General features: G+C 36.1%; 1 protein-coding gene and 1 non-coding gene across 2 annotated transcripts; one reads left to right on the forward strand and one right to left on the reverse strand.

Moving 5' to 3' along the window:
• Positions 1 to 21,034: 21,034 nt before the first annotated feature.
• Positions 21,035 to 115,178, reverse strand: DKK2 (dickkopf WNT signaling pathway inhibitor 2). The gene is made up of 4 exons (XM_063108368.1): positions 114,258 to 115,178; positions 25,954 to 26,104; positions 24,644 to 24,799; positions 21,035 to 23,384 (listed from the first exon to the last, which is right to left on the reverse strand). The coding sequence occupies exons 1-4, from the start codon at positions 114,477 to 114,479 to the stop codon at positions 23,134 to 23,136; spliced, it is 780 nt and encodes a 259-aa protein (XP_062964438.1). The 5' UTR covers positions 114,480 to 115,178; the 3' UTR covers positions 21,035 to 23,133.
• On the forward strand, positions 68,375 to 68,490 carry LOC134386652 (U5 spliceosomal RNA). The gene has a single exon (XR_010024484.1). It is a non-coding gene; the product is annotated as a U5 spliceosomal RNA (small nuclear RNA).
• Positions 115,179 to 144,179: the final 29,001 nt, after the last annotated feature.

Genomic DNA, 144,179 nt, shown 5'->3' on the forward strand with positions numbered 1-144,179 from the left:
CCTATTAAGTGTAGGGTCTGATTTTCCTGAGCTCTGAACTTAAGCTTACTATGTTATGACTAACTTATAGAATAATATCTACGTCACTTAGTATAATACTCTAAATAGAATTTGGATACTACGTTATATAGTTAACATCTTTTTTTCTTTATTTCAAATCAGAAAATGTTAAGGAATTTAAATGGAATATGTTCATACAGCTAGTGTAGTTTCTGTCTGTTTCAGATATCCATGCAAATAAATACTGAGGTTCACTTTGTTTTATGATTGCTTGGGATATTGACTTTTTAAAAAATTTAGTATAAAGGTTTGAGATTGCTTCTTCCCATAATAATAATATCTACATGAATTCCAACATTGAAATCTGAATTTATTCTTCCCATCCATATACATTAATTGTTTAAAGTATAACGCTCTTTATTTTTCCTCTTCTTAAATCAGTTTCTGTCACTGAGATTTGTCTAAAGATGGCAATTGGTTTCCTGCAGCTACTTAAATCTTAAATTTTCTTTTGTTTGGTATCAGCTGCTCACCTAAGGCAGCCAAATTCTCTCTTAATCATATTGGGTAAATATGTAAATAAATGATTTGAAGGATAAAGAATTATGATTTTTTAAAAGATAAAGCTATAAGTTTCATAAAGCTTAAATTTTTTAAAGAGTTTTAGCAATGAGCTTTTTTTTTTTCTTCTTGACTAGCATTCAAGGAAATTGAAAGCCTGGAAATAATGTACAGAATTTAACTCCCCAAAAAGGGTTCTTTTGAATTAAGCATATAATTTTCCATAAAGGTTGCTTGTTAGATTGTTGTTACTTTATTTTGTAATATCTTTAATCAGAATTTTATGAACTGTATATGGTGAGCTACTCTAGTGTCTGCATTGCATAAAAGGCAAGTACCCCTCCCACTCCTACACTTAAACTGAAATGTCACTGTTAACAACATTTCTCAACACAGTTGTTTTAGTTCTATCAAAAATTAATTATAATTAGATAGACAGTTCCAAGCCTCCAGCCTTGCTGATGAGCCAGGAGATGATTAATGATCTGTAGTGAATATTTGTCCTCTGCAGAATCCTCTGCTCTGACTCTTGCACTTCATGTGCCAGGAAGGAAATGTCCTTAGCAACTAATATGAAGGCAGAAAGGGAACGAAGGGCTCTGAAAGGGAATTAAATGACAATAATAGAGCAAGTTTATTTGAAAGGATATAGTACAGGCAAAGAAGGAGCCTCTTCTGGGATGAGATGCAAGGGAATGGTATGGGAATGAATTAGATGAAACATTAAACTTCCCACACTTCCAAACATTAAACTTAGAAAACAAGTGACAAAGTAGACTCTTAATCTACTTAATAGATATCTTTCTAGGGTAGTTTATATGAAGTTCTATCTGGCAAAAGGGAGAGGATTTTGGAAAATTTGTATTTAACTTTATTATGAGAATAACATTTAAATTTTAGCATTTACCCATTACAGATTCTGAGATTGTACCTGAATATATATGAAGCTTTATTGGCTGACTGCACAGATTAAATAACTATACTAAAATTTCCAGAAATTGGCTTTATATTTATGTAATGTTAAAGAGGGAGCAATAGAAGTTATCCTTGATGTGATCTTTCTGTGGTCGTTCTGGTGAGTCCCATTAGCCACCTTGCTTGATATTGCTTTTTTTTTGGAAGGCTGGGACATTGAGAACAGCATCCAAATGCAAATGCTTCAGGCTGGCATGTTAGGTACTCTATTTAATAATTTAAAGGACTGTGTCACTGAAGAAAGCATCATCTTTGTGGAGAGAATATTTTGATGTCAAAATATTTTCCCAGTTTCCTCTAGCAAAAAGCCTTCTGAAGCTAGGAGAGGGGGCTTGAGGGAAGAAGAACTGAGATCTTATTAGAAGTTAGGCAAAGGGCTCTGGGAGGAAGATGGCCACAGAGGATTCAATGTCCCAGAGTTATCCTCAACACTAGCAGCAGAGATGCCTAATATTAAAATTTACTAACTTTTGTGACATCTTCTATTAGACAGTTCATTTGGATCCCAAGTCCACAAGGTAAATACAAAATTTCTAACTCACTGTATTTACCTTTTCTAACTACAATTGAAACCCAGTCTAAACATTTTTGTGCTTTGTTTTTAGCATCATGTTCTCTGTTTTTAAAACCATTATAATTAAGCTTAGATCTCTTTCTTTCTCTCAGATGCCATGAATTTATTTGATCTTCAAGATTATTCACCCACTCATACCTAGGTCTGTTGGGATTTCCACCCATTCCTTTATACTGGAGCTGCTCAGAATGAACAGCATTGAGTCAGGATCACCATTCTCCACAGGGCAACTGAGTGTCTAAACTTTCTTCTTTTTTCCAGATTCAGATTAGGTGGAAAGTAAATCCACACATCTCTAGCATCTAAAGAAGCCTCTAGAATTCAGTGGTTAGTGTAGGTCAAATTTATTAAGCTGGGAAATGTTTTTTCCCGAATCTCCTTCCCTGTATGTGTCTAGATTAGGATTGCCTAGAAGAGAAATCTGAGTAAGATCTAGAAAGCAGAAATGAAGCAGATCTCCTTGCAGTCAGATATGGTCCAGGTGAGCTTTAAAGATGCTCATGAAGTTCAGTTTATCCTCACTGTCCACTGCTCTGTGTTAAGATCTTCCCCACTTTGGATTCTGATGACCAACGGTGCTCTCAGGCCACCACCAGATGCTTGACTGTGAACCCACAGAAGCTATAGACACACAGAGAGAAGAGCTTCCATAGATCTCACCAACAGCTCGCATTGCACTGGCTTACTTTAGTGCTGGATATATTGTCATACCTTCCTTGATGATGAGCATACATTCTGAGAAATGCATGCTTGGGCAATTTCATGGTAGTGCCAACATCACAGAGCGCACTCAACTCAAACCTGGATGGCATACCCGACTACACACTTAGGCTATATGATATGCCTATTGCTGTTACATGAATAATGTGTTGTGCTACTACATTGTGACAGCCATGATTTCACTGGGCGATAGGAGTCTTTCAGCTACATTATAATCTTATGAGACCACCATTGCATCTGCCCACTGTCATTCACTGAATAGTCCTTTTGCAGCACACGACTGTACTTGGCTTTCATAGTAACTGGTTGGTGACTTCGTTGACCCTCTAACTCCACTTTCCAGACCTTCATTTCCCAGTTCCTTTCACAGTTGACTAAAATATAATTACTGCAATAAATCCTTCCCAACACCCATTGAATCTCTGCTGCCCCAACTGTACCATAACCAATACAATGGGAATTTCTCCATCCTGATTTTTTGAAAAACTGGCCCTAACTGTCACAACTCTTTTCTTATTCTCTTTTCTATTTCTTGAGATTTTCAGATTAGTCTTTGTGATGGCACCTACACAACATTTTCTGATAGTTAACTCCATAGTACTAAAAGCAAAACAGAAACTTTTATAAAGTCTATACATGGTATGCTGTGATTAAAGTTTTCAGTAAAAAAAGGTTTAAAGTCAGAGTTCTTCTATTCATTGATTCAAATGAAATTTTGACTAGTACAAACCAATTACTGAAGGAGAAAATAGTGACCAATATAGACATGATCATTACTATAATGAAATTTAAAATCTAGTGATTAATTTCTGACAAATAAATAGCAAATAAAATACAGTGTAAGTAGTGTCAATATAAGGGAGGTATTCAGGAAAAGTACCATCTCAGACCAGTGGAAGGGAGGTCAAAAATATTTCCTAGGATGGACGGTTAACTGAGCATAGTGTTGATAACTCTAAGGTTCAGAGTTCAATCCCTGTACCAGCCGGATGCCCTCCCTCCCCCAAAAAAATAAAAATTAAAAAATTCCTAGAGGAAGTGAGATCTACCCTGACTTTGGATTTGTGGTGGACACATCTTGTTTTGGCCCTTCTAGCACCCATTCTTCCAACTTTTGGCAAGAGAATATCCACTTCTCCTTGAGGAACCATCACTATCCATGTTATTTAAATCCACTGTCAAACTCACAGGCTCTGAGGGTGAACACTTGACACAAATCTAGCTAATTAGAGCCATAAGAACTGGTTCTGGAATGGGCACAGGACCCACCCAATGAAAGTCAGCCCAGAACTTCTGATAAAACTATGGGACAAGAGACTTTTATTTTCCACTTAATTGCTAATCCAGAACAATAGATACACCTGAAGCTATTGGTGACCATTTTTGCTAGATATGCAGAAAGCCTACTGATAGAGAGAATCAGAGTTTAGAGATAGAATTGTGATGGAAAGGACAAGTCATTTCTCCTCCCATGTAAATGGCAACTTTGTCATTCTGATTGCTGGAGGCAGAAACATTTGTGTCCATTTCAATTCCCTTTTCTCTCATAGACTACATTCAATTCTTCAGTAAATCCTCTTGGCTCTACCTTCAAAATATAGAAAATTTAACCAATTTTTAAAAAAAAAATCCATTGTGGGTCATTGGCCTCCCTGCATACCTTTGCAACGTGACTTTGCTGCTTTTCCCATAAATGGGTAGAATTATTACCTACCCCTTGACTCTTACTGTCCTTATGATTTGCTTTGGCCAACAGAATGTGGCAGAGGTGACTGTGCCAGTTCTGTAGCCAGGTCACAAAGGCTTTGCATGTTTTTGCTCTGTCTCTTGAAACCCTGCCACCCAACATGTGAACAAGTTCCAACCAGTCTGCTGGAGGGTAAAGGAACATGGAAAGGAGATCCCAGTTGTCCCAGCTAAGGCCATCTGAGTCCAGCCTACAGTCAGCCAATCCCCACAAATGTTAGAGAGATAAGACCAAGCTACCCTGCAACCAACCAAAGATGCTTGAGTATGCTCAGCTGAGACCAAAGAAAACATCCAGATGCCCTGAAGATACATGAACAATAATAAATGCTTTCCTGTGTAAGCCCCTGAGATTTGGGGTGATGTATCCATAAACTGGTCTTCCTGATTTCAACTTTTCTCCTCTTATTGTGGCCACCAGAATAATTTCATGAAAACATAAGTTAGATCATGACACTGCTCCCTTCAAAACACAGCAATGGTTCTGATTTCATTCAGAGTAAAAGCCAAGATCTTTACAAAGAACTGACCATAAGGCCCTATGTGGTCTGCCCACTGGCTGCTTTTCTGTTTTCATCTATTGCTTGCTCCCTCACTCACTTTTCTGCAGTTACCCTGGACTCCTTGCAATTCTCACACTCTCTAGTCTTTCCCTACAGCATTTGCACTTGATGTTTCTTCTGCCTAGGATGTTCTCTCTCCGGCTATCCACATGGCTGGCTCACTCCTCCAGGTCCTTCAGATCTTGATTCAAATACTATTTTCCCAGTGAGATTTTTCCCTATTTAAAATAGCAGTGCCAATCCATCCCAGCCATCCCTATCTCCTTTCCCTGCCTTATTTTTTCCCCATCACTTATTGACATCTAACACATAACGTATTTTATTTGTGTGCTTTTTAAAATACTATTTATGTACATATTTGTTTATTGTAAACTACATGTCAGAGATTGCTGTCTATTAGTTCAATTTTATATTCTCAGCCTTTAAAATCATGCTTGGATCATAGTAAGTCCTTAATAAGAATTGTTGAGTGAATAAATACATTGAGCATCTTCATATAATTGTGCCTAGATTTTTCAGTTGGATGAGCCAATAAATATCCTTTAAAAAATTATTTGGTTTAATTTTGATTTCTGCTACTAGCCTCTGACAGATCCCTGACAAAATCAGGAGTCATTATCAAGTGGATGGAATCTAAAGCCAAAGGATAGGACAGAATATTCCTGGGAGAGTCTGCGGAATGGGAAGGAAAGAGGATTTAGGTTCCTGAAATACATCAAATTTTCCCAATAGAAAGGTAGCAGAGTAGGAGCCTGGATAAGAGATTGGTATTACGGAAGTAAAGGGAAGAGAATATTCCTAGAAAGGGCATGAAAAATAGTGTCAGATTTTACCAAGATGCCAAATAAAATACAAGTTGGAGGAACTGACTAAATTTTCATTTTGTACCTTCTTTCTTAGCCTATGACTTTTTAATGAAAATTTTCTAGGGGCTCCTTCTTCTCTCTATTATAGAATTAATTTTGTAATTTGTTTTTTAATTGCCTACATCCTTTTCACACTGGGATTGATTCCCTCCAAGGAACTTCTGAGCTTTGCACCATTCTCTATTAGATAATCCATTTGTACTGGAACACCGGTGGGATGGTACAATTATAGAGACTAGGATCACTTCACCATAACTTAGCTTGCATTTTTCATATATTTTTGGAGCTTGATCCATGAGCAAGAATCACTCACCCCAGACACTTACAATGACTTTCAGGAAGAGTTTCTTCCTTTAGTAATTTTAGAAACCATAGGGACCATCTAAGGACTCTATAGATCAGTACCATGAATTAAAAAAGGGAAAACCAGTGGGAGGAAAAACACATTATAATGGAAAGTGTTAGTTTTTTAAAGATGAGCAGCTGGGATTTCCATATCAGGCAATCAGAGCTAAACCCCTGTGTATTAATGCACTAATGTATTCTAAAGATTTTTGAAAAGTGTTTTAGAGTGGAGTTGTGCATGCTCTCTCAGTTTGTCTGGGAGCCTTCAGGTGCGTAATTTCTAGTAAAGATGACCGTAGCTCACTTTTCCCCATACTCAAGGGAATAGTTCTGCTGAATAAAATTTCTCAGCTTATTCATCACTTCTCCTTGAGGACTCTGATACGAAGACTGCATATGAAATCATTCTATCCTTCCAAGTGATAAATCTTATGTTCCTTTATGTTCCCCAAAGATAGCATTAGGCTTTGAGAAGCACTCCTTCAAAATCCAAGTCCACTACAACTGCAGGTCAGAGTGAGAATAGGGTGCTGGAAACCACTTCTCCAGAGGTGACCACCAGAGTCCCTTCCACTCATTCAGAGATGAAACCTGTCAGTAAGAAGGAAAAAATGTGTCCCCATGGTTCATTTCCACCGGGAGTCTTTTCTGACAGAACAAAGACTGCCATTTGGACTACAGTTGAGGTTCCTTAGTTATGTGCTGGGAACTCAAGCTATCTGGGAATAGTGCCAAGACCACCAGACATATTGAACTTACAACTTTTTACCATCACATCATCAGAATGAGTTTCAGTCCCTCTAGTCAATATTGGATTCTAACCAATGTGAATCAGGTGAAAGGTTACTAACTTAAAAATTATTTTGATTTTTCCTCTCTCCCTCTGACCCTTTCCCATTGTCCTGGTAATTAACTTGTGTTTATCACTCCTTAATACAAGTTTATATGTCACTGAATACCCAGAATCTAGGCTACTGGTTGACAAATGTCTACTTATCTTTACATGGCTGTAATATTTAACTTGAAGACTTTATAAACTTATTTAAGAGATTTTAGTTTATAGGAAAGATTACAAAAAAGAATAAAAAGTAATTTAAAATCTGACTTTCATGTTGCACGTATATAAGAAAAAATTCTGACTCCTCCTTTGGGTCTTGACTTTTGGAAAAATAAAACTTAAGTGGATATAGTGGCTTCATTGCTTTGGTTAACTAGAGCAATGCCAGCAGAGACTAATTACACAGGATAAGAAAGTAAAACTCAAATTCAGTGCAAATTAAATTTAATTGTGACATCCATGCTTGCATGTGTAATGATATATCTCAAAATGTTTTTGCAGCAAATGTTATCAAATTACTCTTCAGTATCCCCTTTTTTGTAATAGAACTTTTTTTTTCCCCATAAAATGAACATTGGAAGTGGTCATCCTTCACAGGCATGGGTTTTGTCAGCAATTTTCATTATTACAGTAAACAAATATTTATTGAGAACCTGTTTTGAGCTGGAAATACAAATGAAAACAAATTATGGTTTTCTTTGAAATGAATGCTTTTCCCCCTAGTGTTGCTAGTGAAGGATTGACGGGCATACTGAAGCTTTCAGATTCCGAGGCCTGAATAAGTTCAAAATACTTAGTTTCAAAAGTACCAATTACAGTAGCTGCCCAAAATACCTAATTCAACTCACAGGAACAAAAATTTACCAATCCCTTAAAATAAAAGATGAATACACTTTTTGCCTGATACTCTCAGAGGTACACAATGTATTTTTTGTTGGTTTGTTTGCTTTTTTCATTTGCTTTATAGGTCAAGGAGTGTGTTTGAGATTTTCCAGACAGAGCAGCACTTCTCCAGTCTTTAAAACTCTTTTTGAAATAAGAAAATTGCCTCCATATTACTACCAAATATGGAGCAGACCCGTCTTTGTACTGATGGAAATAGTTACCCAGCAAGATCACACCCGCCTAGCAAGCAATGTGAAAGAACCCAAAAGAGCGCTCACTCAGCGTTGAGGAGACCCTGACCTGTGCTCCCCTAGGCCAAGTCCCTGCCCTGGCTCCAGAGAGTATTTCCTTCCCTGAAGAGACAGGCTGAGTGTCTTCTAGTTAGAACATTTTATAAAGAGCTGGTGCTTGTAGCTTCTATTTCCAGCCACACCATCAGATTGTGGAGTGACCTTCCGTAAGTCAGCTTCTCTGTGTTGTTGTGGAGATGGTTAACTATGTGCAGGGAAGAGGTAGGATGTGTGTTTAATGTTTGCTCTGAGTATCTTGCCTGAAAGGTGTCCTATGCTCTTTGAGAGAGGAAGGTTAGGGCGTGATGTCATTGCTTCCAACATATGTTTAGATGTCAAAAAAAGAAGGGAGATAACTAAAGCAATACTATTTTCTTGGAGGGTGTTGTCAGGGACTGAAAGAAGGGTGCACAGATAAGTAGGTGGTAGGTTGTTTTTCTACCATAAAGCAAAACTTTTGCATCATGTTCTGGCAAGTGGAGTTTTACAGACTATTTCCAGCAAGGTGTGATGTGCTCTAGAAATGTTTGGTGAAAGAACATGGGGAAGTGATTGGGGACCTGCAAATATGGACTTGATTTGAACCCTTGGATGAAAATCCTTTTTTTCTGGGTTGTTTTCATGATTTGTAACATTACAGTGATGACATTTGCATTCTCTAGCCCAGGATTAGCTGGAGGGGAAAGAAAGGCTCAGTTCAATTGCTTTAGCGAACATATAAACTATGACATCCTAGAAAGATAATTATAATTAAAGGATAGTAAACCCTAAGTCCATTTGCCTCTCAACATGAATAACAGAATAATCCACAATTGTGACATTTGCCTGAATATAAGGGGGAAATTTTTCTTTGTCATCGTCTGCATCCTGGTTTGGGGTTGAAAGAAGTCATAATTTTTGGATGGTGATGTCAGGTCCATTCCCACAACAGAGATTAGACAATACCGCAAATACAGATTTATGGTTTCATGGGAGAAATCTCCTGTTTTCAAACATTTATCTTTAGCAATGGGCTACTGGCAAGGAGGGAAAGCCACCAGTTGCACATGAAAGATATGGTATTTTGTTGTCAGTGATGTACATACACAGACACAGATACTGGTTGCTTCTGCTGTAACCACTCCCGTTTAAGACTTCCACTTCTCTGATATTTAACACTACCCATTCTATATTGAACTCACATAAGGTAAATGGCATCATGGCTCATTTGTGTAAGAGAATTATCAAAATGTTCATTGCAGTCAATGATAAAAATATGATAAAATATCTTGTATTTCACCAAGTTAATTTCTATATCAAGGACTAAAGATAGTCCTTGATATATTAAAAAAATATTTTAAAAATCCATATTTAATTGTTGAGGAAACTGAAGCAAAAACATTACTTTCCTTCTCTGTAAAAAGAATTCAACTTAAACACCAAAACTCTTTCTAGATTTAAAATTATGGCATTACAAAGGTTTTTAACTTACTAAGAGTTACAGATTTTCTAATAATATCATGACACTACACTTGGTAATTCAGAATAAATTACTTTAAGAAATCATTGTCCCTATCTCAGCATTTTATGGTGATTTAGTGCTTATTTTTATTGTTTCTTTAAATATTAAATACTGTCTTATCCCAAAAAGGATTTAAAGGGATTTGTAAATATGCGTAGAACACAGTAAGATAACTTAAATATGCAATAAAAGTCAGGCAAAGAGAAAAGAAAGGGTGGAATTAGACTGAGAGTAGCATGGTTGATTATCAGTTTCATAAAATTGACTCCATCTTCCTGAAAGGAGTCTCGTATTTGGACCTTATCTTTCCAAAAGCCGAAAAGAAATGGGAAAGCAGGACCAATTACAAGATTTTAGTTTATCTAAAGCAGTAATCCTCAAAATGTCTTCTGAGTCTACCTAAGAGTTCCTTAGGCCTTCAAGGAGGCTGTAAAGTAGAAACGATTTTCATACTAGGACAAAACCATTGTTGCCTTTTCTTTTTCAATCTCTCATAACAGCACAATGGGGCTTTCCAGAGGCTGCCTGGCCTCAGGTGCTACCGTCATTCTGAGGGCCGATGCAATGTGTGCTTGTGTTTGCTTACATTTTCAAATGTTCTGTTTCAATTCCTAATATGCTAAATATTAATAGATATGGCTCACATAAACAAAAGTACTTTGGGGTTTCCCAAACATTTTTGAGAGTGTGAAAGGGTCCTCAGATATGCTTTTCTAAAGTATAAACAATTTTGTTTTTCACTTCCTAATATTAAAGCCTGAAAAAAATTAAAAATTCCTCTTATAAAAGTTTAGTATTAGTTATTCTGTTTGATCATGGACAAAATAAATAAGTTTCAGTTTACTTATAATGCATTATAATCATCAGGACAGTAGTAGATCTTATTGGTCTCTAATTTTGAGGCTATTGGTTAAAGCCCCTTTAGGAAACTGGTGAAAGCTATGAATACTCTTACCTCAACATAACAAGACAAATGAAATCTTGCAAAGAATTTCATGATGTTTTTGAGCACCCTGGAGTCTGTTTGTTGATGCCATAGAGTTTCAAGAACTTCTGCACAAGGACAAAGAAAGAAACACAGATATCCTGGTTTCCTGTGACTGACTTATTTAAATTGCTTTAAAACACAGTTTTAAGTTTTGCAATGATGAATATGTTAATTACCTTGAAAAGATCATCACACACTGTATACATCTATTGAAATATGACTTTGTACCCCATAAACATGTACAGTCAATATGTTCCAATAATTTTTTTCTTTTTTAAGTTTAAAACACTGGGTAAATTTGCGCAGTGAGATAGAGACATGCTTGGTAAACAGTGGTTCCTTTTCTCTTCTCTCTCCTGGCATACCTGTTTCTCCGCACAGCATAAGTTAAGGTGAATTATTTATAGTTACACTGTAACTCATTATACACCAGAAAGGAACTATTGTTTCTGGTCATGTTGACATATGGAAGGTTTTGCAGGCTCATCTTTTCTTCCTGAAATACTGAGAATAGTAATCTCAATTGCATAGTATAAATCCATTTCCTTGGAATACTCTAATAACTTCAAAATAGAAATGCAAGTCTCATACATTTTAAAAACATGGCTCCATTTAGCTGGGTAGGCTGGTGTAGGAATGTGGAGACTCTCGTGAGGACTGTTGAGTTCCAACTAGAGCTTCTGAATTCACTAAGATATGTTCGTTGAGTGTCCCCCATAGCATAGACCTGGGCACCTGGGCACCTGGGCACTGTAGGGGCTATATGAGTATGGTACAATAGTTTACTGAGACTCACTAATTTATAAGATATAATTAATAAATAAAAATAAGCTATCTGTGTGTGTGTGTGTGTATATATGGGAGATAGTTTAATGACATAAAGTTTAAAAAGAAGGTCACTAAATTTAGAAATCTGGGTGGTTACTAGCATTTACTGGCAGTATAGCTTGAACAAGTATTTTAATGTCGTCTATAGAATTGGCATTAAGACAGTACCTGATGCGTAGAATTATTCTAAGAATTAAATTCAGTAGTGTACATAAAATACAGAGAAAAGTGTTTTACATAACAAGTGCTCAGTAAATGTTATTACAGCAAATTTCTGTGGAGTGTGACACAGTGAAAAATGCAATATAAATTTAGAGAAGAAAAGGATCACCAGGGGTCAAAGGGGTTTAAGGGGGAGTCTGTGGAGAAGTAAGTCTTCAGCTGTGGGGTTACTAAGTGGAGTGGGGAGTTATAAAGTTCTTGCACCATAAATTTACAATCTAATGGAGAAAAGAGATTCAGCCTCAATCTGTATAAGCACAAGTGTCAGAAACGTGGAAAGAATGCTCTAGGTCTCTAGAGATATACATAGAAGTGCTAAAACACAGGCGACTGAAAAGGATAAAGAGTGGGTGTGAGTTATTAAAGCGATTGCAGTTGAGCTAAGTATATTGCACTACTTATGGGACCAGATTGTTCCATTCATCCCTCCCAAATTAAATTTCACTTTGCTCATAGGAACCTTTTGTGGGTAATGGTTCCAAAGTGAGGATTTTGCTTTTATTTTTTTTTATTTCTGAGGAAAACACACATTATGCACATAGAAAATGCATGCATATACATATCGACATCCACAAAATCAAGCACAAAAATTCTATGTTTATGTGCCTTTTAAAACATTTATGCCTTTTGTCTCTTCATTGAAAGAACTGAAATAACAAAGGATTATGGAAGGAATTTTGGAAAAAGCTCACAAGTACATGTTAATGGGAACAGATATTTCTACAGAAAAACTTCAAGGATATTCTAAAGTAATGGCTTTGCAATTCTTTCCTGATTTTTTTTAGTGGTCATGATGATATATCCTGTTTTTATTAGTGTACTTTTCCTGATTAAGAACTCCCATTACTCTAATTAAAATAACACCATCTGGTTTTCATGATGCACAATAACTCTTAAAACTCGTAATCCCAAGGCTGAACCAACATTCGCAATCTGGACCATACAGAGGTCATGAAGCATTTTCTCACTTGCTGCTTCAATTTTATGGACTCATTGGTGGAAGAAGCTGGAAGGTAGTGGTGTTGGAGTTAAATAAAAAAGAGAGGTAGAGAAACCAGAAGAAAGAAAGAGCAAGTCACTGGAATTGTATGCATCCATGCTAGATTCTCCTCTCAAAGGGAGACTTTCGGGTTCTACGGGGAAGACCTTTTGAAAAAGTAGCACTTGATGGACCTCCATGAAGTGAAGAAGCAAGCCGTGTGGAGTTCAGGTGGGGCTGTGTGTGTGGGAACTATACCAGGCAAAAGGACTGAAGGAGGGATAAGTAGGAGGGGAACAAGCTTGGTGAGTTCAAGGGACAGAAAGAAAATAAGTGTGGCTGGAATGCAACAAGAGAAGGGGAGAGAGATAGGAGATGAGGTCAAAAATAGGCCAGATCATGCTGGATTTAGAGGTCATATGGAGGGTAATAGGAATATTTGTAGTCAGGGAGTGGTGGGAAATGAAAAGAGCAAGAGAACTCATGCTCACGCTTAGCACTCATCAATTATTGACAGGCAAAAACGCCCGCCCAGCATTGCCCCGTTGTTCAGAGTGTTTTGTTTTGATTTGATTTTCAGGCCAATCTAGAAGTTCATATATGTATGTAATAAATTTTCAGTTTTCTAAATGTTGGCAAATAATACAAATTTTCCTAGGATCAGTATATAAGCCAGCACTCTGTAGACAAAATTAAACATGTTTGGAAGCCAGATGAAGCTCTAGGCTTGGTAATTCACCAGCCTTATGATGTTACATCTTGACTTTCATAGACTGTGAAGGAGAGCAGAGAGAAAGAAAAGCAGATTAATATTTACAGGTCAGATACCAGTCAGGGTCCCAGCAGGAAACAGATGGCAGACAAACACAGGGTTATTGAGAAGAGATTGATGGAGAGACTGTTTATAATGGTATCAGCAGGGCCAAGTTACCACTACTGGGTCTGAAGGAGTCATTTCTGAAACCTGCAGAGGGGTTAGAAAAAGGCTGCTCCTTCCAATCTGTGGCCTGTGATGGAAGAATACAGCCACTGCAAAACCATTCCCTGCAGGACACAAGCCAAGAAGAGATACTGTGAGCCCTGTATTCCCATTTTTAGTCCTTCCTTAGGGATCTCCCTTTGGCCAAGTCTAACACAGAGCTAGAGACTTAGGGAGCCTGCTGGAGCAGTTTATATCAGTCAATCTTCTAGGACACAGGAGGACAAGGAGAGATGATCCAGCACAGTCAGGTACCTTTTTTTTTCAGATGTATTATTTGTATTGCAAATATAAGTGATTTCAAATATATTGCAACTTTTAATAATTATATAAATCCAATAAGCAACAAAGATCTTTCCAGCTTAGGCCATTTTATGGAAACCAGTTACAAACTAAAACTTGTAGGCTTTTTTTTTTTTTTAACTTGCTTATTTGCTGGTAAACTATGTCATTACACAAAGTCTTTTCTTACCTGACTCTGATTGCTCAAGTATTGTTTTTATTTAAGAAAAGAAACACAGCTTAAAAGAAAGAAATGCATCTCATATTCTGGTGAAAATTACTCATCAAAGCCCAGAGTTTCTAAGAAAAATATGAATCAGCCTCACTTTCCTCTTTAAAAAGGAGCTAAAGGTAATGAGTGGATGAATGGGTGACATCGGCGAAGCACTGTGTATAATCAAAGGAATCACCATCTCTCCAGAAGCTGGTACATTCTCTAGGTTACACTATGCAAAGAAACAAGAAATAGTAATATTTTTAAAGAACACGTGAGAGAACTTGAACCACAAATAAAGCACAGGTGTGAAATCAAAGCATATTGGTCATAGTTTGGGCAAATCCCCATCTCTACTTCCCCTGCCCCCAACCCAGTGACCATGGCCATTTGCATTTCAATCTCCTTGACAGGACGATTGGACATTTAAAAAAATGTATGCAGTCAAAGGATGGTGTATACATTTTCATCATACTTAGTAATTCTGTGTATTACGTAAACGAAGATAGTGTTTTGGTAAGGGGCACAGGACAGAGTACTAGTTCAGTGGAATCTTAAATGACTTCTAAAAAAAACAATATTTTCAAAGAAATGGTGATTCATTTTGTACTACGAACTATGTTCTCACAGCAGAATGTGAGGTGGGGTGGGATGGAGATTCAACTGTTCTTTCAGGGTGTTAATCACACAAAGGCTAATTCCAGCCACATACTCCCCAAATCTTGTTTTGAAAAATCCCATTCCCGCTTTCCGTTCTTTTCATGAAACTTTGAACTTTTAAATTACTTTTAATTGTCCATATATCAAATAATATACTGTTTATTTGCATGCCTTATTACTTGCAGAGTGTTACATACCCCTAAGCTGTTCTCGTTGATGGTAGGGAGGAATGTCTGTTGGGGGAAAGAGGGATACATTGATTATTAGCCCTAATTCCATCACTTCTATGATTTTGGAGGAAGTTAGGAAACTGCTTTAGGAAGTAATCAGCAAAGCTTGCAGTGAAGAAATGGTTACCAAAGAGTAGTTTCAGCTCTTATACTCATGAGCTCAGTGACAGGAGGCAAGTCATGGTTTCAAATCCCAGCTCCACCCCTCTTAGCTCTAGAGTGGTTGCTGTGAAGAATGACGTGAGATGATGTACAGATACCACTAATTCATCACCTTGTCCATAGTAAACATTCAAAAAAGAGAAGAGTTACAAGCTTACAAGCTCACTGTATGGAATAAAGCATAGTAATGCACTTAATGGCATCCTGAGGCAAAAAAGTGCTGTATAAATGTGAGATTATTATCATTGCTGTTATGTCTGTATCCTATATAAGAGCCTTTATGAACAATCCTTCTTGCCAACGGATGATGAGATAAGAGATAAATTCTCAGTAAGATGACCTGAAGAATCAGAGAAGAATGTTGGACTGGTAAAATACTGTTTGAATAGTCCCTAAATCATTGGTTCTTGGGAAACCCCTACCCCTAACAGCCAGTTTCACCCAGTCTATCCTTCTAAATGCTCCTTTTGTCTTATTTCAAGGTTACTAAAGCATGTATTTCCAAAAAAAAAAAAAAAAAAAAGTCCACATATCCTCTGCTCCCTGAGCATTTTCTTCAGTCAATTCTGCCTGCCCCTCTCTTCCAGATGGTCAATCTCTTTAGCCTGTCATACTCTTAACACTGAGTAGGTTTCTCTTGGAGCTGATTTCCCCCATTACATAACAGATATCCATTTACTTCTGTAACCTTAAAACAGTGTTTTGGGAAACTTCATACTCATTAAAGAAGAAAATCCTAGCTGCTTTCAAGTTGCATTACCTCTTTCATTTTAAGGAATGTTTCACACAATATCCCTACATTTCTCCACAGCTTATATTGACTTTTAACAGTCCCAAACAGAAGCCCATCAGGTATTGGGCAATTTATTCCCCATGGAGAATTTAAGGTCCCTTGAAATATGTAAAAAGGAGTTTTGCTGTGTATTCTTCTCAGGCCTTATAAAAGGCAGCATCGCTACATTAGGATCTCGGAAACTTATAAGACATGGATGTGCGTTAAATAGCTTGAACATTACTGTGAGATTCCCATAGTCCTTGCTCAGTCTTGGTGTTATCTAAATTAGCTTTAAGTATGGCATACAATTAGGCACAGAATCAATGGCTATTGGAACAGACAAGAACACAGCTGGAAGGGATGATAGGTAAGGTAGGAAAAAAAAATTGAAGACAAAATGATCTCAATTTCAAGGTCTGTCTGAAAAGCTTAAGTAGGACTTAGAATATTTCACACACGCTAGCTGATCTGATGTTCTCCATCTGTTACTAGTCCCTGGAGGCCAATTGGCCATTAAACGCAAAACGATGACTGGTGTAGCAGGTGCAGTGAAGTGGGAAGGTATGGAGCTAATAAAACAAGTCCATGGCATCTATTAGAAATGTTGACCCTCAGGACATTTTAAAAGGTTGTGCTCTGTGATATTCATGACGTACATGTGAGAGGTATGATGGCCAGTGTATTTCTCATGAAAGTACTTCAATTACTTTTCTCTTGTTATTTTTTAGAATCCCCAGGTCCTACACTATACAGTCACTTAATACTCAAAGAGAACTATGACTTGCTTTGACAAATTGTCCTTTAAAGCAATTTATTGGCCCAGTGTCAATGGGAGTGTTGCGTGAGCTCCACCCTTTGCTAAAATAATTCTCAAAACCTGGCACTGTGAGTCAGCTATTCTCTTCCTGTATGTTTTCCTTGACGCCCTCTAACATCTGTATCAAATTGAAGCTTCTTATTAGCACCTGTTAAGATTTCCAGCATTCCACTAGATACATCTCTGTCTTTTACTCTTGCTTGAACTTCTGCTCAGTCTCTGGTCCCTGTTTGTTCTCTTTTCTACATCTTCCTGCCACTCCCTCATCCTTCCATTTGTCTGCAACCACTTCCCTTGGTGAATCCAACAAGCTCTCTCTTTTTAATGATGCGTTTTCTCCTTCACAGAATTTTTTCTTAAGATTTCAGTATGGCTGGTGAGTGACTTACAAAGAGCAAGTTTCTAAAGAATTGTCAGTAATCTACTGAGGGCAATTCTTTCTTTATATGTTGGCTATAAGGGCACTGTATAGGAAGGATATATTTTTAACTTTTTTTTTCCTTAACAATAATTTATTTTCTTGTGTTCCTGATCTACATGCTAGACTACAGAGACTCCCTTTTTACTCTCACAACCTTCATGCAATTCAACAGCAAATCTAGTTGGCTTTCTCTCCAAAACACGCTAAATCCAACAGCTTCTAATGACTTCCACCTTATCTCACTAACCCAAGCTGCCAGCAGTTCCTGCCTGGATACCCTACAGTCTATTCACATACAGCAGCCTCGGTGGTCTTTGGAAAATGTAAGTTAGTTTCAGCTTCTCCCTTCTTCAAAAATTCTTACCAGCTCCATATCTCTCTCAAAATAAAACCAATGATGGTCGATAAGGTTCTACACAAGTTAGCCCAGCTCTGTCTCTGGCGTCGTCTCCTGTCTCCCTCTCCTCACCCACCCACACCCCACACCAACCAATTTCTTCCCACTGTCTGGGGTTTGCCCTTCCTCTTCATCTGTCTGTGTCAGTTTCTCTAGACCTCCCCATTGCCAACCCCTCTCCTTACTTGGGTTTCTACTCATATTTTGCTTTCTCTAAGAGAATGACTAGAGAATCTAAAAAAAACACACTCATCATCTCCTTTTGTCCCTTTACCGTGCTTCATTTCTCTTCCTAGTGCTCATTTCTATGTCAATAGTATTGACATATTTGTTACTTAGTTATTTTCTGCCTCCTTGCAAAACATTGCCGAGGCCACATCACTGGACATAGCCTATTCTCAACGAAGCACTGATGGTGCTTTGAATATGCTAGGTGCATAAGAAAGAAGCTCTAATGAGGCTAGTACCTTGGCAAATTTCTAAACTTGACTGGTTTTATATCCCGGCAGCCATGCCTCAAGTACCACTCACTCTCTAAAAGGAGGCAGAATTCACAAGTAGATTCTCCTTCCACCCTACCATACACTAAAATATAGTGCCATATCTAACTTCCTGGTGGGACTTTTTCCCCAAATAAGTTTAAACTCATAAGTCATAGGTTCCAGACACCTGCTTTTGATTGGCTGGCATTTTTAGCAAAGCAAAAGAAAAAAAATAATAAATTTCTCCATCTATATTCCTTCACTGAGATTCCACACATCTCTGCTGTGGATTTTGGCAACACTAAGTCCTAATGTGTTAACAGCATTTTGCTGAAGATATCTGCTCTAAGAAGTATAAATTGGCCTGTTTTCTAAATGTGGTAGCAGCTTTTTAGCTTTATCTCATGTGTCCTAATAATCCATTGACCTTTACCACAAGTGAGCTATATCAGAAATTGTTATCCAGCTAGTAAGCCCTCTGAGGTCCTGTTGGACCTGCACTCATCCCAGGGAGAGATTGTCCAGGCCATAGCTGTTCTCCCAGGCATTAAGAATCAGCTCACCCAGGCATCAAGAACCTCTCTGGCTAAGAAAGAGCAGACTATGGGATAAGGGAGGAAAACTTTAACCACTAACTTGAAGATTTTGAACTTTGATATCTTTGGGCTCATTCTTAAAAGAGAGTTAACGACTGGCTTGAACTCCTTTGGACTTCAATTTATTTTGATTTTAACATGCAGAAGAATTTAATTTTTGTGCATTAGTTTCTCCCTAGGAAATTTTCAATGGAAGAAGAGTTATATTTAAATGTGGGGTATCTGGGTATTGTTGGAATTTTATTACGGAAATTCATTTATACATTTTATTATCAGATACTCAATGTGTCATTTAATCTCACTGCAGAATCTTTGATAGACTGTGTCAGATAATATGACAAACGTAATTTAGGATGGTAAAAAGATAATATGACAAATATAATTTAGGATGGGGAGAGATTTTCCTGTCCTGGGTATAGAGTGGTCTTGGAGTTTATTAATGTACTATTTTTCATTCGTTTTGTAAACTCCTGGGTACAAAATCTAAATTTCCCACCACTGGTCCCAAGAACATACACAAAGATAGAGTGATTGGCATTAGGGAGATGACCTCATTGGGACTGCCCTAGTAGATACCTTATCAGATTTTGGTTAAAACCCATATCTTCACCTAGACAAATGATTTAAAAATATAAAGATCTGGGGAATAATATGGTGGGAGAAGAGTTGTTAATTGTGGAGTGGAATGATAATCTTTATCTCACTCCATTCTTCACTCACTCCTCTCATGTGATATGAACAGTCCAGTTTTTGAGAATTTTAAATAAGATTTTTAAATGAGAAGCACATAGCTCAGTCCCTTGCTCACCCCATCTTTTTTGGTGCTGTCAGAATAAAGCATGCCATTCTGTTCTGCCCATCCACATTGTAAATTTTACAGGACAGCCCCCATAAGGTAGAACTGATGTAGTCTCATGTTGCCTATGAATGGGTGCAGAATCTATTTCTGTTGTTGAATGTTAGGATGTCTTCTTGCCCATGGATATATGCCACATTCTCCAATGTTAGCTTTATCAGCAATAGGGTAATCTGTCATCTGCCTTTTTTTTCTTTAACCTTCTCATCTGGCCTGAATTTGAGTAAAGAAAGAAGTGCAATTGAATGTTTCCCCTTAAAATCCTAAGGCTACAAAAGGGTATTTTGTTTCTTGGCTAAAAAGGGAAGTCAGGACAATTTTTCATTTCTCAGAGCATCTCACTGAGTACAATGGAAAAGAAAAATATCACCCAAATGATCATTATAGTCTAAAAAAACACTTTAATTAGGAAATATAAATGTTCTCAATTTGAGGGAATGAATAACTGCTTAAAAAATATCCTTAAGTGACTGATTAAAATGTTGTGGAAATCATTTCAGTAGTGCTTGAGGTATCTTCAACTCCGAAGCTCTAGCTATTATACAGTTTTAGCTTCATTAAGCTACCATACATGTACTTAATCCATTCCACAACATCATAGAATGTTTTCCTCATTTCCAGCCTGTTAACATCTCTAATACAACATGGGCTCTTACAACCAGCCCTGGTCTTGTAATTGGTGAGTACTGTTTAATCACACACTCCTGACATCTCTGGTTCAGGAAGCAAAGACCCACTTTATAGGAATACATTTGAGTTCTCTCTGGGACAGGTAACGCAGTCTACCTCCATAAACAGATAAAGAGATCTTGTAGCTTCTTTGTACCATATGAAAATGAATCAATACCCTCAGCATATTGATATCGACGTTTGGGAAAATTTTAGACTAGAGAGAAGATTATGGGGAATATGCTACCTTTCTTCAATTATGTTTAAGAAGTTTGTGGAAAGCCCTTGGTCCAAAATGTTTCAGAGTTGAAGTAAGAATAAATGAGTGGAAATCACAAGCTGGACTACTTGGCTTAATGAAAAAACTGATTTGCTAACAATTACAGCTGTCTTGCCATGAAATAAACTGCCTTTGGTAACAGTACACTGCTTTGGATCACATCATGGTAATGTCATCCGAAGGAGTCTCACTCAGGCTATAAAATCAGACCAAGTTCAGTTGAACTCTGAGAACCTATGATTCTATGAAAGTTCTTCACATCAGCAAAACACAAGGAAATTTGAATTCAATTTTTGGAAGAGAAAAATTTAATATATTTTATCTTATTATACATTTCCCCTAAATTACAAAGTCAATAGCTACAAATATATTCTGCTACAAAGCTTTCTGTAAGAAATATCTCTATAAGAAAATACATCTCCTCATTAACATTTCCTGTAAATAAATTACTTAAAAATATTAATTTTTGAAAGGGTGAACATAAGGGAAATAATGCAGAAACCAGATTGTAAATGTAATTGCTATATAGGAAATGTTTGGCTGAAATGTTCTATTTTCATGTCACCAAGCTCACAGCAATCTGTTTGTATAAACTCTGGCTTTTGGATAAATTGGCTTGTAATTTTTGTTTTTGTAGACATGTGAGGAAAACATAAATCTTAATCATCCTAGTAAATGCATGTGGGAAGCTGAAATTATTAATAGATATACAGGCTCAAGATTTAATTACTATTGGGAAAACTTGAATTTAAAACTGCAGATGGGGTTTAAGTAAAAGAAAATTAAGGAGTGACTTGCAGTCTATAAAAGTTTAAAGTACCAAATGTAAGATAACCCTTTTTTTCTTTTATGCTCTAGACGTAATTTTTAGAACAGAGTTAAGTAAAAAAGTAAAGTGGTTTAAAAGAATCTAGAACCTGTGGATTTTAAGATAAGTGATATGTAGATTTTACAAGGTATTCCATTTATATTTTTTCACCTCAGTGGCTGCAGAAATGGAAACTATATCTTTGGCAATAAAACAGCTGTTGCAGAGAGAAGTTCGTGCAGAAAAATCAGATGATGCCATAGGCCAGTTAGAAGCTTATGGAGGCCAGTGGAACCTCACTGCACTACCTACCTTAAGAGTCCATTTCATGAGACCTCTTCATATTAATATCATTTTAGGACCTCAAAAACATAAAATAAATATTTTGAGGATAGTAAGAGTAAGTGATCTCACACTGAACTCCTCTACATGGTACATACGATAGCAAATCCCATGCAGAACTTCATTTAGGTTGTGCAGCGTCTGGTTTCAAAGACGAAAAGCAGCCCGTCCTTCAGACATACGATCTACGTCGTGGTAAAATCTGGACAATTGACCAAGTTTTCCCCATTTCATTGCTGTGCTTCAGTGCAGTACAGAGGTAGCTCAAGTCTCTGTCTTCAGCTTTACCTTACTCTACTGCAAATTATGTAAAGAATAAATGTCTTTACCAGTCTAATTCTATGAAAACCTACGACATGTCAAAGCTTTTTAAAAATAACGATCTTTCCATTTGCTTTGTTTCCCATATATTTTAGACATCCGTAAGTTTTTTGCAATCAGTGAAAATTTTGCTCTGTGCATGTGCTATGCTAGTCACAATTAATGGGTATGGTTTGGAAAATAAAATGTATTCAGGGTAGAAATCACATATGATTAAGAGAGATGCAAAGTTATTCCTTTAAAATGTGAACTGTTTTTATCTTATACCGGTTCTTATTAAGTATAGCTGAAATTGAATTTTTGAAAAATGTAAACAAGCAGTTTGAGAAAAAATGTTTTGTTTTGTTTTCTAAGGGCCCTACTAAAAGACCTTCCGTTATTTTGAAACTATTTGGAAAATATTGACGGCCTGTTTTCTTGTCCAACAAGGCCTTTAACTGAGCAGTGGAAGCAGTGTTCCAAATTAAAAGGTGTTTCTATGTTGCAAATTACCTGTGTTCCATATTTTTGTTTCCTATTTAACGTCTCTTTTCCTGTTTTAGAGCCTATTTTGCCAAAGTGTACTGGGAGTGTTTTAATAAACTATAATTTTGAGTAGAAATATGGCTTTTCCATCATTCTGAAGGAAACCTCTCCACCAGCACAACCTAAATTCTTAGAAAGTCACTTTGTATCCGTCGGTTATTTCCACTGTGTGCTTTTTTTTTAATAATAGCATTTTCACAAATGTGTACACTATTTACATAAACAAGTTGCATAATGGAAACACACTGGTTGTGCTGTTTTACCCTTTCTAATCCATTCAATTCTCTTTTTCTTTCTCTCCTTCTATGATCTATATTCTTACCACATATCTTATTTTAGCCATTCTTTTGCATTCCAAACTTTATTCTCCACCATGCTATAAAGCATTAAATACACAAATTCACAGTCTGCTAGTGATGATCTTCCTCAGTGGTGATCAGATTTTCTGACACACATGGAGTCTGGCTTTGGAGGAGTAGGTGGCATCTTTCCAAACTTTGCAGGACAGGCCCTTTGCACAGTCACACCGCTGGAAAATTTCCAGCCCATGAGACCCCTTCTTGCGTTGTTTGGTGCAGACTTCCCCCTGATGGAGCACTGGTTTGCAGATTTTGGTCCAGAAATGACGAGCACAGCAAAACCCTTCAATGCAGTCTGATGATCGGAGACAAGGGTCTCCTTCATGCCCTACAGAGATGATTAGCAACAGATATCACCATGACACTTTAGAAAAAATTCTACTTTGCAATCAGAAGCACATAAAATATTTTTACTTATACTATCTTCCATGATATCACCATGTATAATGAAAAGTCTGGAAAAGTCTTGGATTCATACCAACTGGTTCTCTCACTAATCATGTAAATCCATTATTGTCTATTTCCATTATTTGCCATCTGAATATAAAGTTTAATGAATAGCCAAGATGTGATTCATCTTCTCTTTACTTTGTCATGGTCTGCTTTTAGATATTTTCCTGATTATTATTTTTTTTTTCCTGGTGACTGGGTAAAAAAGTAAAAAGATTGCTTTCAAATTAATTAATTTGATATCTTTTTGAAAGGTATAAACAAACCTCTGAGTCAAGGAGAAGGCTGACATTCTCAGGGACTCTTAAGACCATGTGTCAGTTAAGAGTTGAGCCCCAAACATACAAACTCTGACTATTCAAAACAGAAGATATTTAATGCAGAGAGTCGGTCACACAGGTAGTGGCAGAGCTCAGAATTACAGGAGTGGGTGAGGCAACACTGAGATTAGCAGCCGCAGGAAATCACTGACACATTTAGGCTCTTAAAAGAATAGAACTCCTAGAATACGCTTGGGAAAAGCCTCCTTTAAAAATAGAGGTGTTTCATGCTTTCAAAATTTTACTATTTGTGATTACGTTTTTCAAATATTTTGAGACAAGAAAAAGAATTGTACAGTGATAAATAAAACCCCTATAAACCAATTATTTTTTAGGTTGGTTTATGAATAGTATATTGTCAATTGTATAGCGAAGTAAAATTCTGAATCTTAGGTGAGAAAATGACTTGAGAGCTTAGTTATTTAATCATATGGCAGGAAATATTTTCCCATTTCTATCTCAGAATAATTTATCCTTTGATATGTAAGTTACAAGAATGTTTGTATAGAAGATTTCTTTTAAATTCTATGTAAAAAGGGCTATTTAGGAAATGGCATGATTGGTCAGGGTATTGCCATTTCTCATAATATATATTTTCTAACAATTTAAGAATTCTAAAATATCTCTAGCATCATTAAAATAAAGAATTAATATATTTAGTTACAATCTTGCCATTAAAGTACCTTCCTTGTAATTTTTTTCCCGAAACCAGTGGAATTAATTATTCATATATATATATATATATATATATATTTTTTTTTTTTTTTTTACTTATTTATAAAACAAGAAAAAAATAGAGAACCACAGATAGCCCTACCTTTTATATGTGACATCTTGGCGTGTGGTCTTCCTAGATTCTGCCATCCCAAGTCATGGTTTGAGTAATGACCATGGTTTTGATCTCTGTGCCGAGTGCCATCCAGAGCTGGGATGTGAGGTGTTAAGATGCTCTCAGTGACCGGGATGCAGATGCCTGGAGATGGCCGTATAAGCAGTTAGACTAATTCCACTGTACAAAGTGTGGTACTTCTGCAAGTGCTTTCCTGATGTGAGGTATGAAGTCATTTATCTGTCTGTCTGTCTGTGCATCTGTCTATCTACCTACCTATTCATTCATTCATTTACTTATTTATTGAGACTGAGTATAGCATACTTTGCCCTGGAGTCAGGTTTCCTTGATTTGAATCTTTTCTCTCTCAAAACCAAGTGTCTTTGGGCAAAAATAGAAATAAAAACAATCAATTTAACTGAATTACTATGAATATATGTGAAGTGCTTAGAATAGTGACATAGAAAAGAATTAATGTTAGCTATTAGTATTTTTAAATAATCTGACCAGACATCCATCCTGAGGATCCAGTTTCCTTTGTTAGTTAATAATACAATGCTAGTCTACACTGCAAATTTCTCTAATGGTGTGAGATCTTCCTTTCACCACCTGTCCAAGGTACTCACAGTAGGTCTATGCTCCCAGATCAGGAAAAGGCATGGGAATATAACCCTGATTATGCTGTTTTGCATTATTAAGTATATGTTTCTGATTACCTTCTGCAAATATTTAATGTTTGTACTATGTGTTGCCTGTGATTATTTCATCATTAATGCTGAATTGTCTGCCTATAAATTCATTGAGATTGTTGAAGCCAGGCTGGGAGATAGAATCCTCTGTCTCTATTTGGAGGAACCAGCCACTCCATCACCATATGAGTGTGCCATGGGACACCTTAAATATAAGAACCAAGGCAGGAAACTGGTATGAAACTAGAAGAGGGAATCATAACTGCATTACTACATCTCAGCAGGTTCCTGTCTTTGGTTTTTTTGCATGTATTTGCCTATGTGTTTACTGAAATAGAACACCTAGCTACTTAAATGCAGTACTTCAACATGGAAATATCCTAGATCAGCACAGATCATAAAATACAGAAGGTGGTCAGAGCCCGGGAAAACTAAGAGGTGGGAGGTCATTCAGGTAAATCTTCCACTACATAAATCATAACTTGATCCCTCCAAAACCTGAGAGGCTTATATTTTGAGAGTCTGAGTAAGGAGAAGTTGACCTAATTTGTGAGACAGACTTCCTCCATGACAAGAAAGAGGCCATGAACACTTGGCGAGTTCTTTTACCATTATTGCAGCGGGTGCCAGGGCAACACATGCCATCCCTATGGCAGCGCCTCTTCTTCCTTCGACACACCATGCAGGCTGACGATCCTTGGTGGGGACTGTGGCAGTATCTCCCAACTTCACATTCCTTATCACTGCTACAAGGGTAGGCCTGCCATCAAGTGGAACAGCACAAAGAGCAAAGGATCAGAGGCTGCTAACTTAAGAAACATTACTGTAGCAAGTCATGATGGAAAACAACCCTCCCGGAAGGAAATGCACCACCATAATAAAGTTCTGAACATAGGTCCTACATAATGACACCTTCTTAACTGATGGCCTTATAAATACTGAACGTTGGTGGTAACAAAGATAACATTCACACTATTCCTATATTTTCATTTACAACTTTGGAGGTAAGAGTGACTTTTGGGGGCTCAGAAACAGTTGTAATTGTTGTATTGTTGCTAATTTAAGGTGCGAATGAAACAGTCATCCTAGCCACTCTATTTTTCATCTGCTAAAGGAGGATGAAGGGAAGGTTAAATAAAATAACAAACGGCTGTGCTAGGAGCTAAAATGTATCTCCTGCTCAATTATGGAACAAATATTTTAAGAGTGACTCCCCACAATTTCTGCCTGTGAAAAGCAAGGAGGAGAAACACTTCTAGAACAGTATGAGGCAATGAACTGTTTGGCACAAAGACACTGAGGAGCAGTGTCCAAACACAGAGATGAGCAGCAGCCGAGTTCTGGGTGGACAGAGAGACGCTAAACTCCAATTACATCATTGTGTTCTCAGGAAGCAACAAAACAGGCTCCTTTCATACCAAAATAGCCCTACAGGATACTACACCTTTAGTTTATACTGAAAGGACTTCTATTCATACATTTCTCCACAAAGTGGTATATTCAGAAGACTTCTCAAGCGGTGTTATATATTACCTCAAAAAATAGGTATATGTACTCCAGTTATGCACTGCTTGCCTCCTGGAAGTTTCTGGAACATTTAAAATATCCCTGTCTTCAGAAACTGAGAGTTGAGAAACTAAAATGTCTTAGCACACATCAAACTTACTCATATTTTGAGGCAGGGAGACTTATTTGTAAGCCTTTTTTTTTTTTTCCAGAAGTTGATTTTTTTCTAATTTTATAGTAATGTGGGGTTTTTTTAATTGAAAATTCAAAATATGAAGAGAAGCTATGTACTTGTTTTTAAGCAAGCATAAATATGAATATAAAACTGTGAGATAAAATTTTTGTGACTCTCAAATAATTTGTGTGATTTGGGTGTTTTACTTATGAAACGAGGTTGGATGGCCGAGCTCTGCTTCACTGCTTAATCCTTTTCCCTTCTCTCTGTCTGTCTCTCTTTCTCTCTTTCTCTGTCTTTGTTCTTTCAACACCTTTTCTCCCCCACCCATCTCATGCATATGTGTGTACACATTCAGCACCATGTGTTTTCCATTTAGATCCGATCATCTTCAGTTAGAAAGAGGAAATAATATAAGTCTATGTGTGAGTTTGAGGGAAAAATGTATATTTTATATATATATATATTTATAAAAATATAAAAATATATATTTTAGTGTTATTACAATTTCTTGTTTACCCTTAAAAGAATTACACAGAAAAACCACTAACTTCAAATTGGAAATGATTTGGAAGGATCGCATAGTGGCAATGTTTGATGCATACATTGTAATTGGAACCAAATAAAACTGTAACATGAATGTGCATGCTATTGTCCCATTCTGCAACTCCATTATTAGGCTTAAGAGGATCTGAATGAGGTTGAATTCAGAGTACTAGGCCATTTTTCAAGAATCCAAGACTGATGAAAACAAAACAAATGTCACTTCCCGCCTTACCACACTCTTTCCTCCAAGCATTTTACCCACTTTGTATTTAAACCCATTAATTTTAATTGAAATACAATTCACATGTTTCTGATTCACTTACATTTATTTCATCAAATTGTTTTGCAAGAAACATTTGATGTCTTACAAGTTTCTTTCCTTCCTCTAAAATAGGACATGTTTTTTCAACGGAAATAAACATGTGCAGCCTAAAACATCGTGTGCTGTTTACAGCTCAAACAACAAATCTTCAGGGGACTCTGGATATAGAATAAAACTTTGTCCCATCCCTAAAAAATAACCTATATGGTAGGAAGCAAATTGTTTGCTAAAAGTAGCTATTCATTTATTCAGAAAGTTGTAGAAGGTTCATCATCATTTTCACACTCCCAGTTGATGGGAAATGGAAAATATTGAAATGGCAAGTGTTTGAAAAAGATGATATTAGGAAAAGTGATATGCACAGAAGACCTTTGCTTGAATGAGATCACAACAAAATTCTCATAATTCAATTTTTTATAAGAGGGAAGCTCACTTTGTCTAAGATAAAATATATTAGAGGATATGTAGATGTATTATGCTCCAATATTTCTCTTAATTAGCTTAAAGTAGATAAGACGCAGGCAGAGAAAGTATGTACAGGAAAATTTTTTTAAAACGTGAAAGGTTATGGATATTGTAAATTTGTATTTGGAATGGAATCTCAGAACATAAATACTAGGAGGAATTCTTTGGAAATTAAAAAAATAAATTTTAATAATTGAAATAAAAGGTTATATTACAAAGCTTCTAGTATGCTCATTAAACTCCAGGCCCCTATAAACAGTCTTCATATATGCAAAAAATCAAGACGGGATAAAATAAAATGATTAAAGCGAGTTTTAAGAAAAACAAGTGATATTTGAGAGGCTGTCTTAACTTCTGAAATCAATGTCCCCCAACACATATTCACTCAGCCACAAAGTTTCCCTTGTCATAAACATTAACAAGAAAACACAGAACGTGAGAAAATATGGATGTAAACTATTAAAAAACAATTCTCATGTTTTAATTGCAATGCATTATTTTTCAATAAAGAGTTTTAAACAATGCATTTTCAACTCAAGTACGTGGGCTCTGCAGCTTGCCATCGGGATTTTTTCTTATTAGTTCCTTAAAGTGTCTGGAAATGGTAGCACATTAGGAGAGAGAGAGAAACATGTTTAATAATAGTTGTGGGAGACACAGAGAGAGGCACATGTTTAATGATAGTTATGGGAGACCCTGAAGAAATGATAAATGTGGCAATGAATGGATTGTTGGAGGGAGTTATATACATTAATCAAAGTGCCATTCAGAAACTTTCACATAGAAAATCTTTACTTTCTATTTACTTTGGTTTCCAAGGGCTGTCATCTAGTCCCATTTGATGATGATTTTGTGACAAACAAAAAGTGAGTTTGAGTACCTTACTCTAAGTTTCCATTTAACAAAATTAATATATTTACCTAGTACTTATTTTTAGAGGCAAATAAAAAGGCAATTTTTTTTACTTGCTACGGAAATTATTAATAGCAGATTTTATGGACTCTATTTAGAAGAACAGACAAGATAATTTTTCTTTTCTTTTTGTCTGAGGAAGATGATAGTCTGTGTGGAAGACTGGATGGACATCAAGTGAAAGTATTAGGGAGAGACCTTAGTACACTTGTCCCATACTGAAAAGTTCTACAATTGAATCAGAAATTCGGCTTTGTGAGCATCCAGGGGTGCTCAACTTCATGCACAATTATTTATTAGTCAGCCTTGGTCACAATTAGTAGATGAATTACTTTGGGACACCTAATAATAGCAGACGATTGGCCATAAATTAAGAATGCATGAGAACTGTCCATGATCAGGCCAGAAAAACAAAGATGTTTTGTTCAACCCCTTTTCTAGGCTAAAAATAGAGTGGTTTCCACAAATAGCAGTGCTAGTTATTATTACAACCATGACATGAACTAAAAACAGAATAAACACACTGGACACAGCATGAAAAAAAAAGTGTATCAGAAATTAGTATTTCTTTTCAGTATAAAGGATTTTTTAAAAGTCCATTTTCTCTGTGATAATGTGTAATCTTTATTTAAAATTTTAGCAATGATGTAAAGAGAGGTTAAGTAACTTCTGGAAATAAGTAATGTGTGTTCAGTGGCAGAGAAATTAGGGATTTTGATCCCTGCCCTGGTTTTCAGGCCTCACTGGAAGGTGTAATGACTAAGAGCATTTAATAGTGAGGGCTTAATGCACACATAGATAAGGTGATTGAGTGGTGACCTATGCGCTGAATTTAGAGATTAGAAAAATAAACTTAGCCATATCTCTTTCTAGAAGCCTCTGAATACCAACAGCATGTCCTGCAGCTATTGGAAAGGCAGAATATTGGTGGAAAACACTGACAAAGCTGTAAACATTTTCTCATTCCATTTCATGACAACAGATTCACGTCTATTTAAACTCAGTGTAAATCAGAGTTAGAAGCAAAAGCCCATTATGCAAATAATAATAATTAAATAACATTCTAATGAATATAGTAAAACGAAACATAGTTACTCCATTGTAGTTGAACTGATTGAACCTTTTTTCCCCACTAGTTATTCTCAAAACTGCAATGAGTAAAAGGCCTATTAATTTAAGACTTATATTTAGGGCTGAATTCTTATTTTTCAATAACTGCCCATCCCTTAGAACATGCAAATGCAACAATGAAGTAATCAGATCCCTAAAGTAATTAAATGAGAAAAAGTATTTTAGGTATCTCAGCAGCACTACCATTAAATAGACCTTAGACCATAACTAAAATCTTAGTTTAACTCCCAGGTTTTCAAAATAGTGATATTGTTCGTGTTTAATGATGAGGGGGAAAAAAAGAAGAGAGAAACATCACAAAGCATTTGTGTGGGATGGCCACCCATCCAGATTCTTGCAAGATCGTCCCAGTTTTTTTGTTGTTGTTTTAATCGGGACAATTCTTTGTCCCCGCAAGCACTGTTTGTAACAATCTCGGAAGTTTTCTGGAGCCAGAAAAATGTCATCAACTAGGCAGGCAGAAGAAAGCCTTCGGGGGATGACCCAGCTGTGGGAATAAAAAACGTCTGAGGCGAGTAGATGGAGGAAGGTCACAGCAAAGGGTCGGGGATAGGAATATAGCTGAGGTCTCTGAGAGCCCAGCAGAAGGTTAGCAATTACATTTGGGAAACCAGATCACACTGGCTTGCCCTAAGTCCCTAGAGGAAAGATTCATTTACCTCACATGACATCTCACATGATAGGTCTATATTTTCATGAACACACAAGATACACTGCGTTTAAGGTGGTCATTTCAAAATCAGACACTAAAATTGGAACTGCAGAAGGTTTAGGGACCTGTAACTCAAGCTGGCTATGTGCTGTTAGTTGTATACTGCCTGCCAAAGGCTGTGCAATCTCATCTTTTCCTTTGTCTACAATTAGCTCTTGGGGATAGCAGTGTACTAAACACATCTTTGAGGATTCATGAACATAAGGCCAGGAGGATTCAGCTATATTAAATTTGAGGGGAAAAGTTCAGATATTTCATCATGTTCTGGATGTGTAGCCATAGGTTCATTAAGGTGGCTGCTGGGGTATTCACTGAGTATTCAGTAAATGTTTATTTATCCTTCAGTTGTGGAACACCAATTGTGATCCCAACACTAACAACTAGCTCAGTGATCTACAAATGTTTTACCTAATAATTTTGAAAAAAACATACATACATACATCCTCTCACACATTTGACATCTGAAATGTTTCTGCATGCATTTGTTTTATTAACATGACATATAATTTATATAATGTTAATCATTTTATAAGATGAAGTTCACAGCAATTTGTCATAATTCAGTAAAATGCCTTTTAACTACCCTGTTGATCAAAGCATTCTGATCTTCAAATTAATCATACCATATTTATCCATAGGTATTTTCCCTTGAAAAAATTAGATAGTCTAGAGAACATTTAGTTAAATTTTAAAATTAACAAGTAATCACCATTATTCTGGATATTCTGCATCCAGAACTTCCAACTGGGGCTGTTTCATTTTTAAAGAATTAAGGGTAAGACAAAGAAAGAAAGAATCTTTATGAGTTTAATATGCCCTGATCGAATCTTTAAGAACATCTTTGTTAAAACCAAAAATTGAAATTTTACTTTAGTACTTCATTCAAAAAGGTTTTTGTACCTCTGGCTAATGCAGTATATTAAGATTCAGAATGCATGAGAGTTTTGCCTCCCCTCACCCCCCATAAAATGGCAAAATAATTATTGTAAAAAGAAAATAAAAGATAAAAAGAAAAAAGAACCATGGAAGTTGAAGATCTGGAAATTGATTCTATTAAAACAACTCGTGCTGTGCACCCCATGGAAAATCTTTGAGTGTCTTTTACACATATTCATGTTAAGCCCAATTTAGGTAGAAAATTGGTTTTTGATACAAAAGTTCAGAGCTAAGAGAATATCTACTAAAACTGCCTGGGACTGTAAATTAGAAATGATGAATTACTTCCAGTGGTCTATTAACTTTCCCATTTTATTCAGAAAGCCTCACTTAAGTCCCAAGAAACAATAGTTCTGTGAAATAATAGTTCTATGAAATAAAAGCAAGGTCCTCTCTAACTATGGTTATTCTACCTTGTTCTCTGTATGGCATTAAGCAGAAAGGAGATTCTAGGGAATTCTCTACTTCGAACATAGATCACATTCTCAACTATAACACGTACATTACTGTTACTGATCATGGGGTAAATGCAGAGAGCTAACCTTGTCCGTATGGTCTCAGCACCTAGAGAAATCTAAACTATGTGGTTTTCTTTGCTCTTGGTTATTTTTGCTTTTGACCCATTCCTCCCTCATTTAAAATATATAAAACAAAGCAGTTCTATTCCAAGCTCAAAAAGCAGCACCTCAGATTTTGCAGCAGTAGTTGGAGCACTTTATAATCCATATATAATTTAAAGTCTTTTATATCCGTGGTTGGTTGAGTGTAATTGTCCTAACCAAAACAGAAGAAGAAACTGCACACTTTTAAGGTCTCTGACAAATCTGGGATTGATTATCTATAATACAAAATTTTTATTGTAGCCTTACAAATTTGCCTGACCCCATGATCTTCAGAAAGGTGACATGGTAGGACTAACTTTGGAGTTACACTGCAATTGAATTATACCCCTAAAATTAATTTGTTTTGTAACATTAGCCAAGTTACTGAGTCTCAGTTTCCTCCTTGATAAAATGAATATAATTCCTAACTTTAGTAGTGTTTCCTTAACTAATCAAAAAAATTCCGTGGATTTCTTTAAAAACCACTTAGACACAGACACCTCTAATACAGATTCTACTTCTCTAAGATTAGATGGGGTCCAGGAGTCTGTATTTTTAATAAATACTGTCTCAGTAATCGTATGATAAGGTAACACGGAAATAATGCTTCCTAAAATTGTTGCAAAGGTTAATGATGCTTCCTGTGTATATATCATACAGGCAATACCTGGTCTATACAAGATATGGACTCAATATTGTCTCCAGGTAGACATGGGTCTAAGTGGGGGATTGGTTTCCTGATAACAACATGAGTTTATGTAAGAGACTCACTGACAATAACAACTGTTTCCAGGAAGATTCATCTTCCCTCCTGGTACTTAGCCACTGTACTTAGGGGTGGGCTTGAGAATTTCTAAAGCTATGTGAAAAAGTAAAATAACACATAACAAACACACCAGTGTGCTTCGAGAGAAACACAGTGTGGACTCAGAGCTGTCAACACGCCCATTACGGCTGGATTGTTTCATATCCTCATGTGGTATACACCTGTGTCTTGTTGGGGGTGCATAACTTTGCATTTTTCTTATATCCTGTATCCTGTAGGTCTTTACAAAGCAAATACTTGTCCTCCCCATATCAAGCATGAGAAATAGACAAAGTGCATTTTTATTAGATTTTATTCTTTGTATAGCATCAACTTTTCCTTTTCCAATGAAAATTACATTTAAAGTTTACAAATTGATATCTAGGTTGATATGAAAACTTAACATCCTTTCAAATTGCTGTTTAGAAAAGACATTTTTATGATTATAGAATGGGTTAAGGTTATCAAGTATTTCTGTGCCTCAGATGTAAACATGTGGGACTTTTAATGTTATATGAGTTTGAGTAATTTTTCACACAAATGTGTGTGTGTATATGTGTTTGTGTAAAGTTATCTTAGGGAATATTCCCAAGAAATGTGTAACAGAGTTTACCCATTGGAAGGTGGGCAGGATTATTGAGAACAGAGGAAAGAGAAAACTTTAGTTTACATGTAAACCCTCTTAAACATTTTATAATTGGCACTAGATGCATTTACTACCAATTAAAATTAATACAACTTTTAAAAGAACTAATATTACAAGTTTCAGAGTGAAATCTTTTATTCCTTGCTAATTTATGCCTTGTTGTTTTGTATTAGAAAAGCTTGGTACACTTGGGTTTCCTAGAGGCAGGGCTTATTGTAAGAAGTATCAAGCATCCAGACTGAAGTTCCTTAGGGAAAAAATTTTCTGTTTTGTTTCATGAATGTTATCATAGCAGAATTGAGCTATCAATGCAACATTGAAATACACACACACACACACACACACACACACACACACACACTGTTCCAACAATTATTTAATTGGACTAATGTTTATTGTCTTGGCTGATTTCATTGAATTTAGTACATTCAAACTGTAACCCTTCTCTAATCGCATTTAATTCTCTTTCATTTCCTCTAGGAATTAGGCCAGACTAACAGTCAAATGGCCACGAGCCACATTCTATTCTTATTTTGAGGAAACAGCCGATGGAAGCAGATAGAATTTAAAATACTGCTCTTTTATTGTTGAGATAATGAGGAAAAAAAAGCACAGAAAATATAATCCTTAATATACATTCTGTATTTAAAGGACTTTTAATTTCTGTTTAAGAGACACTTTAAGCGCTATGCAAATATTGCTTGAAAATTTTAAAATTGTTCTTATTTTAGTTTAGAGTCTGAAAACAACAAGGCAGTGTTTTATCCCTCCAGGTGTACTGCTAGGGGGGCAATGACTTGAGAAAAAGCTGACCCAAAATAATTAGCTAGAGGATTGGAGCAAGAGGTTTACTCCATAGTGATCACCACAAAGATTGAGCTTAGGGCCCTTTTTATCAAAAAAGTGGGACAAGAAGGTGGTTCACAGTTTTAACTCAGAACTCTACCTAAGAAACTCATCTATTTCTGCCTCTGCCATTTGGAAGAAAATCAACAGGAAATCTGGGAAGAGTTTTGGACCAGAATCGTTAAGCTATTTCTATCAGAGGTAGGGAAGGACGTAGATACATTACATCTGCAACAGGATATAGGACTACCTCCTGAGCTTTGAACAAGCCAGTTTGCCTGTTAGAAAGAGAAAGGAATAGAAATTACCTTGTATGATCAATTATTTTACTATCCTTATTTTTTCCCATTTTCCAGACTGATTCCTTCTCTAGGTATCTAAAGCCTATACTTACAAAACCTGTAAAAGTGGCAGGGATCTGTGCTCCATGCCTGTGTTTCATTCCCATTTAATTGGAATGTTCAGTAGGTAAGGCAGTGTTCACATAGCAGTTTATGCAAGGAGCACCCCAAATACACTTCTTTTGTCAATCAAATCCTTTTGGGGTTCCCAAAATTGGGACAAACTATGTTTGAGAGAGTGTGAACCAGTCTCAGAGTCTAAACATAATAATAGGGTTAAAGCATCATGGTGGAACAGTTGCTTGACTTCCTGACAGTTAAATTTTACAATAGCCAAGAATTTTACCATTCTACTCATTTATTTCAGACATTTTCACTATGATTTAGTTGAAAATCCCCAGCTTGGAGAGTATTTTTATTTTTAGCTTCTGATAATAATAACAATATGACTGTATGTGGTTTATTAAAATAAAATATTTTTCCAAAAAATAATCAATATCTCAGTACACACATGGACTTACTTCTCAGCCTCCCACCCCTATGAACTAATTTAAATTCTTATTATGTGCAAGAAGGAAGGGAAGGTCAGCATATAAGGGCAAAGGAAATTTTATATCTAGTGAATGACATGGTACAGAGGAAGATATCATTCATTGGCTTATATCTATTTTTATCAAAATATTCTACTTAAATGCTTGCTAGAGGATTGGATAGGGAGGAAATTATGATCAAGATGATAGATGCTTTGGTTAATATGACTCTAGTGTTCAAATCTCAGCCTCAGAAATGTGGTACATCTTGGGATGACATGCTCAATGTGTTAGTAATCCCAAAGAGAACATACTGAAGATGCTGGTCCCCCACACCACACACATCCCAGTACAGCTGCTTTGGTGCGGTGACCAGAACATTCTCAATAGTGCAAGAGAGGTCAGAAGATTTGTTACCAGATGAAAATATAAAAGCATGTCTCCAGGTTTAAGTCAGTTTCATTCCACCCCATTTGTTCTTCCAGCTCGTTCAAAGAGGATGCTCCTCTATTTTTGCTGCTCCCTTATTCATTACTAAGAATTTCCAGATATACTGGCATTGGACTCTTTTTAACACCTTCATGTCTAGCCTCACATTCCAAAGGCCTTTGCAGCAAGTATGGGGATTTAAAATGTGCGATGGGAGAGAGAGAGTGGGAAAGAGAATTGGAGTGCAGCTAAGAAAGTGAAGACCCCTTCAGGAATTAGAATAGATACGTCCTGCCTCGACACAACATGAGTGCTATTTTGGTTAATCAGGAAGTCTAGGCAAACAAAGCAAATGAAATTCATTAGCCAAATGACTAACGTAGTTTTTATACAACTTTGCTAGGGTCAATCTGTAATCCTACACTTTAAAAAAATTTTTTTTAGAACAATGAAGTGTTATCTAGAACTATGTTTGGAATGCCATATGAAATCTGTTTTGGGTTTTGTTGCTTGTTTCTTTGTTTTAACCAAAGAAGGAAGGTACATTGCAAATAAGATGACCAGAAAACATCTTTGTTCTTAGCATGGCATATGGTCCCTGTGTTCCCCACTGACTTTTCTAGCTCTTGCATTGTACACTCCAGCTATTCGGGGCTACTTGCTCATCCCTTAGTCAGCCACACTTTTTTATGCAACTACACATTTGCAAGCATTTTCCTTCTGTCAAGAACACCTTCCTCCATTCACTTCATCATCAGAATAATTCCAACACATCACTCAGAGATAGTATCAACTAACTTTACTTGGGAAACCATCGGGCTGGTTCCCCAACCCCAGCTCATTTGGATTTCCCATTTGACCCTCACCCTCCTGACTCCTGGTGCTTATCTGTACTGTGATATAGATCCTGCTCTGTTGAGTTCTTCATCTGCACTTTTCATACTCTCAATAAGGAAATCATCTTTCATCTTTGTATACCCAATGACCACATAATGCCTGGAATAATTTAGCATTCCATAATCTGTCCACTAATGAATTAATGAATGAGATCTTATTGCAGCAGTGGTTGAATATTTGTAGCACTGAATTGACAAAAATACTCATATAAGAACACATCAGGAAATGGTAAAAATAAAAAGCTTGAAAATTAAAAGGAGATTTTGTAGATATTTTTTAATTGATTTTAAAAATCAGCTAAGTTCTACATAAGCCATTTATAACCTATATCTATATAGGGAATGACATCATATGTATTTAAGAAGAAAGGAAATTGGCTGGTGAGTAATATTCTAGCCAACTTGCCTGCCAGTGTTTCATGCTGAGCCTTTGGATTCACATTTTAAAGCGCTATCATCAGTTCCTTTACATTACATTCCTATAGCTGATCATATTTCTCATATATAAATTATCTGAAGTGAAAAGTAGACTTTTTCATTTCTAAGTGGTATAGATGGATGACCTCTGCTATGGCAATAATGACACCCTGTTTTGGACTTCTTTCCTATTTGTCCTCGGGAAGTTGTTTGAGCCTACTGACAGGTAGGAGCTATGGCAATGGGTCCTTCTCAGGATCAGATGGATCTGGTGACATTCCTGTCCTAAATAGGTCTTTCTAACTTTCCTTTGCCCTTGTCTCTAAATATATTTCTTGTTCATACATCATATCAGATAGTGTTCCCAGTTAGCCTTCACCAGTGTGAGATGTTATTGCAAAGAAGCAAGAAGGTAACTCATGATGGCTTCCTTTAAACATCTTGTTACACATAGATAAACATCCTGGTGGTACTAAGGGAATCCTATTTCTTGATACACCTTAGTCATAGCAATATAGCAACAAGTACATAAAAACTAAAATACATTTTCCAAATGCTTTCCTCATGGAATACCACCATTAAAACATTTATCTGATATCTAACTTTATGATACTAAACAAATTGAGTTAAACAAGATTCTTTCCAATCATGCTAAATTAGTTAAATCTCATTGGCATGTCAATTCCCCCCTCCTCCACCAAATGTAGACAGTGCTTCTAGGTTTTGAACCACATTTATTTCAAATAATGTCTACAATTCTCATATACACCTATCCAACTCTCTCATTATGCCCACACTTATTGGTATTTTAGAAACACCCATACATTTTTCAGGCCTTGTTACCAGGTTTAAGAAATCATAAAAACTTGCAAAAAGACTTTCTTCAGCTTAAGTTGGGTTCACATTTTAAATTTGAAGAAAGATGATATACAACTATTACCCAGGCACAGAGGAAAGAAATAAGAACTGTATCTTCTAGGTTAAATTTCCTAATTTACATGTTTGCTACATGTTTTCCGTCCAGGCAGGGATGTCACTGTGTACTTGAAAAGGCTAAGTCCTTACAAGATTTCTGTGCAGTCTCACTGAACAGTCTAGAGGGCGATTGGATTCCCTTGTTCTGTGGAAGGAGAAAAGACACAGCCACACCTGAGCACAGCAGGTATCAGACAGGGTGGATAACAGTCTCACTATAACATTTCCTGGGTTTAAATGAGATCACCAGCACTTTTGTCACACAAACAAGTCAAGTTGTTTCCACATTAACATTGGATGAAGTGATTTTTATTACAAAACCCAGCACTAGCCAGGCTCCTGTCTGAGAGCAGATCAAAAGCATAAGGATCTGGTCATGTGCTGTTTTTCATCTTCCTTCTTGGAGCACGGCACTGTCGAATACACGCTGATCAAATTCTGCCTGGGATTTTAAGTAGGATGGTCTGAAAAAGCCAAGAATGGGCCTTTGAAATAAGATTGCTCATCCCATAGTAACAAGAATTGGAGCTGTACTTTTACAAATGGCACATTGAAAACCGTTTACAACTTGCAAATGATGCTTCCAAGAAATATTAGAATGCCTTTCTTACATAGAAACATTAATAAATATCAGCAAATTTGCTAAAACATCCAGTCCGGCTTTCTGGGAAACCTTCCAACAAGAAATCACAAATCTTCAAAACACAGTTTTGCAGAATGAATCAGTTAGAGGAGTAATCAGCCAGTTACTGATTACATAATAATAATAAATATTAATATTTAACAGAAACTGTACTTAGAGCTTTTTGTCTTCAAAGTAGTGAACTTCTTAAATATTAGCAAATTAACTCTCTCTGTCACAAACTGCCAACATGTGTTTGAAGAGGTCTAGGGAGAACTTTGCTTAACATCCATGTATTCCAGCCTGTTCATGTCTGCAGTGGGATCCTTCCATGGTTAGATAAATATGTTTGTATGTACAGGGATGGGGTAATAATACACACCCATGACCCAAAGTCTGGTTGGTTCATTGCTGAGTCTTCAACCAATACCCAATCAAAGGCAAAAATGTGTTTTGAATGATAGAGCAGTATGGTTTTCATTGAGGTCAAGCTTTGCCGAAAATAATACAAAAATTGTCTGGGAATTTGGGTGCATAACCTGGGTGTGGTAAGGATGAGCTTTTTACATTTCTCCCTAGAGTTCAGTAACTCCACACATAACTTCGGCCCAGCCGTGGGTCCTTAAAATTTGCCATCGCAACAGCCAGAAAGACTCTTCCTGCTAACAGATGCCAGAGTTGCTAGAGCTTCTCTACAAACTGCACATATTTTCATGAGACCCTGAAAATAACAGGCTCCTGGAAACTACAGATATTTTGCAGATGTGCTTGTTACAAAATGATTTCACAATTTGCCTAGGCCCTTTACCTATGTATCATTTTACAGATGAATAAAGATCAAGTGCTGGTCTTTATTACAAATTACAAATTTTGATTGTAATCACGTGTCCTTGGTAATTTCCAAAATTGTCAACATTCAAGAATTTCATCTACTGCATATTTAATGATATTAAGAAACTATTGTTAATTTTTAGTTTTGTTAATAGTATTGCTGCTATTTTTTAAAGTTCTTTTCTCTTACAGAAACAACTGAAATATTTACGGATGAAATAATATGATGTCTAGGATTTATTTTAAGATGCTCCATGTCAGGTAGAGATGAGTTCAGGAGTATGGATGAAACAAGATTAGCCAAGAGTTAAAAATTGAAGCTGCAAGATGGGCACACGGGGCACACGAGGATTCACTTATACTATCCTCTCTATTTTGAGTATGTTTAAAATTTTCATTAAAAAAAAAAACTAATGAATTCCTGCAACATAAAACTCCAAAATTAATCTTCAAGGGGCAGCCAATTCCAAACATAATCTCGGATCAGTTGGTTTCTACACAAAGAGCACCGACAGCACCCTGACAATGTGGATTCCATCCTGTCCCTGGAGAGGCTAAAAAGAGCCTCTGATAAGGTTCTATCAGGATGGCAAGACCTCAGACAGTATGAGTAAACTTCTGAGCTTCCACAAGCAGGTTGTTCACAATCCACCGTACAGAGGTAGCCAGGAGTTAACTGGGCTTATAAATTGGTGCTCTAGCTTCCACTCCTCAGATCCCTAAAGCACGAATTACCCCAGAAGCCAACATGAAAATATACCCGTCCCAAGCCATTGTGATCCACTGACTGTTTACTGAAGGCCTACCAACGTAGGCATCTTAGCAGAGGTAAAGATGTTTAAGACATGGTCACTGCCCCCAATAGACATATATAGGGCAGAGACAAGCCATTGCTTTCGTGGGTAGTCATAACCCAGGTGGTGATGAAATGCTTACTCTCAGCCTGTATTTTCAGGGGACACGTGGGAACTCCATTGTCTTCAAATGAGCGAACAAGAAAAAAAAAAAAAGAATTGATATAATTAGACTGAATGAAAATTTTCTCTACGTGAAGGTTTGTTTTGTTTTGTTTTGTTTTGTTTTGTTTTGTTTTTTAAATCTTTTGTTTGGTTGTGTAGGGAAAATAAAAAGTAAATGGTCAGGATCCCTTGGGGGTTTGGAATCTTACTGAGCATTTGATGTAAATATACACGTGTGCCCAGGTGTTCCTTGGTTATTGTCTGACGTAGATGTGCATAGACACCCAGGTGTCCTGGTTTATGGACTTGAGTATAAAGGACAAGTGGCTCTGATACATGACTCCCCCTGCCCCTGGGATGCCCCGGCGGGTCTATGGGGAGGCCACTGCCGAGGAAGCTGAGGACTGAGCTCATGTCATCTGCCAGTGGCTCCCAGGATATTTTCCCAATTACCTAGCATGGACCTGTGTGTGAGGGGTCTGGTGACCCAGCCTGGCATGTGAGGGGTCTGTGACCCAGTCTGTACAACAAGTTTGAGAGGTCTGTGGGTCCTGACCCCTAGCCCGGACAATACAAATGGAGAACTTAGTGTCACTAAAATAATGAAACATTTTGGCTTTAGTTATGAATTATCTGTAGCAATAAGTTGGCTACATTGGCAGGATTCTGACAATGACCCTCACCCAACAGGGTGTATTATATGTATATCTGGTGGTGGAGGATTACACTGCTGGGCATTACCAACACTAACCATGTCAGCTGCTGCCAATGTTTCTCTTAGCCCACCCCAACTTCATCCTATGACAGCTGCTTGAAAGGTACTGTAAAGATAAAGGGTTTGTTTTTTTTTTTAATGCCACATTGTTTGGCAACACTTGCTAAATATCTGTCTAATGGAAATGGCATATCTCTCTTGTTTTCCAGGAAAAATAGAAGTAGCTAAGGATAGTTACTCTCAGAACAGCCTTCCCATAAACTCACGTGTATAGCACCTTCTTCAGTTGGCGAAGAGCTGTCACACATGTTCATCTGATTAGGAAGGTTAGTTGAGCAAGCATTACTTAAAATGTATTAATGTTAAATTTACATCACATAAAGTTAACCATTTTAAAGTGAACAGTTCAGTGGCATTTAGTGCATTCACAGCTGGTACAATCACAATCTCTAGTCAGTTCCAAAACATTTCCACCGTTCCTAAATAAAACTGCATACCCAGTAAGCAGTTTAAGTAGTCACAATTAACTTCAATTTTATAGGTGACAAAACCTACTCAGAGACTGTTACACAACATGAAGTTAGTACATGTTAGAGCTAGAAACAGAACCCAGGTTTTCAAACTCTAAATTCTTTACCAAACCAGAGGTTCTCAAACTTTCACTTGCACTAGAATCACCTGGAGGACATGTTAAAATACTGATTACAGCTTTCTACCTTCCGAGTCTCTGATTCATTATCTGTAGCCGTGCCTGAGAATCTGCATTTATAATGAAGTCCCAAGTGATGTTGATGCTGCTGATCCAGAGACCACACTTTGAGAGCCATTGTGACATACAGTAGTCCCCCTTTATCTACTTGGGATACGTTCCAAGAACCCCAGTGGATGACTGAAATCGCAGATAGTGATGAACCTGATCGCCATCAATCAGAACACGTTTCTGTTCATGTCTTCCACCCACAAAATTAATAACTTTCCCATATTAACTAAGCCCTTATCACACACGGTGACCATAACTTTTGTAATATCAGGAGCAACAGCAAAACTGGCACAAATTCTTTTTCCTTCTTCATGATTTCACAGGTAGAAAATTTGTTCTTAGCATAGATCTTAGCAACCTCACCATTTGATTTTTTTCTTCTTTCCTTATTAAGTCAAAAACTTTCATCTTTTCACTTAAAGGAATCACTTTACAGCTTCCCTTTGGCATACTCAAATTGCCAGCATCACTACTCTTGTGCTTTTGGGCCATTCTTAAGTAAAATAAGGGTGGCTTGAACACAAGCACCGTGATCCCACTACAGAGATGGCTACTAAGTGACTAACGGGTTGGAGGAGTCTACAGCATGGGCGTGCTGGACAAAGGGATGATTCATGTCCCAGGTGGGGCAGAGTGGGACGGTGCCAGATTTCATCATGCTACTCAGAATGGCATGCAATTTAAAACTTATGAATGATTCATTTCTGGAATTTTCTATTTAATATATTCAGACCATGGATGACTGTGGGTAATTTGAACCACAGAAAGCAAAACTGAGGATAAAGGGGGATTGCTCTACTGAGTTGCCCATTTCTCTATTTTCTAGTTATAGGTTTTGCTATTTGGTTGTATATTTAAACAAATTAGTCTTATAGGAGATGCTTGCTTTCTTTACCTCACAGATGGTTTTTTTTTTTTTTTTGCTAAATCACCATCAAAATGAAAACATGTAGGTGACAATACTTTATCAGCTTAAAAATTACCACGTAGTTTAGAATCTGGTTCCTTGCTGAAGATCAGTCTCTTAACTTAACTAGCTGAGCTTATTACCTCTTCCAGCACATCTGAGGAAACTGCTAAACTATGTAAGTTTGTAGGCATAACTGAAGGTATCTCCCATCATGGGTCTGACACACAGTGCCTGGCATATAGTAGTCATTAACTGCTTGTTGAATAAATTAGTCTACTTAACAATCAAAGGTAAGAGGGCTGCTAATGATGTTATTTGAAGCACTTCCAAATATTTGGAACCTATATGATTTACATTATGGGCAGGTTTTTAAGGTTAATCCTTAGCTGCTGGTTTCATGCCAGTGTCTTAGTCAAACTGCACTAAATGGTCTTCTTAATGCACTGATTACAGTGCCTGGGGCATCCCCTCCTCTCTTGGATGTCTTCATAAGTTGAGGCCAATGTTTTAGAATCAACCCCAAACCACTTTCTTTGCCACCCTCTCTGTGTGTGTACATGTGTATTTACAGGACCTGTAAAACAGCCAACATATATTCCAACATCTGCCCACCAGATCTGTGTGCACCCTCTCGGTCACTTAGCTTGAGGTTGGATAAGAAGGAGCATTGCAGGAGAGTCAATGGTAGAGCTGACAATGTCTTGCTTCTAAAGTGCTGGGATCCTTTAATCTTCTTTCTTCCTTTGATGTCTGAGACTTCTTTCTTTATGCAGTGACACTGGGACTAAATGCAACACCAGGAAACCATTTACCAGGAAAGGGTGTGTGTTACAAACACCTGCAAAGTCCATGGTACCAGGTGACCTGAATTACTCACACATTTCTAGATCTCTGCTCTGTGGGTGGGTGGCTATTTTTACTCTTTTTATTTTACCTTGGGTAAGAAGATGACAGCTCTGGTCACACTGCTATGACTTCTATTTCTTTTCTGCCCTCTTACGTATATAAAAGTCCTTGCTTGCAAACACATAGACGCTTTGTACAAGTGGTTTTTGGATCCGAAGAAGAGAGAGAACATTTTGTGGTCAAAGTTGTTGTGGACAGAGAGACAGAATCTGGGGTTTAAGTCCTGACCCAACCATAATTAGCATGTAGACTTTGCACATATCAGTTAACATTTGCAAGCTTCTAGTTTCTCATGAAGGAAATCGGCTAAAAAAAAAAAAAAAAAAAAAAAACAGTTTTATTTTTGTTTTAACAAGCTATCTGTTGCAATTAATGGAAAAAAGAAATACCATATTCCTAGGGGCTATTTGTCAGTAATCTGCTTTTCTTTTGCATTATAGAAATAGTATGACATGACATCCTTTAATTGTTTGTTTCTATCTAGTAGAACAAACTAGACATCTAGACAAAACATTCAATAAATATGAAATAGCATCAACATTGTTAACCCATTCCAACATCACAAAAATTCTAATAGCTAATATTTATTGTTTCCTACGTGCCAGACTGTGTTAAGTGCTTTATAAGCGAGGACTCCTGTGTAAAGTTTCCTGGATAGTATAAAACATGCCTGCCATGTGTTGCACAGCCTTCACTGTTCAATTCCAAATTGAAATGTCAAAAAGGCCCCAGGAGATATATACGTTTTGCAAAAACCTTTATATGTAGGGATGATCCTTTGGAGATGGTAAAAAATATTGTAAATGCTATTCTATTTCTTTTTCACAGTACTCTTCTACATCTCTGTAAATGGAAAGTCTATAGTGGCAGTTGCTCAGGCCCAAAATCTTGAAGCCATTCTGAATTTCCCTCTTTTCATTCTTAACTTCAAATCCAACCACAAATCCGGTCAGCTCTACCTTCAAAGTGTTTGCAGAATCTCACCATGTGCACTGCTCCCACTCTGCCCCAAGACTTCCATCTCCTCCCCTCCAACCCAGCATTCTGTTGCCGTTTTATTCTCAACACAGCAGTCTGAGTGGGCCTGCTGAAATGGAAGACCCGTGGTGTCAGTTCACTTGCTCAAAACCTTGCACAGGCTTTACATCTCACTCAGCAAGCACACTTGAGTCCCTTCTGTTTGATATGAGCTGACCCCTTGCATGTTTCTTATCACTTGGCCCATTGGCTCATCCTGCTCCAGCTACACAGGTCTCCTTGTTATTACCACTGCATACCAGGCATCCTGGGACTGAGTGTTCAGCACTAGCAGTTCTCTTACCTGGAAGGCTTCTTCCCCAGAGAGTCACCAGTCTTTGCTCAAAAGTGGCATTATGATTGAGGCCTCCCTGACATGTCACTCTACCACTCCCTGGCATCCTTCCCATTTTATTTTTCTCACCATCTGACTATTTGTTTACTGTCTAACTCTCCTCACTGAAATATAAGTACCATTTAGGTAAGGATTTTTTATTTTTATTCTTTGTCAATAACTGTATCTCCAACATCTACAACTGTCTGGCATATAATATGAGGGTACTTCAAAAAGTTCATGGAAAAATAGAATCGAAAGACAATATGAATATTTCCATGAAGTTTTCTAAATACTCTTGTAGATGCTTAATAAGTGAATGATAAACAGATATACTTTATAAACTAGCTTTGCACATTCAGCATTTAAAAAGTTCTTTTTCCTCTCCACTACTCTTTCTCTCATTTAGGCTCTATAGATATTTGCTCCAATTATTTTTTTTTCTCTTGTAAAAGTTTGCCTCACTACCCAAATTAATTGTTTTCCTGAGTTTGGCTAGTGAGAGTTTAGTTTAGAAAGAGATAGTGTATTTTTTGTTTATCCCATCTACTAGCAACTCTCCTTGAAAAAATTCCTTATTTAAAAATAGTCCCTAACTATGCTTAGTCTCTATGTCACTGGTAAATTTCTTGAAAGAGTAGTTTACACATGTAGCTTCTGTTTTCTGGCCACTAATCTATTCCTTAATTTAACATTCAACCTGAAATATGATGTTACCAACGTGCCCAGGAAACTCATCACTCATTTCTACAGAGCTAAATTTAAAGGGTTATCCTTGACTGTATCATTCTCTACTCTTTTTACAGGAATTACCTGTATGAACAATTACTTCCCCTCAGCTTCTGGCACACATCATCCTGATTTTTACCCTTGTCTTAATGAGCCCTCATCATTCTATTGCCTTTCTAATATAGTAATTCTCAACAACTCTGGCCTCAGATTTCTTATTTTTCTATAGAATCTTTCACTCCAGAATTTTATACACTTCTATGGCTTTGAATATCTTGTGCAGGTGGCATTCTAAACAATAATGACTAAAACTTGTCCCTAGGGACTTCAGACATTTGCCACTCACTGCCTAACATCTCCTTCTGGATCTCTCTGGCATTCTATATGCCACATGTTCACATTTGCATTCATTAAGATTTGGTCAAAATCATCTCTTCCTTGTGACGTTCCTGTTTCTCTTTAAACATCATCCAAAAAGGTGAACATTTGGAAGAGTTTGGAAGGTTTAAGAGGAGACCCAAAAACCTTGTGGCTATGGAAGTGGGGGATGAGATAGTGGAGGAAGGAAGAGGAAGCAGTGTGCAGAGCATTCCTAATGATGGAGTTAGCCATGTTCAACTCCAACACTTCATTTTTTTAAGCAAATATGAAAAAATATTAAAAGCTTTTAGTTCCAGGTGATAGGAATCAGGGACTTAATTTTTCTTTTAAATTTTTAGCATTTTAAAATTTTCTCAAAAATATGGTTCTTAAGGAAAATGATTGACATGTGTAGCATTTGGAAGAACATTTGCATTATGTGGACAATAATGCAATCAATTTACTTATTTTATCCTAAATGCCATTAAACACAAACACATATTGGGAAACAACTGCATGTTTGGTGTGGTTTGAATAAACAACAACAAAACAAAAGAATCTTAGATTAGGATGTGAGCTTAGCTGTTATAGAAGTCAGTGTGAATCTTTTACTCAGCATCTTTGACATGTGGCCATCCAGCCTTGAATCCAGCTCCAGTGAGGAAATTATGTCCTCGAGGGGATGTCCATTCCATTTTGAAAATGAATTGCTAAACTATTTTTTCCTATATAAAGTAAAATTCTAATTCCATTTCAATGACCTATTTTTGTTTCAGCTATTCTGATATCACCTAGTAAAATAGTAGGTATAGCAGAACTTTTTTTTAACCATAGTAATTAGCAGCTTAATGAACTTTGCAACTTTAAAGAGTTGAAGGTTAAGAACCTTCACTATACCTTTCTATTTACAACTCTGTATGTAAGTAATCTGATCTAGTCTTCTCCAAAATGATAAGTAATATTAATGTCAAAATTCTTTATTTGTATTAAGATTATCATTTAAATTGAATGCTACTCTAATGTCAACATGTATTTGGTGAATCCATAAAGTAAAAACAATCTTCTCAAAAATAAAATAGCCTCAAATCCTTAAATTATAATGACAATATGTTTAATTTCATGAATAAATTAAGAAATTAAAAGTTATTGGTCAAACACTTCTAGGAAAAGGCATTTTCTAATCTTCAAACACCTTACCATAAATGGTCAAGAGTTCTAAATAAACTGGTAATCATGGTTGCCACTTTGGTTAGGATTTGAAGAGATTCCAAAAAACACTCTGTTTTTGTTAGTCTGAAGTCTCTAAAATTAAATCTTTCATCTTCCCAGCATGTGTTGGTCAATTTGCCTATAAAAAATAATGCAAAACTCAAATATAGAATTTCCATTTTATTTTTTAGGAATAACATTCTCTTTTATCTATTTTGTTAAACCCCTGATATATTTCCTCTGTCATTTGCAAGTTGCTTCTAATTTCCTGCTTTAGCTTAGTTATTTCTTGGTATTCCTCCTAGGTAACCACTTTTATTTTGTGGTATTCCCATTTGTGTTTCAACTCCTTGTTCAAATTTTTCTGTCGACAACCAGCTGTTAAGCTTAAGAACACCAGATGTTAGTGTACGATTTGAACTGCTGTTGCCAGGGCAACCGGCACTGAGTGCCGGCCCTCCCCACCACTATGCTCACTACTCTAAAGGAGAGATGGACTTCACCTCTCTCTGTAGAAATAAAACAGACAAAACACATTTATAGCACAAACTTGAAGAGGTGGCTAGAACATCCTTTTAGTATAAAGTCTGTTCATACCTTCCCAGTGGTTCTGCTCTACATAAAAAGAACAAAGTAACAAGTGTTTAATAAAAAGGGAGGGGGCAGGCAGAGAAGGCTTTAACCATTACCACTTAAAGGGTCAATTACATTTTGACGATTTTCAAAGTAATAGATGAGTTGCCTCACTCTGTACTTAGAAAGGGATAGCTTTGGGACTTCCTATCCACCCCACCCTTCCATCAGAAGCTCAGAGGCTACTGAGACGTTGTTTTATTGTTGTTGTTTTTGTGTGTGTTTTTCTGTGTCCATACGAGGCAGTCTATGAGATTCGGGGTCTTCCTCACAGAAAAGGAATATTTCAGCCTCCTTCTGATATTTCAGAATCACTGAAACATAGGACATAGAGCTTACGGTAATGCAGCACAATTCTATCACTTTCAGGTAACAAAATCAAGTATTTCAGCCTTCAAATCTCTACCCATTGACTTTATGATTCTAATCAATTTGTCTTAAAGTATTGACATCTAGTTTTCTCACGGTGTGGAAGTCCTGCTGCTCACTATGGTGAGAAAAATCGAGGTCTTGGATAGATTATGAGTACGATCTTTTGCAAATAGCCAGCCGAGCCTTGTTTTCCACAAATACGCAATGACTACACCAATAACCACTCTTCTATTTACTATGCCATTTAGTGGTCAAATGAGATAATAAGTCATTTAAAGTACTTTGTAAAATGGCGCAAAGGTGTTATTATTCTCATTGCTTTAAATATAAGCCCTACAATAGAAAATGTGCATGATGGAAAGCTGTAGGAATGTCACCACTGTGCCAGCTAAAATTTCACAGACAAAAGACTTAAAAGGCAAGATATTATCTGAAAGTCCAAGGACTGTGCATATTAATTTCAAAATTTTGAATTGTTTGTTGATTCATTTTGCCTGATATAATATTATCATTACTTATATTTTCCATTTAGATGACTTGAGTTTATTTAATCATAGGAAAATAAGAGGGGTAAAAAGATGACTGTTGTAATTGCATTTTAATCAAGACTCAACGCATTCTTTAATTTATAACTCCATTATTTCAAATGACGGCCTAAATCAGATTTGAAAAATGTCCATTTTTATACGACAGAGAAAAGTAGGTCTTTGGCAGTTTGTACAGAAACCATCATCAATGTTAAACAGAAGGCCATGTCTGTAGGGACTGCAATGGAAACATTTCTGGACAATGTGGAGGGATTTCCTTATTGTGGACTATGACCTCACAAGGTCATAATTAATAACATCACTTTGCTTTAATTGGAAAGCCTGGGGAAATTGTGCAGTGAAGCAACTTCCCACAGCTTCTCAATGGAAATTTGTTCTATTCATAAATCAAGTAATGAATAAGACATAGTGTACTAGGTTTTAATGTTAATTTTCTTAAAAATAACAACTTACTGGAAATGTAATGGACTTTTATTTTCTCTTTTAATGTTATACCTTCCCAAAAGCTGAAGTCTCAGTGGATTTTTTTGCCCCTCTTCCTTACCCATATTTTCCTTCCTGTTCTTCTGAGGTTAGAAAAAGTATTTCTATAGCTAAAACCATGTGAAAGTAGCATAAGGTGAACGTATTTTTTTAAATGAACTCATTTGCTGGCTCCATTTACAAGACTAAAGCATAACATGCGGTGGGGAGTTGTACGACTGACAAAGGAAGCACCATACCATAGTATGTCTATTGGATAATTGTTTTCCCTCCTATGGAATCACACCCAGCACGTCACTGCATCACCCATGAATTCACTGCAACTCATCTTTCGCACCTAACAATGCAAAGGGACAATCAAATTATCACTGTTCTCCAACAAGGGCCAACAAATATGTGATATGCCATGGAAACCTCTGCCAAAATTACAGCTAAATCTAGATAAACCAAATGGCTTTATTCACCGTAATCAGAAATATAGAGTTAAATGAAAAACATTTCTAGGCAGTGAGATATTTTACCAGAATACTGATAAAAAGAAGAATCCTATATTTAAGTTACAACATACCCCAGTAAAGATTTAAGTAAATACTTGTATAACCCTTCTGTGGAGTCCTCTCTTTCCTGCCCTCCTCCTGCATCCCAGCCCCAGAAATAGAAATTCCCCGCCCCCCCCCGACCTCATTGACTCCCTTCACCTTTATTGGAGCATTTATCACATTCTGCTATAGTTGTTTAGAATTTCCCTAAGGGCAACTAAGGTATTCAGCTCATCTCTGTGTATAAGTGCATGATACAGTTTCTGGAGCACAGGAAAGGATTAGTGAATAATTCTTGAATAAATGTAGGAACTCTGAACTTTAAAGATAATCCAAGGATTAAGAATATATAGTTAACGTTTATTAAATCTATTAGCATTTTAGAAAGAGCAAGAGTTCTTCAGAAAATTTAGTTAACCATGTCTATTGAGATCAAAGAATTGAGAATTATTCAGAATTGTCTGCATTGCAAAACTTTTTCTTCCTCTATTCCTATGACCTCTATTCCTATTCCTCTATTCCTATGTGATTGATGGCATGGCAATGTGTGTGTGTGTGCGTGTGTGTGTGTATACATATATATGTATATATATTAAAAAGTATATTACATATAAAAATTATATATATCTCTAATAGCTTGGAATAGTTAGTATTTAATAATAATATATAATAATCTATATTAATATATAATATAATAGAATCTATGTATTATATTACAGGGTCTTGGAATGAACTGTTTTACCACCTTTATCTTCGTTGAGAACTTTATCAACAAAATACTAACTATCGCAAGCTCAAGTATAAATACTAGTCACATGTTTTCTAAAAAGATCAATCAAAAATAGATGCAAACCTGAGATCTATTAGAATATGCCTGGATGACACATTACCTATAATTTATAAGATTTGCCCCTGTATTCAAGGAATAAGTGTGGTATTGTCATGATTGGTCTCCATTCATGTTAAATCTCCTGCACTCTAACCAATAAACTAAATAATAAATAATAATCCTACTGTGTTGAATATATGGTAGACAAAGCGAAGTAAGTCTAAATTCGTGGATGCATGCCTACCAATGTTTTCAAAGGATATAGTCAATAAAATCTTAATTAACCAAGGAGGGCAAAAATTATGCTCTTGAGCGCAGCTGCTTCTAATTTTTGGTATCCAGTTCAACTAATTGTCCTCATTCCTAGTAGATTCAGTTTTCCTAAAATCCTCTCTATTTGTTAAATAAAACAAAATAATAAGAAAGATTCTTATTAAGAATTTAAGAGATAAAAAGACACTACAGGTGTATGTTTAAATTTAATTTCTTAGTAGTCGATCATATCAAGTACACAATATTTTGGAAAACCAAAAATGTATGCTCGATTACTATATTTGACTTGCTGAAATTACAAGATGTCTAAAAAAAGATTTTATTTGCCTATATGGGAAAATATTCCAAACACATAAAAGACTTTCGTGGTAGATTAGGAATGAAATGTCCTAAGTCTCCACATCACAAAAATTCATTTTATTAAGTCGTTTTTATGAGTGTCTATTGTTTCACATAAATTTATGTTCTTGATTGATTTCGTTCTTAGAAAATTGGTCTTCCATGTCATTAAGAAATAGCTGGCTGTACTCAATGCAAAGAAATTAACCTTTTCCCGTTCATGAAAATTTTTTTGTTCATATGGGAAGTCCACTTGATTCTTTATGCCTATTTTTCCAAATGTTTCCTAGGAGAACATAGAGATTAAGTGAGACCTAGACTCACAATTTGTAAAATTCCCATAAGTAATTTCATTCTGAAACAGAATGGTTAGATTATGATGGGAATTTCAAAAAAATTTTTTTTAATATGGAATACGCTTAATAAGGAATAAAGTAGTAATCCAAAATCTGAGCAAACCTATAATAATAGAAGTTTGCAAAAGTGAAGGATATTGAAAAAAGTTACAGTTGGCAAAAGTTCACTCCTCTTTTCCTTACTCACTCATTCATTCACACATTCATTTGTCAAATATGTTTACCCTTTATGAAACCTATTTGCCTTTCCCCCACAGAGTCTGTATATACTCAAAATTATATACAGTGAAGCTCAAGTAATTTTTTAAACGTGATTTCTGAGTTTTCTCAACATGTCATCAATTTATGAAATAATTCTCTCAGTGGCATGCATACTTAGACAAAGAAAGAAAAACTTTGATTTATAGATATCCATTATAAATTTATTTATAAACAATGATTTATGTCTCATCAAATAAATGGTCAACTAGCTCTAAGACACACTGCCTAAAATTTCAGGATGTTACAACTTATATTCATATTGTTATAAAATGTGTAAACTTTCCCTTGCATTAGCTATAATTTATAATTATAAGAAATGCCTATGATTAACTAAATTCTCTTTCTTTACTAAGTCAGTCTTAATAGTGATAATTAAACTATAAAAGAACAATGAAGTGGGCTGGTTTGTATTTTTTTCTATTTTCTTCTTTCCCACTGGTTTGTTCATTCTATATTGTATAGGCCTACTCTACTTGAGAAAATAGTTTAATGATATAGTCTATTTATTAAAAACATTTGATTTTTTTCTCTCTTTTTCTCTGATTTTTTTTCTCTTTTTATAAGTTAGTACATAAAGAAGTTAATTTACTTTAAATAATCTATTTGTTAGAAGCTTAACTAATACTTTGATAAAAGAGAATGTTTATATTAATATTAAATACCAATTTTGATTCACATTATACATGAACACACTTGCCATCTCACCTCACCATCTTCTGGAAAATCAAGAGTTGGTTAGAGTTCTGTGTGTTTTAAGATAGTAATCCTAAACTCACTAAATCTTTCAGGAAAAAAATGTGTTTTGACCCTGTTGAAAAGTTTGTACATGTTGTGGGTTGTCTCTTTTACAGAAATTTTTGAGAGTTGGAAAATACTTAATATTTAATTATAATAGCCATGTATTAACACCATGTTAATTTTCCTAAATTTTAATCTTATTAAAATTTAAAACCTTGACACTTTAACAACAAACTGGTTCTAGAATTTTATCAAACAACTACATAGCAATGAATCTTAAAATGTTTTAACCTTATAAAGAATTTCAAACTCTTCAGTTTGCAGCCACCAACAGCCTGTACAAAAATAAAGAAAAAAGGAAGTCTGGTAACAGTTAAGAGTCACAAACTGTCTTTGTAAGCATGGGTTTATGGGCTTTCTCTTTCTTGTGCTTCCTCTTTCTTGTGCTTCTGACACTAACAATTTAATTACAATCATTTGTAAGTTAGATAGACAATAAACATCTTATGCAAATTTATAGATATTCACAATATCCTTTATAACTTTGTCTACTAAAAAAAAAATTCTCACGTAATCCTGTCCTTCTATCATTTTCTGCACAACTCAAGTAATACAAAGAAACCAAGAATCAATTACATAGTTAAAAAATCATGTACTATTTGATTCTTGGCTCCACTATTTACAAAACTGAGTGACTTTGGGCAATTTACTTTACTTCTCTGTGCATCTGTAAAATCTTACCAGTTTTTAAATACGTAAAGCACTTAGAACAATGTCTGGCACTTAATAAGTGCTGTAAGTGTTAGCTACTGCTATTATCATGCTTGTCATCATCAGGGCAAAATTTAAGAAAGTAAAGCCATAGATAATCTCTAAGTCTTAGCTTGTCAAACCATCATTTTTTTCTCATCAAACATAGGTCTGGTTCTTAAACAAAGATTTCTGAACTTGACTGGGAAAACATGATATCTTTATTTTTATTAACATCTAACAGCATGTCCTTCAATTGCGAAAGCATGAGAGTACTTCAAAAAGTTCATGGAGAGATTATTACTGTCTTTCAATTCTACTTTTCTACAAACTTTCCCCACAAACTTCTTCTCATATTTTTCTTGTATTTTTACATGCAAGATAACAGTGGTATTAGCATTGTCTATCGCATTGTCATAATTGACATCACAGATATGTCCGTAGCATTCTACAGTTATTTCTGGATCTCAAAATGTTGTTTGCACTCATTACCACTTTAAAATTATGGTAGTTATTAAACCTACAGCTAGATCTGTTATTTAATATGCAAAGAAACACATATTTGCTATATCACAAATTCAGTTAATCATATTTCAATATTAATGTTTTCCTTTAAGTTCTATTATGTCATTTAAACATTATTATGAGAGGGGGGTTCCTAAGCTTCACCAGACTGTCACAGGGGTCTTGTATACTTGACTTTCCGATCAAGTACACAGATGGGTGCAGATGGACTTTATGCACTCTCTTTTTTGCTCTCTGATAAATGTACCAACATATGACAAAATTACTAAAGAGTGACCAATTAAATGAAGAAAAGATACAATTATCTTAAGTCTCAGATTTTCTAAACTGCTATATTTTGAACTTTAAATTAAAAATATGAATTGGATTGCCAATAAGTGGAGATGATTAAGAAAATTAGAGACCAATGAGCAACATGGTGTTTGTAATTTTGTTTTATGTGTCAACTTTGGGAGGCTATAGTATCCAGTTATTTAATCAAACACTAATCTACGTGTTGCTGTGAAGGTATATTTTACATGTAGTGAAAATCTGTAATCAGTAGACTTTAAGTGAAGGAGATTACCCTGCATCATGTGGCTGGGTCTCATCCAATTAGCTGAAAGGCCTTAAGGATTAAAAAAAATGAGGCTTCCCAGAGTAGAAGAAAATCTGCCCCAAGACTGAAACACCAGCTCTTTCTCAGTTTCCAGCCTATGAATTTTGTACTTGTACACACACATAAACACACACACACACACACACACACACACACCCATCCAATTGATTTTGTTGTTTCTCTAGAAACCCTGACTAATAACAGTGCTCATTCACACTCAAGCTACTTAATTTAATATAGAATAAAGGTTAAAAAAAGGAAATGTATTTATTTTCTTCTTCCCCCTTTTTTTGTATTTTTACATTCTTCTTACTTTATGTCTTATAAGTTTTGTTTCTTGATAGTTAAGTACCTCCTAAAATTGTAGTTTTGAAGACATAACATAGAAATATGCTTTTGCCTTATTTTGTTAATAGCCATAAAATTAATATTTCATATTTATTGGTATAGCTAATAGCAGCAATTGTGTTTAAATTATGGTAACATAACCTTTTGTGAGCCTAATGAGTTATTTGTGAAAGTTTGGTAGGAATAGGTTTCCCAAGAATGTCAAAGCTAAGAGTTATACAGGTCTCCCTAATTAAAAAACAATAAAAACTAGAGCATCCCATCAAAAATAAGATTTAATACATGTAAACTATTTCATTTGTTTTTAATCTTTTATAGAATTCTTTGAATTTTCTTCCAAAGAATATTAATTCCTCTGAGAAAAAGTGCTTGGTTGTATTTGAAGTCCAGTTAAAATCTATTGGTAAATATAGTAATTTAAGATTTAAAAATAATTTGGGAAAATGTAAAAGATTTTAATCATGTGGTTTCAAATGAACTTAGGTTTGAATGATTGTAATAAGTCATGGATAATTAATTTATACTGATAAGGTGACTGAAATTATTAGATAATGACCAACTAGTAATTTAACACAATAATTTGTCAACCAGTAGCTAATATACTGACTCTAGTAAAAAGTTGGCCTTTGTGATGTAATATTCCCTCACTGAAGAATAATAACAAATGTTTCTCACTTTGGAATTTAAAGAAAAGCATGCAATTCATTGACCCTTTCATATACCTTTCACACAGGTATGTGTGAGAGAATGAATATGCATTATAGGCCACAATTTATGTAGCATATACTCTAAACTCCAGTCACAAAAGCTGCAACTGAATACCAACATACTTCCTGAAGGTTTTCTCATTAGTAGCCAATGCTCCATCCCTTCTAAATTTTCAACCATTCTGATTTTTACAAGAAGGTACTTGTGTTTTTTATTTAAATCTCATTGGTTAGGAAGTAAACTAAATGTCTTGACCATTGTTCCGCAATAGTAATGTCTGAAAGAGCTGTAAGCCTTTGGGTTCTTTCTTTCTTTAAACAATACGCATCTTAATGAAGAGCCTGGAAGTCATAATTCTCTGGAGGCTCCTTCAGTACTACAAGGCTTTCAGCCATAGGTTTCTGGTTAAGAAAAGAGTACAAGTAGAAGAAAGCTCACAATGAGGAACTCTCTTCAAAGAATTATCTTCATTATTACAGTCCCTTTGTGTATTACAGAAGCACACAATTATTTATTTATTTATTTATTTTAAAGGAGGAACTGTTTTATTTAAAGCTTCACAATTACTAAGAGGAAAAGAATTGATGACAATGAAATTCCTTGCTATATTCATTCATTCATTTGGTTATTCATTTGGGTATTCAACTAATAAATACTGAGCACTTATCATAGGTCAAGCGTTGTGTCAGTCACCGGCTACGTAATAGTGGGAGAGGACAGCATGACGTTCGCTCTTACAGAGCTTACCTTGTGGTGCAGTAGATAGCAATTAATAAAATAAATATGACAAGCCTAGAGAAGTACTCTGAGTAGATGTGGCGCAGTGCTGTAGAAGAACCTGATATAGATTAAGGGTCAGAGAAAGTTTTTCCGAAGAGTTGATATTTGAGCTGAGATCTGAAGGATGCCTAGGAGTTAACTAGCTGAAGACAGAGCCAAGCTGAGGAAAAGTGCCAAAAAGTGGATATTGCTTGTGTAGATTCCCTCTGGCTGGAGACAGCATGGTGTAGAAGGCAAAGTGCCACAGGGAAGAGAGCAAGGTGCGGATCGTGTGAGATGAGGCTTGCTCAGCCACAGGCCAGACACCAGTCTTTATTCTGGGAGAAAAAGGGAGGGGGTGGCATGATCCTAGGCCACAGATCTGTCTCTGTCTTGCCTGCTGGGGTTTCATTAAACCTGGTACCCAGTTCACAGTGCCTAACACTTAACAGAATTGATAAATATTTTTAAAAGAAAGAAAGAAGGAAGGAGGAAAAAGGAGTGAGGGAGGGGAGAAGGAAGGAAATCTGAGAGAGTGAGACCAACTAGAGATACAAGATTTGGAGATGTCTAAGTCAGATAAAGCCCCGATCTACTGCCGTGGCTCCTCAAACTTTTTCCAGAGCTTTCCAGGTAATCTCATTTTGGTTGTTATTGCCATTTCTATGGATGGGGATAATAAATCCATGATAATTAAGCAGCTTGCATGAGATGATACAACCAGTTCTCACATCAGCCTTTTCTCTGGCTTATCAGCATATGTGTGCTCATAACGCACACACATATCATATATATATATATATGTATATGTTTCTCTCCCTCTCTCTTCCTCCCAGGAAGGTCTTGATTGTGGTTAAGATTCAAAGAGTCAAAATAATGGGGCCGACCCAGACCCCGTGGCGCACTTGGGAGAGTGTGGCGTTGGGAGCACAGCAGCGCTCCCGCCGAGGGTTCGGATCCTATATAGGGATGGCCTGTGCGCTCACTGGCTGAGCGCGGTGCGGCCGGTCACAAAACGAGACAACAACAACAAAAAAGAGTCAAAATAATGGAACCATGCTTTGTATATTCTTAAAATTATTTCAAATATTACATTTATTCTTAATTAAAGTTGCAGTGAGACAATGTGCCCAAAAGATAGTACAGATTTTATTTATGCATAAAACTGACTGCATAATTAAGTAGTTGATTCTTCATTTTCCATATGGCTTTCTGAGCAGCTTGGCTTTGAACGTATAGGCAAGATTCCTGAGTTATTGTCACACATGGGGCTTACAGAAAATTGAAAAGCTGGCTCTGGTTGTAGTTCCTCCAGGTTAAGAGGAAAACAATTATATTATTGATTCTCCCACTCGAACGAAGACAAAAAGACAGTCCCTCAAGATATACAGTCATATTGTTCCCCTCTTTCCCCCGTTGCTAATTTGGGTTTCACAGAAGTGTAACTTGTCAACTTAGAGGCATTATCAGAGTAAAACAAAAGTATTCAAGAAGAAATTTTAACATTTGACTTAAAATAAATACCAGGTCCTATCTGAAATTAAGTTCAGTGCTAAGTTCCTGAGGGACGAGGCTGATTGATTTGTGTTGTTTTCTTTTTTTCTTTTTCTTTTTCTTTTCTTTCTTTCTTTCTTTCTTTTTTTTTTTAAATTTAGGAGCCAATTACATCAAAGAAGCAGTTTCATTATCTTTGCTCACAAGTGAAGTTGGATTTCCCTCACTCTGCTTTTGCTCAAACTTCCAGGCTCCAGTCTGGGACCTCTCTCCCCTCTCTCATCTCACATAAGTCTGGGTTCTTCCCAGGTATTCCCACATCTTTTTCTTTTTCGTTTTTTTAAAGATGACTGGTAAGGGGATCTTAACCCTTGACTTGGTGTTGTCAGCACCACGCTCTCCCAAGTGAGCGAACCAGCCATCCCTATATAGGGATCCGAACCCCGTGGCCTTGGTGTTATCAGTACCACACTCTCCCAAGTGAGCCACGGGCTGGCCCTTCCCACCTCTTCTTATCCATGACTATTTTCCTGGGCTTCCCTACTCTCAAGATCAACTTTCTCAGCAGTGCTAACACTTCTTTTTCTTGATCTATCAATTCCCTTCTTTCCCAGCCCCACCCCCTATCCCCCAGAAACCCCATGCTGACTCCAGAATTACACAAAAATGTTTTACTCTGAAAATCAATAAATGATTTGCACCAAATGTAGTATTTAAATGTAAGAGGGAAGAAGAATAGTGTTAATAATAAAAAAGGAGAGATATATTTTCATGTCTGATATACTTTCACCCCTCTCTCTTTTTGATCCCTGGCCATATAATCTATGACAGCATTTGACATTTATTTTAAGTGATTGCTTCGGGCGTGAGAAATATTTTACTGCTTTCTAAACTAAAGAGAACAGGGGTAAAAACAATTTGGAATTGACTGGTGGCAGCAAAGGAGCTGACAAAAGGAATATGTGGAGCCCTAAAGAGCACAGAAATATTCCTAAGAGTTTAAATTGGTCAGAAATCCCCCACATCCTGATAATTCCAGCCTTCCTCTCAGCTCAAATCTGTGGCACCCCCTACCCCAGGGGTATAAGACCTGAAGAACTACAGAGCTGGATGGGGAGTAAATGGGGGAGACTGTTAATATACAGTTTTAGGGATAAGTTGGATAAAGCTTTATGAAATTCAACCATTGTCATTATTTTCATCAGAACATGTATGCTGAGCTTGGGTCAAACTTCAGTGCACTCAATCCAGGTTGCCTGAAATTGAATCCCCATTCTACCCACTTATAAGATGCATGAACTTTGACAATTTATTTAATTCCAGTTTTCACATTAATAAAATAGACAACATTGCTGTCTACTTCACAAGACTATTGTAAAGACTGAATGAATTAGTTAATATAAAAAACTGAGAACATTTTCTGGCACTACATACATCTATAACTACAAGTGTGCAATGGTAGTCCATCTAGAAGAGAGTAATGGTTATCTATTTTTGCCATTATCATTCTAAAGATTCGATGCGATGATGTATGTGAAATTCTTAGCAAATTACTTGGCATAGAGCAGGTACTAAACAGTAGATAATGATAGTTTTACCATTACCGATATTATTATGATTGCATGTTCTCCTCCTCTTCCCATGGCACACCCATCAAGGTCTCTTGATTGGCAGTCTCTGTTGCTGTTACAGAATCTCTCAAATGATTAGCCCAACAGGTGCTCACTGCTTTTGGTCAAAATTCAATCTTATTGCTACTGCTGTAGTCTAGTTTGTGAACCGTTATAGCTGCGTAGGGTATATTGATCCCATAGAATGTTAGGACTGTGGCAAAAACTGGCACTGCTGATCACTGGAAAATTTCTAATCCAGACTGTGCAAGTCAACACCTAAATAAGGTTATCTTGAACCTAAAGAAAGGGAAAATGGCAGCCACAATTCACATTTGACAGTGTTTCTAAAGAAATCTTGCTATAAAATGCAATCAACCCCCTCTTTGAGAAGGACCAGAGAGAAGTTTCCAAAACGACAACACAACTATTTGGAAACAGAAAAAAGGAATCAAATAACTGCTGTTATGTTTTAAACTTCTAAAATACCAAATTAAGTTTTGTTTTGTTTTGCTTTGCTTGCTTTACTGAAGTAAACATTTGTTTGGGTGGCCATTTTAGAATCTATTCTAGCACTGACTTGTCCCAGTGTGCCAATGTTTTTTTTTGCTTTGTGTTCTCTCTGGGTAAACATATAGGGAATGTGATTTTCCATATGTACTAAATTTTTGCATTACTTTGGGAATTTGATTAGTTTTAGATATGCAGAATCTATGGGTCAGGGTAAACCCGGATACAAACTTTCTAAGTGACACTGATCTATTCCCTCTAGACACGCAATTTCTTTCTATTATGGATTTATCTCTCCTAAAGGAAAACCATGTTATGTTCCTCCTCATACTTTCTACATTATAAATGCAACAGGAGCCACATAATTCAATTTAATGTATTTTAAAACTAATTATTAAACAGCTTATGTCTATTCTCTGCTTAGTGCTGGAGGAAGAAAAGACTGTAAGATTAATGGCACAGTGATGGGACAGAGCACAGAACCAAGACCATCAAAACTAAAGATGTATACAGCTACCTATAATGTAGGCCAGACCACATAAATGCTAAATGATGCTTTAAAGTCTTCTGAAAAATAATGCCTTAATTAAACAGTATCACCCTACATCCAGAATATGAATGATGCTGTTATTACTTATTTCTACTGTCTTCCATCTATTTTACAGTTTTCTTTGATCCATTCTTTTCATTCTTCTTGTCTGAAAGTAATATTCTTGATATGTTTAATAAGAAGACCCCGCCTTTGTTCCTAGATGCCTTGGCTGCTGATCAACAAAAGCCATTGAAAGACTTAATCCTCTAAGCTTGGCACCACATCAGTCTGGAAGTAGTTTACATGCAGAGTCCTTTGCAGTAAATACTCATTAGAGGTTCTGTTGGCGCATTTGGTCACCCACATTTTGCAGTGGGTGGCCCACTTGGCATCCTTATTATTTTATTTTCCACCCCTGAAAATAATCCAGATGTAGTAACCTGACACTACTTTCTTCGGTAGTCTAAGTTCATTGTAATGGAGTGTCCATTTACTTGTAATGCTAGTTAACACATTCCAATAAGTAAGGGCCTCAGGCTGGTAAGGCTATAATAATTTTTTTTGTTAATATGCCTTTTTCAGTGCAAACTGTTAAAATGCAACCTGATCTCTTCAAGGATAATTCATTAGTAGTTTCCTGTACCTGTGCCTGAAACAGAGAAGTGTATCTCCCTTCCTCCGTCTCTTTCTCTCTCTCTCTCTCCTTCCATCTCCTCAACCCACCACATTTTTAAACAAATGAAAAAACCAATTCACAGAAGCAAATTTATCAAGGTTACTCACAAATTACAAAGCCAAACCCTCGTTTCTTCATTTATTATCTAGATAGATCTTTACTACCTAGCTTCTTGGTTAGCACTTGGATCAAAAAAGCAGAGAGTCTCTAGAATGTCATTATCTTTCAAGGTTTATCAATGAAAGTCTCAAGAAAAAAAATTATCTACAGTTTCTTGACTATTAATTAGTACAAAATAAAGTACTGTTAAATACTAGGAGAAAAAGGCATGTTTTATTTTTGAGGAGTTTGCATTCTTGTTATAAAGAAAATATTAAAAAGTTGGCACTTTTTTCATGACTTTTACAATAAGAATCTGCAAAATGCTTGTAAAAATGTCTACCAGATAGAATACTTCTTAAGGTAAGAATTAAAATCATAATATATATATAAAGTTTTTAGAACACTATCTGGCTTTTCCCCATAGGCACCAATATACGGGAAGCTACTGTATTCTTGTCATAGACTTAGTATCAGTTTTCAATAAGAAAACATTAAGCTTTTTTTTAACTTTAGAATTTAAAAAACTTTAAAATTATTTTGCTAATTTCCCTATGTATGACAAGGAATTGAGAGGGGATGTGGTGTAGGAGGATGAGGGAATGTGACCATCTAATAGCTGTTGGTCATTATATTAGTATATTTGCATCCATTATCTCATTTAATACTCACAGTGGCCACACAAGGTAAATGTTGCTTTGTCTGTTGTGCATAAAACTAAAATGTAGGCTAACAAAGGTTAAATAAGGAGCCAGAAACTGAAGGCAAGTTAATCTGACTCAAAACTCACATTCTTTCCATTTCCCTGAGTTCCAACCAGACTACTTAATATCATTTTACTCAAAGACAGGAAGAGTGTAGGAAGCATCCTGTCCTCTAGTGCAAAGTCATACTGTATCTTGGATTTTAACTACTGCTAATATTTAAAAACTGGGGGAGAGAAAACAGCAAGGTGTCCTCCTGTGTACCATAAACAGGCCAATCCATGGTAAATTGCATACTCGTGACTTATCCTACAAGGAGCTCCACATCACTGTTGGACAGTCTTGCTGACCATAGCCAAAACCATAAGGGCTTGCACGTGTTTGGATCAGCTCTGCTAAGTGTGTAACACACATGCAGATGCAGTGCTCTTTCCAGCCTCACTACCGACTTACCCAAACTCGCTGTGCTTATGCACAGATGCAGTGTCTGTCTTTTCTCATATATCACAGCATCCAGGTGTTTGTTTGTTTGTTCAATCTTGACATTTAACCACATAAGACTTTTATAAATGGTCAAATCGATTCATAAGGGGACAATTCATAAAATTAGTTACTTCAAATAGTTTACCTCCATAAATCTTAAATTACTCATCCACAAACCTACACATAAAATTCCATTTTGGTGTATGTATTATGGTTACTGCTACATCAGTCTGTATTACTGAAAGCTTCTCCCATATAGGATGCTATAAGAGCTCTGAAATAAAGTTTTGATTTTAACAAGACTATTGCTGTATAGCTAGACATGTTTATTTTGTTTCATTATGCTTTGTTTCATTACCAGTGTGATTTGAAACAGCACATTCTGAGGCACTAATATTATTAATTTCAACTGAGGATATATGGTTGCATACTTGTGATATTTTTACATCTATATATTTACACATATTATTATATACCTACAGATATGTGTGTGTACATATATATGCATATGTCTATCCATATGTTATCAAAAATTAAATTTAAATGTTTAGGCTCAAATCCTTTAAATTTAATTAAACTCCTTAGCATGTCTGCTTATATATTAACTATCATATCATGTGTGTTATGTTTGCCTAAACACAAAGTGAAGATAATGAAGGACATAATTTCACTTTTATTCAGCACAACAATAGATATCTCATCCCAGAAGTATAACAAGTAATAATTCTGGAAGGATTTTTGTTTGTTTGTTTGGTTTAGACACAAGTAATACAACTTTTCTATTCTGGATGATTTACTATGATTAAATAAGATAATACATACTGAATTTTTTGTAAACTAGAGTCTATAGAACATCATTCGTTTATCATCAACAAACTCATTAAACAGGTTCTATATGTAAAGAAAAATAAATGTACTGTGGTATCGTTGCTATTTTCAGTAATGCTACCAAATATAACTAGGTGCTATATGCCAGGTACAGAGGCACTTGGAGAATGCAAAGACATATAAGGAGTGCTCTAAGCCATCACAAGATTTATTATTAAATAATACTACATGAAAGCTCTACCAGTTGTTTTTTTTAAACTCACACACCTTGTGTTATTTTATCCTTATAAAAACAATATGAAGTAAGCATTATTAGGTGAAATGAGCAAGGATTAATACCAATAAGAGCTCCAACTTTTGAGCACGCTGCCCACATGTATAAACAACTGGTTGAAAAGAATTTGCTCATTATTTTGCCTGTGCAGCACATAATAGAGTCCTTTAAAAATTATTTAAAGTGTTCATTGATTCTGCTATTTAATTATCAAAGGACATCCTGTGTGGGAAAAACAGGTGGACCCAGAGTAAAGCAAAATTGTGCCCTATGAATACTTAGAGGAGTGGTTTAAATAGAAGGGGGGAAAAAAGAATAAGCAACAAAAACATTCTGATTTCATATTAACACATTATACAAATAAGAATTTCTTGCCGTTAACTGGGAAAATTAAAATTTTTATTACAAAACATTACATTTTATCCATTCTTCAGTCTAAAGTCTTAAAAAAACAGCGACACAAATAAAAACATTCCCCCATCTTATTTAAAGCCTGTGTTCTTGTTCGAATTCCTTTGGAAGCTCTTACGAGTATATGATCTAAGTACAAATAAGAATCTCTCCCCTAGCATTCAAAATGTGTTAGTTACCATGTACTTGAATCTCCACCTTTTTTAACTGTAATGCCAACCTGGTCTTTCTATAACTCCCTAAAACAGAAGATCCTCTTCTCTCTCCATGCGTGGACGTTCTTATGGCGACCATCTTCTTCTTTACAGCTCTTTGCCTCCTCTGTGGTCTTTGACTATTTGAAATCCTACCTACCTTTTAAGTTAAATGCAAAGCCCATCTTTCTGATGTTGCTTGAGGATGCTTTCTACGACCATTCCAGAGAGAAGGGATTTTCCCTCTTCACTGAACCATTTCTGTTTTACCTTTATTTACCATTCATCCTTGACATTAATTGAATATATTTATGACATATTTATGTTTATTGAATATATTTATGTGTTATGTATAATCTTATCTCTCCAGCTAAATTATAAATTATTGGAAATCAGAAATTATGCAATTTTGGGGGTGAGTTTATGGCAGCAATTACAACAATGCCTTAAATGTTGAAGTACTCATTAAATATTGGGTGAATCAATAAAATATTGTCAGTGAATTCAACAGTACTATCACTCTAATGACATATTTTGTAATTCTAATATTATAACTCACACAACTAATTTTCCAAGATTTGCAGTATTTCAATGTATGACAATGATAAAACCCTATGAAATGACACTTATTCTAATCTGAGATTATTTCATTTATTTACTTGTTTACTTTCTTCCTCCTTCAGTAGACTAGAACCTCCATAAAAGCAAAACCTGTCTACTTTGTTCAACATTTTTTTCTCAAGGTTTTAATAAATATTTGTAGAAGGAAGGAAGGAAAGAGAAGAGGAGGGGGAAGAGAGAGAAAAGATGGGAGGGAGGGAGGGAAAGAAGGAATGTACAAAATTTGTTTGCATGAGTTAGTGCTCTCATCACCACTTTTGCCAACTAGAAAGTCATTTGTGCCTCATTCCATAGTTTCTGGTGCTCCTAATACAGCAGAACAGAAATAAATTCAGATAAATTGGAACTGCTGATGCTGGATACATTGTATAACAAAGAGAGAACTGAAAATATTTTATCTATTTCAATCTTTCTTTTGTTAATTAACTAACATAACAATCATGAAAGTACATAACCTGACCAGCGAAGCGCTGATTTAGGTGTTTTGTAAATATATCAGAAAATATTAATTCATGCCTTCCATATACATATCAAACACAAAACCTCATAGCACAAAGGTCCTGAAACCTAAGTCTATAGAATGAAAAAGCAGCCGCAGTGAAGATACTGCAGTTTATATAAAGCAGTGGTGAGAGAGAGAGAGAGAGAGATATCAAGAAAAGAAGAAAGAAAAGAAAGGGCATCATTTTAGGTAATTTAAAAATTCATTAGAGGAACTACAGTCTTTTTTCACCAATAAAGGGTGTGGCAATTGGATAGTCATGGGGAAAGAAAGAAAAGAAAAGAAAGAAAGAAAGAAAGAAAGAAAGAAAGAAAGAAAGAAAGAAAGAAAGAAAGAAAGAAAGAAAGAAAGAAAGAAAGAAAGAAAGAAAGAAAGAAAGAAAGAAAGAAAGAAAAGGAAGGAAGGAAGGAGGGAAGGAAGGAACTTGGATGAACTTAAACATAAACATAAAACTATAAATCTTTAGAAAAAATAGAAAGAAAATTTTGGATCTGATTTTTGGCAAAGAATTCTTAGACTTGACACTCAAAGCACAATCCCAAAAAAATGAAAAAATGATAAACTGGATTTCATCAAAAGTAAAAACTTTTGCTTTGTGAAAGATCTTGTTTAAAAGATTAAGAGACAAGTGACAGAGTGGGAGAAAATGTTGCAAACTGTATCTCTCACAAAGGTCTGGTATCTAGAACATATAAAGAACTCTCAAAACTCAACAGTAAAAAGGCAAACGTTCAATTAGAAAGTAGGCAGAAAACATGAAGAAACATGTCACCTCGGAAGGTTTACAGATGGCAAAATGCACCTGAAATATGATCAACATCATTAGTTATTAGGGAAATGCAAATTAAAACTACAATGAGATATTAGTACATACCTATTAGAATGACTAAATTAAAAAATAAAAATCACAGACAACACCAAATGCTCGTGAGGATGCAGAGAAGCTGGATCAGTCGCACACTGATGCTGGGAATGTAAAGCAGCATGGCCACTTGGGCAGTCTGGCAATTTCTTTAAAAACTAAAAATGATACACAGCATTTACACTTGCAGGCTTTTACTCCAGAGAAATGAAGACTTATGTTTACACAAAAACCTATGCACAAATGTTTGTAAGCAGGTTTATTCTTTTCTAATTATTATTGTAGCAAAATATACATATAGCATTTACCATTTTAACCTTTTTTAAGTGTACAATTCTGTGGCACTAAGTACATTCAGAATGTCGTGCAACCGTTATCACTCTCCATTTCTAGAACTTTTTCATCATCCCAAACAGAAACTCCTTATGCATCAAATAATTTCTCAGTTCCCTCTCCCGCAGCCCCTGGGAACATCTATTCTACTTTCTAGCTCTATGAATCTGCCTATTCTAGGTACTTCATATGAGTGGAATCATACAATATGTGTCCTTAGGTCTGGTTTATTTCACTTAGCATGTTTTCAAGGTTCATCCATGTTGGAGCATGTATCAGAATTCCATTCCTTTATAAGGCTGAATAATATTCTATTGTATGTATATACCACATTTTGTTTATCCATTCATCTGTCAAGGGACACTCGGGTTGTTTTCACCTTTTGGCAAGTGTAATAATGCTAGTATGAACATTGGTGTTCGAGTACCTGTAGCAGCTTTATTCTTAATAGCCAAAAACTGGAAACAGACCCTGATGTCCTTCAGTAAGTTTATGGTTAAACAAACATATATGCATATCATGGAATCCTACCTAGTAATCAAAAAGAACAAACTATTGATACACCCAACAGCCTTAATCTCTTGAGAAACGCTGCATGAGAAATGCTAATCCTAAAAGATAAAATACTGTATGGTTTAATTTATACAACGTTCTTGAAATGAGAGAATTAGAGTGGAAGAAAAGTGAATGTGACTGTAAAAGGCAATATCCTTGTGGTGATGGAAATGTTAAGTCTCTTAACGTCAATATCCTAGTTGTATTGTTGGCCTATAGTTTTTAAAGATGTTACCACTGGGGGGAACTAGGCAAAGGGTACATCAGATCTCTATATATTATTTGTTACAACTGCATGTGAACCTACTAAATGTTAACTAAAAGAAAGAGAGAAAGAGAAAGAAAGAAAATAAAAGAAGGAAGGAAGGGAGAGGAAAGGAGGGAAAACAGGAAGGAAGGAAGGGGAAGGAAAAAGAAAGGAAGGGAGGAAGGAAGAGAGCGAGGGATTGATGAGTGAATTTCACCAGGAAACCATTCAGGTACCAGCCAGCCAAGCCTCCTCCACATCGCCCCCTAATGGTGACCCAGAAGCACTGCGTGAATACTAAGGTATTTCCAGAAGCAAAAGGATAGTGACTTGGATACATTTGAATACCTACAGTGTATGGCACATTTTTTTTTCCTTCTTTTTACAGAATTCCCTGAAAAGCTTTGGTAGCACTATATCTTGACCCTAAACGGATCATCCGTGCACTAGGAATTTCTCTTACTTGAGACATGTTGTGGAAACAAAGGGCATATACTCCGGTTCCTCTTCATATTGTACACATATTTTGCCTTTTACTAAAGATTTCTGAGGAGGGGAATAACTTTAAGTCCTACTTTAATTCTATGAGGCCATGCTTTGATACAGCTAATTGTTTAGTTTTAATGTTGTGAAGTGAAAGCAGAAGTTAAAAAAAAAAATACAGAGTTAGTGCATTAGTGCCTTTTAAGTTCCTGGTGTCATCATGCAGTCCATAAGCAATTTCAGACCACGTGCTAAATAGAGTCTCTCTTAATGTTCTTTAAAAAGTTATAAATTTCAATCTATATTGGCAATCTTAATGTGAAATAGCAGTTTACCACAAATATTTATTCCTCTATAAACTAAAAATTCAAGGAAGTGTTCTAGATTTTCTATTTACACATAACTGGAGTAACTTATACACACACACACACACACACACACACACACACACACACACAGGCACGCACCCCATCATCAGTGAACTCATGTCAGAAGAGTCTACAGTCTTCCTAATTTGAAGCAGCTGGTACATTCTAAATATGGAGAGCCCAGGCTTCTAAAACCATCATTAAGAATCAGAATTCTTGATTTATTATTCTTTCATTATTACTCTCTCTGTAGGGGGATTTATATCACATAACTGTTAGCTCTCCCCCTATTGTTCCCAGACTGTCATGCATAAAATGTCAACAAGGATATATTTCATTCATACTCTAAAATTAAATTCTTTATCCCACAATTAGCCATAATCATGACCACATACGACTATGATTTACCATAACTAAAATAGATGGCGTGGGATTTATTGTTGGCTTATGTTTGAAATAGCAAAGGCAGATTTTTCAATTAAATAATTGCATGCTAACTATTTGGGAAATAATTACTACTTATTTTTCTTTACATATATCTCTGCCTAGTTACATAGAAAATTGATAAAATGCCCTGTTATTAAACTTTTAAATAAAATCTAAGGGACTACTACAAATACATATTTCTGTGTATATATACATATATATATATATATATATATATAATGTATGTGTGTGTGTGTATATATATGGGTATATTCACACTTAAATGTGTGTGTATATAAAATATACTCTTTGAGAACATAATCATTCTTAGTAAAGAAGAATAAAATCAATTGCAAGCTCTAATGATAATTTTTTAAATTATCTTTATTCATAATTTGTATGCACTGTCACTGTGTGTGTCTATGTCGATTATCTTATTTGAACAGCATAATGACTCTGTAAGTCAGGAATCTAAAACACTTCCATTTCTTTTGCTTGTCCAACTCCCATGTCCCTTTCCTTGGTAACACCACCCTGATGTTTTATTTGAGAATTTGGCCTCCAGCATTGACTGCAGTTTGATGGGACTGTCAGTCAGGGCACCCTGACTTCTCCTGCCCTCCCCTGGCCATAGAGAAGGATGCAGGACCCCAACTGTCCACTTAGACTCTTTCTGGGGAATTTGCCTCTTGAGTAGAGAGGCATGAGGATGTAATTTGATTAGCTCTTTAATTCTAGTTGTGGTAGCGTAATAATGCCCATAAGCCCTTGTTCTCTATAACCCTGGAGTTCCATGGGCTCATACCCTTCTGAGTTACATTTGATTCCTTTGGCTATCTTATATCCTTGCAATAAATTTCTTTTTTAAAAAAAAAAAATTCCTCGTCTTGTAGATGAGGAGACAGGTGTAGAGAGGTGAAGGAAACAGCCCACAATCACACTGCACTTAGTTAACGTAGCTGAACTCAGGTCAGGCTGATCCCAAGCTCTGCATTTAAACCCTGAGTAACTTTGCCTCCATTTTCAGTTTCAGAAGAATTCAGATGAGAGAATATCAAGGAGGTCACACAGTAATATTAAATTAGACCAAAAATACATGTATAAAAGGGATATAGGAGGAAGTATCCCTTGCTTTTTTACATTTAATCAGACAGTATTTATTATGCACCCAAAGGATTCTTTGCACTAAATAAGAGTACAAAATCATGACCAATTTTGCAGTGATCCTGGAGGTTCCTGTAAATCTCCTTTAATGTTTAATGTCACACAGATGTGCACAATTCCAGAATTAGCATGGGTTCAAGTACAGGGCCTACCTGCATTTAAAAAAATATTTTTACTCCACACCCATTTAGCAAGGGAGGATATGTGATGTCCAGTGCAACGAGTGTTAACGTGTGTATAAATATCATTTTAAAACTCCCATGAAGAACTGCACTGTAAATCAGAGTCAAATACAAGAGGATCAAATTACGTCTAGATTGAAAATAAGAACAGGAGGCAGCACTGTGAAGTCCTCAACGCTGAGGTCAAGAATTTTCATCCCTTTTGTGACTTTGGTTTAGTTAACATCTTTGAGCCTCTGTTTTTGTTTTTTCCCAGTGTCCTAAAGGGGAAGCTAGACTGTCTTATGCTCCACGTAGCACTGGGATTAAGGGTCAAGAGCAGGGTGGGGTAAGACTGCGGCTGGGTTTGGGGCCAGACTCGGCTGAATACAGGATGCCCAAACTGGCCTGTTGGATTCTATCTATCCTCTGGCACTCCCTTCCTGCAAGTGACCTGAGAAGCCACACCTGGAAGCAACTTTTCATAGAAGTACTAGAGCTCTGGACTTTTCTAGGTCTGTTTCAAAGTGGTTTACCCCTGGGGCCAAGGAAGAAGCGAAATGTTGTCTGAGGCACTGGTGTGGGAGGGAGAAGTTGCACTAGAGACCATCTACATTTTGAATGGAAAGTTTAAAAATCAATATCTAGTAAAATCAACAACTTCCCCCCATAAATTTTGTTTAAAATGCCTTGGACTAAGAGATATCGTATTGTGTGCCAGAAGGATCCTGGACTATAATGTCAAGCAAACATAGTCTTGATTTCCAATAATCCTTAGAGACAGGAATGTTTTGAGACAGTCACCTTTTACAGACCAGGAAACTGAGGCACAGAGAAATTACTTGCTCAAGTACATAGCTGGTAAACATTGAGGCCAAAATCAAGTATGTACTTGCTTGTACTTGAGTATGTACAAATCAAGTATGTACTTACCAGCTATGAACTTGAGCAAGTAATTTCTCCATGCCTCAGTTTCCTGGTCTATAAAAGGTGATTATCTCAAAACATTCCTGTCTCTAAGGATTACTGGGAGAGTTGAATTGAATAACATATCCAAAAATTGTCTGGTGTATGATAGCTACTTAACAATATTAATATTTCCTTCCATTCAGGAAACATTTTTGAGAATTATTCCCCTAGAGCACACTGTAAAACTTCTATCAATTGTTTAAGAAACACCATTAGAAGTCAAATATTTCCCCTAATACTGCCTTAATAGATCCCCACCAAAATAAGTCTGTTTCTTTTCTCTTTAAAAATAGAGTGGTCATTTAGCTTACAAGGCATAAAATGAATTAGTTGCAGTAGATTGTTTTGTTTTATGGTGGTGTCAGGGTCCCAGAAGGCAGCTGATGCCATATTCAAGCTGTGTATTTGAGGAGATACTTATTGTAGTCTGGGAAAGGTTTAGAGTGGGACTATTTGATAGTGGAATCCACATAGTAATTTAAAATTTTCTAGCAAACACTTTTAAAAAGTTAAAAGAAACAGGTAAAGTTAATCTTAATAATATATTTAGTTTAACCTGACATATCCAAAATATTATTTTAATAGGAAATGAATATTAAAAAGTTTTCAGTAAGATATTTTCCATTTTTTTCATATTAAGTCTTTAAAATCAACTATATCTTTCATTTATAGCAATCTCTATTCACATAATGAATCTGCAAGTAAAATGCAGTTCTACCAAACAAGAGAGCTGTGTTTAATGGAAAAAATGTTTCACACTATTTTTATTTTTAATTTTAATTAATTTTAACTAAATAAAATACAAAGTTCAATTCCTCAGTCACACCATTGTGAAAGTCATACCCTCCAGTGGTCAATAGCCGTATGTAGCTAGTGGCTGCTATGTTGAATGGTTCAAGTTGAGAGAAACAAAAGAGAAAGTGCAGTAGTCTGAGGTGAGCAAGGCAGGGTACCATTATCTCCTTTAAGCTCGAAGCAGTAAAGGGAAAGAGTAGTTATAGAAACCTAAAGGGTGTTAGCTGTATGGAGAGAGCCCCCTCCACACTCCCTCAGATGAGATACACAGCCAACCTAGATGGCCAAGTACACAGGGAACCAAAGGAATAAATACCTGAGACCATACTCCTCTAGTGGCATGCTGGTAATCTGACTTTCCAAAAATGAAAATCCTTTTTGGCAGAATTTGGTCATTTCCATGGTGTAAATTCTCCCACCATGGCTAATTATAAGCTAGCAACATGATGTCGTTGACAGTGGACTTGGGGAAAGATGTGCAGAATTAGCTTTCTCCAAAACACCACTGCATCTTCTCCTAGTATTCAATCTCCTGCTAGTGTCTCCTGTGGGCCAAACTCAGGTAGCAAGAGAGCCCCTGATGCATTACCTATCATTCAGCCCCCCAGAGCCCTGAACACAATAGAGAGGGATCAGAAGAGGCAAGTGGTCCATATACTAAACGCTCAAAGTAAGGAAGAACTGCCCGTCTTTTTCTCTTTGCCTTTTGCACATATAGAAGAAAATGACAGCCATACGGAAGCTGAAATCTAGAGCAGACTTTGGAGGCAAGATGCCAAATAGAGCAGCAGGTATCAGATTATCTCTTAGATGAAACTTTTTTGTTCTGTGAATATAAAATTTGTGCAAAAGAAGAATGCCTTTGCAATATACTCATAGATCTTTTATCAAAAGAATTCTAGCAGATAATTTTTTTTTTTTTTTTTTTCCTGACCGGCACTCAGCCAGTGAGTGCAGCAGTCATTCCTATGTAGGATCCGAACCCGCGGCGGGAGCGTCGCCGCGCTCCCAGCGCAGCACGCTACAGAGTGCGCCACGGGCTCGGCCCCTAGCAGATAATTATTGAAACATGTTTTTATGGGCCGAGCCTGTGGCGCACTCGGGAGAGTGCGGCGCTGGGAGTGCGGCAACGCTCCCGCTGCGGGTTCGGATCCTATATAGGAATGGCCGGTGCACTCACTGGCTGAGTGCCGGTCAGGAAAAAGACAAAAAAAAAAAAGAAAAGAAACATGTTTTTATATGAAACAATGAGTTTTTATATCAATACTATAATTATTCAGTATATTGACAAAATTGATATACAGCATAAATAAAATTTTGCTTCAGTTAATTATTTCAACCTCCATTTCAGGAATCACCCAGGTTTGTACACCTGCATTCTTCTACAGCTGTATTCTCCTTTATCCCTGCTAATCCTTCAAATTCTTTCTTTCAGTTCCATCTCACTGCACTATGAATTAAGGTCTTCATCGGGTTTCACTCCATGCTCTTGCCTGCTGTGTGGCCCTCTGCCGTCTCTCTTTCTGTCCAGATTACCCCACATAGCACCACTAGGTGATTCTTCCTAAAACACTTTTTATGTTATCCCACTACTCAAGAACTTTCAGCCACTCTCTTCTGATTATCAAAACAAGTCCAAATTCTTCACCTAGCCTTTCAAGAACTCCATAACATGAATTTAAACTACATTCTAAAGACTCATATGAGCTCTTTCATGCAGCCAGATCAAGTTATTGCTACCTCCACAACAGAGGCCCAATTTGCCACATGATTTTGTTCATGATTTTTGCCTCTTTGCCCAGCCTCCAACACACACACACACACGGAGTCACATGCACACACGTATACACACCAGAATACCACTTTTCCTTATCTGTATTTTTCCAAATCCCCTCCATCATTGAGGTTCGAGCTCAAACTTTTTGAAGCCTTCATAGCCATTTGACCTACATCATCAGCTCCTTACTCAGAATTCTGCTGACAGTTGATTCCCTGATTCACCTTGCCACTTGGATCCTCACTCCAGTTGTTCCCAGGCCCTCTCTTGCATCAGTGCTTTTTGCCTCCATCCTGACATTAAGCTCTAAGAGTGGTACCATGAATCCAGAAATGTGGTTATATTTTGAATGAAAGACACTTGCTGAACCTCAGAGTTTGAGATATGAAGCAGGCTAGGAAGACCAACAATTTTAACAGGTAAATACAACAAGATTATCTCTGCTTGAACAGAGTTATCCTATCATTAGCAGTTACAAATATGGTGCTACTCTACCCTAAGTCCCGGAATTACCATATTATTAGGTGAAAGAGTTACGTAAAATATAGTAGAAATGCTAGAAGTTGGTTTATTAAGTGTCAGTCTGTGGTTAAGTGCCAAACTTTTTCTGTACTTGCTTCTGCATTGGCCAAAAAATTTCTGATTGTCACGTGGAATGCAGCTTTGCTCACCTGAGCCCAGTGTCTCTAATGTGATCTCTAGAATTGCTACAGTAACACCACTCCATGCCTTCTGTCCTCCCCCTCCTGACCATTGAAGGTTTGCTCTGGAATCAAGCTATTATTGAAGATCTGGAGCAGCAATTCTCAATTTGTGCTCTGTGAGATGGTACTAGATGTACTGAAGATAGGAGTGTACTTCAAAAAGTTATGGATTCAATTAAGTAGCATGGAGTAATGGCTCAGAGCACAGCCTCTGGAATCTTACTTAAATCTTGGTTTTTCCATTGGTGACCATACACATATATCCTTGGGCAAATGTTTAAAGGAGCTATGCCTGTAAACCTATAAAATCTGAATAATATGTATCACTCTGGGTTGTTGTCAGGAATACAAGAGATAATGTATGGGAAGTATATGACACCATGCCCAGTTCATGGTAACATGCTCAATAAATGCAAGTTACCTAATTATCCCGGCAATAGATTTATTTCTCTAGTTTATTTAAACTGTGAAATACCAGCTAACTTTTCCATAGAGTCATTGCAACAGTATCCATGCAGACCAATTTGCTTCACAACTAACGGATATTTACTAAAAATCTTGGCCACTTGGATTGCTGACTGAATGGATTGCTGGGTTATGCCTACTGAGGCCTAATGGGGAATTGAAGGGAGAAGCCACACCAGCTCTGGGTGACCAGTGCTCTTGGCCAAAACAGGCAAAGTAGATCTCACAAGACCAAAAAGTAATCCCTGAAGCAACTTTGGTATTCTGTTATTTTTTAAAACCTTAAAAAAATTTTCTAATATAATGCATAGACAGTTTTAGTATCCAGTTAAAATAAAGTCTTCCCGGGCCGAGCCCGTGGCGCACTTGGTAGAGTGCTGCGCTGGCAGCGCGGCGACACTCCCGCCGCGGGTTCGGATCCTATATAGGACTGACCAGTGCACTCACTGGCTGAGTGCCGGTCACAAAAAAACGACAAAAAAAAATAAATAAATAAATAAAAAAAAAATAAAGTCTTCCCAAGTTCATTGTTTTGATTACGAGCATTGTGAATAATACTGAAGTTATTCACAATCCAGTGGTCAGAAGCTGTGGGAAAAATTTTAATTTTACATGTTTCACGCAACACTGCTAATGTTATCTGTCCTGTTTAGGCAGGGAGAAAACTGGCAGGAGTTGTGAGATGGGGAATTTGTGTGAGTTAATGGAAATGTTGTGGCTGACCAGCAAAAGAACTTCCCCAGACAAAATCAAAACAAAGATATTAACTTGGGGTGGGGGGAAGCCTGCAGCATAATATTATCACACATTGTAACCTTATCTAGTGGTTGAAGCAATTTGGTCTGAAGAACTTAAAGAGCATTTTGTGGTTTGTGTAAACTCCCAGCAGTTACTGTATTTAGCATCCTCTTCACTGTAAAGTTCACATACCATCCTTTCCTTTCACCAAGTAAGGCCAGTTAGATTTATCTCTGTGTTGTTACCAGCCTGTCCACGATCTCTTGAAGACAAAAGCCAGCTTTCAGAGCTTACATACGATGCCCATGCATTGCTGGCTATTTCTAAAGACCAAAATGGCCACAACATACCTAAAGGCTTGCTTACATTCAATTGAGGTAATTTTTGAGAGTCACTTATACAATTTTGCTCTAGGATTTAGACATATTTATCCCTTTTTTTTTTTTTCCAGAAAGAAGTGTTTCAAAACAATCACACACATATACACACATACACACACAAATGATCCTCAGGACAAGTTCACAATTAAAGTATATAATAATTCTGAATTAAATAATTCAAAGGTGGGTTATACTGAATAAATCTGCTATTAAAGGAAAAATTAATTAGGAGAGTTAGTGACAAATTCTTTTTTTCTATTTTATAATTTAATACCATGACTTTGTTTATATAAACAAGAGGGTAACCAGGAAGAACAAAAAGACCTTGCTAAGGAACTCACCAATTAGCCCTTTAATGGCTATCGCTGGCCCCTGGTGCTCACCTTTGCAGTCCCGAGGCTTCTTCATGGAATGTCCTACACACCTGATGCTAGAGGCTCAAGGGCTCCTGTTTGACCAGCTCACAGGGTACATGCAGTTAACCGCTCAAACGGTTTTAGGGAGATGGTAGCACTCTTTCCTCACTCATTTTTCTAGTAAAATAAGCTGTTATTCTGCCACAGAAAATTTCTCAAGACTGGCATATTATTTCATAAAAAAATGCTTTCCTGGGTTATAGATAATAAGAGTAACCGTATTAATTATATATACTCATAATACTAGAACCATTACCAATAATATTAACTTGCTATAATCCAATTTATTTCCTTTTTTGTTTCTGGTATTTAATAATATTAAATTTGTTATATTAAGATTAGTAATATTCCTAATGTCATTATCTAAGGCAACTTCTTTGAGAATTGGAGTCAGTAGTTAAAATGTATAGGATTTCTGTTAATCCTTTTATTTCTTTTGAGCTATAGGCATTATTAGGAATATGTTGATTAAAGCACTAAAATTCTTTTTCTACTTTAACTACTTTATATGAGAATTTGTAAGTTAAAATTAAAACTTAATCTCAGAAATTTCACCAATTTTCCGTTTGTTGTCATTCTTTATTTTTTTCATTTTCAAATTAGATAAAAATTTTAGTGGACGTTCTTTGTTATGAAATAATATACACAGAAAGGATTTATTTTGCTCTTGCTTACTAACTTCTTGCTGAATAAATTTTTTAAAAATAAATTCACCAATATAAATTACATAATCTTACATAATGTAGGAGGGAAAACAAATCATTCTCAGGTGTAGAATGAGGTCATTGAAAACTCTCTATGTACCTTTAAGTACCCTTTCTTCATGAGGAGTCCGCCCAAAATTATATTTTTCCTTACTCGGCCATGTGAATATCAGTCCCAAACTCTTAATTCTGTGATATTGAGAGATCTCAAAGGGAAAAAATAGTCCTGAATAATTAAAAACTTTGGAAGTCTTTTATTTGTAGAAATCAAAGAGAATGTGTACTGACAGTGTATATTTGTCATTCTGGATTTTCAGAGTCACACAATCTCTTAAATGATAATAGCATTCAGCTACAAAGCTGTCTATACCTACAATGATTTGCAAATCTGATTTTAAAATTAGTACACAATTCAATTTATGGAAGACAGAATAGGCAACTCAAAGAAAAAAAGCACAAACTTAGAAATTTCTTGTTTTAAGCATTCCAATCAGGATTCCATTCTATTTCCAGGAAGGATAACTGAACACCTCTCATAGGCAGCAGATTGTAAGGTTAATATGCTACCCAGAAAGGTTTTTGAATGAAGTTCTTTTGAGCCTAGAGTTCTAAGGTAAACTGTATGAAATCACTTTGATTTTGAAGTTGGCAGGTCTTGGAGGCCACGACTACCCTGATAGCCTGACATCAAAGAAAGGATAATGCCTGGTGATTAACCTCACACGCAAAATTACAAGGTCATGGGATGGAGACAGGTTTTCACAGTTCCCATGGTAACCTGTTTTGCTAATCTAAAAACAAACAGGTCAAGGAAAAACTGCTGCCCAAGATTGGCTCTCTCCTTTCTTAGGCAATTGTGACAAAAATACACCCAGTAGGTTTGTTTCCTGCTTCTCTGAAAAATGTCTGTCTGACACCTACTTTAGTCTTTCTCTGTAGGCAAGGTTAACTCTGAAAACCTAATTTTAATTTGACAAAAAATAATTATATTCTATACTAAAAATAAATCATTGACATGAAAGGAAGCTTAGAAATTTTCACCAACTATCACATATTCAGTATTCCCTACAAATTGGCACAATTCTATAACTCAAAACAGCCCATTTATTTTTATAAAATTAGTGATGTTCAGAAAATTTTACCACAAGCAAAACTCAGATTTGAATCTCTGTGATGCCCACTCATCATCCCACCTCTTCTTCCAGATTCAAAGAATAACTATTCCCATCATTCTAGCAAAGCAATGTAGGAGCTCTTTTTGTATCCTCAGTATGCAGTACAGAGCCTGACATATAGTAGGCCCTCAATAAATGCTTATTAAATGAATAAGTAAATAATTACTCCATATCAACACTTAAAATTTTGCTAGACATTCTTTCCTGTAAAAACTTTCAATTATGTTATTTGCTTATCATGTGAAATGTTTTTCAGATTTTTTACTAGCCAAGTGTTGTGTGTGTTTGTGGAATATGTAAATAATACTTATGCATGTGATGCAGTATGCAAATAGATTCAATTTCTCCCAAAATGTAGGGAATCAACAAGAGTGTCAACAAGATTATTTGGGGTCAATCAGCTATTCAAGTACCCATGGCATATATTTCTCAATTTCTGTAAAGTTCAACTCTTTTTCACCATGCCAACTGAAAAACTTCCTTGCAATTTCATCCAAAAAAGGTTGATGGGGGACAGAAACATATTAAAACCAAAACATTTATGATAAAGGTCCTGGTAACGAAAATATTGAATTCTCTTCTCGACAATGTCCAAGACTTCAAGTGTATTGAAATAAATATTCAGGTCTGCAATTATGCATGTATGTGTAATCAGTTACTCAGCAACTTTTTAATGGGCTTACACTTGCCCTTCTCATTTTAAGTAGCTTCTTCCTTTTCTCTTTTGTGGTCTACCAAATGGCAACTGACTAAATATACCTATTTAGTGAAAATGGATTCCATTAGAGTGTAATCTTACCCAACTATTGTTTTCTTCTGGAGGGAATAATGGAGAACATGTGCTGATGCTTAACATCAAGCTCCTGTTTCTAGAATTACAGTCTTAAAGCTGTCAGAACTGTTCAAGAACAAGGATGATCAGCTCTCATTTGGCATATGAAACACTCTTTTTGTGAACGTGTAAGTAGGTGAGGCAGGTGAATTATAAATAACTAGCATGGAGAGCTTGAAATATCCAAGCAAAAGGACTTTTTCTTTTTTTCTCAGTTGTCAAGACATCTTGTTTTTCCAAAAATAAATGAGTCATATTTTTCTAATCTATTTTGAATGTGCTGGGTTTTTCTGGCCCATTCTGTTTCAATCTTAAAATGTGGTAGCCCTCAATCTGTCTCCCAAACAAGTTATTTTGCTTAAATTTCTTCTGAAAGAGGAGTATATAACATGTATTCATATTTCTATATCAAATTATTGTAATACTTTGGTTACCCAAGGCCATAAAGGTATATTTACATACCTTCGTTTACTCCAATAAGGACAACCAGTCAAATATTCCTTCCAAGACCATCTCTGAAATGGATGCCAACAAGAAATTTAAAATAATCTCATTCAATTCAGTAGCTCTAGTTAAAAAATAATAATGATTTGAAAACATAATAATTTTAAGTGAAAATCTTCAGTGGATTCTCATGTAATGGGAATAATGTATCTATAAAGTATCAATAATATTTTCCAAAATGTATGTTTAAGAAATGTGTTGACAGATATTCTTAAGATGAGCCATATCCAAATAGCTATACCTATTTGGAAAAATTGCTCCATGTTCTATTTAAAAGAAAAATCAGTTTATTTATGCTAATTACAGAAAACATAAATACTATTACCTATCAAGGACCATAGTAGAAAGCTTACATTGGAGGCAATAAAATCCCAAGTAATTTTATATTATCTCATAAATTGACCATTCTATAATTATGTGATTTTATAACTGATAAGAATAGGTTCCCAATACGATGTGAAAATTTTTCAGAGGAACAACTGAGGCATTAAAAATGGGATTAAAATTGGCATATGAAACACTCTTTTTATGAACACGTAAGTAGGTGAGGCAGGTGAATTGTAAATAACTAGCATGGAGAGAAATTGGGATTTAAAAAGGCATTAAAATTGGCTTAACCAATATGCACATAAAGTAACTCCCTAGAGTCATCCACTTTGTATTTCTTTAGGGAAAAAACAAACTAAAACCAAGAATTGGCTTCAGGGAAAGTGTACAAACTTTGGAATCAGAAAGACCTGGATTAATATCCTGATTACACAGCTTAGCTTTTTTGTTCTTAGGCAAGTTATTTTACTTTCCTAAAGATAATTTTATGCCTTTCTCCTAGGGTTGCTATGAGCATCACAACCGAAGTATGGTAGGTTGTAGGGTTTTAAGAACAAATTAGTAGTGACCCTAGATCTTATAAAGAAAAATCTTTATATAATATATATATGTGTGTGTGTATATGTGTGTGTATATGCATACAGATGTATACATCTTTTTTTTAAGTGAGCTTTTTTCTAATAAAATTTTTATTTTTTTAGTTAGAAAGGATATGGCTACAAAACAAAACAAATAACTAATTAAATATTTAAGTTAAACCTTCGTATTTTTTCATCTTTTTAACTTTTGATATTCTATAGACACACTTATAATGTAAATTTTAATTATAAACTGGAATATTTTAAAATTATTAAGATTTCAACTCTTCAAATAAGCATGGTTGAAAGAATTGTGCCTGTGAAAAGAAGGTGACTGTTTTGAAATCTTATCACCATGAAAATGAATAAATGTGGTAATGAAATACATAATGTGAACAGAAATAAAGAAAGAGGTGATAAGAACATACATAATTGAAGAAGAGGAAAGTGTGTAAAGGGGTGATAAAATAGAAATATAAACATCAACAGGCCGAACTATTTAAAACAATGCATAGTTTTATGAATAAGCAAAGATAAAACCCCACTAAAATTGTTTATTAGACTTAAGATGTGCTACAAATCTAATAAATTCTTACTTTTAAGAAGCTTGGTTCTTGAGTAATGGTTATTTTTGCTTTTACTATAGATTCTTCTTTGCTGGTGTTGTACATTGAAAAACCACAGTTCAATGGTTTTGAAATGATGTTAATGACTAGAAATTAAATTACAGTGTTTCTGTTTAATTCATCAACAGTATAGCACTTATTTCAATTAGAATAAAGAATGTTGTTCACAACTTTTGGACAAAACGATTATGAGGTTTTTAATTTAAGTGAAACTTGCACCATCAGTTTTGTAACACTAGACACTAAACTACTTTTAGCAACTAGAAATATTACTCATAGCGGAGGCTTCTACTCAAGAAGCAAAAGGGCATTTTAAAATTGCATACCTCAATTTGTTATAAGCATTTGGTAACTACTCAGTGTCTTTCTGGTCTGTTATATGCTAATCTTTTTCCATTTTACTGTTTTTCCTATTCTACATGCTAATTGAAGGGGTCCTGCTTCAGATTTCCTAGATTATGAGCCCTGTGAAATATAGCGTGCCCATGTAAGCCAAAACAAAAGAGGACAAACTTCCTATCGCCCATTATGTATCCTCATGAAATGGTTATTATCTTCATTTTCAGATGAAGAAACTGAAATTTAGATTAAGTCTCTTGTCCATGGCTGTACTACAGCTAGGAAATTTAGATCTTACTATCTTCATAACCGAAGAGAGGTGAGGTAAATATTCTCAACTTCACAACTACTTGAACTGCACTTACTGTAACTGGTTCAAATGTTACAGACCTGAGGCTTCCTGGGAGGGAAAAACTAGGTTTGAGCATTCTGTGGATTGACCTCTTTCTACTTCTCACCATATTATAAGGATATGGCTCTTCTATCTGCTGACAAAATAACATGCACACAAATCTCACTCTCAGATTAGAAATATAAAGCTCCTATAAGACCAGACATTATAATTCTCTAGAATCACAAATCTGTATAACATACAAAGGAACATAGAAAGCCAAGAAATGCCAAGAATTTCCAACAACCATCAGAAGCTGGGAAGAGGCAATGAAAGACCCTTTCCTAGAGCCTTCAGAAAGAACATGGTTCTGCCAACACCTTGAGTCTAGACTTCTCCCCTCCAGACCTATGAGAATAAATTTCTGTTGTTTTAAGCCACCTAGTTTGTTGTACTTTGTTGTAGTAACCCAGGAAATTAATAGAGATTTTGGTGATCCTAAAGCCTTCCCTCTTTAAAGAATTTTCTAAATAAACAATTTGACTCTCATATGATAATATTCCTATTTCCAGGATTAATTTAAGGAAATAGCTTTCTGAGGCAACAGAACTGGAGTTTAAATCAACTATTTCTGATTGTTATAAAGATTAAGTAAGATAATATATTTGAAGCTCTTAGCCCAAAACCTGGGAAGTGTTTTGTGCTCAGTAAAGAAAAGTGCATTCTCTGTTTTTCTCCCCTCTTATCCCAAATTACTAGCAGGTTTTAAAGTTCTAGAGAGCAGAGACTGTGGCTACCATCTCTCACTCCACTCAGTGTATTGTCTTGCTCATATAAGACTATATTGCATGTATGAAAGAATGAACAACTATATTTTAACCTAAAAGAATAAAAGACATTGTTTTCCATAAGGAAAGGCATGTAACAATGCATTAATGATGATTTCTGGAATAATTAGGAAAAATAAACATTTTGAATTCACAACAGAAATAAATCATTGTCCTTTGGAACATGAAAATCTTATCTTTCATGGTAATGTAATTCCAGAACACCACAGTACACACAATAACCTCAAACCTGGAAAACTCGCTGGTCTTTGCTGACAAGAAATACACCCACCCAATCAAAGTTAAGCAGGAAGTGAAATGTTACATTTCATGAAAATCTTACTCTGAACTTAATTTTTTGCACTTGGTACATAATGACTTTTCCATCTTCTTTCAAAGAAAAGAAATCTTTAGTTTCAAAACCATGTGTTAAAGGAAAAAAAAAAATCTGTCCTGAATTATATCATTCTGAACTAGCTGCAAGACTGTTTCTTCACAATGCCTGATTTCACAGTGCATAGATATGCAAACAAATTGTTCAAATCTTTTAAGTCTACATTTTTGTATTGTTGAACTTTAAGTATCACTGTGTGGCTATAGAGTTAGGAGATCTACTGGTTCTCTCTGCCTTTTACTTACTTTTTCCATAAGCAGAAGCTGGATCTAATTTCCAAATGAAAGACTTCTTCACTGAAAATTTATTTTTACTAAGGAATGGCTTTACAATGTTTGCCATTTGTGTTCTTTTATTTGGCTTTTTTATTCTCTTCAAAATGTGAATGGAAAATGTTTATCTGCTGGAGGGCTTCACATGCTCTGCTTTGCTGGCTCAATGACTTCTACTGCCAAAAAGAAAAGAAAAGGAAAAGGGAAGAGAAAACCACTAGTCACTGAACAAATGTTAAGTCCAAAGCAAATTTACTATGGCCTGAGAATGATGTAAAATATTAAAAACTGGTCTCCTTTTAATATTCTGTCTACTGGACCCAAGGTTCTGGGTCTACTCCCTGTTGAGATAGCATAGCACAGTGATTATAAGTTCAGGTCCTGGAATAATGTAGATGTGTTTGAATTCAGCTATGCCGCTTATGAATTGTGTGACCTTTGAGCAAATCAATTGACTTTTCTCACCTTCACTTCTTTTCTGTAAAATGAGGTAATGCCCATCTGTTGGTACTGTTGTGGGGATTAAATTAGGTAACATGTATAAAATGCTTAGTATAGCATCAGAGAAATAATTGCATCCCATAGATGATTAATAGTACATAACGGATGAAACCTACTACAGAATTATGAGTAGACGAAAAGTGAGACTTTGTAGCTCAAATCCACTAGAACCTCGTTAGTCAAAAGGTGGTGGCAGTGGCAGTTTCTCCTGAGGGAGCTGAGGGAAAATCTGTTCATGCCTGTCCCCTAGTTTCTGGTGGTTTGCTGGCAATTTTTGGTGGCTTGTAGATCTCTGCTTTCATCTTCACCGGGCCTTCTCCCTGCGTGTGCCAGCTTTCTCGAGGAATTCTCACGGGGAATCAGCTACCAGAAGGTTCAGTCTTTCACCCTTTCACCCAGATCAGATGACCAATCTGCACATCAGGACCGCTACAGACCTCCACCAGAGTTTCCTCTGGCATCACTCTTCTAAGGAATAGTTCACCATCTTTTGAGTCCTAACATTGTGCCCATGCTCTACCCCACTGGCACCATAAACAAGACTGGTCTCCCAAGTGCACCCTTGGCAGACTGGGGAGGCCTCAGGTTCCTACCTCAGTGGACAGTCCCACCGGTCTACATCTTCATTGCTCCATGGGTCAACCAAGGCTCAGCAGCACTGCCCTAATAAAGTTCTGCCTTGGACAGATTCTGACTTAGAGATGTTCAGTCACAATCCCATGAATGGTAGTTTCACCCCATTGGCTCTTCAGCTGAGCCCAAACACCAAATGCCTGAACCTGTAGGTTCCTTTCCTACTGAACAGGATTATCAGTAGGTCAAAACTAATGATGGCATTTGGATGTGTTGTCCCCTCCAAAACTCATGTGGAAATTTGATCTCCAGTGTGGCAGTGGTGGAGACTGATTGAGTCATGAAGGCGGATCCCTCATAAATGGATTAATGCTCTATCTGGGGGAGGGGGGATTAATGAGTGAGTTCTCGCTCTATTAGTTCCCGCCAGAACTGGTTGTTTAAAAGACCCTGGCACCTCCTCTCTCTCTCTCTTGCTTCCTCTCCCTTGCTTCCTCTCGCCATGTGATCTGCTCATACCTACCAGCTGCCTGCCCCGCTTTTCACCATGAGTAGAAACAGCCTGAGGCCCCTGCCAGATGCAGCTGTCCCAGAATCGTAAGCCAAATAAACCTCTCTTCTTTATAAATTACCCAGTCTCAGGTATTCTGTTATAGCAACACAAAATGGACTAAAACAACTAACCTGTCTCACAACTGGATCCAGCATCATCACATTACCTGAGATCTTATTAAAATGTAAAATATTAGGCTTCACCCCAGACCTGAAAAGTCAGAATTTGCATTGTAATAAGATCCCCAGGTGATTTATATCACATTAAAATTTGAGAAGCACTGCTCTAGAAATAATGTAAATCTTGCATACAAATTAAACTACTAGATGGGCAAATGCTCATCAAGATGGAATTCACATTCCCTATTTATTTACTGCTGTTTTTATGAGGTATTGTCAAAAATTAGAATTGATAAAGCAATATGGTTCAACATCACTTATGTTCTTAATACCATATAGATTGAGAGAGAGCGAGAATTGATAGAATGCAAGAAAGAGAAGAATTAAAATTAATCCCACTATTCCAGACCATATAATCAAAATGAGGGAGAGATTGGTAGATGAATATGCTATTGCATTACTCAGTCTCAGCTCCAAAGTGCTTCTCATGCTGTGGACATCTCACTTCATTGTGATTCAGGTGTTTAGAGATACACATTTTTTTTTTATCTACTGACTACTGTATCTAGTGATCAACCAGAATGCGATTCTAGTAATCTATTCAAGTACTGAAGAAAATAATGGTTGTGTTGGTTATTATAGATAGACCTAAGCTGGGATTCACAGTGATGTCTTCCTAAGAAATGAATCAAGGGCGATTTAGACCAAAGCCCCAATTGAGAATCTGTAACATCAGTTCTACCATTAACCATGAGTTATCTTAATCATCTTAATTCACTGCAGATGCAGTGGCTACAAAAATACTGGTCATAAAAGTTTAAAATTTGTCTCACTACACAATTCTATAATTCTATAAATGAGAGAAGATGTGTCAAACAAAATAACTGCTTAAAGGTCACCCATGTTACAGTAGGCAGAATAACAGTCCCTGAAAGATATTCATATTCTAATCTCTGGAACCTGTAAAAATATTAACATAAATGTCAAAAGTTTTAGACTAGTTTTGGACTTCTGACCTGCAGAACTATAAGATAATTAATTTTTTTGATTGATGCTACTATGTTTGTGGTAGTTTATTATAGCAGCAAAAAAATGGAAAATAAAAATAGAGAATAAAAAATGTGAAACAGCAAAAAAGCCTAGAAAATCTGCTTCTTGCTTCTTGATGCCTTTAACACAGTTCTCCCCAAAATAGACAGAGATATTCTGAAGGTGCTCTAACAACATTGGGTCCTTTCTTCCTTGGGTGGCATTGGGTGGGCACCATTTTCTTAATTCATTTATGCGCCCCATTCATGCCATTTCCATTATTGTCCTGAACTTGCAACTAAAGAGGAAGAGAATATTATCAAGGATTTCTTTAAGTGGGAGATTAAATGAGGACATTTTTTAAAGGTTTTTTTTTCTAGTTTCTAGTGGACCCATATACTCACCATTAAACTATATTGTAATCATACAGTTAGAGCTCCATGAAGTATCTTCTTCCAATGACTAAGCCACCCTTGTTGCAAGAAGTTGTAATAAACACTTTTGCTTCTAGAGCAGTGGGTTCCCAATCTGGCAACATATCAGAATCACTAGAAAAGCGTCTCAGGAAGACTATGGTCCCCTATTTTAAAGCCGCTTAATTATACAAAACTAGCATCACAATGCTAATGGGAATTTAAAATAAACAGCATACGTCTAATCGACTAATTAATAACAGTAACGTAAAAACCAGTCATGACTTCAGAGACTGATTCCAATATATAAGAAATATTGAAAATAAAAACCAAAGGGTTAGAAAGTAATAGAAGAGTTAGAATGTAGCTAATGAGCTAGAAGGTAAATGTTGGAACTAAAAATTAAAGAGCTAGAAGGTGATGGTTGGGGGGCTCATTTTAAAATGACTAAAAAAAAAAACCCAGATTTTTCCTGTGTCATTAATGATAATCATATTCTAATATATCATTTTGGTAATATGTGTAGGATATTACAGCATAACTCAGAAGGAAAAATTTCAGCATCTCAATAATCATTTCAGAGCAGTTAATTTTTCTATGTACATAGCTAAACGCAGGGAGGAAGTTCTCCCTGGTCTCAGAGCATCTTTCTGTGCTTAGTACCACCTGGTTGGGGGAAAAAAAAAAAAAAACACTTTCAGCAAACAATCTTGTGGTAACCGAAAAGCTTTGTTTGTCTGGGTCAAATTTCTGGGATCTGGTTGAAATTTTTAGTGCCTCCAAGATCATGTTAACTGCATGTATTTGTCAAGTGTTAAATTCTATACGATTCATTTGATGGCTGAATTGAGTGCAGGTGGTTTCCACTTTTCTTTTTCCTTTCTGCTGGCCCCTTTCCCTCACCCACACTGCATGCCTCTCAGTCTGACTCAAGTCAGAGACAATTGAAAGGGCAGCTGAGACTCTCTGGCTTGTGTCCTTATTTACACAAAGCAAATCAATTAAAAATCAGGGAAATGTATAATTGTTAAATAAGAACCTTTTGGCCAAAATATTGTTATAACATTTTGATTGGGAAGTACATCATTTTGAGACCTAACTGAAATGAAATCTTAACCTTCCTTGATCATAAAATGTATCTATTTTGGAGTGGGATAGTGAAGTAAAATAAGTAGTGTTAGTCTGACAAATACGTCAAATATTGATAGACTGAGAAAACTTCTCAAAGGAACGGTGTTTTAGATGTGGAAAAGAGAAGGCATTCTTTAAAATAGGACTCCACATCAAATGTTCAGGGCGAGTGAATAAAATAAATGGGTGCATATACCTGAAAGAGTAACTATCGTGGCAACTTTGCTTTTTTGATTAATGATTTTTTTCTCCAATAGGATGATCCTCAATTCATAAATTATAGGTGATTTATTTGTACTGATTTTTAAGTTTGTGCTTAAATTGCCAGAGTAGCACATTTATTTCAGCACTCTGGAAAATAACTAGAAGGACTCCATTTATCCACAGACCTGAAAGTCCATTTATATTTAAAGGTAAAAATATTTTTAAATTGTAACACTACAAAACAAGAAATGGTTTGAGAAGAAATCAAATACCTTAGGTGTGATCGTGGTATAGCTCACAACTAGAGGTGATTTTCTAACATAAAGATGCCTTTCCTTGAACATGCTCATGCATTTGAATGTGATTCCAAATCAGCAGGTCTGTTGTCATCTTCAAGTGCAGAGGATCTCAATGTGGCTACACACTGAAATCACTTGAACAACTTTAAAAATTATTAATGCTTGGATTTTACACCAGGAGATTCAATTTAATTGGCTAAATTGGTCTGAGGCAGGGCCTGAGCATCAAGTGATTCTAGTGTCTGGCTAAGCTTAGGAGCTGGTGTACTAGTGGATGAAATCATTCCATGGGATCAGCATACATATGATGATACTCAATATTGGTAGAACTTGATAAATGGCAGGAGACTGTTCCAATTGCTTGTCATCATACAGGTTTGCTGATTCCTTGGGAAACATCAATTCTCAGAATGAGAAATCTTTCCAAACCAGACCCCTATCTCATCTCCTGACCCTTTCTCCTTTCCTGGCTGAACTTTGTTTGATTCAACTCCAATGCTCTCTACTAGTTATGTCCCTACTTATGTTTCAGCCTCTGGTAAAACAGGATCAAAAGAAAAGAGATCATCTCTAATCACCGCCATTAAAACCTAAGTAGGCCACACAGGTAAAAAGCAAGATAGAACCATATTTCAAGGTTGAGAGAGAAACTTAAAGGATTTATAATTCAATAGTTGTTCACTCATTCATTCAATTGATAATTACTAACCATCTACTCTGGGTCTGTTTCCATGCTAGACACTGGATATATAATGGTGAACAAAGGTGTGATTTTTCAGTTTGAGTGGGAATGGGGATTAAGGAGTAATACTGACCAAAATTATTTAGAATAGCAATAGGAATAATGACAGTAAATACAAGGTGCTTTCAGAACAACGAGAAGGGAATCTTGTGTTGTTCTGAGAAGAAAGGCTTTTTGCCTGAGAAAATGATATAGGATCTTAGACTGTAGGATGAGTAAGAGCTATCCAAGTAAAACTTGTAATGGGAAAAAGCAGCACCGCCATGTGCTAGGCAAAGACAAGCAGTGTTGCAAATCATGGACCTGTAATTCATAGTAAGGCGGTTAGACTTTACCATGAAGTGGAAAAACACAGTCAGATTTACAATTTTAAAAGCTCACTTCAGCTGCAATGTGGAAATGGGGAAGGTCAAAGGGAGAGTGCCAAGGCTCCTTCCATGTTTCTCACACACACACACACACACACACACACACACACACATGTAACTTAAACACATACACACACATTCAAATTGAACCTTCTCTAGACTTCAAATTATTTAGCTTCTAATTAGACTTATACTTGTTTACAAGTTTTTAGAGTTTAATGGTCTAAAAAATTATAGGTAAATAAAATTAATACTAGTAATTACACAGAAGAGTTTTCTAGACTTGCTATTTTACTAAGCAGAAATTTTCAAGAGTATATAGAAAGATGGCAAATATAACTGGATTATCTAACATAAATATCAAATGTTTACTCTATGACCAGGAATATTTGACTATTCTATAATGCCTTTCCATAAACTTTCAAATAACAAAGATTTTTGTGTTTGCAAACCTGATAAATAAATGGAAACACACATGAACATCAGAGTTATGATAATAGAACAAAGTATATCTTCTCAACCACTGAAATGCTTTCATATACTTACATTTTTAATATGAAAAGAATATCAATTATTTACTAAAAAATTAGTTCAAAAAATAGGATATGTAACCTTTTTTTTTTTTTTTGACTGGTAAGGGGATTGCAACTTCTGGCACGGTGTGGTCTGCACCACGCTCAGCCAGTGAGCTCACCAGCCATCCCTAATAGGATCCGAACCCGCGGCCTCAGCGCTACCAGTGCCGCACTCTCCCGAGGGAGCCACGAGGCCGGCCCAGGATATCTAACCTCTTTTAGCACAGAAAAAATAAATAAAAGATCACTTTAATTTCAACACTAGAGAATTATAACATGCCGTTTCTTGGCTAATGCTCATTTTGTAATGTTTTGATGTCTGAAAAATTCAAAAATAAAATAAAGTGGAATTTAAAAGTACTATTGCAACTGAGCTAATCTCCACTTGCAACAGTCAGAACCACTGAGAGCTGGCACAATAGTATGGGCTTGGAAAAAGGTATTGGAGAATCCGAAGTTTTCTGTGTTTATGAAATATTATGCAAACAAAAATCTGGGAAAAAACAAAAGGGCTAGAAGTCTGCAGCTGGGAGGGTAGAGAGAAGAAGATGAATTCTTATTTTAAACACATATTAATTATTGTACAAAGCTGGGTAGGAGTTTGCAGCTGGAAGGGGTGAAGCAAGGGAAAAATGAAATTTTATTTCAGAACAAATTTATGAAATCATACTTCAGCAAGGGAACTTGCAGCTGGGGGAGGGCAAAGGGACAGCAATATTTTTCAAGTAAGTCGCTTTAATAAAATATGCAAGCCCTCACTTTGACACAACATTGGAAGGGACGTTCTTGAATCACTATCAAACAAAAAGCAATTTCAGGCTCCTTGGCTAACAGAGATTTTTCTTTAAATAAGTACTTGTTAACCAGTTTCTAAATCTTTGCATTTCCCTGGGAATTCTCCTAGAATTACAGAGAATAAAAATTTGGCCCCAGGTGACTATTCCTCAATTCCTCAAATTCGTGCTTCAAAAGAATTTATTTTTCTTTTGGGATCCCAAAGCATTTTGCCATCTGTGAAGTTTACCGTCACTTTATAGCCTTAAATTAACTACGTTTTACACTTTAAAAAAACTGGAAAAGGAAAAACCTGTGGGTTTTCTTCTTTCGTTTAAATGATTTGACTTACCTACCTTGCTGAAAGTTAGGAAACAAGTAATGATATGATGTCTATACTCAAAGTATGTGCTTTTAGCTAAATAACAACCATGTTTCTTGTTTAAAGCCCCCATGAACTTAGCACTCTAAAATGTCCAATGATTTCCTTTCAAAGTATAAGTTAACCCTTCATTAAGATAGTGAGGTATGAAAGTCATTAGGCAGTAAAATAGATAATACTTCTATTTTTTAAATTGAAGTAACCTACTAAGTATACGTCAGTGTTTTCACATAATCTTTCACTGCTATCAATTTAAGCTAAACCAAATATTTAATTTAAATACATCTTCTAAGAGAGGACAGGGACATTTGTCTGCTTTCTGTATGACTAGCTCTAGGACAATCATTGTCACATAGGAGGCTCTGAATAAATATTGAGAATAAATGTAGGGTCCAACCTTAATAAGACTTAATAATAAGTCTCAGAAACTCAAGTGTCAAACTAAAAGCAATGAATCAAGTTGTGTTCCTTGTATTCCTATTAAGCTCTGAAACTCCTGAAAGTTTCTATTTACTTTGCTTCTAGCCATTGAAAAAGAATGATAATTCGCTTAAAGAAATAGAGTCTGTAAGACTGTTAGAGTCTTAAAAACTATTGAGAGCCTCAAAAGAGCTTTTATGTTTGTCATCTCTCTCCGTAGTTACCATATTAGAAATTGAAACTGAAATGATATTTCTTTATTTATTTGTAAAAACAATAACTTCATTGTATGTTAACATGAATAACTTTTTTATGAAAAATAACTATATTTTCAAAAACAAAAGTATACCGAGAAGCATGGCATTGTTTCACATTTTTGAAAACGTCTTCAATGTCTGACTTAGTAGAAGACAGCTAGATGCTGTTATCAGCTGCATTCATACTCTTGCAATACGTTGTTTTGGTTGAAACAGATAAGAAAATCAGGCCTCACAAAGATATATAGTTTGAAAGGGGAGGAGTGTTTTCATAGCTTTTACATGTAATTGTGAATAGTCTTCTCTGCTAACTCCACCAAAACTTGGCAGATGGTAATTTCTTAAAGATTAGTTGCAATATGGAATCTGAAACCGTATCAATGAACATTTTATACACTGTGAAAATAAAATCCTTTCATCTACTTTGCACTATAACTTTGCAACATCAACTATCGATCATTTAGGAAATGCTGTTTATAGAATTATGCAGACCTTGAAAGCCCAGATCTTATCATAGAAATAAATATTATGATAGTAACAGATTCACCTTATTCATTTCTGAGAAAATACTTGTTAAATGCCCACTCCAAATAACCATAGTTTGTCAGTCATTTTTTCAGGTAAAAGACGGTGTTACTGAAAAAAAGTAGCTAGTTCAATTTGCAGCTCAAGTATTGTGCTGTGCAATCATATTCTGGCAAACAGCAAAAGCAAAAGTGCCTTATACGTACTTCCCATTCATCAGACAGAATATCTAAAAGATGTGCATTCAAGAGCCGAGATGTAATAAAATTAACTTTCGTTGCTTCATCAAGGACATTCTTAAGGGAAACTGGTGTGTGTGTGTGTGTGTGTGTGTGTGTGTGTGTGTGTGTGTGTGTGTGTGTGTGTGTACTTTTATTATGAGTGGGTTAGTGAAGAATACAATGTGCAGTTTGGTGCCACTACCTTGATTTCTGCTAATGTATCAGCAATTTTACCCACCATTGTTTTGCACTATCAATACAAACATAAACACAATCAGAAAAGGCAAATAACATCTCAGTATTATTAACGAAAGAGTTTTGACCTTTTAGACTTCTTTAAAGGGTCCTGAACACACCCAGGTTTCTGTGAACCAAACATTAAGAACCACTGGCATTATAACTCAACTTTATCTCAATAAATTAGAAAATGTAATTTTTTATTTTGCTCTTAAAAAGTAACAGCATCTCCCTCTATCATCTTTTTAACAGGAAGTCGCTACTAGATATAACTTACCATTTAAATAACAAAAATGATTTTGACCACACTCTCCAGGTATAACAAGCAAAATGAAATTCTAAATTTATAAAATAGTACTATTTAGATAAGAAAAATACTTATTTCTGAGTGTTTCAAATAACATCTTTTTGCATATCCAATTAATACTTTGGACTGCTGTATATTTCTTATCCATACGATGGAAATAAAATGTACTTTTAAGGATTGTGAGAACTAAAGTAATGTACAAATTCTGTGTGCTCAGCACATAGTAGGTAGACAATAAAATGTAGCTAATATTTAGAATTCTTTGTTTATTTACCTAATATTTATTGAGCTTCTATTAAATTTCAGGCACAGGGGGACTTTCTTTTGAAAAAAACATAACCTGAATATGGGTTATATTCTTTGGAGTAAAACTGCTAGTTCATAGTGTATATCAATGTTCAGAATCACAAGAAATTATCAAATGGTAATGATTACATTCCCATGAAGCATATGTTAAAATTCACACATGCACCTACCTGCACACTTGGTATTATCAATGTTCTTAATTTTTGATAATCTAATGTTATGAAATGGAAGATCACTATCTTAACTTGCATTTTCCTTGCTACTAATAAGATTGAGGTTTTATTCAAATATTTATTGTTCATAATTTAACTCTTCTCTCACATACCCGCTCATGTGCTTTACCCATTTTTATTGGATTGTTTATCTCCCTGATAATTCCTTACTGATTTACAGACATTTGTAATATATTTGGGACACTAATCTTTGTAATACAAGATTCGGGTTAGCTATACAAGTATGTGCTGCATATGTTTCCCAGATAGTGGTCTGTGTTCTACTTTCTTTATGGTGCATTAGAAAGCCAGTGTTCTTACTTTTAAAACAAAAAATCCATTTGAAATGATTTATGTCTCAATCTGTGTCTAGGATCTCTAGTCTGTTACATTGCTTAATTTGTTAATACCACAGTATCAATTAATATAGCTTTGTATTTTTCATCTCTTAAGACACAAATACTAATTCCTGTAAATGAGATCACAGAAGGACCTGAAATTGAAGCAGAAAAAGGATGCTTTTAGTTGCTAAAATGAAATACAATTTTCCTTAAAATCTGTGTTCCAGTATGATAGACGAATCATATTGGTAATATAGGTGAAAATTGAAGGACAGAAATTTAACGCTCATGATAAAAATTGGGACCTACGATAAACGGTGTGATAGCAATATTAAAATATCCCTTGTGTGATATTTTCCCTAGCCCTAAACAATACATAAGGCCTGTCCTTCCAAAGAGTCAAATTAGAGCACAGTTGTTTGAAAGTCTGAGTTTGGAGGGCCAAGTCACATCTTAATGTAAAACCATCAGAGAAAATCATGGAAAACCTAATAAATCATTCTCTTCCTTTGCTTAGCATCCACTGCTAGCGATATGTGTACTATAACATAGAGAAAAACTAAAAAATATTGGAAGGTATCATGAAAACACAGCTAATATAGAGAGTTTGATGTTACATACTCACTAAAAAAAAGTTGGAGGAATCCCATTCTTACTAACGGAGAAGAGAATTTATTAAGTGTTTTTGTTAGGGCATGGTTAACAAATGCTGCTTCAGTAATTTTTCCTGCCCTGGCAGTTGCAGACCTGATGATTTCACTGGTTTCTAGAACACCACATTTTTTTAATGTTCTAAATGTAGACAAATAAAACGCATCCTAGACAATAAAATAAAGATGTTTTTCACATTGGTATGAAGTTATTTTCTTAGCAAGGTCTGTTCTGCCCTGTGTCTATCCGATTCAGCCTCATTTAAATTCTTTAGTTATTTTTCTGTGAGCTACTGTTAAATTATACCTTTATAGGGATGCCTTTTTGGATCTAAGGACATATTTTGAAGATAGAGTCAAAGAGCTTTTCTAATGGGCTGAGTGTGGGTGTGAGGGAAAGAGAGAAGTTATAGATGAATTCAAGGCCTTTGGTTGAGCAATTAGAAAAGTGGATTTACGATCAATTGAGATGGGGAAAACTGTGGGTCCAGCAGGTTTGGAAAAGAAACAAAATGGGATTGGGAAATGGTTAATATCTATTACAGGAAATGTTAAGTAGTAACTAAGAAAGTAATGTTAATGTTAAATGTTAAGTTAATATAAATGTATGTATATTAATCTGAAGTTCAAGAGAAAGGTCTAACCTAGAGATATAAATATGGGAATTATAGGCATATAGTGGTATTAAAGCCAGGAGATCATTAAATCACAAAGGGAGAGACTACAGATGGCGAGGACTAAACATCACACTGATTCCCATTTCCATGTTCAAGAAAAAATAAAATTAGTTTGTCATAATTTATTCTGGGTAAACTTACATTGTTTCTTAGGTATCACTCTTTCTCTAAGTGCTCAGTTTTATAACCTGCTCTGTAATGTAGCCCAGAATCAATATCATTATATATCAATATATATGTTAATATCAATATCATCCTATACGATAAACCTTTCCTTTTTTAAAATCAGAATAATATCTCTTCAATATTATGTTTTAGATTAATGACAGTGGTTGAAGTATCTTAACACAGTGGGATACAATCACTTCTGGGTAATAAATTTTTGGTTTCCTCTTGAGTGGAGTAGTTACATCTGTTTATCGGAAGGCAGAGCCAATCAATTTTGTTGGGCATACTTTAGTGAAGATGAGTAGGTTTTAATAAATGAGACAATTTTCAAAATCGTGTCTTTGTGAAAGAGAGATAGACTCAGAGAAAGGACAAGAACACACCTAAAGTTCTAAATTGTGGCTCGACCTACTTCCTTCATGTGTTTCCTCTACTGCTTTTCCTATTTAGCCATATTCATTATAAGCAGTTGTTGGAAGCAGCTGTTACTAAAGTGGAAAAGAATGAGAAAGTTCTTAATTATTGCTTTCTTGAAAAAAAAAAAAAACACTAAACTATAAAACATCTGGGCTCTGCACTGAGAAATATTTTTAGTGAGACCAAAATGATTATGTAAAAGATTATACAGAAGGAGCAGCCACTAAATTTCTTCTTTGTTGCCTACATTTTTGAAAGCTCTTTTTACTTTCACAGTAGTTTTTGTCAAATGCTATGAAAAATGTAATGAATTTGTTTAGTGTTTCTCATTTTTAAACCCCTGAACACTACTTAACTTGGGAATGTGGTTGCTCCATACTTTCCAATGATTAGAAAAGCCACACATTTCACTACTATTTTTAGCTCTGCTTATTTGTTGTTTGATCACTGCAGCATTTTTCCCTCAGTGAAACATTCCCACCCTTCTGAGAAGTACCCAAAATTCTGAGGGGTGAAGGGAGGAGATATGAATGACATTATGCAATATAAAAGAGGAAATCAAAACCAAAAAGTTGGCTCTTCGAACACACCATACACCCTCGGTCCCAGCTCAGTCTGAGTCAGAGGGTTATGTTATCACCTTAGTAGGAGCTGTTATTGTTAGGCCGGTATATCTGTTGTCAGTGGAAAATAGAATAGCCAAGTCATATATCCCAATGGGGGAGACTGTGGTGTCAGAGTTTCAAGAAGGTCCAAATCAGGACACCTGTGTGCCAGACCAGCCCAGCTGCACATATGGGCTGGCCAGAGCCGCAGAACGCCATCTGCTCAACACATGAAATGCCAGTTTCTTTGCTGAAGATGGGTTTGAAGAATGGGATTCTTAAAAGAGAAAGCTCACAGCTCGGCTGTAACAGACTTAGCCTTTCTCACATTTTAAAATAAACAATTTTAGGAAGAGGGGATTAAAGGCTTATGTCTGAGAGATGACAAGTAGGGTATATTGCTAGCTCCAGAATAATTGCCTCAGAAGTTCTCCTTCAGATCAGGCACTTGGCTTTTCATTCTGGTGACTGATGAAGTATGACTATAATTCTCAGAAAATTCCAGGTGTTAAGCATGTGCACATTCCAAAAATGCTCTATGTTCCTGTTGCTGAGTTTGCAACAATCAGACTAGCAAGGGAATATCTCTCTTCCCTAAGCCCCTCAAAAACATAATGAAATATTTGGCCCACACTTTGACTTTCTGATCAATGAAAATCGGGTCAGAGAAAACATGGTAGACAACCCAGACTGTATTGAACAACTAGGATTAACTGCCCTTTCCCCCCCCTCACTAAATCTGCTATTTAGGAAAGTATAAACTAACACTTCTTTGCAATTTGGGGAACTGAATTTCCCACAAACTATCTTTAAGTACTTGTTTGCTTAGCAATCTGCTATCTTTCAGTAACTATTAGTAATTATCAAGGATTTTAAATGTTATATATTGTTGTTGATGTTTTTTGTTTTTATTTGCTTTTAACAAAGATCTACAACCTGCTCCCCTTGAAGATTATGGTAATTTTGCATTCCTTTTCAGGGATGAGAAGACAAGAAATTTAACAATGTTATGTTTTAGAGTTTATGGGCACAGTTCTGTAATGTTGTTAACCTCCTAAAACAATACAAAATAAAACCCTAATACGGAGAAAACAATCTCATTCACTTTTTCAAAAACAAAAACAAAAAACAAAACTTAGGTGGTTCCCTTCTCTACTCAGCAAGTTAAAACTATCCTATATTAAAACTGTAATCAAATAATTCTGAGTTTGAAGCTGAGCCACCACAGGACACCAATCCCAAATGTTATTTGTTCTTAGCCTACATGATCACTTTTCTAGCATATTCCTTCCGCCTGACTTCTTCCCTCAAATATTCACTGAGTGTTCTGCATATGACAGAAGCTTATGAGGTATTGAGAAGATTAAGTGAGATAACATTGAATCCCTGAAATAAAGTAAATGCTCAACAAATGTTAGCTGTCCCAATCTTCTAAAAGCAAAACACTATGTATTGCTCAAATATCCAGCCACACTAATGCTGGATGTAGAATATTACTAGGAATATACTGAAAACATTTAATGTCTAATACCATGTTTAATACCACGTTTAATGTCTGATTGTATTATCTATGAATAAGCAATGACTATGTTTTGGAGGTCAGCCTACTTATCCTACTTGGTTTGGACTGTGATTGAGTCACAAATAGCTGTCACTTATGATCTTCCTTTTCTTTCCATGCACCTTAACTGCAGAATACCACTCCTTCCAATCCATACCCTAAATCTCACTATGATGATTGCTATTGGCACTTCACTGAGTGTGCAAATCTAAAATCTGATAGCATGGATTTGAAATCAGTCATTGCTCTGGCTACTCTTTCTTGGTTTTCTAAGATATTTCAAATAGTCCTTGAAAATCCAGAACACTTTGGCCCCACCATCAGGGCATCCTCTCCAGTTGGATTCTGACTCTCCTAAATGTGGAATTTTTTAAAAAACAGAATTACTGGTGAGGTTGGCTATTTCTACTAAGAACCAGGTTTATACTTAATTTTGTAAGTTCCAGGCCATCAAATACAGTTTCTCTTTAGTGTTGAAAGCATGTATTTTCTAACAAGAAAATTACAGTACACACTCCAATCCAATTTATCCAGTCACTGGGATGGCTGTGGCATAAGACCTGAGTATTAGTAACTTGTGCTTTTAACAATAGGAACCAACACAGACTAAAATTCAGCTGCAATGTGTTGCAGCTGCTGTGGCCAGGACCCCCTTGGAAATGTAATTGCAAGAGGATTTTTCTTGTTAAAAAGCCATTTCCTTCTGAATAGTGTTGGGAAGATAGCAGCAGGGCAAAGAGGCAAACAAAGAAATTTACAAGGATTTCCAAAGAAACTAATTTGAACAGTCGCAAAACCATTTTTGCTAAATAAAGAAGTTTAGCATTTTCTGTGCAATTTTAATAGGATATGTTTGCATTTAAAAAAGAATTATTTTTAAACTGTAAATCGACAATTTATAATTGCATAAAGTTATGGGGTGCAAAGTGATGTTATGATTTATGAATACAATTTAAAATAATTAAATGAAGCCAGTCACAGAAAGACAAATACCGCATGTTCTCACTTATATGTGAAGTCGAAAACAATCGAACTCATAAAAGAAAATTACTTTTGACAGATTTTTTTTGTCTCAGTGCATGAATTTTAACTAACAAGTCACACATGAAGTGACATGTGTCATCATACTGGACTCTGGGGAATTGCACTGAGTATGATTTGTTCCCATCTCCTTTTTCTGAAAAAGAATGGGTTTTGGGTGGGGAACATACTGCTGGCCTGCATTCATTAACTACTTCTGAAACACTGTGATTCTCTCAGAAACAGTAACCAGGTTACTTAAATTCTAACTGGGTTCTTCCAATAGAGAAAACGTGATTACAAGACAATATTACAGATTTTTTTAAAATTTTAAGATTTATAAACCCAACTGAGAGTTTTCTACCTTAAAACAGTCAACATTGAAAGATTTATAATTATAATCACAAAACTGACTCCTTGACTCAGAATGTTTTTTGGAACTTTTCGGAATTATTTTCAGAAATTACAGCCCTTTCTTTGACATCCTCAACTTCAGTGGGATATTTGGCTTATGAAAACAACAAAAAGCCATTTAGAGCCAAATATTTTTAATGAGGTATGTTAATCAATGTGTATAACATTGTTTATGGCCATAAAGTTATGGCTTAAAATAAACATGTAAACTACTTCTGAAGTTAATTTCAAAAGAAAGGTCTACATGACACTATCAAAGGAATGAGTTTTCTGCAGGGACTAATTTGGAAAAATAATGTTTGAGTGTGCTATTTTTTAAAAAAATCTATGACGATATTTTAAATTTGCATCCTTATTTATCAAACTTCTTTTTCTGATCATTTTAGCACATATTCTGTCCCTCTGCCCTGCCTGTAGTAAGTTCTTGCCCACTTTCCTTGACACCTCCTCCACCAATCCACGTGGAGGTCACCGCTGATTCCTACGCTCCATCTTTGTTATTTCTCCCCATACTTCTAATTCCTTGTTAGCCTGCCTCTTCCCACTAATGTTTTAGTGTTTTGTAAATAATAAAATTAGGATCAGACTTCCTTGGGGAGCAACGAGACATTTACAGAGAAAAAAAGTCAAACTTTGATTCTTTCTAAAATGTTTGGAAAATAAAAGGCAGACATCACTTCTTTACATTATCACCACAATTCCCAGGACCGTCAGACTTTTTAATAACTGTTTATGGAGATAGTCTTACTTGTACAGGTCAGCCTGACAGTCTATAAAGGGAACCTGAGTGTAATCTGTGAAGAATGACTACAATAACTTTATTACATTTTAATGAGGATGGGGTTTTGCATGGAGATTGATAATCAGCTTTGTTTTATGCACATATCACTTATAGCAGAAAGCAGAATTTTTCCATTCTTAACATAAAGTCATCTAGATAATTAAGAGATGCAATACAAGTATTCACCTTTAGAAATCTTTATTTAAAAGGAAAACCCATCAAGTTGTCCATCTCCAATACTTTATTGGAAATAGAAGAATAAACTGGACAACTTCTGGGAGCCTCTTTCAATCTTAAAATTTTAATTGGATTCCTCCCATACACTACATTTGTTTTTATTGCTACATATACCAAGGATCCAACATATGATATGCATCTAGGAATGTTTGTTGACTGTGGTCATAACACTTCATATATCTGAGAAGTAAGCAAGTAGCAAGTCAACTAACTTACCTGAAGAATTTGAATCACACTTAAATTCTGAAATGTACCAGTAAGAGGTCTCTAGCTGGTTTCTGTGGCCTTCAACTTATATGAGGCAGCATGGCATAGTGATTAGGTATATAGACTCAAGTAAAACTGCTTGGCTTTAAATCCCAGCTCTGCTACACATGAACTGTGTGGTTTAAGGGACAAAGCAGAGAGAAACACGATAACCAATGACATTCTGTGCCACGTTGAGAAGTTTACAATTTACGCTCTAGAAATGAACATAGGTGGAGAAAAGACTGATCACATTTTCACATTAGAAAATTAAAGAAGTAGTGTAGATAATGTTTTGGAGAAGTACAAAACTTTACAATATTGTAATAGTCTACTGAGAGATAATAATGGTCTCCATCAAGGCAATGACCATTGGGCTAAATATAAAGCAACAAAAGGGATCAATATTAGAGAAGAAGTAAAATCCTATAAATCAGAGTAATTGTCTTGGAGGAGGAATAGTAGGAAGCCTAGGTTCGTCAGTACCTTGGACAAATGTTTGGGTGGTGACACTAATGACCCTTATATGGAATCTAAGAGAAAAAGGAAGTTTAACAGAAATAAATAATGTGTTTAGTTTCACAATGTGTTCCATTTGAGTTTCCTGTCAGATACTTAAATGGCTGTAACTCCTAAGAAGATGGATATATAGACCTTTTCCCAAGAATCTAATCATATATAATCAATAGCTAATAATTGTTTGCCTTACTTTTTGCCACTACAGTCTCAAACTTTGCAGTTATTCCATAGACTATACTCACCGAGTTTTCTTCATTTTATCAAAGAGTAATGATCATGCTTACAAAATTTATTACTTTTTCTCATACACCAAGGAAACTGGAAGTCAAAAATTATACTCAGAGCTAGCTAAATTAGGGCTATTCATTTATTTTAGAAATCAATTTTAGCTTAAAAAAAGAATTACCATGAAAAGACATGGGGAAACCTTAAATCCATATTGCTAAGTGAAAGAAGTCAATCTGAAAAGGTGACATCCTGGATAAGGCAAAACTACAGAGACAATAAAAAGATCAATGGTTACTAGGCATTAGGAGAGAGGGAGGTATGAATAGGTGGAGCACAGAGGCTATTTAGGGCAGTGAACCTATTCTGTATGGTACTATAATGGTGGATACAACATTATGTTTGTCAAAATCTATAGAATATACAACACAAAGAGTGAACCCTAATGTAAACTATGAACTTTAGTTAATAATAATGTATCAATATTGGCTCCTTAATTGTAACAACTTTAACACAAATGCAAGTTGCCAATAATAGAGGAAACTGGGGAAGGGAGGAGGTGAGGGAGTTTATGGTAATTTTCAGTGAAATTTTTCTCTAAACCTAAAAGTTCCCTAAAAAATAATCTGTCAATAATAATTTAAAAAGAATCACACTGGTTCTCTAAACACATTTTTTACCCTATAATGAGCATACATGTTCACTATATTTACCACTCTGATATTCCTATGCATGTAACATGAAAATTGGAGTTATTACTTTGATAGGAAATGCCTGCTTAGCAATACAATAGTGTGCTTTTGTACAAAGTATTTTAAGGAAAATATCTGCTTTCCTGTTGGAAAAGTTTTTGACAAAATATATTTCCTCTGTCCCAGTCTATGTGGTTTCATGTCAATACAATTTGGCTTTACAATTGGCAATTTCTCTGAACTTTGTCCATTCTGAACCCTGTAACATATAAGATGTCCTAAACATGCGACTCAAGTTTAGCTTCAGAACCTTAAAAATACATTGATTTCTATTATTGAGACCCTTATCATTCCTTTCCAAGACATATTTAAAAATATATAAATAGTAGCACTTCTCAGGCATGATAAGATAAAAAGGCATAGGGCTCTTGTATATCATAGGCAGGATGTTCTAACAGCAGAGAAGAGAGTTGTTTGTAGCCTGTGAGAATAAAAAACTAAGTTTTCATCAGAAATGTGAAAGTATTACCATTTGTACTGAAATTTTTGAAGAAATCCAAGAAAATCAAAACAAAAAGGCAAGAGAAAAAAAACACCTTCTACTTTCAATCTCTATGTAAAAAAACAAACATAAAAATGATCTGTCAAAATGGAAACTGAATTCATGATTCCAGAGTCATAAATTATCCTTAGGTTGATTCTAACTCTCTCATTCAGATTTGCCCTTCATAAATTCAGGGTGAAAATGTCTTAAGTTTGTTTTTCATAAAGCAACCTCTAGCGATGTTAATATAAATAAGCAATGTTTTATAGTTTGCAAAGAGATAGAAAAAGACACTGCTATTATGACAACCAATTTACTGATGAGAAAACTAAGCTTAAAAGTGTTAGATGATTTCTTTGAGATCCAGCATAAAAAAACAGGCTAGCAGGGTCTTCTTCTGAATCTATATCCAGTGTTGTTTCAGGTTTGCCTGCTGTCCCATGTAGAAATTGTAAACATCTTCAACAGCATGTTCTTAGAAATAAAGTAGGATGGCACACATGGCATATACCCAGAGGGAACAATACTAATGTGGGATAACAGAATCAGATTACACATGACTGAAACATCAGAATATCAAGTGTCCCCTAGTTATCGCTCATTTACTGCTGGGAATGAAGAGAGAGGAGGAGGTTAAGCACAACCCAAGGCAAAGGGCACACCACGTCAAGGCCAGAGGCTGACATGTAGTGTGCAGGGAAAGTGGGAGAGTTCTGAGGAGGTGGATGTGCTCTCCATGAAGACCTGCCTGCCTCTGACACCCCTCACTGGGGCTGACTGAGACAGCATCTCCCTGGAATACAGCCAATCTCCAAACATGGTGCCCCAAGTTCCCTGCAGGACAAGGGCAGTAGTTTAATGGATCAGTGGCATTCAACCCACAGGTTTTGATCAATCAATTTAATGAGTCATGACCAGCATTAAAATTTTTTTTTTAAAAAAAACAACAATAGAATAGCACAGAGCGCAACAAAAGGAAAGGACTAAAATCTTAAAATATCATACTGCATTACCCATCATAAGAGCATTTATTCCTGAAACTTTTTTTTTTCTTTAGGACTATGCATGTCGGGGGGGAGGGGCGTGTATACTGGGTCACAATGTAAGATCTATTTTTTTCTCTGTCAGAAAAGTTTTAAAGCCATTGGCCTCCACCCTAGACGATGCTTGGACAGAAGTCCAGCAATCTGCGTCCGGCAGCCCGCCGTTGATTCCAGCTCTTTGCTTGTGTGCTCCTGCCATTCCAGGGCAGACTCTCCAGCCAGGCTTCCCACTAACCACGTCATTAAAGTACCAGGACTGAAAAAGTGAGCAAGGACAATACAGTCAAAGCCACTTCTTTTCATTAGTTTTGTTTAAAACCTACTGACACAGTCGTCATCATGACATTGTAATCTTTGATAATACATTTTGACATACACAAATTTAGAGCTGAAAGAAAGCTCTACATATAGTTTGCCTCCTACCAGTCTTTTAATCAACTCAAGACAACTGAGTTTAATTCTTCCCCTGAGTTTTGTACTTGTAGATTTACACAAAGCATTGCTTTTCATTATTTGAAAGGCTTGTATTAGAAGTCGGAGGGTCCAATTTCCAGTGAGAATTCCTTTGTCACAGGCACTATCTGTTGTACATAGGGCAGATCATGAAACATATCCCAGTCTGGTTCCCTCATGTATAAAATGAACGAGTTTAATTAGATGATTTCCAATGTGCCTCTCAGGTCTACCTATGCCCTATTTTATTTTTTTGTATAAGTTCTTAAAACTTTTAGGTAATAAAAGGTTCTCTTGGTTCTTTTTATAAAGGATCTTGAATAATAATAGTTAAGCACATTTAAATAATTCTTAGTTATTAAATATTCGATCACTTTTTAAAGATTTTATCAAGTTGAAAGTAAATGTTAAGGAGGTTTTTCAAACTGAAAATTAACAAATGATCATTTATGAAATAACAAATAGCAAAAAAAATGATATTTAGTTACATAATTCAAGTTATAAAAATAAATATTTTTTAAATATGAGCATAAATCATAGTTATGTGCACATTCTAATCAGACGCATTTCTGTAGCAACAGGCCCACCATAGAAAAAAAATTTTAAGGCAATTTAAACCCCAAGCATTCAAATAAGTAGGGTTAAAGAAACAAAATGCACCTGTCTTGATAAGAACCAACACAACTTTCCTTCATCACCAGTGAGTGATGAAACAGATCAGAGCAAGGGAAGAATGAGGGACAATCAGATTTGATTCTTACACCATGCAGTAGTTTACAGACTTTTTTGGTAGCTTTGAAAAATTATAATAACGACTTGGTTGCCTGACTCCTGACAATCTGAGGTTAGACATAAAATATCACTTCACTGAAAGAGAAAGTAGAACAGAAGGAAAAGACCGTGGAGAGAGCCTGAAGAAATGCCCACAATTATAGGTAGGTAGTTGTAGAGGAATCAGTAAAGAAAATAAAGAGAAATGAGCTACAGAATAAACAGAAATAGCATAATATTAAAGTAAAGGAATAAACTAGGTACAAGGAACAGATGACAGACTATAGCGTACAGAGGATGGTTACTGAAAAAGACTTTGGATTTCAAGAGACCAACACAATCCTTTTGAGCTACACTTCAAAGTGTTAAGATGAAATGAAATTAGAATGAGTAAGTAAAAACTATTATTTGAATGTAACTAATTTCAAGTGATTTTAAGTGATAATTTTTCCCTGTACCTTCCTATCTGGATAAAGTTTTTTGGTTTGTTACCAGACAGAAACACTTACTGGCAAACTGTTTCAATGTTAAAAGATATTTATCACATATTTCCATGAGATGAATTTTACTCTCAATTTAACATTATTAAAATATTTATAATAAACCTGAATCATAAAAAATAACTCAAAATTTAAAAAAATAATAAAAACAGTGGGGTGGAAATAATGAGCCCCTAATTTCTGAGTCCTCCTAGAAGAGACAGCTGACTCTCAAAGAGGGTTGTCAGCCTTCCACATACCCAGCAAGCTAGCCAGGCCCATGCACTATTGCAGGAGCTATCTTACTTTAGAGAATATCAAATTAATGCTGTTGGCAGTGGGCTCTAACATGTCATTCAATTGTTTTGGTTCCTGTGGTTAAATAACTGGTATTGATTGCCTTGGTTGTTAGGGTCTTCACTTCCTGGATGTATTTTCAATGTCTGAGACACCCTTGCTTCTGTGTTCTTTCCGAAACTTCACCAATTACTCAATTATGTGTTAGTTTGCTTATTTTCTGCAAGACAGCACTGATTTACCATCCCTCTTAATGTTAACATTCAATACAAGAAATGTGACAGCATGTGTGTGTATGTTTATTTTGTCTTGTTTTGTTTTACAATTCTTAGCCTTTGTGTAATTGAGTTGATTTGTTTCCGCCCTGTACATCATATGTGTTAGTTTAGTCACCCCTGCCCAATCTGGTGGGGAAGATGAAGTAGCCACTTGTTATTTGGTGTACAGGCACTTGACTTTACTTATTTCTATAATGGCAGTAGTAATAATGTCATCAGCACAATAACTAAGTGCATTCCCTCTTCAACATGTTTCATACATGTTATCTCATGTGATCCTCACTATTACCAATAAATTAAATATTGTTACCATTATGGTTGCTTATTATGTTGTTACTGTTATCCCTGTTTTACAAATATATATACATATATAGGACTAGAGAGATTAAGTGACTTTTCCAAAGATGTTCAGCTGTTAACGGTCAGTTGAAATTTAGAACGTCTCAGGAAACTGCAGTGCTATGATGCCGATACAGATGATCTGAGTCTCTGGAAGGCAGCTGGGAGGGGTCAAAGGTAAGGAGAAAGGAAAAGCAATAGCAGGCTCTAAACCTAGGTGTGTTTCCCTGTCTGATCAGGATGTAAGTAATGCCAGCCGAACCAACTAGAAGCCATCATAGAGAAGCCACTGAGAAGATCTGTGCCTTGCTGCTCTCCATGGGCACATGTGGAACTCAGATTCAGGGAGATGGATACAGGGGAGTGGGTGGTTGTTGGCAGGAGAAAAAAAGTGAAAATAGGGTTTATACAACAGTATCCCTTGCGACTTAATACAACATCATAATTTAATGGGAAAGAGTAGAAGAGAGAGAGAGAGAGAGAGATTTTGTGTGTGTGTGTGTGTGTGTGTGTGTGTGTGTGTGTGTGTGTGTTTCTTGATAACAGTGAAGTTCTGTGGTAGGGAGGCGAGTAGAAGTAGATAAAAATAATGTACTGCTATGGTGCCTGCCTTTATATCCAGGAAGTACTAACATATTTTGAGCTGCTCAGAGTAGCAGCTGGCAGAAATAGAGGGTTTGGGTTTTGTTGAGGCTTTTAATGAAGCTAGGATTATACCAGTGTTATTAGAAAATACAAGAGGAAAGAGTAAAAGGAAAGTCATGTTCCCTTTTAAATTCAGAGTAAGGTTAGCATATTGTAACAGCATAGCCTGGTGGTCAAGTTTATGGATTCTAACATTGGATTTCTTAGGTTTGGACTTCAGCTTTTTCTACTTACTGCTGTGTGACTTATAAAAAATGCATCACCTCTCTGTGTCTCTGGAAAATTAATTTTTTAATCATATATCAAATATTTCATCACTTATAAAAATAAGGATAATACTAGGACTTACTTCAAAGGAATTAATGGAAGTGAAGCATTTGGAGCCGTGCCTGGCACAGAGCGAATAATCAATTAATGGTACCCCTAACTATAATTTAATGTGTGTCACAAATACTTGCAAGCCATTTTAGGTAAATAATATGTCTGAAGATGACTCACTTCCATCCTCCAGAAGAAAAAAGATTCTTCTACATGATAAAGCATAATGAGAGCTAATGTCTCTTAGAAAATTTTTGGACAGTGCCACTTTGAGAAGTCACTTTTCCTAACTGTGATCCTTTAATTTGTTTGCCATTTTATGTACTTTTTTGTTTCTTTTAGACAGAGTAAGGACAGCTAATTGCATGATTATAAAACATTTCAATTTAAGCTATTCTGTATGCCAAATTATAATACATTAGTAAAATCAACCAATTAGACACTGTAAAATATTTAAAAGAATGTCTGATTTACATTTTCCCTTTTATTTGACCACGGACGAGAGAAGAGTAAGATTTTTTTAGAGTTTGCTATTTTTTGTGCTTTTGCTCATTTTATTTCTGCATTTATTATTTGTACCTGTGGAGAAAATATAGGAAAATGGTCAGGGCCCCTCAGATGTTCAGAATCTTGCCTAGCATTTGATGTAAATATGCATGTGTGCCCAGGTGTTCCTTGTTTATTGTCTAATGTAATTATGCATGTGCACCCAGGTGTCCTGGGTTATGGACTTAAGTATAAAGAATGAATGGCTCTGATCCACAGGACCCCCACCCCTAGGATGCTGCTACTGCTGCTGGAGGCTGTTGCTTCAATCCGTTGCTGCCAATGCCCCCGGAATGCCCTGAGAGGCCACGGCCACTGCTACTGCTGCAGACTGAGTTCGTGTCATCTGCCAATGGCTCCTAGGATCTTTCCCAATTGCCTAGCATGGACCTGCATGTGAGGGGTCTGGTGACCCAGCCTTTACAATGGGTGTGAAGGATTTGAGCCCTAGCCCTGACAATACAAATGGAAATTTAGTATAACTAGAATAATGAAACGTTTTGGCTTTAGCGTAGCTATTGCTGTAACCCGACAACTGGTGTAGTTGCGTAGCTTTACAGGAGCATATATATAAATCTAAACTAGTATTAAGATCCCACAAATATCTGTTGTACAAGTTCAGCAGTTGTGTAATAAGTGTTGGAATGGCAATTCTGTTTTTAGTGCTACATAAACTAATTACTTGTTAAACACAACAATTTAAATAGGACATTGAAATCTCCCTGCCTTAAAGTTTTCTTGGATTCAATTTACCATTCCAAGGGAAAGAATTTATGGGATAAGCTTGCCAGAAGGACATCTGATGAGATATTGGCATGATCTGTGTACTTCACATCATTGGTTTGAACCTTAAGTGGACAGTGACCCAAAAGTTGTGAGCATGAGAGACTCATTGGGAAGCCAGTATTTAAAATATTTGGATGGTGACTTTTCTTCCTGTGGACAGATGTTCTTCCTATCAAAAAAATAATAAACTCCTAAATGTTGTATCAATTGACCTCTTTGTTTGAATGAATGGTTCATATTTGTCCTAACAAAACCAACAATTAGAGAAAAATGTCATTCTGCTGTAGTTCTTAGCAAGAGTAGACAGGAGGAAAAGAAAATAGACTTCTGCTGACCTTAAATAGCAACACTAAATTTTCATTATACATTTCATATTTAATCTTTCTATGTAATCTTAAAGCAATGCTATACAATCCAAAAAATCAACCTATTAATTACTATTAATCATATTTCTTTTTGACTTTTGATTCAGATTTTCTAAAAAGGACTCAGTAAGAGGCTCAGACAGACACAAATGTCACAGATCTTCTCAATGATCAGATAAATAACTAGAAGCAGGTTTTTCTCCTTTTTATATGATAGAGCTATAATGAAATAAAACAATTCTAACAGGCCACAGGCAAAAATAAGATTGTAATTCATTTTAATGTTACCTCAATACCAAAGAATGAACAGCTATTAAGAGACTGAGTCTAAAATGGTAAACATGAGGGTACTTCAAAAAGTTCGTGGAAAAATAAGATTAACACATAATACCTATCCTTCCATGTACTTTAAGTATTATAAATTTCCTCTACAATTTAACAGATTATTTTAATGTTCATTTAAAATAATTGTGTAGGGAAAACAAGAGGAAGCACCAATATTCTCCTAGTACAGAATATACCAGTTACTCTTCTATGACATGGCCTTACCTACTTTAAAAACCATAAGATTTGAAACATCCTGGGAAGGAAGAGAAGAGGCAAAAGTTTGTATCGGAGGGGAATACTAAAGACTATGTCAGGGTAAGAGTCACAGCTGGAGTGAGTTTAAGTAGCTTTGTCCTCTTGCTCTCCCTATTCTAGCACAGAAATAAAATGATGTATGCACATACTTAATCGTTAAAATACTTTCCTTGCTATTGATGAGGTAAATTTCCACTTTTTATCAACTATCAATTCTCTGTGGTTCACAGTGAAAGAAAAGGAATATTAATGTAGATGGTTTCAAAATCTTTTAAATTATTTTGGAAAGTTTAATCTTAATAATGATTTGCTTCCCCGATTATGTTTAGTGTCAGTTGATGTCCAAACAGGATAGCAGGGATAAGTTGGGATGGGTTAAAAAAAAGAAAGTCATGGATAATTTCAGACAGTGAAGAGATCACCTACAGAAAATAGAATATATAGTTTATTTCAGTGAGCACTTTCATGAATGTTCCTGCATGCAAATAAATACAGCATTTTTTAAAAAGAAATTGCAATCTGCAAGTATCAGTGCTCATTAACCAACTCCCTCAAGCTTCCGCTTCCATGCATTTCAAGAATTTGTGTCTCACATCATAACTTCATGCAAACCGCTGACCTTCAAGTGTCCAAGTTATATTAGAAAATCATAGAATCTGAATTTATATTAAACCAGTTTCAGCTTCTTTTTAGAGAAATATGCCAGAAAGCTTATCTACATTTGAAGTATAATTATTTGTCATTGTTCTATTGATCACTTCTTTAAAAAATTCAAAATGCTATAGCATTGCATTTAAATTAAACTCATCTGCTAGTCTCAAAAAGACATATCAAGGAGTAAAGACTAAAAGAAGTAATTACAAGCACAAATTCAAAAGTTTTTCATTCACACACAAAAAAATTATGAATTGCAAAGGCAAATTGATTTTTATCGCTTCTCGGCCTTTTGGCTAAGATCAAGTGTAAATTGATTTTTTAAATGCTTGGGTTTCTTAAAAAATTTGTTTTGAAAGTGGATTGTAAAAGTCGATACCTCAAACTCCAGGAGTGATGGTGTTCTTAATCAAAATATATTTATACACATGACATTAAAGATTTTGTTTAAAATTACTTTTGATGTAAAATAGTGAAATAGTCTTCTCAGGAATTGAAATTCAAAAATATTGAAATATATTAGTATTTATATACATAACAGTAACCATCCTACAACTTGATTTACTACATATATATATATGAACTACCTTTAAAAACCTATTAGCAATAGGTGGAAATGGAAAGTCAAATTAAAACATTGTAAATAATCTAGCAAAGTCATTTTTGCTAATTTGTATCAATCACCTGAATACTACCATTCTTAATTGTATGTAAGTTTCCATCAGAACTCATAGCTGCGTTTTTGAAAGCAAACCTAAAAATGAGAACTCTAACACCTCTGGAGGACAGTATGTTTTTTCCTGGGCCCTATAAATCTTTTCTAAAATTTAAGGGCACATTTCCTAGGAGTGATTCTGCAAATAATCCACCTTGCCTACAGAACAAAACTTCGATAAATAAGAACCTTTCTCGTATGAAATCAGGCTACGGTGAATCAAGAAAACCTTGGAGCCCCTTAAGTCTCATTTTGACTCTTGTAGATTAATGAATTATTAAATTTCTTCAATAATATCTTCTGCAATGGCAATAAAAATTTTTATTTTAATTATCCTGAAAAATTAAAACAGACAATTGTTCAATTTCCATTTACGAAAAAGAAGACCGAAAATTAAGTTTCTAATCTGTCTACTTGGAGTTGCATTCCACAGTTTCTTCTTTCTGTATCTCTGAAAGGCATTTATTTCAACATCGTCACTCAAGGATAAAGGGGGGAAGGGCGCGGTCAAACTTACTAGGCCTCAGGTTAACACTATAGACTCGATCAGTTGGTACTTTACTTTCAATCTTCTCAATCATACTTTGCTACTATGATGGATGAAAATTTAGCCCAGCTACATTTCAACTTGAGTGTTTCTCTATACTAAAAGCAAGTGGCACCTTTCCTATTGAATAGTCTTTCTAATTTCCATTCCATTTCTGAAAATAAGAATACTAAGAATTTTGGCAACCACATAACTAGTGGAACAAAGACAATAAAGAGACCCATAAATATCCAATGAATTCCTTTTTCTACTTCTAAGGAGAGAGATTTCTCTCTATCTTTCTTCATAACGCTATACAATTTTATCGGCTAGACAAGTGAGAAGGCTGAATATACGAAACATAATCATTTATCAGCTATTCTGCTATTCAACCTAACATTTTGTTTTGTTTTACCGTTATCTCTGATGTTACAATTTCCTCACAAACCAAACGTCAAATTTAAGGATCTGTTGTTACAGCTAAGTAAGTATAATAAAATATATTCCATAAAAATGCTAAGTTATGGAGGGCACATCAGAAACTCAACTCATTTGTAAAATAAGTAAATACTCAATTTGAGAATACACACGTATACTTGCAAATGCTTCAAGAAGCATAATTAAATAGGTATTTGGAGGGATAGCAAAATAAGCATACATATTTTATACCTGTTTATATAGAGATATATCATCAAAACGTAAAGGGCCTGGGATGGATTCCTCAGTCCACTCTGTGTGCTGCCATGGCGAGTGACAGTGCTTACATAACTGATAATTTGACAGAGGAACATCAGGTGTTAGAGACCAATGGTGTGACAGAAACAAAAGCACTCTATAGAAACTCCCAGAATATACATGGATTAGAATTAAAAGGAACCTCAAAAGATAACTGGGTCCGTCCCCCTGTCCTTAGCGGAACTGCACATTAAGCTCTCAAACAAATAACATGGAATTTGAAGTCAGTAGCATTAGAGAAGTCCTATGATTTGGGTTGAGAGTATCCATTTTTTCTAACCCGTGCCCCATCTACTGATTAACTTCTAAGAGCCCTTAGGTCCATTGCTATTGAAAATGTCAGGGGTCTAGGAGAGGAAAGGGTAGTGAGAATGGGCACGTAAGCAGAGGTAAGTGTACTTGTGTGAGGACGTGCAGCGGTTATTTATGTATGTAAGTGTATGTATGTAGTTTCCTTGAGACCTTTAAAAAAAAATTCTGTGATTGCAGACTTTGTAATCCTTTGAGAGGATAGCTGAAATGTTTGACATTTCAAAGCTCTGGGAAGCGTTCTAGAACTGCAGAACTAGTAAAACCGTCCCCGTGAGAGGGCGGTAGGGGGCCAGCCTCAGCCGAGTCTTCCCTCGCCGTCCATCCAGGACTGGCTCTCGCTGTCAGCATTCACCCTGCCGCCTGCGCTGTGGGCAGGGGCGGCGCAGGACACAGCGCACAGATCTGCAGCAGCGATCTCCTCTGAGGACACAAGGAAACGCTGATCTGTAGGGCATGGGCCGCCGCCTGGGGATAACAATTGTGCTGTGCGAGGTGCGTGTGCGTTTGGCAAACTGACTTTCGGTTTTGGCTTCCCACAAAAGGAGCAGAAGGGGGAGCTGTCCTGATTCCCAGTGCCCACAGAGCCCCCTCTCCTGGCCGCTGCGCGCTGGCCACAGCTGGTGCCTAGTGTGCGCGCCCGTGTCTCTGCGTCTATTTGTGTAACTGTTCGCAAGTGACTGTCAATCTGTCTGACAGAGACGCAGCGGAAAATTGCCTTTCGCAAAAACGCCTCCGGCGTCCTTGCTATACCGCTGGCGCGTAAGACGCTGTCATTGTCACTTCATTATTTTGCTTCCTCCCGGATGATTTATTTACGATTCTACATGAGTGAGAAATGCGCGTCTACTGGAGTTGTTTTCTGACCGTGACCTTAGTTCTTTGAAGTGAGAAAGTGGTTGGGGAGGGAAGAACAATCTGGAAAGGGGTAAAATCCCGCTCCGCATCGTAAAATGAACTTATAAACCAGGTCTGGTTTAGCGCCCAGGACCTGGACTCGGACTGTCAATAATGACATCCCGCTCTACCACTTAAACTAGCTGTGTGCCTTGGGCAAATTGCAGATCTCTTGTGCCTCAATTACTTCATTTGTAGAATGGGAAAGCAACAGCTCCTGGCATATCGAGAAGTGAAGATTTAATGAATGAACGTGTAAAACGTTTAGAACAGTGCCTGACACGTAATAGTTGCTATGTATCGGCTGCTATTCACGTAAGCTGCATCACCGTGCTAAATGTAACGACCATTCTGGCCACTTTCCTCACGGGAACGCTCTAGATCTTGATATGTGCCAAAGTCCCAAAGCACAGGTGAGACAGAACTCTAACCCTCCCACTCCGTGCAGTGCAGAGCAGCAGCCACCCTGACGCCCCCGCCCGCGCAGACCCGGCTTCAGGAGCCCCTCCCCAGCGGCTGTGCGCGCTCCACCTGAGGCAGCGCTGGAATGTTGCCGGGAGTAACGACAAAGGGCACGCGTGAGAGCGCTGGTCCCTACCTCTCCTGGCTGAACAGTGTGTTTGGGGGGTTTTCCTACCTGCCCCAGGTTTTTGCCCTTCTTACTGCCGCCGAAAGCCAGTCCTTGGTATATGCCCGCAGATCGATTGGAGGCCTGGGCAGGCGTCTCCCCGCCCAGAGAGGACTTGATGGAGTTGAGTTTGGCCCGCGAGCTGCCGAGCTGCGAGCTCTCCACCATCAGCACCGCGGCCAGTAGGAGCAGGCAACGGGACGAATCCTTGCCCCGCATCAACGCGGCCATCTCCCAGCGAGAGGTCCCCAGGGAGGCGCAAAGCCTGGAGGGGTGCTAGTGCAAAGGGGGAGAGGATCCCAACACGAGACCCCTCACTCGGGGCGCGGGGACTCGCGGACTCTGCTCCCTCGACCCTTCCTGGCTCGGGGTCCCAGGACCCTGTGAACTCAGTCTCACGCCTCAGGCCAGGAGGGAGCGCGACCCAAGCGAGACGCGCTTCTCCACCAGGGCAGGAAGTTCTGCAGTAACTGGAAGCAATCAAAGGCTAGGCGCCTTCTCGCCGAGGAGGCGTCACCGGGGTGCGAGAAGACCCAGGCCGGCGGATCGCACCGCTTGCGTTGCTCCTTGCCCCGCACCTCCGTGGTCCCGCTCGGATCTCCGCGGTTCAATCCTCCTCGTGACTGAATCGGGGGGTCCGCACCAGTTCCTTCTCCTTCGGCCTCGGCTGCTTTTCTCTCTTTTCCTACCCTTTATGTCTCAACCTTTGCAGGACACAAACCCTCCTTTTGAAGGTTAGCAGGCTCTGTAAAGGGGGATCTGGACCCTCGAGATCTCAGGCGAGCCGAGGTCCCCCTCGCGCGCACTCCCAGTCGCCCCGAAGCGTTGTTCCCTGGTTCACACGGGACAAGCCACCGCGGCTAGCGTCGCCGCGATGCCCGGGGAGCGGACTTGCGCTCCGCGCGATCTCCCGCTCTCGCTCTGCTCTCTCCCCCCGCCCTCTTTGCTTTTTATAGCTTCCAACAGTGGGGTTTTTTTTCCTCCGCCCCCAATTCAAGAGTGACAAAGAGTGAAAACGTTTCTCTCACCCCCACGCCCCCGCCCCCTCCTTCCCCCGCCGCTGTTCTTTCCGCAGCGTCCCCTCCTGATTCTCCCCCTCCTCACCCTCCCACTCCTCCACGCCACAACGATTGGAAAAATGGGATTCACCCCTCAGAAGAACATTGGGGCTCCTAATATCTCACAGTGGGTGGAGGGGCCTTTGGGAACAGGCAGAGGGCAAATGTAGAAATAGAGAGGGGCAAGCTGCCAACAGGCGTCGTGACCGCCATCACCATTGCTTAGGTCCTCCAACCCATCCTCAGCCCCTGACTTCACGACGAGCGCTGGAAAAGCCCTACACGAACTTTAGAGAAGCGAGCGTTAATATCTAATATCGTGTTCTGTGTGCGTTCAAGTTTGGTTTTAGTCTGTGCCTCCCAGGGAGTGTGTGAGGCTGTGCCGTAGAAGTGCGCCTGGGGTGCCGAATGGACCAGGATGGGCTTTTAGAATGAGGGCGAGGAGGACCAAAGGGGGAGAAAGATGAGCCTATTCTCTCCCTCCGGAGGCGTTTGGATCTTTCCAGTCTCATCCCTCTCCACTCCTGACCTCGCCACACACATAGCATATGTCTATGTCTCTGAGGGATTGGGAGGAAGAGGATGCCCCGGGTACGCTCCAAGGTTTGGACCTTACAGCTGGATTGGGCATCTTATACCGTGCCAGGCAACTGTCCTCTTTGCAAAGAGAAAATCCCAGACAGGAATGAACTGAACGGGGGCAGGGAGCCTTTGAGGTCCTGCTTTCCTCGGTTTCCTGCCTCCTAGCCCCTGGGAATTCCAAGGGAAGCCTTTCTTGTCATCCCCGAGACTTCCCAGGTCCGGTTCTCTTCTGCGAAGGTCGAAGGCTGCTCCGCGAGGGACTGGGACGCGCGGCTGCGTGGCACTTGGGGGCGCCAGTGTCAGCCGCTGTGCGAGGTGCGGAAGCACGGCAGGACACGAGCCGTCCCGGCAAGCGCTAGACTTAGTGAGGTTTGGCCGTCAAGAGCCAAGGCTTCCAAAGCAGTATAAGGGGTTTTTCGAAAGTTGTTGCAAACATGTTTAGAGGCATTAAGGTCCCGGAGCAGAGAAATCGAGCTACAGAGCCACAACTTGGAGTTAGACGGTGAGGCTGGCAGCGAGGAGAGAATGCCCGCAGCGTGCTCTTCAGAATTTGCGGACCTGGGTTCCTCAGCTTTCACACCTGATCTTGGCACACACCAGCATGTCCAGGAGCACAAATGTTAACATGTCGCTAAGTGACAATGTTAGGGTCCCTTTTATTTTCCCCCAGACAACGCTGAGACTTAAGTGTGGATTTAGAGATGGTCTCTCTCAGACAGCTCCAGTTTTGCCTATTTCTTTCCTGACCTATGTATGAGTCTTTCTGCCCTGGAATTCTCCATTTTCAGAAAGTTTTGTTTTGCTTTGCTTTGCTTTGCTTTTTTAACATACAAGCAAACAGGGATTAAAACTTGATAAACCCTGTGGCATGTTTTCTTATCTTTGGATTGCCTTAGGTTAGAGATTTTCACATTTTAACGGTATTTTGTTTGTTTTTTACTTTTTAAAAATATGCCTAGGAATAACACATGGATGACCCTTGAGGACATCATGCTAAGTGAATTAAGTCAGTCAAAGAAAGACAAATACTGCATGATTCCACTTATATAAGGTATCTAAAATAGTCAAATTCATAGAATCAAAGAGTGGGATGGGGGTTACCAGGGGCTGGGGGGAAGGAAGAAGGGGTAGTAACTATATCAATGGGCATAAATAAGCTCTAGAGATCTTTTGCAAAACATTCTTCATACAGTCAACAATAATGTACTGTACACTTAAAAACTTTTAGAAGGGTAGATATAATGTTAAATGTTCTTACCATGATATGTATATATGTAAAGTTTTACATATATATGTACACATATGTCTATATACACACATACATGTATACACATTCAAATATACATATACATACGTGTGTGTGTGCACATGCACGCCCAGGAATTAATTTTTAAGTTTGTAAGAATAAGGGAGGTATTATAGGCACTAGAGGAAGGCAAGGAAAATGACCCCTACTCTGTGAATAAGTATGGGGGATTCAGAGCTTATATTTTGCCTTCATTCTGATTTGCCAATCAGGAAATATTACAGAAATGGAGAAAATTAAGTTAGGAATCTACTGGTTTGAATATTTTTGAAGAGTATTTTAGAACAAAAGGAAAAGTCAAGATATAGCTAAATATTCATATGTAGGCAATAAATCACTCTACGTTCACTTGGAAGGGTGTATGTAGACTTTGACCATAAGTTAAAGAATGAACTCAAATGAACCAAGAGAAAATTTAAAGATGTTTTGCCTGTTTCTGTCACTTCCCTCTTTCCTTACCTCCATCCAAAATAATGTTCCACATATCGAGGCCTAACTCTTCTTATATGTACTGCTAAACAGAAAAGTCATGTCAAGATCAGTATGGTTATTCTCAAGAAACCCCTCAGCTTTGAGTACCACAATAAAAGATTATCTCAGAGGCTAATGCAGCACTCCACAAGCTCCAAAAGCAAACTTTTACAAATACAGTTAAAATCAAAGTTCACATGAAATTTACTTGCACAAACATTTTCTCATATAAAACAAAATCATGCATATGGAATTAAATGCTAAAACATACACAACTACACCTTAGGCTAAAAAAGAGGCAAAAATTAATTTTATTCATGACCCAAATGTTTTTTGTAAAATTGTTTGACAGAAACGGATGCATATAACCCATATGTAGACAGGTAGATATGCATACACAAAATCAACTAACTGCAAATAAACATAATCCTTTGGATTACTGTCATAACCCCATATGTGTTTTTCCTTGTGTGTTTTCTTCAGTATAAAGACACAATCCTATATTTTACTTGAAAAAATAGATTTAGATTTTTTTACACCATTTGCAATAACATAATTAGAGAGTAAATGTATAAAAACAAGGCTGAACAGAAGTAACGAGAGGGCCCTCTTATACAGAATAAAGTTCCTCTGTTTACACTTTTTTCCTTTGGACATACATTCCCTCCTCTCTGCTCTTCTAGTTGTGAAGCCACTTTGATTGCATAGAAAAGCCACAACTTTCTCACCAGTTACTACTGGATCCTGGATACTTCTGAACACTTAACTCTCAAAGGCAAGTTAAATGTACAATTTGTCACCTTATTCTTGTTTACCGAAACTTACTGTTTTTCATCCCATTCTCTCTTTTCCTGCATTAGTGAGTGCTTTCTAAAATAGCCTATTTATCAGTTGCTCAATGCATTCACTGTACATTCATTAAGTGCAAGTCCCTGAGGACACAGTGTGCCTCTAGCCCGTCTCAGGAGTTGCTGCTCTGAGCCTTCCTCTATTCTCACCTACTACTGAATTATGCCAGTCTCAGAGTTCAGTCTCTCACAGGATATTTGCAAGATGGCTTGAGCCTAATGGGAATAAAACAGATTAAAGATACCCTCCAGAGTACTTTCCTTTCCTCAGAATTTACATGTACATCTTACTAATGTACATAGAAACAGTGGTCGTACATTTGTGGTTGAGCCCAAAGAAATGACCCTAGTGATGACCAGTTTAGGGTAGTAAGAACAGAAGTAGTGTATTATGCAAATTTGTGAAGGGAAATTACTTTTTGGTAGGTTTTATAGGACCCCAAATCATCTTGCACCAAAGAATGGACATGAGAGACCTTCATGATCTTGATGGATGTTAAGGAACTGGAAAATAAGATTATGTGAGTTTCCTTCTCCATAGTAAACCAAGCTACCTGTTTCTGTAGCCTAGTAGTACTCATACTTTGGGTCTTATCACGTAAGAATTTTATGTTTCTCACCCTGCCTAAAGGACAACAGTATCATGTGTTGCTGTCAATTACATTTTAAATTATTTGCAACAAATATAATCTAGCACTGGCTGTGAAAATCTTTTGTGTTTCTTGATAGGAATAATTCTTATACCAGATATGAGAAATTATCTTTCTTATTTAACCCCTCTGCTAGTTTCAGTTGTTAACTCTATTCTGCCTTGATCTCATGGACAACAGGACCAGCTAATGAGAAAAGACATTGTCCCTTACATTTGAGTCACTAGCTGTGCTTGACACAAACCTGCACACATGAAATGATTCAGGGGATTTCACAGTAAATCAATCAGAAACATAGTAATTGCTCAGCCAATGGCTTGTCTTCGGAACCTTGACAAATCAGTCATTCTTCTCAATACTTTATCTGCTACCTAAATGAGAGAATTATTGAACAAATATTTCCCCTTGAGCCTGAACCCAACTAATTAAAAAAATGCAAATAACATAATCTGAAACTCAGGCAGATAAACTGATTCTTGTGTATGGAAGTAATCATAGGTGAAGTTCAAATTAGAAACAATCTCTAAATTTTTAATACCAAACCCTTCCTTTTATGATACACAATTTCTGTTGGTTCCATACCCTGCAAATCCTTCTTGGTGGCCCACTTCTTACTGCTGAGTTCTGGAAGACTGTTTCAAGATTCATCTTTGGAAACACTACTGAAGTACCAAGTAATACTTGGCAGTGAAAGGGAAATATGTTTAATTCTTGAATGAGATTCAAGTGCAAGAAATATCATCTTGATGAGCAACAAAACAAACAAACTTTAGATAATCTGGACCAGTGGTTTCCGGACTCTGTTCTTTAGATCTCTAGGGTTCTGTAAAGATCTCTCAAGGAAGTTAAGAGCTGTAGTATTTTGGATAAGACCTCAGAGGAGAAAGATCCAGCAACATTCATTTTTAAATGTCTGTTTTGGTTATTGTTTTTATTTGGGGGAGGATTGTGTTTGTTGGTTGGTTGGTTTTAATTAACTGTTTAACTGCTCAGATTTAGAAGCCACAGTGAGTTGGGAAAAATACTCTGTGAAGCTTCAACCTGCCAACAACAGGATGGATTGATTTCTACCCTGTTATTATTAAGGATTATTTCCAAGACAAACATTACTCAAATGGGAAAACTATTCAAAATTTGGCAGTTTATTCAGAAGTGATTTGGTCATTTGAAGTAGGGAATATTAAAAAATGGAAGGGCAGGGTAGCTAATCCAGTCATGGTACAATATGTTTGTTCCTGATTAAAGATATGGAAAAATTTAACTATACTCATACCACAAATAAAATAAATTGCTCTATAGATTGAAAAATAATGGTACAACTATTTGCAAAAAATAAGAAAATAGGTTCCCAAGTGGCAACTCAAAATCTATGTTTGAAACATAACTAGGCTTGGTATCAAAATAAAAAATGTGTTTAGTTTATCTTTAGAAGATCATTTTGTAATAGACCTTACTTTTTGATACTGTAGGAATAGGTTAAAATACCTAAGCTGAAAAACAGTTTGGTGTATAAAAAAGTCAAGATACTAAACTTCTATCAGTTTTAAGGAATTTTATAGATAACTGGCTTGGAATATATAGCAATAATCAAAATAATAATAATAATAAAATATATTGAATGCTTACAATGTGTCAGGTGTGTTAAATACTTTACATGTATCATTTTTTATTTGTATCCCACAGTTTATACCTTTAAAACAATGAATGTACAGTCCAATATTAAAATAATACTGAGCAAAAGAGTAGTTTGCAGCACAGTGGGTTCCCATTTGTAGTTACAGATGCCGGTTATGGCAACAATGTGGAGTGCACATAAAAAAAGGGAAATCCATCATAAGAAATTGGAGGTGCCTCTGTATCCTTGCAGTAGGGCCCAACCCTGACTCCTCAGAAGGAGCCAGATAAGTCACTTGGTAAAGTGCTACAAATAACACCAAAAATAGGAGTATATTATTACATGCATTCCAGCTTTGCCTAATATAGTAAAATTCTTGAGACTAAGTGATTATATAGCAGAGAACTTAAAAAGGCCTTCTGCTATAAGGAAGGTGTATTAGGTTTCTAAGGCTACCATACCAAAATACTACAGACTTGGTGGCTTAAACCACAAAAATTTATTTCCTCACCATTCTGGAGTCTAAAAGTCCAAGATCAAGGTGTTGACAGGTGTGGTTTCTTCTGAGACCTTTCTCTTTGGTTTTCAGATGGCCCCCCTTCTCACTGTATCCTTACCTGATTGTCCCTTGGTCTGTGTCCAAATTCCTCTTCTTATAAGGACACAAGTCATATTACATTAGGGTCTACCCTAAAGACTTCATTTTTATTTAATGACCTCTTTGACAAACTTATCTCTGAATATAGTTACATTCTAAGGTACTGGGAGTTAAGGCTTCAACATGTGAATTTGGCAGAGAGTTGGGAAGGGCACAATTCAGCCCATAACAGATGGATTTATAGACATAGCACATATTAAAACATTTTTTAAAATACTAACATTTTTATAAAAAAGGCATACAGCAATCTACCAGAGTTCCTAAACTTAATGGGGGAACTGTGTTATATGTTCACTTAAAAACATAATTTAAATCTTTTTTACTACCATTTACCTCTGAGTCTGTGTTAATGATAAAAACTTCCTCATCTTTCCTCTGTGTGTGACTTATGGGTAAATTTTAATTCAGCCAAGTGAGTCTCAATGTTGTTGTCAAGATTCCAATGGGGTTCTGAAACAGAAAACAAAGAATACAGGCAATTTGCCAATAAGATACAGTAATTTCTACATCTTAAAAAAGTAACTATTTAATGAAAGATGGAAACAATAAAACACAGGAGTACATGATATAAACATGAAATCAGCTCACATCCAGACAAGCAACACAGCCAGCTGAGACACCCGGGGGTCCTGGGACTGGAGATGAAGGACAGCCACACCCCCACTCCCAACCAAATCTTAGAATGTACTTATTACCCTTTTCTGTGGGGGGAGTGATCTGCTCATGTCCTTCATGAGCAGATCACTCCACCAAATTTCTACTTATATTTTTGTCCACCAAATTTCTACTTATATTTTTCTAATTTATTTTTAAGTGTTCTTTTTGCAATTATAATAAATAAATAAAAATTTTAAAAAGAAATAAATGAAATCATTGTAGATCAAAGAAAAAGGAAGCAACAATCAAAAATAGAGTGATTTAGCAATCAGCAGGTCATTCTTTTACTAACTTAATTTGTCCAATTATTTAATTTGATTTGTTCAATTTACTCACTAAACTAATAGTCACTTGGAATCACAGTATCTTTAATTAATTCAAGACAGTGCTAAATATGTGAAAGCACAGGGGATATCTAATTTCATTGAAACTTCTTATGAAATCATTTTTAAATATATGTGCACTTTACCACTTAGTGTTTAAATTATCAAGAAATCTGAGTTGGAATAAGCTGTAATTTAGTTTCCTTTTTTGTTATTGTTCTTTCTGAGATCCATAAAATGTATTTTGTTTTTGAGTGTAAAGAACATATGTGCAGGTTTGTGTAGACCAAAGATCAAATAATATCTGCTAGAACATAACAACTGTTTATATGTTACAGCTAAAACTAGGTTAGCCTTGCTCTCCAATATCAATATTGTGTATTTCATAACTAACAAAAAAAAAATTCTCAAATTTTCGGTCAATTTGCCTATTAGATATCAAAATGTATACTATAAATATGATCTTAGCATGTATTAGAATTATTTAAAGTTTTAAAAGTATTTTTTTGTCTTATAATCTTGAATATATTTTCCCCCCAGTTAACACTGGAGCTAGCATCAGGGCCAGAGATATGTTTATAAGACTCTTTCTAACATGCAAAGACAAGACACGTTTAGAACCTTTCACGCACTACTTCTAAATTCACTGAATCACCTGATTTTCCTCCTATACGAGGTTACTTCAAAAAGTTCGTGGAATTAAAAGATATGACTCTTTCCATGAACTTTTTGAAGTATCTTTGTATGTTACTATAATTTTAATAGGTCATCCATTTAAAAAATCCCACTTCTGCAAGTTCCAACCAAAAGTTATGTTTGTTACAGTCCAACACTCTTCATTCTCTTTAGCCAAGTCTAGATACAGCCTAAGACTGCTAATTATAAGTTAACTTGGATGATATCTGCCACTTACTTGTAAAGCACTTCCTGACCATAGCAGACATGTTCATCTGATTTTCTGTTTCAATGGCCATTCAATGTTAAGATGCCTTCAAGAAACCATTCCAAGTAATGCCTCTAAATAAGTCCATATATATGGGAGATGAAAATTGCAACTCATCATGACATTATTCTCTGACAACAGAAGAGTTCCTGTTTTGGTGGTTGTTGTTTGTTTTTTAATATCAGTATTCTTACAGTTATTATCAGTCTGAAAAATGAGAGGTGCAAGTTTATGCAGCAGAGGGCAGTAATGTACACTTATAATGGTAAGAAAAATGAAGAGCTAGAGATTATGAAAACGTAATTTTTTTTCTGGAGAAAAGTATTTAAATGACTTTCTTATATCAGTGTTATTGCATGGAAAAGAACTGATTAATTAATTCACCTATTCCTCCCATGCAAAGGTCCGATATTTCTCAAATAATAGATTGCCAATGTTAAAACAAATTGAGAAAGTTTTACCTTATCCAACTATACAAATAGAGTCATCTTCCTTTGTAAGGATCTATGCAGAGGTTGCCCATATGGCATTATAAAAACTCTTCCAAACTACTCAAAAACAAAGGTAGATATACAGTGGTGAAAATGATCCAAAGGAGGTGCAGAATGCACTGGAAATTAACAACCTACTTAATCTCACTTGCTACTACTATATTCTCTGACTTTCTCTGGCTACCTGAAAAAAAAAAATGCAACAAGATCCAAGGACCTTAGTACTTATCTTCCTTTAGTTCCTGTGACTGCCCTCTGTCCCAATAATATTTCCATCTTTTTGTCCTGGTTCTTTCAAAATCTACTTCAACAAGCTGTTTTCCTCCTCACTTACTCTGATTTTATCCCTTGTTCTACTGTTTGAGATAAGCCATCAAACAAAGCAACCCCAACACAAGTGGGGTTGTTATTTTAAAACCTGATAGGTAAAAATTTGAAGGTAAAATCTGGAAATGCATCATGGTGTAGTTTTTCTAACTTTTGCATTACTACATAAAATCCAAAAAAGACACAAGGATAATAAAACCAAATAAAAAACAACAGCAATATACACAGAGAGAGAGACAACAGCTATAGTAACATTAGTTAACAAGAACAAGGTGAGTGGAAAAGTTACAATATTTACAAGGCCCACATCATATCAATTTCTGTGAAAGAGGAAATTAAAGGAAAAACACTGGAGTTCTGAGAGCAGAAGAATCCTCACATCTCCAACAGTTTTCCATTGGAAATATCACAGCCAATCTGAGAACAGTAGACAAAATCAGGAGGAAATGGTTTCTGCAGGTTCTAAATCAAGGAACAAAGCCCCTCAATGAGGAGAAACTTCTGGGAATAGAATGCAAATTGAAGAGGCCAGGGACAATAGGACAAAAGGGAAAAGTGTAAATAAAAGTGAGCAGGGGGAGAAAATAGATCTCGAAAATAAGAAGCCATATTTGAAATCACTTTATAAAAATAATAGAAGAGGAAGCACTAGGAGAAATTAAGCTAGTAAACTTATTCTGCCAAACCTTCTCTCTACTAGCAAAGAAAAACTTATTTGACTTAAAAATGGGGAGTCAGAAAGTACTGTAGCCCAATCTTTTACAAATTTAATGCAAAAAAAGAGAATAACGACCAGAACAGCATCACTACAAGCAAGCCAAAAAGCAGTGCTCAGAAAACATATAAAAACAATAACCTAAAATTTCAAAACACTCTAAAATTAATAAAAATATTGAAACTATGAATGAACATTATAAATTAGAAAAGCTCTAATATTATGTTTTAAGAAAAGAAAGATTTAAAAAGAGATGTAACAAGAAAAATAATTTCAGAAATGAAAATTAAACTGGAAAGAACAAAAAGCAGCATATAATGCTTTAGAAGAAAAATATGGGATGGGAAGGAGGGAAATTAGAAAAATCAAAAAGAAATAAGGACAGAGATAAAGAGAGTTCAAGAAAAATAGTAAATATAGCTGGTAGGAAAAAAAGATCCAATATACTTATAATAGTTTTCCCTAAATAAGAAACCCAAGAAAAAAAAAAAAAAAGAAAGAAAAAGAAACCCAAGCAATGGAACAAAACAAATACTAAAAATAATAATTTAAGAAATCTTTCTAAAATAACAAGAACAAAAACAAAAATATTTGAAAGTACATATGACAAATTATACAGGGGAAAGTCAATCCAGGATGAACAACGCCATAACATATTCTAGTTAAACTACTAAACTTAAAAAAATTGTTTCATCAGTGGGCAAAATGATTATGTCACTTATAAGGGACATTTTAACAGCCAGGTTTTATATCTGAAAACAACTAAGTAACATATTTAAGATACTCAAGGAAAGAAATTTTGAACCAAGGGGTTTGAATCCAGCTAAACTGATCTTCATGTGCAAAGTTTCCACACAAAATGGTTTATGAATGCAAAAAGTCTGAAAATGTTATTACATAAACCCTTTCTTAGAAATTTACCAAAAAACAAGATTCAGACAACTACAAAGACTGTACCAATCTTCTTGTGAATATTTTTTTTTTTTTTTTTTTTTTTTGTGACTGGTAAGGGGATCGTAATCCTTGGCTTGGTGTGGCCCGCACGGCACTCAGCCAGTGAGCGTACCAGCCATCCCTATATAGGATCCGATCCCGCAGCCTCTGCGCTCCCAGCGCCGCGGCGCTCCTCTCCCAAGTGAGCCACAGGGTCGGCCCTTCTTGTGAATATTGATGTAAGGAAATCTTAAATAAAACAGTAGTAAAGAAATTCAACAGGACTTTTAAACAATACACCATGACTAGTGGGGGCTTATTTAGAAATTTAAATTTAGGAAATCTACTAATATGCTCCATTAGTATAACAGAGTTAAGGAGAAAGAAATATATGATCATTTATCGATAGATGCAGAAAAGGCATTTGTTATCATTCAACCAATACCATTCATATTTAAAATTATTCAATAAAATGGAAATTTATGAGTGCTGTTATACACATATATGTCTTACTACAAAAGATAGCATCTTTACATAGGGAATCAGTTGTTGCTTAAACAACAAAGTCAGAAACAAGACAAGAATGCCCATGATCTCCACATCAGTGAGCCCTGATAGAGGTAATAGTTATTCAATTAAGCAAGAGAAATCAATTATAGGCATAAGAATTAGAAAGGATAAGGTAAAACTGTTTGTATTTGTAGATGATGTAAGCATATTATCTGGAAGATCCCCAAAACAGAACTAACTAAGTAAGTAGTTTTAAAACTTAATATCCCATATTTATTAGCCTTCAAACAGGCATGCACAGGACCTCAGGAGACACCACATCCATGCAGGTGACATGCCACAGCCACTGCCACTGCAAGGGTGGCTCACTGCCAAGCAGCAGTCACAGCCACCATGCAGATAGCCCACTGACCACCTGACTGCAGTGACATAAGGATAATCTCCCAGCAAAGCCCAGGGAGAAAGGTGAGAGAGCACAGACCCATGATCCAGTTGTCCAACCCACAGGGAGAATTATGCTGCCACACACAGTAGCATACCTGGGGGTGGGAGGTACTTATTCAGTCCACATGACTGCCTCAATCTGAGGAAAGACACATGCAGAACCCTCAAGAGTGCAAAAACCCAGGATACCAAAATAGAGAATGAAAGAAGATTCCCAATCACCAAAATCCCATCTCCCACTGGGGCAAGCAAGGACCCAGGAGTAGCCTCTTCCTGTAGGAAAGAGAAAAGAGAAACCCTGCCCAAGGACAACCATTCAAACTGAGGAGCTCCAGTATACCCCAGTGCACTCATCAGCATCATGGGACACTAGCCAATGAGCCAATGAGCCTGTCCAGGGACACTCACACTAGCCAAAGAGCAACAAGGCACCCAGGCACTTCTCCCAAGAACTTGACATCTTGCTCACATCCTTGACAAACCAACACAGTGTCACTAACCTCAGCAAGGAATAATTAAGTGCCTCAGTGCCTAACCCATGGAAGCACTCACACACAACTCTGACACTGAATGAAGCTGAAGTACCCACATGGAGATTACACTATTGAATCTACCTGGAACTAATATTAAAATACCCTACTCAATAGTCAATATAAAACACCTTTACAGGAGGAAGTCTCTCTCCTCAAAGCCCACTTCACAGAAAAGAAGAAGCAACTGCTCTACCAGATGACCAGACACCAACATACAGACACTAGAAATACAAAAAAAAAAAAAAAAACCCAAGAAAATATGACACCACCAAAGGAATACAATAATTCTCAAGTACTGGAACTCATAGACCAAGAAACACTTGAAATGACTGAAAAGGAATTCCAAGCAACAATCTTAAGCAAACTCAATGAGATACCAGAAGACTCAGTTAGACAACACAGTGAAATGAGAAAGTATCCAGGATATAAATGACAAAATTCACAAAGAGATTAATACCTTAAAAAAGAATATACTAGAACTTCTGGAACTGAAGGATTGATTCAACAAAATAATAAAAAAACACAACTGAGAGCTTAAGCAGCAGGTTACAGCAAGCAGAACTGTAGAACAGTGGGTTTGTTACTGGTAGAACAAAAGAAGAAAGAATTTCTGATCTTGAAAATAATCTTTTCAAAATACCCCAGGTGGACACATACACACACAAAAAAAGAGAATGAGGGCCGACCCCATGGCTCACTCGGGAGAGTGCAGCACTGGGAACGCAGCAGTGCTCCTGCCATGGGTTCGGATCCTGTATAGGGATGGCCAGTGCGCTCACTGGCTGAGCACGGTGTGAGCAACACCAAGCCAAGGGTTGCGATCCCCTTACCGGTCACACACACACAAAAAGAGAATGAATGAAGGAAGGAAGGAAGGAAGGAAGGAAGGAAGGAAGGAAGGAAGGAAGGAAGGAAGGAAGGAAGGAAGGAAGGAAGGAAGGAAGGAAGGAAGGAAGGGCAATCCAAAAAATGAAGAAAATCTAAGAGAGCTAGCAGACAACTTTAAGCACACAAACATCCAAATCATGGGTGTTCCAGAAGTGGAGAAGAAAGGAAATGGCATTGAAATCAATTTCAACAAAATATAAAAAAATAATAGTAGAAATTTCCCAGGCACAGGGAGAGACATGGACTTTCAGATCTGGGAGGCTCATAGATGCCCAAACAGATTCAACCCAAAAGGTCCTCTCCAAGACAGGTTGGGAAAAGCTCAAAGACAAAGAGAGAATCTTAAAAACAGCAAAAGTGTCAAGTCACCTATAGGAGAGTCCTCATCAGGCTAACAGCAGACTTCTCAACAGAAACTCTACAGGTTAGAGGAGAATGGAATAATATATTCGAAATATTTTTTTTTAAAAAAAGGAGAAATAGGTATTTCCTAGACAAACAAAAACTTCAAGAGTTCACCACCACACAACCAGCCCTAAAAGAAATTCTCAAGGGAGTCCTGCATCTGGAATCCAAAAAAATGTCCATCACTACCATGAATACACAAGAGAGAACAAAACCCACTGGTAGAACAAAAATTCAAACAAGAAATAGAAAGAAACTATATCTTACTGCCTCAAAAAACAACAAACATCAACGACAAAGAATAAAAGAGGAATAAAGAAAAAAATACATTTAAAACATCCAAATAAAAATTTATGAAATAACAGGAATAATACAATACATTTCAATAACAATCCTAAATGTAAATGGATTAAACCCCTCCCTCAAATGACACAGACTTATTGGATTAAAAAGCTAGACCCAACTATTTGTTGTCTTCAAGAGACTCACCTCACCTGTAAAAGACACACACAGACTAATAGTGAAGAGATGGAAAAAAATATACCAAGCAAATGGAAACCAAAAATGAGTAGGAGTAGCTATTCTTACATGGGATAAAATGCACTTTAAACCAAAAACCATAAAAAGAGACAAAGAAGTCCATTATGTAATGATAAAGGGATCTACCCAGCAAGAAGACATAAAAATCATAAATATATATGCATCCAGCACCAGAGCATCCAGATATATAAAGGAAATACCATTAGAACTAAAGAAAGAGACAGACCCAAATACAATAAGAATTGGGAACCTTACTGTCCCTCTCTCAGTATTGGGCAGATCATGTAGGCAGCAAATCAGCAGAGACACACAGGATTTAAACTACCCTTTAGACCAATTGGATCTGGCAGATACCAAAAGAACATTTCAACCAACAACTACAGAATATATATTCTTCTTATTAACACATGGAACAGTCTTCAGGATCAGGATAAACCACATGTTAGGTAACAAATCAAGCCTCAACAAATTTTTAAAAATTAATATCATTTCAACTATCTTTTCAGGCCACATGGATTAAACTAGAAATCAATAAGAAGAGAAACTCAGGAAACTATACAAATATAAGGAAATTAAACAACATGCCCCTGAATGACCTATGGGTCTGATAGAGTTTGGATATGTTGTCCCCACCAAAACTCATGTGGAAATCTAATCCCCAATGTGGCTTTGATGGGAGCTGTTTGAGTCATGGGGGTGGATCCCTCATGAATAGATTAACGCTCTCTAGGGGTGGGGGAACCTGAGTGAGATCTTGCCCTACTAGTTCCCATGAGAACTGTTTGTTTAAAAGACCCTGGAACCTCCTCTCTACTCTCTGCTTCCACCATATTGCAATGTGAGATTCCTGGGTCATTGTTGCCACCACCAGATGGACTTTGGACTTCCTGGCCTCCGAAACTGTAAGCAATAAATTTCATTTTCTTTATAAATCACCCAGTTCCGTGTATTCTGTTATAAGCAACACAAATGGACTGATACAGGTCCAAGAAGAAGTTAAACAGAAGATCAAAAAAAATATATTGAAACTAATGAAAATTAAGACACATCACACCCAAACCAGTGCGATACAGCAAAAGCAGTACTAAGAGGTAATTTTATCTCAATAAACCCTTACATGAAAAGAATAGAAAGATTTCAAATAGACAACCTAATGCTACAACTCAAAGAATGAGGAAAACAAGAACAATCCAATCCCAAAAGTAGTAGATGGAAAGAAATAATCAAGATTAGAGTAGAACTAAATGAAACAGAAACCCAAAAAACAATACAAAAGATCAATGAAATAAGAAGTTGGTTTTCTAGAAATAAACAAGATAGAAAAACTATACGCCAAGCTAACTAAAAAAGAAGAACTAAGACCCAAATAACAAAAAAATAGAAATGAAAAAGGAGACATTACAACCAATACCAGAGAAATACAAAGATTCATTAGAGACTATTATAAACAGCTGTACACCAACAAATTTGAAAACCTGTAGGAAACATATAAATTTCTGGACACATACAAACTACCAAGACTGAACCAAGAAGAAATAAAAAATCTGAACAGACTAATAACAAGCAATGAGATTGAAGGAGTAATCAGAAATCTTCCAACAAAGAAAAGCCCAGGACAAGATGGTTTCACTGCTGAATTCTACCAGGTATTTAAACAGGAATTAATACCAATTCTCTTCAAACTACTCCAAAAAATTGAAACAGAAGCCACTCTCTCAAACTCATCCTATGAGACCGGCATTACCCTGATAGCAAACCAGACAAAGATAAAACAAAAAAAGAAAACTACAGGCCAATATCTCTGATGAAGATAGACACAAAAATTCTCAACAAAATATTAGCAAACAGAATGAAGCAATGATGAAAAAAATATACACCGTTATCAAGTGGGATTCATACCAGCTTTGCAAGATGATTGAACACATACAAGTCAATAATTGCAACACACCACATCAACAAAATTACAGACAAAAACTATATCGTTATCTCAATAGATTCAGAAAAAGCATTTGACAAAATTCAACTTCCCTTAACGATAAAGACTCTCAGAAAATTAGGTATAGAAGGAAAGTATCTCAGCACGATAAAAACCATATATGACAAACCCAGCACCAAAATCATCCTGAACAGGAATAAGACAAAGATGCCAACTTTCACCACTCCTATTTACACAGCATTGGAATTACTAGCCTGAGTAATCAGGCCAGAGAAAGAAATAAAGGGCATCCAGATTGGGAAAGACAAAGTCAAACTGTCCCTGTTTGCAGATGTCATGATCCTATATATAGAAAAAACCTAAAGACTCTATTTATAAAAGGAACTCTTAGAGCTGATAAATGATTTCAGTAAAGTTGCAGGATATAAAATCAACATGCATAAATCAGTAGTTCTTAAACTCTAATAACAAACTAGCAGAAGAAGAAATCAAGAAAGCAAGCCCATTTATAATATTCACCAAGAAAATAAAATACCTTGAAGTCAATTTAACCAAGAAGGTGAAATATCTCTACAATGAAAACTACAAATCACTGCTGAAAGAAATTAAAGAAGACACAAAAAGTTGGAAAGACATTTCACACTCTTGGATTGGAAGAACTAACATTATGAAAATGTCCATACTACCCAAAGTGACCTACAGATTCAATGCAATCCCCATCAAAATACCAATGACATTCTTCATAGAAATAGAAAAAGCAATCTTAACATTCATATGGAATAACAAAAGACCCTGAATAGCCAAAGTAATCCTCAGTAATAAATAAATAAATAAAATTGGAAGCATAACACTACCTGACTTCAAATTATACTACAAAGCTATAGCAACCTATAGTAACCAAAACAGCATGGTACTGGCTTGAAAACAGACACTCAGACCAACAGAAGAGAATAGAGAACCCCGAAATCAACCCACAAACTTACAGCCAACTGATATTTGACAAAGGCAGCAAAAACATACAATGGGGAAAAGACTGCCTCTTCAATAAATGGTGCTGAGAAAACTGGACATCCATAAGTAGAAGAATGAAAGTAGACCTGCACTTCCTACCATAATCAAAATTAACTCAAAATCATAATCAACTCAAAATGTATTAAAGACTTAAATGTAAGACCTAAAACTATAAAACTCCTAAAAGAAAGCACTAGGGGAAACATTTCATGAAGCAGGATTCGTCAAAGACTTTATGAGTAAGAACTCAAAAGCACAGGCAACAAAAGAAAAAATAAACAAGTGGGATTATGTCAAACTAAAAAGCTTCTGCACAGCAAAGGAAACAATTAATAGAGCAAAAAGACAACCTACAGAGTGGGAGAAAATATTTGCAAACTAGGCATCCAACAAGTGATTAATATCCAGAATATACAAGGAACTCAAACAACTTAACACTAAAAAAAATAATAATTTGTTAAAAAAAATGGGCAATATTACTAAGCATTGTTGAAATGCAAATCAAAACCACATTGAGATATCCTCTCATTCCAGTTAGACTGGCCAATACCAAAAAGACAAAGAACAACAAATGCTGACGAGGATGAGGAGAAAGGGGAACTCTTGTGCACTGTTGGTGGGACTGTAAATTAGTGCAGCCATTATGGAAAGCAGTATGGAGATTCCTCAAACAACTACAGATAGAACTGTGATATAATCCAGCAATCCCACTACTGGGTATCTACCCAAAGAAATGGAAATCATCATGTCAAAGGGATACCTGCACTCCTATGTTTATTGTAGCTCTATTTACAAGAGCCAAGAGTTAGAACCATTAAAAGAAGACAGGATAAGGAAAAGTGGTGTATATACTCAATGGAATACTACTCAGCCATTAAAAAGACTGATATTCTTTCATTTGCAGCAACATGGATGAGTTTACAGAAAATTATGTTAAGTGAAATAAGCCAGGCACAGAAAGAGAAATACCACATGTCCTCACTCATAAGTGGGAGCTAAAAAATAAAAAAAAAATTTTTTTTTAATAGAAAGAAGGAAATATACAACAACCGCAATAATTTGTTGAACTTTCAAAAGGAGAGAACAGAACTGAGGCCACCAGAGGGGGGAAAGGGGGAAGAGAGAAGTTAGCAAGAAATTTTTAAAGGGCCACAAAATATTATTACACTGTGTAATGTTGAACATACTAATTATCCTGATTTGAGCATCACATATTGCACACAAGTATTGATATTCAGTGCTGTACACAGATATGTACAATCAATTATGTTTTGATAAATAAACAAAAATAATACAATTAGTAAAAAAAAAAATACCTAAAATCTATCAATTAAAAAAATTCTATCAAATTTCAGCTTTATAACTAAAAGAGACAAGTAATGGCATAAGACCTATTTTGGGAATGTAATGTTTTATTTCCTTTCATAGACCTGTGCTTTACTTAGGCCAACATTAAATAAATTGCTATACCCTAAAGAAAGAAGCCATAAATTGTGTCACTTAGTGGCATAGATAGGGCTAGGAATAAATATTCAAGACAGAAAACCCAAAATATATTATAGTTAGCAAGAGTAGGAATTCTGATTTTCTGTTTTTGTACACTTTTTCCCAAAGTACCTTACCTCTATTCACTGGGTTGGATATTGACAAATGGTTATGAAATAAATAATTATACATATGATTTTAATTTTGAATTGACAAACACACAGTAAAAACTAATAGATACATTTTAGCATCTAGTAAGTTACTTCTCAGTGGTGCAATCAGACCTCTTCATTTATTGAAGATTCTGATGAATAACTGGCCCGCGATTGCCCAGGGTATCAGTGGCAAGGCCCAAACTGAACTTCAACGCATGACTTGACTTGAGCACTATTTCCAACAAATTCCACTCAGGCAAGTTTGCAACTTTTCTTCTTGGACGCTAGAGGGAGATTGTTTGCAGTTATCGCTTTTCGGCATATTCTGCAGCAAGACGATGCTTTTTTCGTCTGCGGCTGAGTGCAGTCATGTATGGCAGTTTTAGGTCTGTAGATCCCATCAAGAAAACACTTTCAAGAACACTCCTCTAACATACATGGGAGAAACACCAATTTAGGAAATGGTACACATCTATTTATAAAAAGACATTCTAAATTGAGGAAATTTAAAATAGGTAAAAATAACATCTAACCAAAGTAGACCATAGCTCAGACTTCGTTAATCTAATCACATTTACAGTGCAAAACACAATTTCTAAAAAATGTAATAGCTAAACTTTTGAACCCCAGAAGACACAACCAATTTGTAATAAAGTACTTTCATATAAAATATATAATAAAAAATATAGATGATGATCTTCGTTCTGTTCTCATCTACTCTACTCTCCTTTTGTTCATGCAGTCCCGACATGCCTGTCTTTGCTGCTTCTGAACCTTCCGTGCACATTTTCACCTGGGACCTTTGCACTGGCTTGTCCTTTTGCCAATATCTGCCGGGCTCACTCCCTCACCAGGTTTAAGTCTTTGCCCAAATGTCATCTTCCCAATCAAGTCTATCGTACTTAAAATTATACCATTATCACCCCACAGTCCTCCTTATCTCTCTTAACTTTTTCTATATTTCTTCCCCATAACATTTATAAGTTTGTATTATTCCACATATTTTACTTATTTATTATATTGATTATTACATATTTCTTCCATGTAAGCTCAGGGAGGGTGAGGATTTCAGTCTATTTTATGTATTGGTGTATCCCAAACACCTAAATCAGTGCCTGGCATGTAGAAGGCACTGAAGTTATGACTTAATCAAATCCTCTTTAGTTCAACTCAATAAAATATTATTGCTTTGTACTTCTTAAGTTGTTGAGATAAGTTTTTCTTTCCAGAAAAACTTGCAAAGATAACATCTTTCTTTGACACAGTCTTGCCCTACAAACACTGATGGAGAGCTATCATATCTTGTCTTCCTTGTTTGGCACTTGAAATCCCTTTATTTTTCTCAACACCTATGAACAAGAAATCTTTTTGTCATTTTTTTAGTTCATATCCATTATAATTCATATGTATTTTTCCATTGGAGTTGAGGACTTAAAAAGATGTCTTAAAGCAGGAATCACTATCAGCAAAATTAGGATGAGAGATCAAGTAAATCTTTGATGCTGTGCCAACAAAAATCATCTAATATTCTGTCTCCCTTAAATACTGTTCCTCAGAACACTCTTTATCACTAGCTTTCAACTAATCCGCACTACATTATCAACTCTGAGTGGCCTAAATACTACTGCTCTAAGGGGATATCTGCATTTAAATAAAACTGGAAAAGTCCAAGACTCCTAAGATCCAAAAAAGTACATCTCTGTGATGGGTAGTGGGAGGAAGTATTGACGGGGGGGGGGGGATCTCTAAGCATTCTTTGAATCATATCACATAAGAGCTCTGAGCTCCTAAGACTATCAATGGGTAAATGATTTTTGATTTTGTGGATTCCATTTGAAAGATAATGCACTATAACTACATGAAAATGAGTAGATGATCAACCAATAGCTGACAACAACAAAACTGCAACAGCTGAAATAGGCATGAGAAGTCAGAATGAATATGGAACGCTGGGTAGATGCAAGGGATATCTTTGTTTGTACTTCCAAGCACCATCTGTCCTCCTTACAGTAAGAGCATCCTGGTTTTCCTTTATGGAACTATCCTCCTTTCATTGTCCCATTCTTACTTCATGTGACTCTAACAGTGGACACAGGATTCAGACCTAGCAACTTGGGGCATTCTATCCCTGGACACAAATCTTGATTCTTAGCAGCAGGATCAGATTTTTGTTAGAAACACTGGGAATAAGAAATTCTCCTTTTGTCGAGATTTCCTAACTGGTAGGATGGAAGGTAAGAGAGAATCTACCTGACAAAGAAGGCTCTGCAAGGGAAAGAAAGTGAGAAGAGAAAGATTACCAACAATGATTTGAGCCATACCTGAAGTCTAATGTTAGAGATTCCTATTATGAAAGCCAATAAATTTTCCTTTTTGCATAAGCCATTTCAAGTTGGGTTTCTGTCATTTATAATCAAATACAGTTCTAATAGATAAAAACATAATGAATTTAGAATAACTAAAAACACTACTTGGGAAAATTCTAGCCTAGAAACAAATAGAGAAAACTTATTACTGAAGTTCTTGAGCAAATAAGTATATGTTCCTTTAAGCATGGGCTTAACACATGCTAGAGTTCTGATTGGGAGCAAGAAGATGTTAGAGAATTTGCTAGAGAACATCTGACATGATCATCTTGGCAGATATTGTGGAAACAGGTGCTTATGATTTTCCAATATGAAAGTACAAATTAAGATTGAGAAGTTTCTTATTAAGATTGAAATGTATATGTTTTATTACTCACATACTTTAGATCTGGTAATTTTATATAAAATGGAACTATAAGGAGATTCTCTTGCACTCTTGATTTGTAAATACCTCTTGGGATTATTAGGTTACAATTAACAAAAATTTATTCAAATTTGCATAGAAAAATTAAAGAAGTAGCAGAAGAAATTTAATAGTAAGAACACAACAGGCAATCTCCTAAGCATCTGAAAAAAAGCACATTTCAGTTATGCGGGGTCCAGACCAGGTCCAAGAACAAGACCATTCTCTCTGGTTTTCACAGGACTGCTGGTCTGTTCTTGCCTAGCTCTGTTTTTCTGCTTCATTCTGCTCTACTCTCTGAAAAGCACTTTTCTTTGCTGATTTGTTTCTCTCTTCTCACCATAACTTTGGTTTTCTCTCTGTAACATTGGCTTTTTTTTAGAGCCAACTCCAGCCACAACTCTTTATGATCTTGGGACTCAGTTTTTCTCAGCTAGATGATTCATTTAGTGTGATCATTCTAAATTCCAAATTCTTAGCTAAAAGAAACTGAATTATTTTAAAAGCAAGGTCATCTGATACAGAGGCAACCTAGGTTCACCATCCCTCCGTAGCTTCAAGTGGAGAAAGGTACTTTTCAAACAATATGTGAGTAGAGAGCAATGATTAATTTTTCTACTGCAGAAAGCAATATAAAACTATTCTGATTATCACAGAATACTTACACTTCTTTCTCACTGGGGAAACAGAATAAAAGCATAAGAGATGGTATTAAGCATGAGAAACAAATCACAATGATTTGAATCGTTACTGTATACCTTAACAGTACTATTGAATAATTTATGTTCTATACAAGGGACTTTGATTTGCATTAAAGTGTAAACTAATACATAAGTATATCTAAAGATTCATTAGACATGTTTGAAATTATTCTGTGTTATGTCTTAAAAAGTTTAAAATTAACGGTATTATCTTTATAGCATTCATAAGTGTGTGGTATATACTTGTGTTTATGTGTATATTTTAGGATTAAATATTTTAGAACAAACTAGACATTACATTTACTCTGATAATTGTTTAGAGATGTTGGTTTTACTATACAGATTGGGGGGAAAAAAAGAGAAATGGAAAAACCTCAATGACTAACCCATGAGGTCAATCGAAAAATTCAAAATTGTTTCTGATGTTACAATGAGCAAAATTTCTCAAGAAATCATAAAATAATTTAAAACATATTCCTATTGCTATAGATAATATTTATCTAAAACAAAGAAACTATAACCACACAATATTGAATGTGCCTGACTTAGCTTTAGGAAATTTTTATGACCTAATATACAAAGCAATTTTGGAGGAGACTAAAGCAAAAAATTCAAGCTCTCCAAGATCTGATATTTTTTCTGAAGTGTGACATATTGAAATAATCTCTACTAAAAAGAGTACTGATGAAGCAATTGAGTAAACGATATTAGTTCAGCAGATGAAAGAAGCACGTGACGTATTGAAGAATGAATAATATGAACAATGTAGCATAGGTAGTGTACAATGCTTGCACACGTGTGTAGGGCTCTGAACTACTTCGTCTTTGAAACTTATAATGATGATTATGACAATATTTTATTAATAAACTGATTAGGCAATTCAATTTGACTGTAAAAATATTTTTCTTATGTTTAAAGATGGAAAAAATGTTGAGAAATAGATTGAGTAAAGGTGATTCAAATTTCCACTCCTTGAGGAACACAATCTGTTCTCTACCGGCAGTCTTTGGTTTGTTTAAACTCCTCAGTGATTTCAGAGCCTACACTGAGAAATTGGAGTTGACTCACCCCTATAATGATAAGTCAGAAAATGAAGAAACCTCAGAAGTAAATTCTGATCAACCTATCTCTGTATACTATGAGATGAATATTAAAATCATCACTGTGGGAAACGAACCAAGATATATTTGAATTATAACAATCCAGTGTCTAAGGAAGGAGATATATTCTTCCTAACAAGAGCCACGTATCATTTGTAGTACTAGAAAAATGTTAGGTGTGTGTCGTTATTTAAATTTATTAAAAACTGTGAAATTACAATAAAACCAAGTAGATATATCAGAATTTTACAATTGTGTTCACTTCAACAAGATATTGCATTTTGAATGATTGACTGATAAATTCAGCTTTTGGAGGGCCAAAAAATGCTTCCAAGAAGAGATGATATTTGAACCAAGGTTTAAGGAACAAATAAGTAGTTGTGACTTGGAGGAAGGTAAAGGAGAGCAAGGAAACCACAAAGTCATTGAGCCACAAATGTGCATGGCAGGAGTTTAAGAAATAACAAGTAATCCTGAAAGGGTGGAGTATAGTCTGTACTGTGGACAAATGAGAGAAGGCTGTAAAAGCAGCAATTCCAGGAAAACAGCCTTTCGGTTATATGAAAGAGTATGTGTTGACTTATTTCAGAGTTTCAGATATGTCTAGTTATGTTCCTCTAAAGGTTTTATCTCTTAAACCTTGACAACTCCAAGAATATCATCTGTTCTTACTCAGATGCACTCTTCATCAAACATTGAAAGACTGCTGTTCAGAATACGTGCTTACATCATCGGCTCTCCTACCCAAGCCATGCCTTCCCCAAGCGCTGGGCATGTCCCATCTGCTGTAGTATCCCAGCACCAGGCAGCATACTTTAGCTACTAAATAAATGTTTATTGAATAAAGAAAGAAACAAACAAACAGTAAGCAGTAACTTTCTGCATATTTAGAGTAGACCTTGCATTATTAATTAATAAAAAGTTGGCACCAAAACCTATGGCACATTATATAAAAGTTTCATGGTTAAAAAGGAGAGAATTGAAATGCATTGATAATTCATGGTTCAATGTCTTCTTGATTTATTTACCTAAAAATAACTGGACTTTGGCCTCCAAGTCAAGAAAACTCTACTACTAACTAGGTGTGTAGCCCTTGGCAAGTAACTTATCCTCATCTTTAAAATAAAGCGAACATTAAGGTCCCTTTAAATTCTGTAATATTATGATTTTATAAAATAATGTAAAAGATCATACCATTAAACGGTAAAAAGCTAATGTGAGATCATTTTACTTTAAATATAATTTTAAATATTTAAAAAAGATTTGTTTATCTCATTTGTTTGCTATTATTCAGAAAGTAATTCTGTAGAGCAAAATTAATTTCTGCCCTTTCATCCTAACTGCATGTAGAAAATAATTTTACTGTTATTATTAATATGTGGTCATACCATTAATCATTTTGATGTGAAATATATCTATATCTATACCTATATGTCTGTCTATATCCATCTTGCTTTGTTCTCTTATGAATATAGGAAAAATAGTATTAACATTATAATGCAGTTGTATCTGGAAGTTTATAAAGTGAAAAATTAAAGTATGAAAGTTGAAAATAAGGAAGAGAGATAAACAGAATTCACTTATTAATTTATATATTTTCACTTTTATCTCCCAACTCCCCCCTCACAACTTATGTTAAACAAAAACATAGTACATAATATTCCATACGAGATCCTTTCAGTGTTTGCTGAACTCACTTATCAGAGGAACAACCGGGAGAATATAAATCTTTTAGATCTCAGACTAGTTCCTCAGGGGCAATTAAATCTAGGATATTTATATAACAACTTAGGTAGAAGGCACTGGATAGTTGGACAGAATGTATCATTACAATAAAAGTAAATAACTTATACACACCCAACAGGAAAACATTAATCAGAAAAGGCAGAACAGGCAGGAAACTTTTCACCAAGAGCTTAAAGCTGCATTTGAAGCAAAAGTAATACACTGCCAAGAGTCCATAGATTAAAAAAATCACAATAGTAATTTTTAAAACTGGGAAAGGGGAACATATTACAAAGACAATTTTTCAAAATTACCACTTAGCCAAATAGTTATCACTGATCACTTGTGAAAATGGAAATGTAGACATGTTTTTTAAATGTATTCACTAAAAGTAACAATAATGATCTAAAATGGCAACAATTCAGTTCATAAATCTAAATCAATTCGTTGCTACAAATCTATTCAAACAGCAATTCAGGATACACAGCTGTTTATAGAACAGTCTTGAGCCCCAAGCAGCCCACAATCTCAGAAGAGAGACGAATATGCAAAGAAATCAGTTTCAGTAGAGTGTGGTGAAGTGAAAGGTTAACAATGTGTACAGGGTGTAGAGCTAGCACAGAAAATGAATAATTATGAGTAACTAGGTCTATAGAGATTCAGGGGACAGAAGGTGCAGAAAAACGTTTCCCAGAGGAGAGGAATTCAGAGATGAATATTTCAACCAGAGGTTTACTTCCCCTACTTCCCTGTCTATATTCCTGAAAAGACAATGCTTGTTTGAAAAAAATGAAAAAGGATCATCACAGCAGGGTTTGATTTTATCCCTTGGCAAGAACTAAAGGAGTACAAGGGGGCCAGAAATCAGGGTAATTAGAAGAGGAGGTCCAAAACCTAAACAATCAAAATAACCAAAAAGAAAGACTTCTCAATCAACTTAAAATTAAATTTAGAATCATTATGAAGCATTATTTTCCTCTATATCTTCCAAAATGATTCAAATCTGCCAAATATCATCCACAAATTTATCCTGCACATTTGTTTCTAGTAGAGAGTAAAAATTGTTTATTTAATCTTCCTCACTTCAGATACATGGTCAGGGTCGTGGCCTATCTGCTTTTAAGTATTCAAAATTTATTTTCAGAATCATTTATCAGAGAGCTTCCACATGCCTCCCTACTGTGTGCCTAAGAAAGCCTCTAGCAAGAAAAATTAATGAAGTTGGTTAATTATTCCTCAACCTGAGTAAGCTTATAACCATGCTAGAAAAACATGTCATAGGACTGGAGAACAAATTTAAGGCAAAATCTTTTCACAGGTTCTTTGTATGATCATATGAAGAAGAGTATATATAGTGCTCACTGAAGGAACTGAAAATAGAGGAAAGATCATTTGGGGATAGTATTGTTATGACACTATTTTAAAGAAAATAGATGCAGATCTTAGCATCTTTGATTTTAAGCTACCATTCATGGAGTGTCTGTTATGTCCCAGGCATTTCATTAAGGGCTGCGTATACTTTTTTCATTTAGTCTTTATCATAATACTTCAAGGAACTGATATTAGATCAAATTTACAGATGAGGATGAGCTTTGAACCCCAGATATGCCTGTCCTCAGAAGCTCCCCAAAAGTATAGGATGAATTTAGTGGGGATGGAGGAAAGAAGATATGAGAGAATTTTCAGGCAGAATAAATAGTTTCTGTGATGCATAGAAGCAGGGTGACCAAGGAATTTGAAGGGTCAATTCTGCCTTTTTTTAATGCATGGGAAGAAAGCCAGCCCTCACCTGCGACTATAATCAGGATAACCTATATCCTGTTATCTTCCTCACTGTGTTCGACCTTCCTGATTTTCAGAATCTGTGTGTGACTAAAGTCAATGGATGTGGGTGATGATGTAAGCTGTAGGCATGGATCCTGCCTAAAGAGCTCAACAGCCAACATTTTGTCGTTTTTCAGCTTCACCTATACAAGTACAAATATTCGGCCTGCAGGAATAAAATATGTCATGTAAAATGGAAACATTTCTCTTCCTGCTATCTTTGAGGGTTCCAAGAAACTCCATAAAACAGCCTGCTTCCTCTCAAAAAAGAGGAAAGATACATTTATTTTGACAGACTATCTCTTCTCCAAATACTTGTCATAAATTAGTCACTGTTTCTCTAATGCAACTCTAAATCCCCCAACCCAGAGAAGACAGTTTTATTTACTATCCCCCAAGTATTTTCATAGTCTGCATCAGGTCCCCAATGTGGTGGCATTAAAGCATGCCTGCTGTGACCACACCGTATTTCAATGAACCACTTTAAATTATTGCTCAGACTTCAGAGTTTCATGGAACAGAATTAGAAATTTGTTTGTCTGGAGTTATCACATATTTAATTTTATACTATCAGGAATATGATTTGATTATTTTTGCACAGGAGAAAGAATAGCACAGATAGACAGTAGATTTAATACTAAAAAGTTCAGCATTTATAATTTCATACATTTAAGTTCTGTTTTAACAGGATTCTTATAGTTAAACATTTTATGAAATTATAAATTATTTTATAAAATATGCTTCTCCTTTCTTCCCACCAATTTCTCTGTTTTACTATTTAAACTTTCACTTTGATTATCTTAAATCCACATAAAATTCTAAGTGGTGGAGCCAGTTTTGTAAGGCTGGCAGGACTGCCTCCATATTCCATGTTTTTAGTAACAATGATGTTGCTTATTGTGTAAATTCTCATTGATGACTGTGCTGTGCTACTAAGAATCTTGGAGCTCCATCAGTAGAGCTTATTTAGAAGTAAGAAGCCTGACAAGTATCATTTGCACTACCTCGAATTCTCCACTTCAGTGAACTTAGACTTCTGCAACATTCTTCAGGCTTATATGCTTACAGTCTAACATCTTCATTTATTCAAATGGAGTGCTTTCAGAATGGCTCCCAATAAAGCTAAACAATTTTAAAGACAATTACCGCTAAAATGGTCTTGCTAGTTTGAATGGATTGAGCTCTCATCCCTAGAAACATAAAAATATTCTTTCACATTTTTATTCTCTGTATTGAATACAAATGCGAGTGGCACCAGTAATATCTGCCCGCAGTTCTCCCTTTCTGTCTCAAGGCTCTGTCCCAGCCATAGCTCTGCGTACTATTCCTAAGAATAAGTGTGGTTTTTGACTTATGTAATGTTAATATCTTTTCTTAGCTATGTTTGGGTGTATGAATCCTCTTTGCTCCTGCACAAAGATAAAGGAGAGAGTAGGGCTGCCACCCTCACTGGAAGGAGCTCAAATGTCATTGTAGCTGCCCTGGATTGTGAACAGGGCTCAGGTGCTCACCAAGCTTCCTCCCACCACGACCCGAACTCTGGTTCACTACAAGAAGATGTGTTTTCAGTGGTTGCACCACTGACATGGTTATATCAGAAGCAGGGGCTGATCCTTGTTCTGCTTATTACTTCTAAGATGAATCTGGAGAAGCAGATCCTAGATTACTGTGGATTCCATGACTTTATAAAAGAATGCAATATTTATCAATACTTAGCTGAGTCTTCTTTGAGAGAAGTGGGACTTGTACTCAAGGTGGCACCTCACAGGATAGACCTAGAATGCCAACTACTGCATGTAAACCTTAGATATCTATTTTACTATTGTCATTATTCCTGGGACATCTGCCATAGACAGAAACCCATACTCTTTTCTCAACCTCCAAGGTAGAAAAGTTATAAAGAGATATTTTAAAAATATCCAACCAGGTCCAATTGTGAGAAATGATAGTATAGAATTTAAAACCCTTTAAGAAGGATCTACCAAACTAGGAAGTATTGAAGAGTTTTTAAAAAATTAATCAGAATTTGTACTGCTTTTTTATTGAGACTCTTTTATCACTTCTAACTTAAGTGTTTAATTACATTTAAATTACACTTAAAAATCCAAATTAATATATCAAAAATAAATTTACCGATGAATGTGGACATGTAGGATTTTAAAATATCCTAGGTTAGCTAAGTTAAACCTTTAGTTTTGAAGCTTCTTCTATTTTTCCTATATTTCTAGGAAATGAAAGATCTGCTATAGTATTTTAATTATTCTATTATTAATTCATTCTTTCAACAAGCACAAGCTTCATATTTACTGTATATAGCAAATCCTGTTC

The sequence above is a fragment of the Cynocephalus volans genome, chromosome 9, assembly GCF_027409185.1.
Source record: "Cynocephalus volans isolate mCynVol1 chromosome 9, mCynVol1.pri, whole genome shotgun sequence".
Classification (NCBI taxonomy): Eukaryota; Metazoa; Chordata; class Mammalia; order Dermoptera; family Cynocephalidae; genus Cynocephalus; species Cynocephalus volans.

What these genes read in the sequence shown, in the direction of transcription:
- DKK2 (XM_063108368.1), bottom strand. Translation starts at nt 114,479, where the DNA reads ATGGCCGCGTTGATGCGGGGCAAGGATTCGTCCCGTTGCCTGCTCCTA. An exon ending in AGGGCAAAAACCTGGGGCAG is followed by an intron (nt 26,105 to 114,257) that starts GTAGGAAAACCC and finishes ACTTGATGGCAG; the next exon opens with GCCTACCCTTGTAGCAGTGA. An exon ending in TGGCACCCGCTGCAATAATG is followed by an intron (nt 24,800 to 25,953) that starts GTAAAAGAACTC and finishes GGCCATCTCCAG; the next exon opens with GCATCTGCATCCCGGTCACT.